The following is a 144179-nucleotide window of genomic DNA, read 5'->3' on the forward strand; positions in this document are numbered from 1 at the left end:
GGGTCTGGCGACGAATATGTAGCGAGGGCCAGCCGACGAGAGCATACAGGTCGAGGTGGTGGGCGCTATATGGAGCTTTGTTGACAAAACGGATGGCACTGTGATAGACTGCATCCAATTTGCTAAGTAGAGTGTTGGAGGCTATTTTGTAAATGACATCGCTGAAGATGAGGATTGGTAGGATTGTCAGTTTTACGAGGGTATGCTTGGCAGCGTGAGTGAAGGATGCTTTGTTGCAAAATAGGAAGTCAATTCTAGATTTAATTTTGGATTGGAGATGCTTAATATGAGTCTGGAAGGAGAGTTTACAGTCTAGGAATTTGTAGTTGTACACATATTCTAAGTCAGAACCGCCCAGAGTAGTGATGCTAGTCGGGCGGGCGGGTGCGGGCAGCGATCGGTTGAAGAACATGCATTTAGTTTTACTAGCATTTAAGAGCAGTTGGAGGCCACGGAAGGAGTGTTGTATGGCATTGAAGCTCATTTGGAGGTTTGTTAACACAGTGTCCAAAGAAGGGCCAGATGTATACAGAATGGTGTCGTCTGCGTAGAGATAGATCAAGGAATCACCCGCAGCAAGAGCGACATCATTGATATATACAGAGAAAAGAGTCGGCCCGAGAATTGAACCCTGTGGTACCCACATAGAGACTGCCAGAGGTCCGGACAACAGGCCCTCCGATTTGACACACTGAACTCTATCTGAGAAGTAGTTGGTCTGTTGAGTCTGTCGATAAGAATACGGTGATTGACAGAGTCGAAAACCCTGGCCAGGTCGTTGAAGACAGCTACACAGTACTGTCTTTTATCGATGGTGGTTATGATATCGTTTAGGACCTTGAGCGTGGCTGTGGTGCACCCGTAACCAGCTCGGAAACCGGATTGCACAGCGGAGAAGGTACGGTGGGATTCGAAATGGTCAGTGATTTGTTTGTTAACTTGGCTTTCGAAGACTTTAGAAAGGCAGGGCAGGATGGATATAGGTCTGTAACAGTTTGGGTCTAGAGTGTCTCCCCCTTTGAAGAGAAACGAGTCCTATATAGACATAACCTGAAAGGCCGCTCAGCAAGGAAGAAGCCACTGCTCCAAAACCGCCATAAGAAAGCCAGACATGGGTTTGCAACTGCACATGGGGACAAAGATTGTACTTTTTGGAGAAATATCCTCTGGTCTGATGAAACAAAAATAGAACTGTTCAGCCATAATGACCACCATTCTGTTTGGAGGAAAAAGGGGGAGGCTTGCAAGATGAAGAACACCATCCCAACTGTGAAGCATGGGGGTGGCAGCATCATGTTGTTGGGGTGCTTTGTTGCAGGAGGGACTGTTGCCCTCCCAAAATAGATGGCATCATGAGGAATTGAAAATGATGTGGATATATTGAAGCAACATCTCAAGACTTCAGTCAGGAAGTTAAAGCTTGGTTGCAAATGGGTCTTCCAAATGGACAATGACCCCAAGCATACTTCCAAAGTTGTGGCAAAATGGCTTAAGGACAACAAAGTCAAGGTATTGGAGTGGCCATCACAAAGCCGTGACCTTAATCCAATAGAAAATGTGTGGGCAGAACTGAAAAAGTGTGTGCAAGCAAGGAGGCCTAAAAACCTGACTCAGTTACACCAGCTCTGTCAGGAGGAATGGGCCAAAATTAACCCAAATTATTGTGGGAAGCTTGTGGAAAGCTACCCGAAACGTTTGACCAAAGCTAAACAATTTAAAGGCAATGTTACCAAATACTAGTTGAGTGTATGTACACTTCTGACCCACTGGGAATGTGATGAAAGAAATAAAAGCTGAAATAAATCATTCTCTTTACTATTATTCTGACAATTCACATTCTTAAAATAAAGTGGTGATCCTAACTGACCTAAGACAGGGAATGTTTACTAGGATTAAATGTCAGGAATTGTGAAAAACTGAGTTTAAATGTATTTGTCTAAGGTCTATGTAAACTTCCGACTTCAATTGTATGGTGTTCAGGACACAGCTGGGAGCTGAGGGTGGTGTATAACAGTTGGCAAGAGTGAAAGACTTATTTCTGGAGAGATACACGTTTTTAAATTACAAGCCTGAAATGTTTGGCATAGACCTGGAAAGTGTGACAGAACTTTGCAGGCTAACTCCTCCCCTTTTGGCAGTTCTATCTTGACGGAAAATTTTGTAGTTGGGGATGGAAATCAAAATTTTTGTTGGCCTTCCTAATCCAGGATTCAGACATGGCAAGGACATTAGGGTTGGCGGAGTGTGCTAAAGCAGTGAGTGAAACAAATTTAGGGAGGAGGCTTCTGATGTTAACATGCATGAAATCAAGGCTTTTACGGTTACAGAAGTGAACAAATGAGAGTGCCTGGGGACACATAGGGCCTGGGTTAACCTCTACATCACCCAGAGGAACAGAGGAGGAGTAGGATGAGGCTACAGCTAAAGGCTATCAAAACTGGTCGCCTAGTGCGCTGGGGACAGATAATAGAAGGAGAAGATTTCTGTGCATGGTAGAAAAGATTCAGGGCATAATGTACAGACAGGGGTATGGTGTGGGTACAGTGGAGAGAAACCTAGGCATTGAGTGATGATAAGAGAGGTTGTATCTCTGGAAGCATTAGTTATGCTAGGTGAGGTCACTCCATGTGTGGGAGGTGGAACAAAAGAGGTATCTGAGGCATGTTGAGTGGGGCTAGGGTCTCCGCCGCAAAATGAAACAATGATACCTACCCTAAACAACAGTATACAAAGCATATTGACATTAGAGAGAGACATAAAGCGAGGCATAAAGCAATCACAGGTGTTGATTGGGAGCTACCTAAGACAATGGGTAAGACAGCCCCAGCTGTTTTAGACAACAACAACAGGTAAAATGGCGATGAATGGGCAGAGAGTGTCAGTTAACTACACACAGGGCCTGAGTTCGAGGCTGGGGCCGACAGATAAACAAAGCAAGCAAAATGGTGTACCGTGATTATTGAACAGTCCAGCAGGCATCAGCTATGTAGCCAGGTGAACAGCAATAGATGAAACAGGGAAGTCGTTACTACGCCAGCAACCGGGAGACACAGCGATCATAAAGTGAGCAGGCCGTGGCTAGCAGAAGCGTCTTCATCGACGTTCGACAAAGGCAGGTTGAGGGCACATCGGAAGGAATTACATCGGCAGACCAGTCGTGATGGATCTGCGGGGCTCCGTGTCGACAAAGGGTCCAGGCCAATTGGCAAAAGAGGGAGCTGGAGTAATTTTGTTTGCTAGCCGGGAGATGCGCCTGGCTCAAGGCTTACTGGTGCTAGCTTCGGGACAAGGGCGTTAGCCACTATAGCCACTCAGTAGCAGCTAGCTAGTTGCAATGTTCCGATGCAAAGGTCCAGAGCTTACGGCAAGAATCCGACGAAGTAGTGGCTTCTAGTCGTGTTAGTGAAGAGTCAGCTGTGTAGCCGAGTGATCATAGGGTCATCTGGTTGTCAGGGACGACTGATGGTACCAACATGCTGGCCTAGGAAGTCACTCCAATCACACTTACATAGGGTCAAAATAACTTTGAAATGAACATGGAAGCTTATCACAGATGGATTTCAAGTTGAGTAGACTGACATTTTACATTGAGGGGCTGTTGTTGTAGTAGTCTTACAAGCCAAATGTTGTTAGGCCTACTATTCATCAATATAAATAATAATTGGTTAGTACTATAATAAGGTTATAACATGGTGAGAATTACATTTCATCCTTACATGTTTTTGAATGATAGCCTATGATAGTAGAAGACCCTCAGTTCACCCGGGCTTACCATATTTGGTCTGTAGTGGAAGTCTCAAGGTGTAGTGAAAGGGAGTCAGCATATAGCTCATAGCACTGAACCAGGAAGTGAGTCATATTGACGGTGTTACTTCTCGCTTGCACCAGATCCTCCTACGCAACAGATGGAAAACCTCAATTGCAGATACCTCGCGTCCTCTCTCCTCGTCTCTTTATCAAAACCCATTGGAGGAGAGGGTCAGAGGGGCGGGACATCTTGCTTTTTCATCCAATGGGTTTTGAGAAAAGACGAGAGGGAGAGGACGCGAGGATTAAGCAATTGAGATATTCCCAAAGACCAACGCAAAACCAGGAACGTGGATTGCTTTGACTGTACTAAAGAGAACAAGGAAGCAACATGTGCCGATAACTATACATCACAGCAATATAGAGAGGAAATAGAGACAATTGTCATTGTACTGAATATTTAAAATACTGCTGTTATTATACAGGTAAGGGAGAAATATTAAGAAGTTTACCATATTGGTAAGTCAACCTTTTGATGTGATTGAAAAATAATTTTGTAAACAAATGTAGGATATTTTCACGTGTGATTTAAATAACTTGGTTATTGTTTGGTTATTACAAACGTTGTAAATGTATTTATTATTTTGGGAAAATGTTGCTTAATGACTAGAAATTACAGCAATTACAACAGCCTACTCACCAAGTCAATCCTTGTAGCATGTAATAATTTAATTGTAGCCTAGTTTAATTGTTGTTAGCTTTTTTTCTTCCCAAATCGGAATATTATTGAAGTTTGTATATTTTAAACGATGTAAACATATTCTTTAGGATAAACGCATAATCTATTTAAGTAAACTTTTTGAATTTCCAATTACATGGGGGAATTTCCGCGTTGAGAACCCACTCCCCTATTCAATGTTTTCGAACGAGGTAAAAACAAAGTCGCCACCACAACGCAGAAAATTACGCAAAACACGGCTGAACGGAAAACCCTATCTGAAATCTGTTTGACGTGTAGCCTATGGGATGTGTGATCTCTAAATGATAACCATTTAATGTTCTTCACAAGTTACATTATAGCAATCACTTGAGTTCAAGTGCTACAATGTATCCAATCTCTGCAGTATGGACTCTTTCCATGGGCTCAGGAAGCACGTGGCCGGGCTATAGGACACTCAAATCCACTCTTTTAGATCTGAAGTTTCAGCTGTTTTCTTGCAATTTACATGAACTTGCTATCAACAAGACTCACTACATGGCATGGGCCAACAATCTAATGTACTGTATATGCTGCTATAACATTACTGTGCTATAACCATAATATTCCAAGCAGCCATATTACACAACAACAGATATTAATTAACTGGTCTCAAAGAAATACAGACAACAATTATAACACTGAAGCTTCTCACTGCCAGTGTTCACTCATTTTATTATATAAGTTATGGAACTGTGTTAGGCTAGGTGGACTGGTTCAGATTATTGGGACACAATGTCAACTTTCTCACCCTTGCACAACATGGACTGACATGTATGTTGTTATTGGGCTGTAGAGAGGTCATGTCTCAGTCTTTACACAAAGATCAATACAGGGGCTGCTGCAATACCAACACCTCAGTGTTACTGCTTTGTCTGTTAGAGGCAATGGGCCACAGTGTCCTGTCACTCATAGACTCTGGAACGGTTGATCTGCTTGTAAGTGCAATTTACCTACAGATCTGACTTGACTTAAAGACACAACCAGGTTAATTCTCACCTCTTTATCACCTGATTTATTACCAAAAGGCACATCTCAATAAGAGGCCCAGGTATGTCATGACATCAAACAAGTGTAGGGGGGGGGGGGGGCTTTCATCTTCAAATTAAATTATATTGATCACATACACATATTTAGCAGATGTCATTGTGGGTGTTGTGAAAAGCTTGTGTTCCTAGCTCCAACAGAGCTGTAGTATCTAACAGTTCACAACAATACACACAAGTCTAAAAGTAAAACAATGGCATTTAAAAATATATAAATATTAGGATGAGCAATGTCAAAGTGGCATTGACAAGAATACAGTATATACATATGAAATGGGTAAAACAGTATGCTAACATTATTAAAGTGACTAGTGTTCCATTATTAAAGTGACCAGTGGTTCCATGTCTATGTACATAGGGCAGTAGCCTCTAGGGTGTAGGGTTGCGTAACTGGGTGGTAGCCGGCTAGTGGTGGCTATTTAACAGTCTGATGGCCTTGAGATAGAAGCTGTTTTTCAGTCTCTCGGTCCCACCTATGCTGCACCTGTACTGACCTTGCCTTCTGGATGATAGCAGGGTGAACAGGCCATGGCTCCGGTGGTTGATGTCCTCTATTTTCCCTCAAGCAAGAGAGGATGCCAATAACGTCACATCAGACCAACTCCTTGAAATTTTCAGTTGTGTTTAAAAAACACAATTTTTCTCAAAATGTATTATTTTAACCTTAAGTGTGTGTACCAGAGCAGGCTGGTGAGGGGAGGATGGCTCATAATAACGAATGGAGTGAATGGAATGGTATCAAACATTCCATTAATTCTGTTCCAGCAATTACTATGAGCCTGCCCTCCCCAGTTAAAGTGCCACCATTGGTGTGTACATTACTGGATTTATACTCTGGAAATTATTTTTTAACTTGTACCTATGTGAAAGTGGATTCTCGGCCACCACTAGCATGAAAACTAAATAATGGCACAGACTGTGTGGAAAATGATTTGAGACGGAAACTCTCTCCAATACAACCCAACATTGCAGAGGTATGTGCATCCTTTCAAGCACACACTTCTCATTAACCTGTGGTGAGTTACTCACCATTTTCGATGAACAAATAAGGTTTTATATGTAAGATGGTAAAATAAAGAGCCAAATTGTAGATTATTATCATATTATTATTTGTGCCCTGGTCCTATAAGAGCTCTTTGTCACTTCCCACGATCCGGGTTCTGACAAAAACTTAGTCATTCTTATATTTAATGACTGTATCGTATAGTGTGTGTGTGTGGCAGGCTTACAATGACGGCAAAAAACAACATTTGAGAGTGCGCTGACTAGAGGGGGTACTAATCTGGAGGTTGACTGCTTGAAGGGGTACGGGACTATAAAAAGTTTGGGAACCACCGATCTAGGACATACAGATCTAGGACATAGATGAGGGTCTTAGCAGAATGCAGATTTGTTCATGGCATTACATTTTTTAACTGAGAAAATGTCATTTATAGACAGGAAGATGTTTAATTCTGGTCTCGGTGGTCCTAACATATTCTAATCTAATCATGAGCAATGTCCACATCAATCCAGTCTAAATAAGGTAGTGAATGATTTAGTCATGACAGCGATAATGGCACTTTAATATGCAAAGTTTATGATGACAGATGAGGCAATCAGTAAATGACTGGGCCATCATCTAACATGAGGTCAGCTCTCTGAGCTGTAAGAGGTTTCACACTAGACTGCAGAGTGGAGCGTAGCACAGATTGAAACTTCTCACCACCTGTTGACCTGATAACCCTCACCATTACATGCCCTGGCCTAGATACTGCACAAGAACCACATTACTAAGTTCAGAGATGCTCATGTCTCTCAATTTGCCTCTCAATGTCCTCAGTGATGTACGGCAGTGGACAAAATATGTGTCTTTGATCACTCTGTTGTTGCTGAAATGCACCGCAGGAAATACAGAGGAGCACACTAACACACAGTTATATTAACAATATTATACTTCTCATGTAGCCTACCTTCGTTCAGCTAATAACCTAACCACCGATCGAGCAACATTATGGACTAAACGTTCCAATCCAGTCGCTGCAGGATTATCTTGCTGTGACAATACAGGGCCAAATTAAGATCATACATATATGTTGCTGTGCAGTCTGAAAAATATCAAACATGTGGCGATAGTTGTGGTTGATATTATTAGACTGAAAGACATTATGTGTCTGTGAAGTTAGAGAAGTGCTCAGACTGGGAACTAATCAGTCAGAACAATGTGATGAGTCGATAGTCTGTGTCTGTAACAGTCTGGTACTGTATTTCTGCAAAGATGTAGGATCTTCATTTGGTCACCCTGTTGCAGGAGAACTGTTCTGCACTACAGGACATTTTAAACTAGGTGTTTTTGAGGTTTAAAAAGGCTTCTGAAGTTTATAGTTTACACTTTAAATTTCAGACTTGATTTTCCCTTACAAACAATGTATCAATCCCTACAGAAACATACATTAATTATAATCCACATAATAATTTCCTGTTGATGCAGGATTATTTTCCTGCTGTAGCAAACTCGCTCAGATTAAGGTCATTACATCAGCCACGTCTCACTGACATTCCTATTGGGTTTTTGAGTCCATTGAAATTGGTCCATGTCACATTTTTAGACGGGGTCACATGTATAACCAAATAGTCTACCCTTCTGCTGTACATCCCTAAGGTAAAAAGGAATACCATTCTGTCACCCCCCCCCCCCCCTGTAAATATCCCGTTGCCTATCTAACATTCTTTCCACCAATGGTGGGACGGGGCAGTTTAAGAGTGCAGACTAGAGGCACCACCTGCAAATGCTTTTCAGTTATGCCAGCAATCTGAAACAGGACATCCTAGCTGAAAACCCATCATCTGCTGGGTGTAGAGAGTTGTCTTCAGACTAAGGGTACTGTTTGTAGTGTGTATCTGTGTCTGTCTGCGTGTGTTTATGTGAAAGAGAGATAGAGGGAGAGAGTTTTGACATAACATCCTGAGGCACACTGAGTTCTTCAAGGACTTGTGACTGTGTACTGATAGAGTCCTAATGAAAACTGCATTCTGTTATTCACTAAGATACAATCACAGTACTATGTGATCATCAAAAGCATCTGAAAGCAATATTGTGATGTAATAATGTAATGAATATAAGTTACAATGTGGTTACAAACTGTATAAGCTCACTGAACCTACCCCACTGGGACAATACTGGTTGAATCAATGTTGTTTCCTAACCATTTCAACGACCAAAATCAATGTTGATTCAACGTCATCACGTGGGAAACTAATTGGATTTGCATAAAGTCATCAACATAAGAGCATTTTGTCTTTTTTTTCACTCTTCAGATTTCACATTGAATTCACATTAGTTGAAACTCAGCCAAATGTAAATCAAAACTAGATGTTGAACTGACATCTGTGTCCGGTGGGACTGTACGGGAAAGCTATTTGTTATGCTGGTCTTAAGGGATATTAACTTACTTCTTCACTTGTGACCTATAGAAACAAATTGTTTCTGTATAATTGCTCAACAGTTTACGTAATGCCATTAGTACATAGTTGTGTCACCAGACAAAGTCTGTCACCTCCGGGAAGATGCTTAAGGTGGAATATAATTGTCACGCCTTCCTCAAGCTGATGCAACCAGTGTTTTTTTTTTCAGATTCTCCCTGACTCTCTCTGTATGTCAGGTCTAAACTAACAACACCAATTAACCCTCGCGCCTCGACTAAACCAGAGCAGGAAGTCAACACACTTGCACTCCTCACATACGTAGTTTCATGATGGCTAATCAGCTACACTGGCTCAGCGTTTCTGCTAAGCTGGCAAACATTACACTTCTTTGACCTGTACTGTAGGCAGGGGTTGTACTGTACCTTCTCCCCTGTGTCAATCTGACACTGTCTGGCACTATTGAGAAGAAACAGACTGAATTGATCAGAAGGCATATACTGTACCTTTGGTCTGTACCTGAATCTGACACGTTTTAAGCATGAGACATATTCATATGCTAACATGGCCTATGAGTCTATTTGCATCTTGTTTGCCTGTATACAAATTACGACCTTTGGCTCCCAGTTTGTTTCAACAACAGAAGGCCAGTCTGACTTGCGTACATTGAACATACACCTCTAGTGTGGTCTGAAGGTAATGATAATAGAAAACACAGTGGCTAAATACTCTAGGAAGTGGTCTTATCTGAGGAGCTGACTTCCTCCGGCCCTACATTAGATTGAAAGCTAGACTGTGAAATAGGGCTATTCTAGGGTTTGATAAACTGAGAAAATAATTTTGTTGATAGTGGTGGTGGCTTGTGAATTGTACACACGCTGTAGTTTTGGAATATTTTTTTCACGCTGTACAGTTGGTTCAAATCTTCTAAATTAGTTGAGTAGCTTTACAGGATAGACTAATGTTTTCTGCACCTATTTCCTCACAGAAACAATGAAGAGAGAGGTCAACGCCGGGGTGAATTTCCTGAGACGCCTAGCCGTGGAGCGGGGTGGCTTGGATGGCACCAAAGCTGACGCTTTTGCTGAAAAGCTGCGGCAACTTCTGGTCAACAAATTCAAAGACCACTGGTACCCCGACAACCCCAACAAAGGACAGGCATTCAGGTAAACAACAAGGGAAGTGAAATATTAAAGAAGGGAAGTAACTGGGTTGTTATGTCATGTGGATGTCTCTGAGAAGACAAAAATATGAGGATAAGTTTACTGGTACAGGTGAACAACTCTCTGCCCTTTGACCCCTCTTAGGTGCATCAGGGTAAGCGAGGGAGTGCCGTGTGATGAGGAGGTGCTGAAGGCGTGTGAGGAGAGCAAGCTCAAACTCAGCGAGCTGGGCCTCCCATGTGAGATTGCGCTGTGGATCGACCCACTGGAGGTGTGCGCACGGTGGGTCACACTATGTTACTCACACGTGCACAGACCTACACACACAGTGAGACAGTGACATACTCAGTCTCAGAGACAGAAGGCAGAGGAAGAAGGCTTTCATTCATCATTCATTGTACAGTCATACAGGCAGCTCTCTGGAGGTACCATATTTATCATCATGATGCATGTGTTGTACGAACCTGCCCACTATGTGATGACTCATCAAGTTACGGTAGGAGGAGGGTGAGACCAACTACAGTGAGGAAATGATCCCGAGTGAGATGGGTTGATACAAGTGAAACTGTTACACCCTTCAACCTTTTACTGCAGTGGGCTAAATCAGGGTCACACAGAGTGTTTCTTGGTAATCTTAAACAAATCTATTGTGAAACAAAAGTATACACCTCACACATATGGTTAATGGGCTTAAAAAATAAGACACATGTTCCATATTTTTTTTTTTTTTTAATTTTACCTTTATTTAACCAGGCAAGTCAGTTAAGAACAAATTCTTATTTTCAATGACGGCCTGGGAACAGTGGGTTAACTGCCTGTTCAGGGGCAGAACGACAGATTTGTACCTTGTCAGCTCGGGGGTTTGAACTCGCAACCTTCCGGTTACTAGTCCGACGCTCTAACCACTAGGCTACCCTGCCACCCCGTATCAGATATAGAGTTGAAATGTATCCAATTTAGAGTTTGCATCCCAATATTACACTTTCTATACATCACAGAAGACTGAAATATAAAAAAATAAACATGTGGCGGAAAAATATTAATAACATTCCACCCATGAAGCCACGAGGACATTTGACTGCAGGAAAGGGCTACAAGGTTGTCTATAGGTTTTGTTACAGAAACTAATGTATTCTCTTTCCTCTCTCACAGGTCAGGGGAGAACTGCAGGTACTTCACAGTAGCTCGTTTCAAAGAAGGAGAAGAGGAAGATGTGAAAGGAGACAAAGATGTCGACCTGGATACGTCCGACTACCACTCTGCCACCTCGTCTGACTGTGGCTCGACTATCTCCAGCGACACAGACACAGAGGACGAGGGGAAGGATGGAGAGATGGTGGGAAGAAAAGATGAGGAAGAGAAGAAAGAGAAGGGGGGAAAGAAAGAGAAGGTGGAGGGCATACCTTGTGTGATTGCCATGATGCCCAGGGTTCGGGACAGGTTCAGGGGTGAGCATGCTCAACAGAAGGTCACCAAAACACTGGTAAGAACTTTTCTGTTAATCTACATTACCTTAACCTCTCTAGGGTACGTGGGACAGTAGCGTCCCTGAAATTGCAGCGGGCGAAATTCAAAAATGCTCAATTCAAATATTTAACATTCTTGAAAATATATGTTTTATACATCAAAGTAAAGCTTAACTTCTTGTTAATCCAGCCGCTGTGTCAGATTTCAAAAAGGGTTTACGACGAAAGCAAACCATGCGATTATCTGAAGACAGAGCCCCGCATACAGAAGCATGAAAAACATATTTCAACCAGGCAGGTGCGACACAAAAGTCAGAAATAGCGATATAGAAAATGCCTTACCGTTGATGATCTTCTTTTGTTGGCACTTCAAAAGGTCCCAGTTACATCACAAATGGTCCTTTTGTTCGATAATGTCCTTCTTTATATCCATAAAAACTCAGTTTAACTGGCACGCTTCAGTCAATAATCCACTCAGTTTCCCTCCATCAAAATGCATACAAAATGAATCCCAAACTTTACTAATAAACTTTTCCAAACAAGTCAAACAACGTTTATAATCAAACCTTAGGTATCCTAATAGGCAAATAAACGATACAATTTAAGACGAAGAATAGTATGTTCATTACCGGAGATAAATAAGAAAGAACGCCCTATCCTCCAAGCGCTTGGAAACACTACAGCCAAAATGGGAGCCACCTAGAAAAACTACAATTTTTTTCTCAAAACCAGCCTGAAACTCTTTCTAAAGACAAGTCTAGTGGAAGCCCTAGAAACTGCAATCTGGGAGGATTTGGCCTTATTATTAAAATACTAACCATTGAAAATAGTGGTAAGCTGAAAATTGTTGTTTTAGGATGGTTTGTCCTCTGGGTTTCGCCTGCCATATCAGTTCTGTTATACTCATAGACATTACTTTAACAGTTTTAGAAACTTTAGAATGTTTTCTATCTAAATTTACCAATTATATGCATATCCTAGCTTCCGGGCCTGAGTAACAGGCAATTTACATTGGGCACGCTTTTCATCCGGATGTCAAAATACTGCCCTCTACACCAGAGAGGCTAATGTGGTACCACATCTCACTCTCTGACATCCGCAATGTAGCACTGTGGACACGTGGATTCACGTAGCACCAGATCCTACACATACAGAAGAAGTGCTCTCTAAGTACTATCTGATTATTGATGTGAAGATGAATTATAATCAGAATCCTATCTAAGATCTTTGTCTCCCTCTGTTCGCTCTCTCTCCAGCACCAGCCCACCTCTCAGCAGTACTACTACCACCCTGCCCCTGTGTGGCCCACAACGTACAAGAAGAAGGGTCCTGTGTTCCTCACCACAATATACGCGCCTCCGCCTCCCCCCGCGTTTGGCTACTACGTCCTGCCCCAGCCACCCCCGCAGTTCATCATGCCTTATGCCACTCTGCAGCCATGGGGGGCTGTGAAGAGCTAAACCAACTGGTTGGAGAGGGAGAGGTAAAACTGCCCTTTTACCTATGAGCCAATCACGATGGGTCGATGCAGGTTTTTGAAGGTGTGGGTGAGGCGCAGTTAAGATAGTTTGACAATATATTTGAAGGGTTAGCGGGGAGCACATCTTGTTTCATTATCATTTTTTAATTGATGTACATTTCTTTTTCTTCTTTTTGGTGAAAATCAGTTTTGGGGATTTCCTCTATGTAACTTTCTTAGGTAGAATTGCCACTGAAGTAAACAAGGAATATATTAAAACAGGCATTTAGCAAATATTGCTACAGGCACTTCTCTAAGGGTTGCCAGTGTGTTTTGGTTTAGGGTAATCCGCTGATTAAAAGTAGTCTATTCATATTGCTGAAGTGTCTAGAAGATGCCTGCTAGACAGTCTGTTGCACATTGACTAGTTTAGTGTGATACTGTATTCCAGTGGTATTCAACTCTTACCCCGCAAGGTCCAGAGCCTGCTGGCTTTCTTTTCTACCTGATAATGAATTACACCCACCTGGTGAACTAGGTTTAAATCAGTGCCTGATTAGAGGGGTATTCCTTCATTGGGTGCTCATAACATCTCAGGAATCCTCAGCAATAAGCTGAAAGCCTAAGCTTTTTTGATGATTTTATATATTTTTCTAAATATTATAGACTACCTTTTCATATGTCACCTCTATGAAGCAAAATGGTGAATGTGCACTGTAGGATATAGATCAGAGCTGCCCAATCATGGTCATGGTGGGACTAAAACACATCTGGTTTTTGTTTCTACCTGGTAGTTAATTGGACTGTGATTGTTATATGTCAAGGACAGACCTCTCCCTATTTTATAATAATTAACAGACCAACCAGAAGCTTTTTGTACATACTGTAACCTATTAAGAAATAGTCATTATCAACCACATTTGTTTTTTTTATTTGTTGTCATTTATTTTTCCACCTGTGGGTGGTACCAAACCATTGTTGTAAAGTCAAATTCCACACATATTTATGTATATTCTCTATTTTATATATCTTAATAACGTTTGTAGTGTTGGTGCATGTATAATTTTAATAGTTATTTGTTTATAATTTCCTTTTTTAGAAATCTTTAGTCTGTTTTAGGCCAGATTGAAGAACAATCTGTCCTTAATGGAGATGTACTCTTATAATCTCCACCTGGCACAGCCAGACGAGGACTGGCCAACCCTCAGAGCCTGGTTCCTCTCTAGGTTTCTTCCTAGGTTCCTGCTGTTCTAGGGAGTTTTTCCTTGGCACCGAGCTACATTGATTGCTGTTAGGGGTTTTAGGCTGCATTTCTGTATAGCACTTTGTGACATCTGCTGATGTAAAAAGGGCTTTATAAATAAATGTGATTGAGTGATTGCTAGGATAAAATGGGTCTGGACTGAACTGTATTCACTCCTGTGTAATCAGTCTTTCATGGATTTACTGTAAATAGTTTTATATACTGGAAATGAAAAATGCTTGGGTGATCCAAATGTTTAGCTAGGTGTTAGGTGTTTTCATAACTTAATACTTATATTCTCTATTTTTATATTAACTTTTATTGGCCCATTGATCTGCTTTGGATGCATATTTATTCAATGTTATGAACTGCCTTTTCACTTGTTCTGAGTATAGAGCAGTACTCTGTTCACACGATTATTGCTGTATCTGATAGACAATTGGCCATGCTAATGTTTATGTTAAGCTGTGTCAGTTTTTATACTTATCTCTCTGTCTTGTCAGCACATAACATTAAATCAACCAATTTCTAAAATCAAACTGTGTTTTTGCAATCTGTTATCTTGTGTATACTGTAGTATATAGAGAGAATATGTACAGTGGTTAGAAAAAAGTATGTGAAACCTTTGGAATTACCTGGATTCCTGCATAAATTGGTCATAAAATTTGATCTGAAATTCATCTAGGTCACAACAATAAACTAATAACAAACAATTATACATGTTCATGTATTGAACAGACAGTGTAAACAATCACAGTGCAGGGTTCACCCTTGGATTTAATAACTGGTTGACCCTCCTTTGGCTGCAATAACCTCAACCAAACATTTTCTGTAGTTGCGGATCAGACCTGCACAAAGGTCAGGAGGAATTTTGGGACCATTTCAATTGGTGGACAGATAGCCTTACATTCTCCTGCAAAATGTCTTGATGAACTTGGAAATTAATTTTTCTGTTGATGATAGCAAGCTGTCCAGGCCCTGAGGCAGCAAAGCAGCCCCAAACCATGATGCTCCCTCCACCATACTTTACATTTGGGATGAGGTTTTGATGTTGGTGTGATGTGCCATTTTTCCTCCACACAGTGTTGTGTGTTCCTTCCAAACAACTCAACTGTAGTTTCATCTGTCCACAGAATATTTTGCCAGTAGCGCTGTGGAACATCCAGATGCACTTTTGCAAACTTACAAGTTTACATACACTTAGGTTGGAATCATTAAAACTTGTTTTACAACCACTCCACAAATTTATTTTTAACAAACTATAGTTTTGGAAAGTTGGTTAGGACATCTACTTTGTGCATGACAAGTAATATTTCCCACAATTGTCTACAGACAGATTATTTCACTTATAATTCCCTGTATCACAATTTCAGTGGGTCAGAAGTTTACATACACTAAGTTGATTGTGCCTTTAAACAGCTTGGAAAATTCCAGAAAATGATGTCATGGCTTTAGAAGCTTCTTCTTGAGTCAATTGAAGGTGTACCTGTGGATACATTTCAAGGCCTACCTTCAAACTCAGTGCCTCTTTGCTTGACATCATGGGAAAATCAAAAGAAATCAGCCAAGACCTCAGAAAACAATTGTAGACCTCCACAAGACTGGTTCATCCTTGGGAGCAATTTCCAAACACCTGAAGGTACCACGTTCATCTGAACAGTATAAACACCATGGGACCACGCAGCCGTCATACCGCTCATGAAGGAGACGGGCTCTGTCTCCTAGAGATTAACGTACTTTGGTGCGAAAAGTGCAAATCAATCCCAGAACAACAACAAATGACCTTGTGAAGATGCTAGAGGAAATAGGTACACAAGTATCTATATCCACAGTAAAACGAGTTCTATATCAACATAACCTGAAAGGCCGCTCAGCAAGGAAAAAGCCACTGCTCCAAAACCGCTATAAAAAAGCCAGACTACGGTTTGCAACTGCACATGGGGACAAAGATCGTACTTTTTGGAGAATCCTCTGGTCCTTTGTTCTGATGGAACAAAAATAGAACTGTTTGGCCATAATGACCATTGTTCTGTTTGGATGAAAAAGGGGGAGGCTTGCAAGCTGTAGAACACCATCCCAACCGTGAAGCACAGGGTGGTAGCATCATGTTGTGGGGGGTGCTTTGCTGCAGGAGGGACTGGTGCACTTCACAAAATAGATGGCATCATGAAGAATTGAAAATTATGTGGATATATTGAAGCAACATCTCAAGACATCAGTCATGAAGTTAAAGCTTGGTCGCAAATGGGTCTTCCAAGTGGACATTGACCCCAAGCATACTTCAAAAGTTGTGGAAAAATGGCTTAAGGACAACAAAGTATTGGAGTGGCCATCACAAAGCCCTGACCTCAATCCTATAGAAAATTTGTGGGCAGATCTGAAAAAGCGTGTGCGAGCAAGGAGGCCTACAAACCTAACTCAGTTACACCAACTCTGTCAGGGGGAATGGGACTAAATTCCCTCAACTCATTGTGGGAAGCTTGTGGAAGGCTACCCAAAACGTTTGACCCAAGTTTAACAATTTAAAGGCAATGCTACCAAATATTAATTGAGTGTATGTAAACTTCTGACCCACTGGGAATGTGATGAAAGAAATAAAAGATGAAATAAATCATTCTTTCTACTATTATCCTGACATTTCACATTCTTAAAATAAAGTGGTGATCCTAACCGACCTAAGACAGGGAATCTTTACTCTGATTAAATGTCAGAATTGTGAAAAACAGAGTTTAAATGTATTTGGCTGAGGTGTATAAACTTCGACTTCAAATGTAAGTCTTGCAGCAATGTTTTTTTTGGACAGCAGTGGCTTCTTCCGTGGTGTCCTCCCATGAACACCATTCTTGTTTACTGTCTTACGTATCGTAGACTCGTCAACAGAGATGTTAGCGTGTTCCAGAGATTTCTATAAATCTTTAGCTGACACTCAAGGATTCTTCTTAACCTCATTGAGCCTTCTGTGCTGTGCTCTTGCAGTCATCTTTGCAGGATGGCCACTCCTAGGGAAAGTAGCGACAGTGCTGAAATTTCTCAATTTATAGACAATTTGTCTTACCGTTGATTGATGGGCATCAAGGCTTTTAGAGATACTTTTGTAACCCTTTCCAGCTTTATGCAAGTCAACAATTGTTAATCTTAGGTCTTCTGAGATCTCTTTTGTTCGAGGCATGGTTCACATCAGGCAATGTTTCTTGTGAATAGCAAACTCAAAATTTGTGAGTATTTTATATAGGGTAAGGCATTTCTAACCAACATCTCCAATCTTATCTCATTGATTAGACTCCAGGTTAGCTGACTCCTGACTCCAATTAGCTTTTGGAGAAGTCATTAGCTAAGGGGTTCACATACTTTTTCCAACCTACACTGTGAATGTTTAAATGATGTATTCAATATAGACAAGAAAAAGACAATAATTTCTGTGTTATTAGTTGTTTGTCTATTGCTGTGACTTGATGACCAATTTATGCAGAAATCCAGGTAATTCCAAAGGGTTCACATACTTTTTCTTGCCACTGTATATATTTCTTTGCGCAAGAGCAGTCTATAGGCTACCAGGCTAGAATCACTTGCAACTATACTGTATAGCAACATCCACTACATGACCAAAAGTATGTGGACAACAGCGCGTCGAACATCTCATTTCAAAATCATGGGCATTAATATGGAGTTGGTCCCCCCTTTGCAGCTATAACAGCATCCACTCTCCTGGGAAGGCTTTCCAGTAGATGTTGGAACATTGCTGAGGGGATTTGCTTCCATTCAGCCTCAAGAGCATTCGTGAAGTCAAATGAAATTTTATTTGTCACATGCGCCAAATACAACAGATGTAGACCTTACAGTGAAATTCTTACTTACAAGACCTTAACCAACAATGCAGTTTGAAGAAAATACCCCCCAAAAAGTCAAGATAAGAATAACAAATACTTAAAGAGCAGTAGTAAATAACAATAGCGGGGCTATATACAGGGGGTACCGGTGTCGAGGTAATGGAGGTAATATGTACATGTAGGTAGAATTATTAAAGTGACTGTGCATAGATAATAACAGAGAGTACCAGCACCGTAGAAGAGGGGGGGGGGGGATAATGCAAATAGTCTGGGTAGTCATTTGATTAGTTGTTCAGGAGTCTCATGGCTTGGGGGTAGAAGCTGTTTAGAAGCATCTTGGACCTAGACTTGGTGCTCCATTATTGCTTGCCGTGCGGTAGCAGAGAGAACAGTCTATGACTAGGGTGGCTGGAGTCTGACTATTTTAGGGGCTTCTTCTGACACTGCCTGGTATAGAGATCCTGAATGGCTGGAAGGTTGGCCCCGGTGATGTACTGGGCCGTACACACTACCCTCTGTAGCGCCTTGCGGTCGGAGGCCGAGCAGTTGCCATACCAGGTAGTGATGCAACCCGTCAGAATGCTCTCGATATAAGAGCTCAGGGCCAGACCCAGATGCAGACACGGGAGGCAGATGGTTTGAGTGTTTGATATTTATTAGTACCAAAAGGGGTAGGCAAGAGAATAGTCGTGGACAAGCAAAAGGTCAAAACCAAATCAGAGTCCAGGAGGTACAGAGTGGCAGGCAGGCTCGAGGTCAGGGCAGGCGGGTACAGAGTCCAGAAAACAGGTAAGGGTCCAAACCGGGAGGACTAGGAAAAGAGAGAATAGCAAAAGCAGGAGCATGGAGAAAACACGCTGGTTGACTTGAAACAGTCAAGACCAACTGGCACAGAGAGACAAGAAACACAGGGATAAATACACTGGCGAAAATAAGCGACACCTGGAGGGGGTGGAGACAATCACAAGGACAGGTGAAACAGATCAGGGCGTGACAGTATATATGCCCAGGCCAGTATAACTGGACTGGGCATATTCCACCCAGTCCAGTTGCTGACTCCAGGTGGTGGGGTTACTGGCAACAAGATATCGGAGTGCCGTCTCTAATTTTGATTGGCTCCTCACTGGAGGAGTGAGCCAATTCCATGACCTGAGACCGGACCGAATCGGAAAACAAACAGCCTGTTAGCCGGACCCCCCCGCCCAGTGCCCGACTGGGAAAGCTGTGCCTTGCGAACCAGAGCCTCGATTACCCAGATGACATAAGCCGCCAAACAAGAGGCAGAGAGGATGGTCTCAGATTCAGAGGGAGTGTCAGTGGAACTGTACAGACGGGATAGAGCGTCCGGCTTCACCTTCTTTGACCCTTGTCGGTAGGAGATGGTGAAATTGAACAGGGTAAATAACAGAGCCCAATGAGCTTGCCTTGGGTTGGCAGTACGGAGGTATTCTACAGTTGTATGATACGTCCATACCAGGAAAGGATGTTCCGCCCCTTCCAGAGCCATCTTCACAGCTAGGAGTTCCTTCCCAACATCATAGTTCCTCTCCGCAGAGTTGAGACATGGGACATGAAGAATGTGTTCCTGGGCAGAATAACGAGAGAAAACCAGGAACTGTCGAGTTGGGTCTGGATGGATGAGGATAGGACAAAAAAGATCCCCAAAGCCTTGTCCGCTGCTGGAGACCATGTGAACAGTACCTTGGGAGAGGTGAGTGCATTCAATATGTCCCGGAGCACATTGTTGACCAGAGCCTGGAGTCCAAACGGCATAACCAGGTACTCATAATGTCCACTGGCAGTGTTGAAAGCTGTCTTCCACTCGTCTCCTTCACGTATCTGCACAAGATGGTAGGCATTCCGAAGGTCCAGTTTGGTGAAGATAGTAGCCCCCTGGAGAGGTTCGAAAGCTGAGGAGAGGAGTGGTATAGGGTACAGATTTTTTATCGTATTATCATTGAAACCTCAGTAGTCAATACATGGGCGTAGGTTCTTGTCCTTTTTCCCCACAAAGATGAATCCGGCGCCGGCAGGAGAGGCAGAAGGGTGAATGCTCCCAACAGCCAGTGAGTCCTCGATGTACTCCTCCATGGCCTTGGTCTCAGGTCCGGACAGGGAATATAGCTGACCTCGAGGCGGTATGATGCCCGGGAGTAGGTCAATAGCACAATCGTAGGGACGATGTGGAGGAAGGGAGGTAGCGCGAGCCTTGCTGAAAACCTCTAGGAGGTCATGATGCATGCCGGCAGAGATCCGAGGCCGTACTTAATCCTGGAGACAGATGTTTCAGAGATGGCTGTGCCGCCTTCAGGCAGTGTATGGCAAAATGGGAGTGAATGGCAAAATGGGCTCCAACCCAGAATGGAACCTGGCCGTGCCTGGCCGTACAGTCATGAGTGAACAGGGAGTAGAGGAGGGGACTGAGCACACATGAGTGCCCCCTGAGGATCAGCGTGGCGGATGTGTTGATACCTACCCTTACCACCTGGGGGCGGCCCGTCAGGAAGTCCAGGATCCAGTTGCAGAGGGAGGTGTTTAGTCCCAGGTCCCTTAGCTTACTGATGAGCTTTGAGGGCACTATGGTTTTGAACGCTGAGCTGTAGTCAATTAATAGCATTCTCACATAGGTGTTCCTTTTGTCCAGGTGTGAAAGGGCAGTGTGGAGTGCAATAGAGATTGCATCATCTGTGGATCTGTTGCTGCGGCATGCAAATTGGAGTGGATCTAGGGTTTCAGGGATAATGGTGTTGATGTGAGCCATGACCAGCCTTTCAAAGCATTTCATGGCTACAGACCTGAGTGATACAGGGTCGGTAGTCATTTAGGCAGGTTACCTTAGTGTGCTTTGGCACAGGGACTATGGTGGTCTGCTTGAAACATGTTGGTATTACAGACTCAGACAGGGAGAGGTTGAAAATGTCAGTGAAGACACTTGCCAGTTGGTCAGCGCATGCTCGGAGTACACGTCCTGGGAATCCGTCTGGCCCTGCGGCCTTGCGAATGTTGACCTGTTTAAAGGTCTTACATCGGCTGTGGATAGCGTGATCACACAGTCGACCAGAACAGCTGATGCTCTCATGCATGTTTCAGTGTTACTTGCCTCAAAGCGAGCATAGAAGTTATTTAGCTTGTCTGGTAAATTTGTGTCACTGGGCTGTGCTTCCCTTTATAGTCTGTTATAGTGTGCAAGCCCTGCCACATCCGACGAGCTTCAGAGCTGGTGCAGTACGACTCGATCTTAGTCCTGTTTTGACACTTTGTCTGTTTGATGGTTTGTCGGAGGGCATAGCGGAATTTCTTGTAAGCTTCCGGGTTAGAGTCCCGCTCCTTGAAAGCGGTAGCACTACCCCTTGCTCAGTGCGAATGTTACCTGTAGTTCATGACTTCTGGTTGGGGTATGTACGTACAGTCACTGTGGGTACGACGTCCTCGGTGCACTTACTGTACTCCTCAATGCCATCGGAAGAATCCCGGAACATATTCCGGTCTGTGATAGCAAAACAGTCCTGTAGTTTAGCATCTGCTTCATCTGACCACTTTTTTATAGACTGGTGCTTCCTGCTTTAATTTTAGCTTGTAAGCTGGAATCAGGAGGTTAGAATTATGGTCAGATTTGCCAAATGGAGAGCAAGGGAGAGCTTTGTATGCGTCTCTGTGTGTGGCGTAAAGGTGTTCTAGACTTTTCTTCCCCTCTGGTTGCACATTTAACATGCTGATTAGTTAAAACTGATTTAAGTTTCCCCATATTAAAGTCCCCGGCCACTAGCAGCAACATTATGTACAAAATAAGTAACAATGTGAAAAAACAAACAAAATAGCATGGTTGGTTAAGAGCCAATAAAACGGCAGCCATCCCCTCCGGTGCCATCTCTTCAAAGTTCATCCACACCGGTATTGTCATGCTGAAACAGGAAAAGGCCTTTCCCAATCTGTAGCCACAAAGTTGGAAAATTTCATTGTACGCTATAGCGTTAAGATTTTCCTTCACTGGAACTTAGAGGCCTAGCCGGAACCATGAAAAACAGTCCCAGTCCATTATTCCTCCTCCAGCAAACTGTATAGTTGGCACTAGCATTGGGGCAGGCAGCGTTCTCCTGGCATCCGCCAAACCCAGATTTGTCCGTCGGACTGCCAGATGGTGAAGCATGATTCATCACTCAAGAGAATATGTTTCCACTGCTCCAGAGTCCAATGGCGGTGAGCTTTACACCACTCCAGCCGAAGCTTGGCATTACGCATGGTGAACTTAGGCTTGTGTGCGGCTGCTCAGCCACAGAAACCCATTTCATGGCACTCCCGACGAACAGTTCTTATGCTGAAGTTGCTTCCAGAGGCAGTTTGTAATTCTCTGTAGTGAGTGTTGCAATCAAGGACAGACGGTTTTTACACATAACTCTAATGAACTTATCCTCTGCAGCAGAGGTAACTCTGGGTCCTCCTTGCCTGTGGCGATCCTCATGAGAGCCGGCTTCATCATAGCGCTTGATGGTTTCTGGGACTGCACTTGAAGAAACTTTCAAAGTTCTTGAAATGTTACAGATTGACTGACCTTCATGACTTAAAATAATGGTGGACTGTAATTTCTCTTTGCTTATTTGAGCTGTTCTTGCCATAATATGGACTTGGTCTTTTACCAAATAGGGCTATCTTCTGTATACCACCCCTACCTTGTCACAACACAACTGATCTCAAACACTTTAAGGAAAGAAATTCCAGCAAAGCTGCCATCAAGGCAAAGAGTGGCTACTTTGAAGAATCTCAAATATATTTTGATTTGTTTAACACTTTTTTGGTTACTACATGATTCCATATGTGTTATTTAATAATTTTGATGTCTTCACTATTATTTTACAATGTAGAAAATAGTCAAAATAAAGAAAAACCCTTGAATGAGTAGGTGTGTCCAAACTTTTGACTGGTACTGTACCTTTGTATATATAGTGTACTCCGGACTCCGACATTGCTCATCTTAAGATTTCTTAATTCCATTATTTTAGTTTTTTGGGTATTATTAGATATTACTGCACTGTTGGAGCTTGGAACACAAGCATTTCACTACCTTTGCAATAATGTTTGTCTATGGAGATTGCATGGTATACACCTGTCAGCAACGGGTGTGGCTGAAATAGCCGAATCCACAAATTTTTGAAAGGGTGTCCACATACTTTTGTATATATAGTGTACAATGTTGGCCTTGGGCCCAGTATTTATCAAATCAGTCTCCACCAATTAACTATAACCCTGTTTTTCACAACCTCTCCTGGACACTGATACAGAGACCAGGTCAGGTCCTGTTACAGATACCAGGTCTGGTCCTGATACAGAGACCAGGTCAGGTCCAGCAGAAAGCCACTCTGAGGCGGTCAACCAGTCACTTAGAGCCGTGACACTGTCGTCAGCAGCAGCCCAGCACAGGATACCCTGCCGGAAGGATCCGTGTGGGGTGCGTCACATGGCCCAAGGTCATGACGCTGTTCCTCCCAGGCACAGAAACTAGGAAATGGGGTAAGAGGTTGTGTGGGGGTGATGGGGATTGAGTGTGTGTGTATGGAGGTGGGGCACTTTCTACACTATAGCTCAAGGCATTTTGAGGAATGTTATTTAAATGTCTGGTGAAGGAGGGGGGTAGTTATCTTAATGTCACTTATTGCATCAGTTTGTTGGGGAGAGATAAAGATCTCTAGAGTTTAGTGGTTGAGACATCTGAAAACAGTACAAAACAAAATTAAACAATTACATTCCACGGGACGTTTATTAACAGTAAAATAATAACAATGCAGTTTTATTCAAGAAAAAAAATCCCTCTCATATAAATGTGGGTCTGACAATAAATAGTTGGCTACATACTGTATAACGTTGTCCCTTTATCTCAATAAACACCCTACTCCTTTATCCACCAGAGGTCACCCTGGAGCTGTGAAAGTGTCGTTTGAGAATAGGCTCACCATGTCAATACACAGGTAAATAACAACAGTACTTGTCTATAATGTGCTTGTTATTGGTGGCCTATGTGATAGCTTATTTGCAATTGATAATGCCAAAATGTATTAATTCATTCTAGAAGGCTATAGAATAGCATTTTGGGAGCACACAGTATTGTGGTATTGTTAAACCAATTTGTTTTGACAGGGATTGCTGGATTTGTTTAAATATATGTTTTTATCAGTATTGTAATTAAATGGGACACATCAGTGAAAAGCCCATCAAAATGGGATTTAAAAGAGAGCGACACGCTAAAATAGTTATCCAACTGAATTGGTGATTGACCCTCACCATCTGAAATTATCATATTTGATCATCCTGTCATAAAACCCTTACATCCTGTATCTTATGCAAATACCAACCTCTATAATTATCCAATGAGTAGGCTAGCCTACATATGCAAGACGAGCCACACACACACACACACACACACACACACACACACACACACACACACACACACACACACACACACACACACACACACACACACACACACACACACACACACACACACACACACACACACACACACACAGTGGTATAAAGTACTTAAGTAAAAATACTTTAAAGTACTACTTATGTAGTATCTGTACTTTACTATTGATCTTTTTTACAACTTTTACTTCACAAGAAAATAATGTACTTTTACTCCATACATTTTATCTGACATCCAAAAGTACTCGTTACATTTTGAATTCTTAGCAGGACAGGAAAATCCCTACTGCCTCTGATCTGGCAGACTTACTAAACACAAATGCATATTTTGTAAATTATGTCTGAGTGAGTCCATCTATTTTAAAAACAAGAAAACGGTGCCATCTGTTTTGCTTAAAAGAAGGAATTTGAAATTATTTATACTTCTACTTTTACTTTTGATACTTAATTATATTTCAGCAATTACATTTACTTTTGATACTTAAGTATATTTAGAACCAAATACTTTTAGACTTTTACTCAAGTAGTATTTTACTGGGTGACTCACTTACTTGAGTAACTTTCTATCAAGGTATCTATATTTTTACTCAAGTACGCCAATTGGGTACTTTTTCCACCACCGCGCGCACACACACACACAGAGAAGAGAGAGAGAGAGAGAGAGAGAGAGAGACAGAGAGAGAGAGAGAGAGAGAGAGAGAGAGAGAGAGAGAGAGCGAGAGAAAGAGATACACTTTTTATGGCGCCCTCTCACCTCATAATCCTTGCAAATAAGAACAGCGCAACAGTCTACTATCATTGGTGCGCTTATCCCATGCCGCTAGTGGAGGTGTTCGCTGTTCGTGTTCAGGTGAGCGCGTACAGTTAGTTTTACCGTCTTTATTCCGCTACTTTCATGAGCCACAGAGAGGAGGAGGAGGAGGACCTGGGACACAGTTGGCCCATCGTGGTATACCTTCCCGCAATCCGGGGAAGAGCACGGACGGAGGGGAGGCTGGACAGGGAGAGGACGAGGCATCAGAGGACGAAAACACGGAGAGCGGACACAGCCGACGCCAACGCGACATGGAGATGACAACCCGAAATTTGCACCTCAACTCCAAAGGTGACAATTGCGATGGAGTGATCAACAGAAACGGCGGTGACATGACTGAGATATCTGTACCGCTGTCCCACTCTGGGAAGCGTATGCCTCAAATCGAGGGGGGCAATCTTTATAGATTGCGAGATAGAAAGGTTTTATTGGAGGACAAAAAGCGTCTGTGCGCTTGGGCTCTGGGCACCGCGCTGCTTGGGACACTGCTCATGATACTGCACGCGGAGCTGTGCCCGTTGATTTACCAACCAGTAAGTCATTTTGGTCAAGTCACATTCCGTAAAATTCACTTTCAACAAGACTGTTAAAATATAATCATGCTAACTAATTTATCAAGGAAAGGATAACAAATCCCTGGCTATTAAAGTTGTTTGCTGTTGGTTTTCAGTTTCAGTGAAATAAAGTGGACCTACACAATAGTCTTACAATACTCAAGTTGAGTGTGAACACTCAAGAGGAACTGAAAGAGCTGCTTCTATTTAAAAATGTTAAGATCAGACAGTGAACTTGAAGTACAAGGCTTCCCTCAGAAAGATAACATTCAGTGGATCAAAGACAGGTGTCTTACATATGCCACTATTGCCACTTTGCACAGGCCATTATGGATATTTAACAGATTCATCATTTCTCAGCTCACATATTTTGATTAATGAAGAGACAAGTTATCATGTGCCAAAAAAGTGATTTAGTCTAAGACACCTGTTGACCTGTCATTGCCACGTGCCAGAGAGAGCGAGAGTAAAGTCAGTGGTGCATGGAAAGCTCACAATATATGATTCCCTTAGAACAGAAAATACCATCATGATAAGCAAATTACTGTTGATTAGGCTAGTGGTGGGAACACCAAGGTTGTCCTTGTAATAAGTAAAATAAATTAGATGGATTCTCTACCTAATCGTTAACTACACCTGTTTGACACCACAGGGATGGCACAGGGACCATGTTGATTTGGTGATCTTACGGACCTCTTTAAGGTTCAATACCTTGTCCCCACCTGACCAGTGATAAAATGACCAGCAACGCAGGCCTCAACAGCAGCATGTAATACAACTGAAACCTGCAGGAATCAACTGACCTACTGCTGGCCAGGCCACCACAGAAATTCATTGAATAGTAGCAATTATCTCAGGGAACCAGATATCCTGTGTATACCTCTAGTACTCTGACTCGGCTGCTCAAGAAAAAGAGTCTATCTATGAATAGGTCACAGACCTACAGACCACTATTTGTGCTTTTTTTTACGAGTGAATGTCACCCCCCTTTTGTGGAGAATGAATATCAACCTCTGCATGGATAATGAACATGTTAAAGAGATACTTTGGGATTTTGGCAATGAGGCATGTTCTCTACTTCCCCACAGTCAGATGAACTTTTGCATGCCATTTTTATGTCTCTGTGTCTAGTATGGAGGAAGTTGGATGTAGTTTCATGAGCCAATGCTAACTAGCATTAGCGCAATGACTGGAAGTCTGTGGGTAACTGGTAGCATGCTCTGGGGAAGTATGAAGGGTCTCATTGCCAAAATCTTTAAGTGATTTGACATGATGTGGTCAGTCAAACGGACAGAAGACAGGTGTTGTTGATACAACATAAAGATCAGAATGCTATTATCAACCTACATGTGCCCTGTAGCTCTACCACAATGTCCTTGAATTAATCTATGTACAGAAATACTATATCCAGTCCATTCATAGGAAGAGAACGGAACGGCGTGTCTAATTGTTGTCTTAACCATTTCCTTGATTAACAGACCCGTTAAACAAGCATGACTTGCATCACAGAACAATAGCATAACCCACACCTGGGATTTGAACCCGGTGAACTTCTGATTATGAGCCCATTTCCAGAACCACAGTTTGGTACTGTCATCTCTTCACATCAACATACAGATTAGTGTGGATAACAACACCAGTCCACACAATCAAGCAGTTTTTAACTCCGTCCCACTGAAGTTCTAGAATATACGTGCCAGGTCCATAAGTAGAAAATAGACTCTCAGCAACTCACCCATGATGCAACCAAATGTCAGACCACCTTAACACTATAAGGTAGGTGTTTCCTACCCTGGTGTAACCAGCCTGACCACTCCACTCGCCATTTTTTCAATTCACTTTCTCCTATCAAGTGAAGCAAAAACAATAGTGAAACAATCATTCAGGCTGGTTATACCTGCCTGGCCGTTCAGTGAAAGGAGATCCAATCTGAGGTCCCTATACTTAGACGTAATTACAGCTAGATGAGCAAGCTGTAGCCCATGTCCAGCTGACCTAAATCCTCCATGTAATGATCCCAAGGCAAATGAAGTGAAAACTGCTGAGTGCAGCAGGCAGGCTGTTTAAATCAGGCTGATTTCAGGGAAAGGAGATCCAATCTGTTTGTTTGATTAATATGATTGTCATGATTGATCAAATATTGATTGCCAACTAGGCTGACACGCAGTGTAAGCCTGGGCCTGGAGGAAGTTGATGTTGCAAACAGCTCCATATGCTGATGAATCTGGCAATTACCCAGGCAGGCATTGTCATGCATTTTCCCCTAAACATTATCTTGATTTTGAAAACCAATTGAGTTTGCCAAACTATTATTTTTGTAAATGCATGGCTACATAATGAGTGAGATAACTGGATGCTCAGATGCCTGGTATACCCTCTCTGCATGACAGTGTATTTAAGGATACTTTTCCTTGGAAACCAGGTTATGCAGGATGAGGAAAATGTGCTATTTGTGGTACTTTTTCCACATTTGTTTCCCTTCACAGCTAGTGTTTCTCAGGTTGCCCACGGTCATTTTGGATCTTTCCACATCATTTGTGTTTCATTAGAGACTGTTTGAATAATGCAAGAGTTTCACCTCTCCTGGAGAAGGGGGGCTGGGCTGAGGCTGGGCTGATTGTCAAGGTCTTTGGGTCAGCATGCCAGACTGATAAGGCAGAAAGGGATCTTGGAGTGTGACCATCTAGTTAGTTACATCCGCTAATCTGCTCAGTGTTTTCCTGAGTTATATGGCGTCAGGTTTGGCTGTGTGCCAAGAGGATGCGTTTCTATAGTAAAGCAAATACAACATCATCATGTTGTGACTGTAAAAACAAAACAAACGATGGCCTAACAGCTGTTTGGGTGTGCCATTGTCACGGAACACAGCACACCAAGAATATTGTTGCAAATCAACTAGACCTTATCAAAAGTGATCAACAGCAGGGTTTTCTTTCTTTTAATAATTAATTCAGAATCATGATGACTGTTTCTGGCTCTACTCACATAATCTACTCACAGCCTCTGTCTAAAGGCTGTTGGGATGGATTCTGGCCTGCATTGGTCTTGGGTGGTCTTTCTGTATGTCCAAGGCCTGGATAAACAACCAGTGTTACAGTTACTACAAATTAGGTCGTTTCAAAAAGGCTTGAAATTACTCTGTTTCCAAAGGGAAAATATTACAAAACAAATTTAGACACTGGAAGCAAGTAACGTGCTGTGGTCTCCATGTGATAGAGGTCTAATAATGGAGTCCAATTAGGCTTGGGATAAAATTAGACATGATGCAGATGCTACAAGTGAAATTGTGGAAAACAATCAACGTTGCCAACGCACGTCACACCATACCACCTTTCTGCGTTGAAGTTTCCCTAACCTTGTCTGAAAATTGCAATTATATCTTTTAGACTGTAAACTCCAACCACCCATCATTAAATTAACTCCCGTTAAAACTTTCATCGAGGTTACATCAGTTGCCTGCGTGGACGTCATCGCAATAAACAGCACACCTTTTATCACTTAGCCTATTGTCGAGACGATCGTTTCAAGTACAGTGAAGTCAAGTGATAGTTACTCTCAGAGTCAATTATGAAGACACTCATAGCCTACTTATCAGATGGGTTGACATATCATTGCATAATTCGCGGGAAGTAGCATGCCCGCGCTGAAGGTCTGCTAATACAGGACTAGTAAAGGCCCAGTGCACTACTTTTGTGAAAATATTTAAACTAAATCTATTTGTATTTGAGTGTTTACCAGCATTTGTAACTTTAGTCTGATAATTATCTGTACAAAACAGTTAATCTGATAATATTGTACTTGTGGAATATAAAAATACTTGTTTGATATATGTTTTCCAGTTTCTTGAAATACTCTGCAAATGCAACTTATTTCTATGTGTAAATTGAAACGGCCTATTAATTCATTTTACATTTCAGTAGACGATGTTAACCAGAGCAATTTACAGTAGTGAGTGCATACATTTTCGTACTGGTCTCCTGTGGGAATTGAACTCACAACCCAAGCTTTACAAGCACTATGTTCTACCAACAAAGCACCATCATCACATCACATCATCATAAACCACTTGATGTCTGTATGTACTAAATTACTGTATTGCACATTGTTTTTCTTCATGGTGATGGAAATTTTTGACGACAGTGTATTGTTCTTTCTGGATTCTATTAGAATGACAATCGCAGAGAAAAAGACAAGGCCACAACTCTTACAATTGCAACTATTGAATCCAACAAGATACTGTTCTCAATCATACAACTACCCTTTTCCCCCCAAAGTGGAGGTACTGAAAAAAAAATGTATGCCCATTGCTACAGATGTCAATATCGGTCCGCTAATAGTAGTAAAGGCCCAGTACACTACTTTTGTGAAAATACGTTTTTTAATTTTCAAATTGTATTTTTTATTTGTATTCATATTTTATTTTTTTATTCAGATTTTTCAGGGGGTGCTGCAACACCCTCAGCACCCCCACTTCCAGCGGCTATGCTCATAGCTACAGAAGCCAAATCCTGTTTCTTTTTCTTTCATCTAACTAAATATACCATGATCTTTAGGTTTTGATAAAGTTGATAAACTGATTTAGGCCCCTTGGATAGCATGTCACCTCGCACTTGGTTAGTAACTGGCTTACAGAGCCGGCTCTAGCCTTTTTGGGGCCCTAAGTGGCATTTCGCCATAGGGCGGAGAGAATATTTAGCAATTTTATAACTAATTTCATGCAATCCTACTCATTTTGCCATGGGGTGGAGAGAAGATTTAGCCATTTTAAAACAGATTTCATGCAATTGTACTCATTTTGCTATAGGGAGGAGATAAATGTTTGCATTTTTTTTCACTGACTTATGCCATGTTAATATGATATCTGAGTGAGAGCGAATAACAAAATCAATGGGAGCCCCCTCGAAATCAGGGCCCCTGGGTAATTCAACCATGATTACATGATTACTAGTTTATATAGCTGGCTAGACCAATATGCAAAAAGTTAGCTGACGTGCTAATTGAGTGAGTCTCAGTGAATGACATAACAAGAACTACAAAAACTACTTATGCACAACCAAATTTTGAAATTGCACCATGTGTATTCTACTATTCTAGCTCTCAACAGTAAGTTGAGACCCTGACTGAGTTTCTAAAATAACCACTAAACAAAAAAACAATACTTTTTGGGGGTCGGGGGCACCCTAGCGGGCGCGGGGCCCTAAGCGTTTGCTTATGTCGCTTAGTGGCTAGGGCCGGCTCTGCTAGTTTATAAAGATCGTTTTAATGCATCAGCTAAGAGCTTTGTAGGTCTACACTCATCTTATCTGGTTGCGTGACCTGGTGGTCCACTAGAAGTCAATACTTCATACCAGGTCAATAGGCCGACTTTATCATATGCCGCCCAAGTGTGTGCGTGTGTTTGTGAGGGTGCATGTGTATCTCACACATTATAAAGTTGTCACCAAAACAGTGTGCGTGTCCAGCGGAGGCTGAAGGTCAAAGCATTCCACTAACACTAACACACTGCTACTGGAAAATGCCAAACGGAAAATAATCGAAAACAGAAGCACTGTTGGAATAACTTTAAACCTCCCTTTAATGTCTTTATCTTGTCTGTCCTCCTCTTCCTCCCCAGGGCTCCCGCTATGCCTTTATCATCAACTGCTCCATCAGCATGTCCACTGGGTGTCTTCTGATTCTCATCGTAGCCTTCCATTATAAGGACATCAGGGTGAGTGTATGTTCTCTCTGACCTCTGACCCCATTACTGACTGTGCAGCCCTGGAGGGAACTGTGTTAGTTACTCTTTGGACAGAGGAGTTGAAGAAAGCGCTTACATTAAATCACATACTGTTAACGGTGCTTCTCTCCTTTATGAATGCTGCTTGCACGGGACTGATCTTGCCTAATGATTGACGAGGGCGGCATTTTCTGAGCTAAACTGACTAAGACGCAACTCCAACAACAACACATAAAACCTCACATAATTCTGCCTAAAAACAATTACAATTTCTCTCAACCAGTGGCATATGGGCTTTTTAGCTGAGGGATGATGCCTCCCTTTGATAAGCAGTGCTCACTTTGTCAAAGGCAAGGATGCGAAACATCGTGCTTGTCTATTCCCAGCGTACCTCTCCAGGGTACTGTTGGAGAGACACATCGCTGCAGCGCTCCACCAACATTTGGTCAAAAATCTAACAGAAATCATGTAGCAGATATAGGTTACGGTAAAAAGAGTATGACCTTTGCTGTAGCCTACAGGCTCGAGATAAAATGTATGATAATGTAAAGAGACAGACACATTTTACATCATGCAGGTTTTTCCGATCAAATAGCCTAACCTAAATGGCGCTCAATCAAATAAAAAATGTGCTGTTATGTTAACAAACAACATATCCTAAAAACAAGACAGGTCAAAGTTAAATGGACAATATGGAACGGACAATCACAACTGTTGTCCAGGAGTTTCACCCCATTGTCATGATCAGTGGTTTCAAGTTTGTATCAGTCATTTTTTGACAAGCTGATCATAGCAAAAAATAAAATACTTCAGCATTTCCTGCTGTGTAAACACATTGCAAATCGGCTCGAGCTAACTCCTGATGAAGTTGGGTAGCTGATATTCAGAGCTTAAATAGCCAAATTGATTAGCCTTGTGGACGTCTTTTTTTGGTGCAGTAGTCCTGTCTAATGAGCGGGCCGGCCGATTCAAGTAGCATTTTTTGGTGCTGTTCCAGACCGGCCTTGATTTCCACATCCACGGACATTGGTTTTGGTAAATTATTTTTTTCAACTTTCATTCAGAACCGAAAATGAACCTGATTTCAACGTCCTGGAAAATGTGTATTTTAAACATGTGGAAAATACCTTTTCACCTTACATTCAGAACCTGAATGAAACCTAACTTCAACATCTGGAAAATATGTATTTTAAACGTCATTTTGCTTACTGGGACTATTCTAGTTTTGTGGGGGGCTGTATTTTTTGGTCTTGCCTATGGTGGCAGGGTGGCAAGGTGTTTTTTGTTTTGATACTTCTTGTTTGATCTGGAAGTGAATTGCTCAAATTGTGTGGCGGTCCTACCAAAATTCAGCCGTTGGTTCGTTCATCGATTGGTGATGAAAAACTCTGATGCAACTTGATGATATCTTGAGTACACACACATACTGTCAGCAGGACTTCTTCGTAAATAACCATGCGGTGGCTTACACACGCTCACATGCACGTTCCCCCTGATGAAACTCGAATCCACGGAGATTTGTACAGTTCTCTGTGGTCGTCTTATTTTCATCCTTGCTCTGTAATACCTTGTCAATGCACTAGGTGCCAGGACTTTGGTGAAGACACTGAAATTCAATATGTTAAGACAGTCATTCCATGTCCTTACTGCTCAGTATAGAAGTCAACAGGGTGCTATATGATAAACAGGTTTAGTGCAAGTGTGAAGACTGTGCAGAAGTAGATATATTTTATGTACTACTCAGTGCAGTATATGATTACGTTTTTAGACAAAAGGGTAGGCAGCCAGAAGGTTTTTCAGGGCACACTGCCCGGTCTTTAAATGCCTGTTAGGTTGACATCCATGTGTAGGCCTATCTGAGAGGAGGGGGTGCTCTGCGCGAGTGCTGTGGGGAGATAAGGGAGGTGAGGTTTCAAGCATGGGTGGAGGTTATCGTTTTTGGGCTGTGTATTGGGCAGCCCAATTTAGGCTGAAAACAAAACATGCCGGGCAGCGCAACCTAGCGTTAACCTTTCTCACTCTCAAAAAAACACAGAAAAGAGAAGGACATTATCAGAGAAATGAAGCATAGAAATAAAAAATAGGAAGAGGAAAATGGACATACCCCTCTTAATCATCATGTGAGCAGCGTTCAGGACGGTGTGCAGGCGGAGAGAGCGATATGTGGCTGGGGTCCCCAGGCGCTAGTGAGTATCTAAACACACGTTCCCATGGGTATGGGCTGTCAATATCATCACCTGTCTCTACATGATCTCCAACCCTAAGCTTCTTACCAGCTCCCATTCCCATTGGGTTCCGATGGCCCTGCTTGTAGAGTGACAGGCCCAGCTTCTGGCTTGGATAAATTCCAGTATGAGTAGCACTTACTCCCTCCCCTTTCAGTTACATATAAAGAGCCCTCTTCATTGGTGGCAGATCATTTGCATTACCGGGGGGCCTCTTTTCATTCTGCTGTGTGCGATATACGTTTAACAAGGCTCACAGGTGCGTAGTGTTTACACACAGGAATTTAAAATGTATAATTCTTTGTAAATCTCCAATACGTTCAAGGCAATTGTATTTGCTTACCGGTAAATACTGTATAACAACAATGTACAAATAAGAACAAGACTTTCTAATTGTAAAAATGTAGGGTTAAGATTGGTTGGTAATAGACTGTATTTGTCACGACTTCCGCCGATGTCGGCTCCTCTCCTTGTTCGGCGGTTGTTGTCACCGGCTTTCTAGCCATCGACACTCCATTTTTCATTTAACCATTAGTTTTGTCTTGTTCCCTGCACATCTGGTTTTCATTTCACACACTGTTCCTCTGTTCCCCCTCATGTCTTTGTGTGTGATTGTTTCGTGTTACGTGTCATTTTTGACGCTCTGTTTCTCGTGTGCGTTTTCCGTGATATATATTATTCACGAGGTATGTTTGTACATATTATTGTGATTGTTTGTGCATTTTTGCACTTTGGCATATTTGACGTCCTTCTGTTGGTTTCTCCTGCCTAAATAAAGTGTTCGCCTGTTCACAACTCTCTGCTCTCCTGCAACTGACTCCTCTTCCAGTACGCACACCAATGACAGTATTTTTACGTTGGCTTGCTGGTGGTTTGGGTGTGGGCTACCCAGGTGGTGTGTCTATGAGAACACATGAGATGGAGGTACAGTTGAATTTCTATGAATGTTTCCAAAGATAAAAGACAAGGAAAATAACTTGTACCAACAAAGAACTGAAATTAACTGTAATGTTTGTCAGAATGCCACACGGATTAGCCACAGATTAATAAAATGTCCAAACACTTCTGCCCAAATAAGCGAAGAGTATGGTGGAACAACGCGTCAAACTTGGCCTTCGTTAAAAAAAAAGAAACTCCCGGCGTATAGGCAATGGCTTAATTGTCTTAATCTACCAACCAACAATCTCCCACAACAACTTCCCCCTAACCCTCCCCTATACACTAGCACATCACAAGCACAGAGCCATGCCTTGCAGTCGTGTGATTCCCTAAAATTAAATGATGGCAAATGGAGGCGTTGACTCGATGGCCACAGGTGGAGGTGTTGACTCAATTGCCACTGGTGGAGATGTTGATTTGATGGCCACAGGTGGAGGTGTTGACTCAATGGCCACAGGTGGAGGTGTTGACTCGATGGCCACTGGTGGTGTTGATTCGATGGCCACTGGTGGTGTTGTTGACTCAATGGCCATTAGTGGTGTTGACTCAATGGCCACTGGTGGAGGTGTTGACTCGATGGCCATTAGTGGATGTGTTGATTCGATGGCCACTGGTGGAGGTATTGATTTGATGGCCACTGGAGAAGGTGTTTGCTTGATGGCCACTAGTGGAGGTGTTGGCCATTGTCCACAGGAACTGGAATGGGCCACCAGCCACAGTGTGAGGTCAGCTTGCCTCTTTAGGTACTGACCCACTGATCACTGGTGGTACTGGGTCTTCTGTGTTAGGGGGCACAGGGTAACCTTACCCGGGAGCCTGGGTGGCCCCTGGGATTGGAGCTAGGGTGACTCCATTGACTACTGCATACCTGATAAACTTACCATTACTAAGCTAGATATGGGACTGCACAAGGTACTGCAATGGAGATGGGAGTTGTAGTCTGAAAGGGTACTGCAGTAGAGATGGGAGTTGTAGTCTGAAAGGGTACTGCATTGGAGATGGGAGTTGTAGTCTGAAAGGGTAATGCAGTGGAAATGGAGGTGGAGTCTAAAAGGGTACTGCAGTGGAAATGGAGGTGGAATCTAAAAGGGTATTGCAGTGAAGATGGGAGTTGTAGTCTGAAAGGGTAATGCAGTGGAAATGGAGGTGGAGTCTAAAAGGGTACTGCATTGGAGATGGGAGTTGTAGTCTGAAAGGGTACTGCATTGGAGATGGGAGTTGTAGTCTGAAAGGGTAATGCAGTGGAAATGGAGGTGGAGTCTAAAAGGGTACTGCAGTGGAAATGGAGGTGGAATCTAAAAGGGTATTGCAGTGAAGATGGGAGTTGTAGTCTGAAAGGGTACTGCAATGGAGATGGAGGTGGAATCTAAAAGGGTATTGCAGTGAAGATGGGAGTTGTAGTCTGAAAGGGTAATGCAGTGGAGATGGAGGTGGAATCTAAAAGGGTACTGCAGTGGAGATGGGAGTTGTAGTCTGAAAGGGTACTGCAATGGAGATGGGAGTTGTAATCTGATAGGGTACTGCAGTGGAGATGGGAGTTGTAGTCTGAAAGGGTACTGCAATGGAGATGGGAGTTGTAATCTGATAGGGTACTGCAGTGGAGATGGGAGTTGTAGTCTGAAAGGGTACTGCAGTGGAAATGGAGGTGGAATCTGAAAGGGTACTGCAATGGAGATGGGAGTTGTAGTCTGAAAGGGTAATGCAGTTGATGCTGGGGATGAAGGTAGATCACAAGGAACTGGAGTACAAGCTTGAGCTCATATGAATAGGTAATTGTAGAGTTTTGGACCAATCCATTTCTGAAATGAGGCTTGGAGTGGGACTGGGATGGATGGTTTCTTCGTTTCCATCCACCTGATTTGATATGTATCTCCCTCATTCTCTATCTGAAGATGAGCCCTTAGTCAGCTGGGAATCTGTACTCCATCGTTGTCCTTTCCACCATGATAGCCCGATCAGGCCTGAAGGATATAAAAACTGGTTAGGGTTGTTGGTCAAGGACTGTATTTTGAGGTTGGTCTATAAGAACACAGGAGATGGAGGTACAGTTGAATTTCTATAAACACAGGTGAAAGGTAAGGAAATTAACTTACACCAACAAGCTTCAGGTGAGACAATTTTAAGGGAAGGTGTGGCGATAATTAGGGAAGGGTGTGGCAATATCAAGGGAACGGTGTGGCAATATCAAGGGAACGGTGTGGCAATATCAAGGGGAAGAGTGTGACTGAAGTTCCCCCTCTGCTGTAGGAACTGGGTGGTGATTGGGCAATGGGAAAGTCAGTCAAGGGCAACAAGACTACGAACTGAGTGTTCTAATATGCTTACGGCAGTTTCAAATATCAAGAGTTACGAAGAAACCTCAAAACAACAGGAATTGGAGGTTGTGGCCAGCGTGGGATTTGGTTTTCATTTTCTTTAGTGATATAATAAAGTGATATCTTGGAGTTGTGTCATGTCAGACTAGGGTCAGACAGGATTATATTTAGAATCTAAGAGACGTGTGAGTCAGAGGGCTTGTGTCGCCTACAACCCTCACAATCTTGACTTTCACTGCCTCCGTATCTGCTTGGGTGGGACTTTGTTTGCCTTGGCATTATGTTTCTGTCGTTGCTGTTCTTCCTATTCCCACATTTAGTTAATCATCAGCATTTACCTAATGCTTCAAAATCAAATGAACAATTTTCCATTGACATCCTTCTTTTCCTACTTCTCTCTCTCTCTCACCCACTCAATCCCTTTCCCTCTTGCAATTTGTCTCACTCTTTCTCTTTTTATTTATCTTTCACTCTCTTTCCCCCTCTCTCCCTCTAACTGTCCTTCTCCCTCTGGCTCTTCCAATCGCCCTCATCCCCTTCTATCTCCCCTGTCGCCCCTGTTCCGACCGCTCACTTTTTCTCCAGCTCTTCATCATTGACCACAACCAGGTGGACTGGCGCATCGCCATGACAAGCCGCAGGGTGCTGGGCATCTCCCTGGAGCTGCTGGTCTGTGCCATCCATCCCGTGGGCACCTACTGGGAGGTGGGTGTCCCTGCGCCCATCGCCAGGGAGGGGGTAGAGGTCAACTCCTCCAACTCGGCGCCGCTGTGTGTGTCCTCCCGCCACGGGGAGGCACTGTTGGACACAGAGCTGCTACTATCGGCGCTGATGTTCCTCAGGCTGTACCTGGTCCACAGGACGATCCTACTGCACAGCAAGGTGCTGCTCAGTGCCTCCTATAGGAGTATCGGCTCGCTCAACAACATCAACTTCACGTTCCGCTTCGTGCTCAAGGTGCTGATGAACAAGTACCCGGCGCGCACTCTGATGGTGTTCATCTTCTTGTTTTGGCTCATCGCTTCCTGGATGCTCACACTTTGTGAGAGGTAGGGTGGAGGGGCGCACACACGCAGGCACACACTCATGCTCACACGCATGCTCACACTCACATGCACATGCATGCACACACACACTGCATGACTCTCACACAATCTCCTGTTTGAGATACACAGGCACAGACAGACGTCTGTGTGATAGACAGAACAGAAAAAGAGGACACAGAGTGAGTAATGAAAATAGTTTGCTAAAAATCTAAATATAACACATTACTACTGCCAGCACAGAAACACGCACATGTACACACACATCCTACACAGTTTATTACAAACAGACTGGGGCAATCAATTGCTCACTCTACTTCAAATATTGATGGTCAGTTTGAGTTCCCATTCAGAAAGGATGTCTAATAACAGATTCAATGTAGATCGTTTTCTGTTGAGTTACTCCGACAAATTGCTCTTCATTGCGAGCCAACACATACCACCCTAGGCCTCTGAAGTCTGCTTGTGGCCAACATGAGGTCATTTGTTAAGGCTGAACCTACAATGGGATGGGATTCTTAGATCTCAGTTACATAGAGAAAATCAAACGTGTTAGTTAATCAAGCTGCATGTTAAACAAACTGACATTTTGGTTATACGATCTGATTGACAGATTGTAAGACTTCTGAGTAACACCCGACAGGTATAATGCGTTATAACTTCCCTGTAGGCAATAGAAGACTTAAGATGAAAACTGAATTGGAATGGTTTTGAAATAGATTCCGAGAAAACAACAACAACAACAAAAGTCATCCATTTTTGTGTCAATTATACCATCTGTCCAGACAATTCAACTTCCATTTTCTCTTTTCTGGAATTGAAACAGGTCCTCCTTGACCCCACAGCCACTGACAGATAAACAGAAGGTCACAGTCTAACTGTAACTACAACACTTTGATCTTTGGATGCCCATAAAGATTCTAAATCTCAAAACAAATTGAAGCAAATTTTATTTGTCACCTGCATCGAATACAACCTTACCGTGAAATCCTTCCGTGCAAGCCCTTAACCAACAATGCAGTTTTAAGGAAATAGAGTCAAGAAAACATTTACTAAATAAACAAAAGTTTAAAAAAATAGAGTTCTGGACAATCGGATTTGCCAACTTAATATATCTCTGTTTTTGTCTTACCTATTGGTCTGATCTTGTTAGTAATGTAACGTCTATATAATATCGATAAAATCTATGAATATCTTCATGTAAGACATATGTATCTGTGTATGTAGTGAGTGACCCCAGGGTGTGTGGCCCTCCACAGGCAGACACAGGAGCAGACTGGTCGTATGGACACGGCTCTCTGGCTCATTGCCATCACCTTCCTCACAGTGGGATACGGGGACGTGTCCCCCAAAACCAGCTGTGGAAAAGTGGTGTGCCTCTTCACCGGAGTCATGGTAACTATATGGAGTCATGGTAACTATATGGGGAGGGGAGAATGGAGAGATAGGGAAAATAACGTTTCTAGCCTGTGTCAAAGCATGATAAAGCTTGTATCTTAAAGGTTACAATGGCTTTTTAAAGCAGAACATTACTGTAAAGTAGACAGGCTAAATAATATACATATACTGTACATGGCTTCATGTCTCTGCAGGTGTACAGATGTATGATCAAAATTTGAGCCAGTTTGCTACAGCAGGGCAATAATCCTGCAGCATCAGGAAATGTGAATTACGAAATGGATTTTAGTTAATGGATATTTTTGTAGGGGTTGATACATTTTTTTGTAAGGGAAAATCTTGTCTGAAATTTCAAGGTGGAAATGACAAACTTCAGAAGCCTTTTTAAACCTCAAATAAACTGCATTTCAGGAAAGTTATTTTGCAACAGGGTGATCAAATGAAGAAGAATAGAGGGAAATTGAAACACTAGTCAGTGCTCTTGAGTTGGTTGTTGTGTAAGTACCCATTACGTTGAAGTGGCTGCAGAAAGTGACTTACTTACAATAGAAATACAGTGGTGCTTGGTGCCACCCAGTCCCGATATTGACTTTGATGCTGGTGGCTAGTTGCTGGTTGCACGCAGAGAGAACGCCATGTACAGTACTGTTTCTGCTGACTCATTGTTTGCCTGTCGCTACTCCCATCGATCTCTCTTGTCTTGGCCTCTTTCTATATTATTTTCCATTATGGCATTCTTACAATGTCCTACATTACAGCATGTGCCCCCTGTGTGTTGCCAGTGCATGCTATGATGTCTTAAAGTACAGTAGCTGTAGTTTTCATATTGAAGCTTTTCTATTCTATTCTGAAAATGAATTTAACACTACTGTACCACTGTAATAGTATTTGTATGATTGTTATCCCCACTATCAGCTTGTATATGACATGTTCAGGGAAGAATACCTGACAATGTCTTGGTTGTTCACACACCTCTGAGATAAGGGGTGTTGAGTAATGGGTCAGAGAAGTGACACACACACACACACACACACACACACACACACACACACACACACACACACACACACACACACACACACACACACACACACACACACACACACACACACACACACACACACACACACACACACACACACACACACGGGAGTAGATGTCTTGGCACTGAGCAGAGGGGAGGGGGAGATGTGAAAGGTTACAGTGAGTTTACTGGTTTTATGGGTGAACTCAAAGAGTACAGGCACTGATAATATTGAACTTTATTTTCATAGCACGTTTCTTACAGAATGCAGCCCCAATGTGCTCTACATGATAACATATGACCTTTCTCTTGTCCAACGACGAAAGCAGTGTGGTCATTGACTCATGTATTGTTATGTCTGTGACTCAAACACTTTGGTTACACCCACTGGTAAGAAAGGTACACGCAGTAGAAAAAAAGCTCATTTGAAACACTGTAAGCATATTTGAAATTTGTGAAAGTGCTGCGACGTTTATGTTCAAGCAGTCTGGATGCCATGGAAATTACATTAAATAATACACTTCAGATCTTGTTCTGTCATAGAAAAGAACAAAGGAGTTTCAATATGATATATTGTCATATTCAACTGCCATTGTTCACAAAACAATGGACCCTCACCAGTAAGAATATAGGCCAATATCTCAATTAGGTTGATGCTGAGTACAGAGTTGATATGTTTTTACAATGGAAGAATATTTGTATTTATTCTTACTATTTTCTACAGTACCAGTCAAGTTTTGACACACCTACTCATTCCAAGGTTTCTTTATTTGTACTATTTTCTGCATTGTAGAATAATAGTGAATACATCCAGACTATGAAATAACACATGGAATCATGTAGTAACCAAAAAAGTGTTAAACAAATCTAAATAAATGTTATATTTGAGATTCTTCAAAGTAGCTACCCTTTGCTTTGATTACAAGTTTGCACACATTTGGCATTCTCTCAACCAGCTTCAGCTGGATTGCTTTTCCAACTGTCTTGAAGGAGTTCCCACATATGCTGAGCACTTGTTGGCGGCTTTTCCTTAAATCTGTGGTCCAACTCATCCCAAACCATCTCGATTGGGTCGAGGTCGGGTGATTGTGGAGGCCAGGTCATATGATGAAGCACTCCATCACTTTCCTTCTTGGTCAAATTGCCCTTACACAGCCTGGATGTGTGTTTTGGGTCATTGTTGTCCTGTTGAAAAATAAATGATAGTACTACTAAGCAGATGGGATGGCATATCGGTCCTCATGAGAGCCAGTTTCATCATAGTGCTTGATGGTTTTTGCTACTGCACTTGAAGAAACTTTCAAAGTTCTTAAAATTTTCCGCATTGACTGACCATGTCTTAAAGTAATGATGGACTGTCGTTTCTCTTTGCTTATTTGAGCTGTTCTTGGTATTTTACCAAATAGGGCTATCTTCTGTATACCATCCCTGTTAAGGCACACCTGTTAATTGAAATGCATTTCATGTGACTATCTCATTAAGCTGGTTGAGATAATGCCAAGAGTGTGCAAAGCTGTCATCAAGGCAAAGGCTGGCTACTTTGAATAATATAATATGTTTTGATTTGTTTGTATACTCCACTTGTCCTAAGAGTAACAAATTATCCCTAAAATAAAGCAGCTTAATTGAATTTTAAATCCCAAATCTATTTTGCATGAAGGAACAACCTGTCATTCATCACAAACTTTGTAAATATCGGGGTTTTCTCTCTTCACAAGGCAGAAAGACTGCATTTAATCAGTGGACACCACACATTTTTATTACAACACACCTGTCATAATTGTTTTCTTTATTAAAGTAGAGGTTTGTTATTATTATTATTATTATTATTGCTAAAGGTACTGCATAGGTGTAAACTATTTGTTTTGCAAGAGATAGCACTTGTAAAGCCTAAGAAAGTAGCAGATGTGCAGAAAGTAGTTTGAATGCATTTTACTGAAGGGAAACATTAACAGCCTTGACATTTTTTGGCAACATAGTGATATATTCTTGTATACTGTACAATGAGGAATTCAACTACAAAATACTAGTCTTCTCCCATTTTTTTAACCATTGCCCCCACCCACGAGGTGTATAAACAACAACAATAAATAAGAATAAAATAACAAATACAAAACAAAAATGTGAAGTACATAAATTAGCACATGTAGGACAGTATGCAAGTGTGTGTGCATGGACTTTGCAGATGTATTTCTCACATGTGCAGCACATAGTATTTGTTTTACAGTCCTTCTTTGGGGGCAGAATTGGCATCTCCTCCTCTTGCCTGGTCCAGCTGCAGCCTCAGGTGGATCAGGACAAGATTCAGCCCCCTGAACAGCTTTCACAAGCGCTGCAGAGGCTGCTGTGCAAGGGAAGCGTTCCCTTCTTTGAATGTGTGGTGTTACAAGTGCCCTTCCCAGCTGCTCCAGGAACACCCTCTTGTTCCGCTTATCAGGCATCCAGGTAAGATTGATCTTGTTCCATATCACAAAGGCATTGTATGAGGACACATCAATGATGTTATGGAAGATGACCAGGGGCCAGCGGGCTGTCATCCTCCTGCAGTTGTAAGTTCCAATCACCTTGTCCAGGTTGTCCAAGCCTCCTTTGTTGTGGTTGTAGTCCAGGATGATGGCTGGCTTCCTGTCCTCACTATCACTGATCTCAGCCGTTTTGTGTAGTGTGCTCAGGAAGACCACATTCTTGTTCCTCTTTGGGAGGTAAGAAACTAGAGTGGTGGTGGGGTTGAAGGCAAACTTTGATGAGAAGGCCTCTCTCCCCCTTGTGGTGAGGAGTGCAGGGGGAGCTCAGCCTTGTTCTTTCTAACTGTGCCAACCATGGTGATCTTCCTCTTCAGGAGCTGCTGGCTGAGTTCATAAGAGGTGAAGAAATTGTCACACTTGAGATTGTGCCACCTCAGTATGTCTGTCACATCAACCGCATCCTCTGGTTCTTCTCCGGGCCTCCAATGGTCGGCTTCCCTGTGTAGACTTGCATCTTCCAAGCGTAGCTGGATTGTGCGTCACAGCCCACCCATATCTTGATGCCATACTTTGCTGGCTTGCTGGGCATATACTGCCGGAAAGGGCAGCGACCTTTTGACAAAAGAGATCACTATCAGTAATTAGAATTAGTGTCACATAAAACAATCACATAAATCAATGATATTACAGCAATACATAATAACATGAACAGTGAAAATCACTTACATTACAGATATGAAAATACAAGTTTACCTCTGAATGGAATCAGTTGCTCATCCACTGTTACTTTAGTGTTACTCATCCACTGGCCCAGGGTTGTAGAGGTATGGCAGATGCTCCACCCACTTCTCAAAGACCTCTCTTATGGCCACCAGTTTGTCTCTCACACGTCTTGCAGGTCTTGAATCAAGGTTATCTAATCGTAGCATTCTTGAGAAAGTGTGAAAGTCTTTCAGTGGCATTATGGCACGGAAAATCGCCTTTCCACTCTCTGCCAAGAGACTTCATGTAGCCTCGCCTCGGGATCTATACACACCCGCTGAGATTATCAGCCCTATGTAGGAACACAGGTCAATCTCATCATTCCAAATTTGTCATCTCCAGGATTATTGTTTTCGATGGCTGGTGTGATGAACATGTAGAATGTTGAGGCGATGTCCTGGGCATGAGAAACTGCATGTCTTGTGAGCCCTGTGGTCATCCTTATGACATTTTGTGCTGCCATCCTGCCCTGGTTGTCATTGGTGACAAGGACCATGTTATTTTGCTGTTCTTTGACAAAAATGTCTCTCAGCTTTGGGGATTTCTTCTTCATCTGAAGATGATGCATCGTGCTCTGGGTTGTATTCTTCCTCATCTTCTTCTTCAGATACCTCCTCCTCTTCTAAATCTTGTTCCTCCTGGACATCTGAAAAAATCTGATCTACGACCTGTTGGTCCCTGAAACGTGCAGTCATGGCTTCAGCAAAGAGAGAACTGGGGGGGGACTGTCAACTGCAGCACCTTTATTGCCTCTGACTGTATTCCCCATTACTAAACAATGTTTTCAAGAAATATTTATTTTGTCTGAAATTTTGTTTATTTTGTCTGATTTAAAAAAAAAACAATTTGTCTGTGAACTAGTGTCATGTGTGGGGTCATGGAGATGTGTGTGTGTGTGGTTTGTAAATTATTTTATAACTGCCGGGTCAAAAATGACCCTAAGACAATCTGTTTACCCTGGTGGTGTACAGCTTACATGGGAATATGAACATAGGCAATGTTTCACTTTTTCTAATGTTGGGGTCACTCTAGGAAAAGTCATACAATTTCAAGTTGAAAAAATATCATTTAGGGCGTTTTCTCTGCTGTTACATACCGGCGGGTCATTATTTTACCCTGAAGACAACACAAGGGTTAATTGAAATGCATTCCAGGTGACTACTTCATGAAGCTGGTTGAGAGAATGCCAAGAGTGTGCAAAGCTGTCATCAAGGCAATGGGTGGCTACTTTGAAGAATCTCAAATATAAAATATATTTAGATTTGTTTAACACTTTTTTGGTTACTACATGATTCCATATGTGTTATTTCATAGTTTAGATGTAATCACTATTATTCTACAATGCAGAAAATAGTACAAAAAAGAAACCCTGGAATGAGTAGGTGTGTCCAAACTTTTGACTGGTACTGTATATAGGTATGGAATGGGCGACTTGTATATCTCTCAGTCCTGGCATGTGGAATAGAGAGAAGATGGATCTGTCTGACACTTGTCCTCGGCAGGCAGGTATCAAGTCTCTGAAGGGAGACTTGAACAGGGAGAAAGCAAAGTCCAGGCACAGTTTCACTCTTGTCTCATGAAGTGAGGGCAGTGATAGTGACGTCAGAGCATTGTTGTTTCCAGGATATGCCATGCCAGGGATGGTTCTGCAAATACGCTTCTGTATGGGCTCGAGTTGCTCAGAAGGCTTGAGTCAAGGAGCTGTCCCAAGCTGTTGCGGTATACTCTAGGCAGGGTTGAACATAGCCCGTGTAGATGGCGACCAGGTCCATTTGTGGAAAATTAAATATTTTAAGTTGACGTAGGAAGAACAACTTTTTGCTTCCCTTGCAAATCATAGAATCGATTTGTTCGTCCCACTGCAGAATGTTTTGCACAATGACTCCAAGGAATTTCACACTTTCACAGACTTGCAAGTTTTTCCCATATATCATAAGGTACCATGCAGGGACAGGTTTCTCATACATGTTACCAACAGGATCTTGCATTTCGTAGGGTTTAGGGCCATGTGACTAGTACAGGGAGAGAGGGAGAGGGAGGGAGGTATCTGGGTGTTTTCTGCTTGTTGGGCTGTAAGGACTTGGCTCTCTTCCTCACCTCAGCTCTGCCCGTTTCCGATCCGAACAGATAAGCGCCGGAGAGTCACAAGACCGACAGAGGGGCGCGAGCCAGGCTGAGACACCTCCCTGACACAGTGGAAAATTATCCTTCACTCCTCTTTCTCTCCCTCTCCCCTTGTTTATATAAGCTTTCCCCTTTTTGTAAGGGGAAACTTTCCACCATTTCCATTTTTAGGTAGTTTATAGCCTTTGGCACCACTGGAACAGGAGGGCGTGCCAACCTGTGCCCATGACTTGGAAGAAAAAATGTTCCTACTCCCAACAGGGCAGCTCTCTAGGACAATGAGTGAAGCAGTACTCACACCTGTAGCGCTTGGCTGTCAAGGACCCCTAGGTTCAACACCTCTATCCTGGGCTAGCCTGCCTCTCTGGTAGTGCCCCAGCTGTGTTGGGGAGGTGAGCAGAGCAGCGTGCTCACCACACATCCTATCAGTGGGGTGTGAATGGATCCCTGGGAAGGATGTTGTGTCTCTCAAAATTCCCAGATTACACTCGGACAGATTCACACGGAATCTTTGGTTCTAGTCATGCCTATGTCCCTCCCAGTACCAGTGAGTGGGTTGATTGATGTTAGGAAGCTCTTAGGAGAGGACAGGGGACTAGTGCAGGATCTGTGATTCATCCATCTGAATGACTTTTAGCATTATCTCTGTGTCCAGACTGTAACCTGTGTTTCATTGTGAGCCTATGCATGCATGCTAATATGATTGTTCTTCTTTATCAGACTTTTATCTCTCTCTCTCTCTTTTACTAATGCAAACAAGGGAAGGAAAACAGGTAAAAATAAGTTTTAATCTTCAAACCAGTCTAATCTTCAAATGATATTATTACACTATGTCTCTAAAACCATGTACTGTATTTCCACAGTAATTACACTGGCAGGTACAATGCAATTACAGTGTAGGTAGATACACATTGGTACAATTGTGAGCTTTGTCTAATTACAGTACATATTGATAGAAAATTGCACTCAATGGTAAATGAACTACAGTTGAAGTCGGAAGTTTACATACACTTAGGTTGGAGTCATTAAAACTTGTTTTTCAAGCACTCCACAAATTTCTTGTTAACAAATTATAGTTTTGGAAAGTCTGTTAGGACATCTACATTGTGCATGACACAAGTCATTTTTCCAACAATTGTTTACAGACAGATTATGTCACTTATAATTCACAGTATCACAATTCCAATGGGTCAGAAGTTTACATACACTAAGTTGACTGTGCCTTTAAACAGCTTGGAAAATTACAGAAAATGATGTCATGGCTTTAGAAGCGTCTGATCGGCTAATTGACATAATTTGAGTCAATTGGAAGTGTACCTGTGGATGTATTTCAAGACCTACCTTCAAACTCCCTTTGCTTAACATCATGGGAAAATTAAAAGAAATCAGCCAACCAAAAATTGTAGACTTCCACAAGTGTTGTTCATCCTTAGGAGCAATTTCCAAACGCCTGAAGGTACCACGTTCATCTGTACAAACAATAGTACGCAAGTATAAACACCATGAGACCATGCAGCCGTCATATCGCTCAGGAAGGAGACGTGTTCCGTCTCCTAGAGACGAACGTACTTTGGTGCGAAAAGTGCAAATCAATCCCAGAACAACAGCAAAGGACCTTGTGAAGATGCTGGAGGGAACGGGTACAAAAGTATCTATATCCACAGTAAAACGAGTCCTATATCGACATAACCTGAAAGGCCACTCAGCAAGGAAGAAGCCACTGCTCCAAAACCACCATAAAAAAGCCAGACTACGGTTTGCAACTGCACATGGGGACAAAGATCGTACTTTTTGGAAATGTCCTCTGGTTTGGTCATAATGTCCATCGTTATGTTTGGAGGAAAAAGGGGGAGGCTTGCAAGCCGAAGAACACCATCCCAACCGTGAAGCACAGGGGTAGCAGCATCATGTTGTGGGGGTGCTTTGCTGCAGGAGGGACTGGTGCACTTCACAAAATAGATGGCATCATGAGGAATTGAAAATGATGTGGATATATTGAAGCAACATCTCAAGACTTCAGTCAGGAAGTTTAAGCTTGGTCGCAAATGGGTCTTCCAAATGGACATTGACCCCAAGCATACTTCCAAAGTTGTGGCAAAATGGCTTAAGGACAACAAAGTCAAGGTATTGGAGTGGCCATCACAAAGCCGTGACCTTAATCCAATAGAAAATGTGTGAGCAGAACTGAAAAAGTGTGTGCAAGCAAGGAGGCCTAAAAACCTGACTCAGTTACACCAGCTCTGTCAAGAGGAATGGGCCAAAATTCACCCAACTTATTGTGGGAAGCTTGTGGAAGGATACCCAAAACATTTGACCCAAGTTAAACAAGGCAATGCTACCAAATACTAATTGTGTGTATGTAAACTTCTGACCTACTGGGAATGTGATGAAAGAAATAAAAGCTGAAATAAATAATTAAATAACATTTCCAATTCTTAAAATAAAGTGTTGATCCCAACTGACCTAAGACAGGGATTTTATGTCTCCCCCATAGGTTAGAAGTGTGTGTCTAAGATTTCAAAGTAAGAATTAGTGTGTTGAGACTATTGTAGCACACTGAAATATAGTCACTTTTAGTGCCAAGTCACTCTGATTCACCCTGTGCGGTTCCTGAGCGTTCGTCAGCATTTAGTTGTTCCCTATCCAGCAATAGCACAATGCTATTCTCAGAGTAAACCATACTAATATATTAGTGGCACAGTGGCACATGATTAACAATTTCACTCACACATAAACATAAGGTCAATTCAGTGTATTATTTGGCGAAATAGGCAAAATAGGCCCACCATATTTGTAGTTATAGCAAGTTATAGCAACTATTTAATAACCTCTTGAAAAGGAATTGTGGTGTCTATCTTGATGTTAGCCAAGCAGACCTGAAGCTTTAGGGCTAATTTTGAATGTTGACATGATCATTTTGTGAATTCCGACTCTGACTCCCGCTCTTACGGGTCACAAAGGGACACGAGGAGGATGACAAACACCGGTGGTGGTAATCATGGTGATGTGGCTGTCTGTATGTCTGTCCTCAGGGTGTGGCCTGTACCGCCATGCTGGTGGCCGTCATGACCAAGAAGCTGGCACTGAACAAAGGAGAGAAACACGTGCACTTCTTCATGATGGACATCCAGATCTCCAAACGGGTGAGACGAGGAGAACGACTGCACCAGAGTTTTTCCTTATCCCATGTGTCCAACTAGTCAGGAAAACACTGGGCCCTAATTCTAACCTTTACAATGGTTGGGAGTTTTTCCTGGTCAGGTGGTCACAGGGTCAGTAGAAATACCTGGCTCTATAATGACAATAATGAACAAATATGTTGTGGGTGTCTCTTAGTTCAAGGAGTCATTTATCCCCATATTTCCAATAACTGAATGATAAGAAAAACATATTGTGAAGATCCAAACCACTGTCCTGCATTGATAACCGGAAGCAGCCAGCTCCCTTCAAAGCTTCCCTCGGTCTCACAAGAAAAACAAAACCCTTGACACAACAGATGAGGCCTCCTGGGTGGATGCAGAGATATTTTCTGCATATGATTTTGGAGTCTTTTTATAATATAATTTGTTTCCTTAAATAGGGCATTCCAGAGGACAGGATAGTGTGGGAAAAGGACTGGGGGGGGCTTGTGAGGTGGGGCCCGCCAATCTCTTAATAGCCTCCAAAAGGTGTCAAAAAGAGGAAACAATAGTGTCCCTGTCAGGAAAGGGACTTGTGTCAGTCCAGGACGGGGTGATCGTACCGACAGGAAACTGGATAAGATGATGTGTGTATTGTGTATGTGTATATACTCACTGCCGTAACTGAGGACACAGTGAGCGAGTGTATGTTGGTGAGGGGTTACTTCATGTTGAAGCCTCAGACAGGATCCATCTGTTTGCTTATCGCCGGGAAGGAAAATCAACAACCTGAAAATAAACGAGCACAACGGAAGATGCATGATTTCCATATCCATTTCCAAATATCCATCATTCTCGAATATGTAAGTAGTGTATGGCAGGATTCTTTGAAATCCACTGACCTGACTGAGCATTAGCTGAGCGTTAGGTTGGCAGTGTAGGGTGTAGGCTACACCTGGCTACAGGCTGCAGTGTGTTGTCAGTGTGAGGATGTGAGGTTGTAGGTCTGCTGAGGATGTAACCACTTCCTCCCTGGCACTGAACACATCCTCTCACTGGGTGCATCCTTATGTCTGTTTGTAGTTGTTTGGTGTGTGTGTGTGTGCGTCCCTGCGGAGCTGTTCGTCATTGCCCTGATTTACCTTGACAGGAAGAATAAGGAAAGACATCTGGGCACGGCCCCTGACGGCCCCTAATAACAACCCCACACACAGGACAACACAAGACAAGGCCCGGCTGGAGTGACTTCACCAGGCTCAGATAGGCAGTTACGGTGTCATCGTCAGGAAGAACAGCAAACACAAATAGAATCAAAGAGAAAAAAAGAGGAATATGTTTCCGTAACCGACATATGGCCCACTGATGCCTATTCACATCCTCAAACATTATTCCCTGTATGACGGGTACATGTCCATCCGTTTAGGTTCTTAGCAATCACTGCGTGTAGCGAACATTAGTGTACAGCCCATCCCGCCTGACCCAGTTCTGCACAAGGCAACATTGTTTTCATCAACGTTAACCATGGACGACCTCTCACTTCATAACAGCAGTTTAATCAGCAAATAAACATGCCCCCATGATGCCACCATGATATAAACATGCTCTCAAGATGAAACCATGATATAAACATGTCCCCAAGATGGCACCATGATATAAACATGCTCTCAAGATGACACCATGATATAAACATGTCCCCAAGATGGCACCATGATATAAACATGCTCTCAAGATGACACCATGATATAAACATGTTCCCAAGATGGCACCATGATATAAACATGTCCCCAAGATGGCACCATGATATAAACATGCTCTCAAGATGACACCATGATATAAACATGCTCTCAAGATGGTACCATGATATAAACATGCTCTCAAGATGGCACCATGATATAAACATGCTCTCAAGATGGCACCATGATATAAACATGCTCCCAAGATGGCACCATGATATAAACATGTCCCTAAGATGGCACCATGATATAAACATGCTCCCAAGATGACTCCATGATATAAACATGTCCCCATGATGGCACCATGATATAAACATGCTCTCAAGATGACACCATGATATAAATATGTCCCCATGATGGCACAATGATATAAACATGTCCCCATGATGGCACCATGATATAAACATGCTCTCAAGATGGCAACATGATATAAACATGTCCCCAAGATGGCACCATGATATAAGCATGCTCTCAAGATGGCACCATGATATAAACATGTCCCCATGATGGCACCATGATATAAACATGCTCTCAAGATGACAACATGATATAAATATGTCCCCATGATGGCACAATGATATAAACATGTCCCCATGATGGCACCATGATATAAACATGCTCTCAAGATGGCACCATGATATAAACATGTCCCCAAGATGGCACCATGATATAAACATGTCCCCATGATGGCACCATGATATAAACATGCTCTCAAGATGGCACCATGATATAAACATGTCCCCAAGATGGCACCATGATATAAACATGCTCTCAAGATGACACCATGATATAAACATGCCCCCATGATGCCACCATGATATAAACATGCTCTCAAGATGACACCATGATATAAACATGTCCCCAAGATGGCAACATGATATAAACATGCTCTCAAGATGACACCATGATATAAACATGTCCCCAAGATGGCACCATGATATAAACATGTCCCCAAGATGGCACCATGATATAAACATGCTCTCAAGATGACACCATGATATAAACATGTTCCCAAGATGGCACCATGATATAAACATGTCCCCAAGATGGCACAATGATATAAACATGTCCCCATGATGGCACCATGATATAAACATGCTCTCAAGATGGCACCATGATATAAACATGCTCTCAAGATGGCACCATGATATAAACATGCTCTCAAGATGGTACCATGATATAAACATGCTCTCAAAATGGCACCATGATATAAACATGTCCCCAAGATGGCACCATGATATAAGCATGCTCTCAAGATGGCACCATGATATAAACATGTCCCCATGATGGCACCATGATATAAACATGCTCTCAAGATGGCACCATGATATAAACATGCTCTCAAGATGACACCATGATATAAACATGCTCTCAAGATGGTACCATGATATAAACATGTCCCTAAGATGGCACCATGATATAAACATGCTCCCAAGATGACTCCATGATATAAACATGTCCCCAAGATGGCACCATGATTTAAACATGCTCCCAAGATGGCACCATGATATAAACATGTCCCCATGATGGCACCATGATATAAACATGCTCTCAAGATGACACCATGATATAAATATGTCCCCATGATGGCACAATGATATAAACATGTCCCCATGATGGCACCATGATATAAACATGCTCTCAAGATGGCACCATGATATAAACATGTCCCCAAGATGGCACCATGATATAAGCATGCTCTCAAGATGGCACCATGATATAAACATGTCCCCATGATGGCACCATGATATAAACATGCTCTCAAGATGACACCATGATATAAATATGTCCCCATGATGGCACCATGATATAAACATGCTCTCAAGATGACACCATGATATAAATATGTCCCCATGATGGCACCATGATATAAACATGCTCTCAAGATGGCACCATGATATAAACATGTCCCCAAGATGGCACCATGATATAAACATGTCCCCATGATGGCACTATGATATAAACATGCTCTCAAGATGGCACCATGATATAAACATGTCCCCAAGATGGCACCATGATATAAGCATGCTCTCAAGATGGCACCATGATATAAACATGTCCCCAAGATGGCACCATGATATAAGCATGCTCTCAAGATGGCACCATGATATAAACATGTCCCCATGATGGCACCATGATATAAACATGCTCTCAAGATGACACCATGATATAAATATGTCCCCATGATGGCACCATGATATAAACATGCTCTCAAGATGGCACCATGATATAAACATGTCCCCAAGATGGCACCATGATATAAACATGTCCCCATGATGGCACCATGATATAAACATGCTCTCAAGATGGCACATTGATATAAACATGTCCCCAAGATGGCACCATGATATAAGCATGCTCTCAAGATGGCACCATGATTTAAACATGCTCTCAAGATGGCACCATGATATAAACATGCTCTCAAGATGGCACCATGATATAAACATGTCCCCAAGATGGCACCATGATATAAACATGCTCTCAAGATGACACCGTGATATAAACATGTCCCCAAGATGACACCGTGATATAAACATGTCCCCAAGATGGCACCATGATATAAGCATGCTCTCAAGATGGCACCATGATTTAAACATGCTCTCAAGATGGCACCATGATATAAACATGCTCTCAAGATGACACCATGATATAAACATGCTCTCAAGATGGTACCATGATATAAACATGTCCCTAAGATGGCACCATGATATAAACATGCTCCAAGATGACTCCATGATATAAACATGTCCCCAAGATTGCACCATGATATAAACATGCTCCCAAGATGGCACCATGATATAAACATGTCCCCATGATGGCACCATGATATAAACATGCTCTCAAGATGACACCATGATATAAATATGTCCCCATGATGGCACAATGATATAAACATGTCCCCATGATGGCACCATGATATAAACATGCTCTCAAGATGGCACCATGATATAAACATGTCCCCAAGATGGCACCATGATATAAGCATGCTCTCAAGATGGCACCATGATATAAACATGTCCCCATGATGGCACCATGATATAAACATGCTCTCAAGATGACACCATGATATAAATATGTCCCCATGATGGCACCATGATATAAACATGCTCTCAAGATGACACCATGATATAAATGTCCCCATGATGGCACCATGATATAAATATGTCCCCATGATGGCACCATGATATAAACATGCTCTCAAGATGGCACCATGATATAAACATGTCCCCAAGATGGCACCATGATATAAGCATGCTCTCAAGATGGCACCATGATTTAAACATGCTCTCAAGATGGCACCATGATATAAACATGCTCTCAAGATGGCACCATGATATAAACATGTCCCCAAGATGGCACCATGATATAAACATGCTCTCAAGATGACACCGTGATATAAACATGCTACCAAGATGACACCATGATATAAACATGCTCTCAAGATGACACCATGATATAAACATGCTCTCAAGATGACACCATGATATAAACATGTCCCCAAGATGGCACCATGATATAAACATGCCCCCAAGATGAAACCATGGACCCATGCTATGACATGCTGTCATCCTTTCAGTTAGTGCTGTAATTCTTTATAACTTAATCCTTTGAGTGTTAGCTTAATGCATCACCGTTCCATATACTCTTATCTCCAGCTGTGACGGTCATTCCGTACAAAGGACTGTGTGTCACACACGTACACGTTAGGGCTGCAGGTTTTATTGACTGGGTCTAGATATTGGTGCTTTGTCTGTCACAGATCCGCCATGCTGCTGCCAACGTGCTGAGGGAGTGTTGGCTGCTGCACCGCACCAACCTGACCAAGGGCAACAGTGGAGAGCACCGCAGACACCAGAGGTGCCTACTGGAGGCCATCAGAGTGTAAGTCCTCATCACAGTCTAACCTTTGTATTTCAGATGGGAGTGGGCCATCAGTTTGTCCACTACTGTATGCATCTTCTTCAGGTTTCTGGGACACAACTCATCTAGACTAGATTTGTTCTGCAGAAACACTGGAGAACAGAAGAATAGCAATACATTTAGAGACCGTTCAGAACACTATGCCGTCTAAAGTGTGTGTGTGTGTGTGTGTGTGTGTGTGTGTGTGTGTGTGTGTGTGTGTGTGTGTGTGTGTGCTGGTTTTATGGTTCAAAATTTCTTTGTCAACACTGAACTGAGTCTATTTTGTTTGGATGCTATGGTCCAGCAAAACAAGTTTGGTACTCCACCCCCTTGGTAAAAGATTAGGCAACTATGTAAAATTGAGACTTTAGACATCAATCAAATGGATACACTGACAATAGTAAAGTTTGAGTTTAGAATAGAGTAAGCATACAACATAGTCTCACTTTCAGAAAAGCTCTCGTGACTAAAATAACTGGACAATGGTCATCTCACAAACAGTGAAACATTTATTTAACAGAATTCAGAAGAAGGAACTTCCATCACGTGAAGTCAAATCACAACTAAGAAACACCGGAAAAGTTAACAAAAAAAACTGCTTGTGTTTGACAAAAAAAATAAATCTGAATGACAGCTCCTTCTCCATAATAGCACTTGGGAACTTTGACATCCTCTGCCTGCTTCCTCATGTCTACTTGTATTGTTGTTCATCCATGTTGTTTGACAATGTATTCTAGTCTTCCTGCTAATAACAAGTGGAGTGAGGTGTGGGAATGCCTGACCTCTTTCACAGGAGCTCCTAATAAATAGGAAACTAGGAAGCTTAAACATGTGAATGTGTGAGTTATTATCAGGCAGCAGGACTTCATAATAGTGTGTGTGTGTGTGTGTGTGTGTGTGTGTGTGTGTGTGTGTGTGTGTGTGTGTGTGTGTGTGTGTGTGTGTGTGTGTGTGTGTGTCCGTGTGTCCGTGTGTGTGTGTGTTGTGCTGGTTTTATGGGTTATTAACTCTTTGTCAACACCATAGCTGAGTCTATTTTGTTTGGATGCTACGGTCCAGCAAAACAAGTTTGGTACTCCACCCCCTTGGTAAAAGATTAGGCCACTATGTAAAATCGACTTTAGACATCAATCAAATGGATACACTGACAACAGTACAGTTTGAATTTAGAATCGAGTAAAGATAAAACATAGTCTCACTCTCACAAAAGCTCTCGTGACTAAAAGAACTGGACAATGGTCATCTCACAAACAGTGAAACATTTATTTAACAGAATTCAGAAGAAGGAACTTCCATCACGTGAAGTCAAATCACAACAGCTCCTTCTCCATAATAGCATTTGGGAACTTTGACATCTTCTGCCTGCTTCCTCATGTCTACTTTCATTCTTGTTCATCCATGTTGTTTGACAATGTATCCTAGCCTTCCTGCTAATAACAAGTGGAGTGAGGTGTGGGATTGCCTGACCTCTTTCACGGGAGATCCTAACAAATAGGAAACTAGGAAGCTTCGACGTGTGAATGTGTGAGTCATTATCAGGCAGCAGGACTTCATAATAGTGTGTGTGTGTCCATGTGTGTGTATGTGTGTGGGAGAGAGAGAGTATGCCCGTAAGGGTGGAGGGGTTACATTTCCTGTTGTACAGTTAGCAGACCCACTATAAATACATGGTGGAAAGAAAGCATGTGGAGGAACTTCCAGCACCTTGGAATGGAGACAGAGCCAAACAGTTAAGAGACTATTTAGAGACTAATTTTGTTTTTACTTTTTCACGCTTTTATGCATCGGTTCTTTGGCTCTGGCATCCCCACTAGGACATTTTAGTGCACGGGTGCTTGATGGAAGTTCCCTGTAATATTGGTTTCTGTTTTTCTGGGGCAGTTCTGGTTTCATCCAACTTAGAATCAAAATGTAAACGTTGATAACGTTGGAGCAACAGACAAAGCAGGGCTCCTGGATGTTGAGTTATTGACCGTATCTAAGAGCCAAACATGGTAAACTTAAAGGGTCAACCTGCAGTTGCTACATCCATTTTTGAACTTATAAATGAATGATATGTAGGGAAGACTGGGGTTGGTTGTCTCACAGGTTGGTTGTCACAGTGCTAATTACTCCCAATGTCAATGGTGCTGTGTAATACACTGTATATTTAAAGTTAAAATGTGTGATTTCTTTGAAAGAACTCATCCACCTGGTCAATTTATGTCAGCATGACAAAACATTGAGGTGAGGGGAATTTGTGTTTTTCATAGGTGAAAGTTTTAAAAAATGATTTTATAAAAGGTGTTTTCTTTGTAAATGCTTGAATTATGGGAGTATCCATGAACAATTATGCTTGTTGAAAATAGGAAAGGGAGAGCTATATTTCAAACATATTTATGAGTTCCTAGGTCAAGTCATGTGATAACTGTTGGGTATGGTTGTATTAAGTAGGTTGTCACTATCAGCTGATATCTATTATAAAATCCCAAGCTCTTTTGTGCTTGTGATATAAAGAGCTCCCTTCGTTGTCTCTCTCCCTTCGTTGTCATTTCTAACACACAGAAAAAGTATTTGTACCTTAAATGATATTATGGGCAGAAAAAAACATTTTCATTGAAGTTCATGCGTCATTTCTGACAAAACCTTTTGATATCGCCAATCATTTCAATGACTGGTTAAGTGGACAAACTGAGAAGTGAAATGACAAAATTGAACAGTGAACCATCATATTATTGTATTGAAGATCTAATTATGAAAGAGAATGATTGCTTTGAATTTGGTCAAGTTTGTGTGGAAGAGGTGGAACAACTATTGGTTTCCATCAAAAAGGATAAGCCACCAGGTATAGACAACCTAGATGGGAAACTATTGAAAATGGTATCAGACGGTATTGCCACCCCTATTTGCCATGTCTTTAACCAAAGCCTAAAGGAGTGTGTGTCCACAGGCGTGGAAGGAAGCTAAAGTAGTTCCAGTACCTAAAAATAGTAAAGCAACCTTTGCTGGCTGTAACAGCCACCCAATCAGATTGATGCCCGTTCTTAGTAAACGGATGGATAAAATTGTTTAAACAAATACAATGCTATTTTTCAAAGAACAAGTTAACTACTGACTTTCAGTGTGCATATAGGGAAGGGCACTCAATTTTGCACTGACTAAGATGACTGATGATTGGCTAAAATAAATGGATAGTAAGATGATAGTTGGAGTTGTATTGTTAGATTTCAGTGCAGCCTTTGATGTTATTGATCATAATTCATATTGCCATCACTTGCCATCACATGGTTGGAAAGTTACTAATCAAATAGAACTCAGAGAGTATTCTTTAATGGAAGCTTCTCTAACATCAGATATGTACAGCGCGGTATCCATCATGGCAGTTGCCTTGGGCCGTTAAAATTCTCTATTGCTTACAAGAATGCACACTATACACATCATCACCTACAACCAGTGAGCTCACTGAGACTCTTAGCAAGGAGTTACAGTCAGAATGGGTAATTAATAATAAACTGGCCTTAAATGCATCTAAAACAAAAAGCATTATATTTGGTTAAACCATTCTCTTAGACCTAAACCTCAAATGGATTTGTGCGTAAAGATTGTGACCATTGAACAAGTTGAAGAAGCTAAACTCCTAGGAGTAACATTGGATGGTCTGTTATCAAGTCATATTGACAAAGTTGTTATAAAAAGATGTTCTGCGTTTTTGACACAAAGATCAACTGTACTAGTTGTTCTGGCTCTGATCTTGTCCAGTCTTGATTACTGTTCGGTGATATGGTCAGGAAATTGACTACTTCTTTTTAAGTTTTTTTAAGAAAGGTGTGTGTTACAATATGCCTAACCACTTGTATAATCTCTTTGCATACACTTGAAAAAGACACATTCCCCACCAGACACGCCATTATGGGTTTTCTTCACGGTACCCAAACCAAAAACAGATTTTATGCGTTGCTTAGTTATGTATAGCGTCATGTCATCATGGAATGCTCTGCCACCATTAATAATAAACATACAGTACTGTGTCACAGCGCCTCTCCCCTTTCTAAAGATCTGATTTAACTGTACCGTATATAAGAATATGAATATACACTGAGTATACAAACATTAAGAACACCTGCTCTTTCCATGGCATAAACTGACCAGGTGAATCCAGTTGAAAGCTATGATCCCTTATTGATGTCAATTGTTTAATCCACTTCAATCGGTATAGATGAAGGGGAGGAGACAGGTTAAAGAAGGATTTTTAACCTTGATACAATTAAGACATGGATGTGTGCCATTCAGAAGGTGAATGGGCAAGATAAAAGGTTTAAGTGCCTTTGAACAGGGTATGGTAGTAGGTGCCAGATACATCAGTTTGTGTCAAGAACTGCAGCGCTGCTGGGTTTTTCACGCTCAACAGTTTCCCTTGGGTATCAAGAATGGTCCACCACACAAAGGACATCCAGCCAACTTGACACAAGTGTGGGAAGTACTGGAGTCAACATGGGCCAGAATCCCTGTGGAACGCTTTCGATACCTTGTAGAGTCCATGCACGGACAAATTGAGGTGGTCCCTCAGGTAACTGTTCTGTACTTTGTCATGTATTTGTAAATTTTATGTGGACCTCAGGAAGAGTAGCTGCTGCATGTGCAGTAGCTAATGGGGATCCTAATGAACTAAAGTACACACTTACAGTGCCTTGTGAAAGTATTCGGCCCCCTTGAACTTTGCGACCTCTTGCCACATTTCAGGCTTCAAACATAAAGATATAAAACTGTATTTTTTTGTGAAGAATCAACAACAAGTGGGACACAATCATGAAGTGGAACGACATTTATTGGATATTTCAAACTTTTTTAACAAATCAAAAACTGAAAAATTGGGCGTGCAAAATTATTCAGCCCCCTTTAGTTAATACTTTGTAGCGCCACCTTTTGCTGCGATTACAGCTGTAAGTCGCTTGGGGTATGTCTCTATCAGTTTTGCACATCGAGAGACTGACATTTTTTCCCATTCCTCCTTGCAAAACAGCTTGAGCTCAGTGAGGTTGGATGGAGAGCATTTGTGAACAGCAGTTTTCAGTTCTTTCCACAGATTCTCGATTGGATTCAGGTCTGGACTTTGACTTGGCCATTCTAACACCTGGATATGTTTATTTTTGAACCATTCCATTGTAGATTTTGCTTTATGTTTTGGATCATTGTCTTGTTGGAAGACAAATCTCCGTCCCAGTCTCAGGTCATTTGCAGACTCCATCAGGTTTTCTTCCAGAATGGTCTTGTATTTGGCTCCATCCATCTTCCCATCAATTTTAACCATCTTCCCTGTCCCTGCTGAAGAAAAGCAGGCCCAAACCATGATGCTGCCACCACCATGTTTGACAGTGGGGATGGTGTGTTCAAGGTGATGAGCTGTGTTGCTTTTACGCCAAACATAACGTTTTGCATTGTTGCCAAAAAGTTCAATTTTGGTTTCATCTGACCAGAGCACCTTCTTCCACATGTTTGGTGTGTCTGCCAGGTGGCTTGTGGCAAACTTTAAACGACACTTTTTATGGATATCTTTAAGAAATGGCTTTCTTCTTGCCACTCTTCCATAAAGGCCAGATTTGTGCAATATACGACTGATTGTTGTCCTATGGACAGAGTCTCCCACCTCAGCTGTAGATCTCTGCAGTTCATCCAGAGTGATCATGGGCCTCTTGGCTGCATCTCTGATCAGTTTTCTCCTTGTATGAGCTGAAAGTTTAGAGGGACGGCCAGGTCTTGGTAGATTTGCAGTGGTCTGATACTCCTTCCATTTCAATATTATCGCTTGCACAGTGCTCCTTGGGATGTTTAAAGCTTGGGAAATCTTTTTGTATCCAAATCCGGCTTTAAACTTCTTCAACAACAGTATCTCGGACCTGCCTGGTGTGTTCCTTGTTCTTCATGATGCTCTCTGCGCTTTTAACGGACCTCTGAGACTATCACAGTGCAGGTGCATTTATACGGAGACTTGATTACACACAGGTGGATTGTATTTACATTTACATTTACATTTAAGTCATTTAGCAGACGCTCTTATCCAGAGCGACTTACAAATTGGTGAATTCACCTTCTGACATCCAGTGGAACAGCCACTTTACAATAGTGCATCTAAATCATTAAGGGGGGGGGGGTATTTATCATCATTAGTCATTTAGGTCAACATTGGATCATTCAGAGATCCTCACTGAACTTCTGGAGAGAGTTTGCTGCACTGAAAGTAAAAGGGGCTGAATAATTTTGCACGACCAATTTTTCTGTTTTTGATTTGTTAAAAAAGTTTGAAATATCCAATAAATGTCGTTCCACTTCATGATTGTGTCCCACTTGTTGTTGATTCTTCATAAAAAAATACAGTTTTATATCTTTATGTTTGAAGCCTGAAATGTGGCAAAAGGTCGCAAAGTTCAAGGGGGCCGAATACTTTCGCAAGGCACTGTACATACACATTTACTCAGAATGTCATATGTTATTCTCACAACATAAAATTCTGAATTTTGACAGGAATATCGTTCAATCAAGGAAAGGCTATTTGTTAGACTGTATGCTATACTGCTTAATTTCCTGTTTGAAAATTAATAAATTACTAGCAAACATTGTATCCAACCCCGCGATGGGGCTGGATGTCACAAGTGGACAGAGTGTGTTTGATTGCTTAGAACTCCATGTTAGAATAAATATGAGGATAAAAAGGGTCCCCATTTCAACTGAAGACCTTGGTCTTTCTCTGAACATTAAAAAATAATCTTGTAAGATATACTAGTGCTGAGAAATACACACAAGAGTACAACTTGTGACAACCAACCCTGGTCTCCCCTACCCATTGATTCTTGAAGAGTATGACTTAGAAATACTCATCAGTTTAGTTCAACTGTTGTGCCTCATCAGAACCCAAAATATAAGCTTGTTCTACTCCAATGTTTTTAAACAATGTAAATGTAAACAAACACTATATAGCCTCAAAACATAGTTAAAACTATAATTTTGATAGCATGGATGGTCAGTTCTTGCATCCATAGCTCTGTCTATGAATTGAGTGGTTTCATTTCTCCAGTTCCATCCCTTAGCTTTTTACAGAAACAGGGGCAGGGAGGATGCTATGTTATTGTTTCTATTGCTGATTGCCGCTTTAAGCCTGAAGCAACTGTTTATTATGTACCTCAGCTATTCTCAAAGCCAAGGGATTGTGTAATTGTTAGTGTAAGGGGTGTTGTGTTTGTTCAGTGAAGGGGACCCTCTACAGTGCACACACTACCCAATCAGATTTATATACATACTGTAATGTGTACTAGTGGTAGTGAAGACTGTTTTTTACTTCAGGCCCAGGCATTTATTTAAGGTCACTATCACACTGTTATCATACTAAGATGTTGCTATGCCCTTTGTCTGTTTTGGACAGATTCCGGCACCTGCGCCTCAAACAAAGGAAGCTGAGAGATTACGCCAGTGAGATGGTCGACCTGCCCAAGGTAAACCAACCACACAGTAGGCTAGAACAACTCACGGCAGAGCTGTGTCAACATGTTTGACACACACACACACACACACACACACACACACACACACACACACTCACACTCACACACACACACACACACACACACACACACACACACACACACACACTCACACGATAACCCAGATCCAGGTAATAACCACACTCTTACACAGACCATTATCCAGTATATTAAAGTTGCTGTGTAATTTATTAATAGGTGTTGAGACACATAAAATGTCCGTAAAAGACACATAAAACTCTATAAAACGACCATGAGGTTCAGCGGAAGGTTCAAGTCACTCTGTGATGTAATCCTAGACTCAGAGCTTTTTACCTAATGGGCAGTATAACTGGCAAAGAATGCACAATTAAAGAAAGTGGCTGTAGTTAATGGGTTGTGAGCGTTTTTATTAATGAAATTGATTGATATATTTGTGCAAGTCCAGCTCATATGTATATCAAACACAGTAGCCAATTTATGAGAAAGAAACGGTCACAGGAAACAGTTTTTAGGAGGAAGATACAGTGCCTTGCGAAAGTATTCGGCCCCCTTGAACTTTGTGACCTTTTGCCACATTTCAGGCTTCAAACATAAAGATATAAAACTGTATTTTTTTGTGAAGAATCAACAAGTGGGACACAATCATGAAGTGGAACAACATTTATTGGATATTTCAAACTTTTTTAACAAATCAAAAACTGAAAAATTGGGCGTGCAAAATTATTCAGCCCCCTTTAGTTAATACTTTGTAGCGCCACCTTTTGCTGCGATTACAGCTGTAAGTCACTTGGGGTATGTCTCTATCAGTTTTGCACATCGAGAGACTGACATTTTTTCCCATTCCTCCTTGCAAAACAGCTCGAGCTCAGTGAGGTTGGATGGAGAGCATTTGTGAACAGCAGTTTTCAGTTCTTTCCACAGATTCTCGATTGGATTCAGGTCTGGACTTTGACTTGGCCATTCTAACACCTGGATATGTTTATATTTGAACCATTCCATTGTAGATTTTGCTTTATGTTTTGGATCATTGTCTTGTTGGAAGACAAACCTCCATCCCAGTCTCAGGTCTTTTGCAGACTCCATCAGGTTTTCTTCCAGAATGGTCCTGTATTTGACTCCATCCATCTTCCCATCAATTTTAACCATCTTCCCTGTCCCTGCTGAAGAAAAGCAGGCCCAAACCATGATGCTGCCACCACCATGTTTGACAGTGGGGATGGTGTGTTCAAGGTGATGAGCTGTGTTGCTTTTACGCCAAACATAACGTTTTGCATTGTTGCCAAAAAGTTCAATTTTGGTTTCATCTGACCAGAGCACCTTCTTCCACATGTTTGGTGTGTCTGCCAGGTGGCTTGTGGCAAACTTTAAACGACACTTTTTATGGATATCTTTAAGAAATGGCTTTCTTCTTGCCACTCTTCCATAAAGGCCAGATTTGTGCAATATACGACTGATTGTTGTCCTATGGACAGAGTCTCCCACCTCAGCTGTAGATCTCTGCAGTTCATCCAGAGTGATCATGAGCCTCTTGGCTGCATCTCTGATCAGTCTTCTTGTATGAGCTGAAAGTTTAGAGGGACGGCCAGGTCTTGGTAGATTTGCAGTGGTCTGATACTCCTTCCATTTCAATATTATCGCTTGCACAGTGCTCCTTGGGATGTTTAAAGCTTGGGAAATCTTTTTGTATCCAAATCCGGCTTTAAACTTCTTCACAACAGTATCTCAGACCTGCCTGGTGTGTTCCTTGTTCTTCATGATGCTCTCTGCGCTTTTAACGGACCTCTGAGACTATCACAGTGCAGGTGCATTTATATGGAGACTTGATTACACACAGGTGGATTGTATTTATCATAATTAGTCATTTAGGTCAACATTGGATCATTCAGAGATCCTCACTGAACTTCTGGAGAGAGTTTGCTGCACTGAAAGTAAAGGGGCTGAATAATTTTGCACGCCCAATTTTTCAGTTTTTGATTTGTTAAAAAAGTTTGAAATATCCAATAAATGCTGTTCCACTTCATGATTGTGTCCCACTTGTTGTTGATTCTTCACAAAAAAATACAGTTTTATATCTTTATGTTTGAAGCCTGAAATTTGGCAAAAGGTCGCAAAGTTCAAGTGGGGCGAATACTTTCGCAAGGCACTGTATGTACATGTGACGTATGTAGTTCCCCTCAATGTTATAACTACCCTAGGGAGTTGTTTCCCCCAAGATAGTTGCCACTGTCACCCTCAGCTAATCTGGGGTTAAGTCTGGGTTTATCTGAATTCCATGTCTGGATTTTGTTAGGCATGCTTGTGTTGTTATGACAAATAACTATAAGAAGCACAAAACAACAAGCATTGGATGAATGGATTAATTGTCTGTATGATTGTTTGTTTGGTTGATTGATGGTGAACATATGCAGATTATCATGTTTAGTTGTTTGTTTGGTTGGTTGGTTGGTTGATTGATGGTGAACAGATGATCATGTTTAGTTGTTTGTTTGTTTGTTTGGTTGGTTGGTTGGTTGGTTGGTTGGTTGGTTGGTTGATTGATGATCATGTTTGGTTGTTTGTTTGTTTGGTTGATGGTGAACAGATGCAGATGATCATGCTTGTTTATTTGGTTGGTTGGTTAATTGATTGTGAACAGATGCAGATGATCATGTTTGGTTGGATGATTGATGGTGAACAGGTGCAGATGATCATGCTTGTTTATTTGGTTGGTTGGTTAATTGATGGTGAACAGATGCAGATGATCATGTTTGTTTATTTGGTTGGTTGGTTAATTGATGTTGAACAGATGCAGATGATCATGTTTGGTTGGTTGATTGATAGTGAACAGATGCAGATGATCATGTTTGGTTGGATGATTGATGGTGAACAGATGCAGATGATCATGTTTGTTTGTTTGTTTGTTTGTTTGGTTGGTTGATTGATGGTGAACAGATGCAGATGATTATGTGTGACTTGAGTGCCAACTGGAACAACTCTTACCGGGAGCTGGAGCAGCGCATCATCTCCATGGAGCAGAAGTTAGATGAGCTGGGCCACTGCTTCCAACAGACCTCTGAGCTGCTGGTACAGGCCCTGCGCTACCGCAACCCTGAAATCAGGTACAGCTAACACAACCCCAACCCTGAGATCAGGTACAGCTAACACAACCCTGAGGTCAGGTACAACTAACACAACACCAACCTAGAGATCAGGTACAGCTAACACAACCCTGAGGTCAGGTACAACTGACACAACACCAACCCTGAGATCAGGTATAGCTAACACAACCCCAACCCTGAGATCAGGTATAGCTAACACAACCCCAACCCTGAGATCAGGTATAGCTAACACAACCCCAACCCTGAGATCAGGTACAGCTAACACAACCCCAACCCTGAGATCAGGTACAGCTAACACAACCCCAACCCTGAGATCAGGGACAGCTAACACAACCACAACCCTGAGATCAGGTACAGCTAACACAACCACAACCCTGGGATCAGGTACAGCTAACTCATCCCTGAGATCAGGTACAGCTAACACAACCCCAACCTTGAGGTCAGGTACAGCTAACACAACCCTGAGGACAGGTACAGCTAACACAACCCCAAGATCAAGTATAGCTAACAGAACCCCAACCCTGAGATCAGGTACAGCTAACACAACCCCAAGATCAAGTATAGCTAACAGAACCCCAACCCTGAGATCAGGTATAGCTAACACAACCCCAACCCTGAGATCAGGTATAGCTAACACAACCCCAACCCTGAGATCAGGTACAGCTAACACAACCCCAACCCTGAGATCAGGTATAGCTAACACAACCCCAACCCTGAGATCAGGTACAGCTAACACAACCCCAACCCTGAGATCAGGTATAGCTAACACAACCCCAACCCTGAGATCAGGTACAGCTAACACAACCCAACCCTGAGATCAGGTACAACTAACACAACCCCAAACCCTGAGATCAGGTACAGCTAACACAACCCTGAGATCAGGTACAACAACAAACCCCAACCCTGAGATCAGGTATAGCTAACACAACCCCAACCCTGAGATCAGGTATAGCTAACACAACCCCAACCCTGAGATCAGATACAGCTAACACAACCCTGAGATCAGGTACAACTAACACAACCCCAACCCTGAGATCAGGTATAGCTAACACAACCCCAACCCTGAGATCAGGTACAGCTAACACAACCCCAACCCTGAGATCAGGTACAGCTAACACAACCCCAACCCTGAGATCAGGTACAGCTAACTCATCCCTGAGATCAGGTATAGCTAACAGTATATAGCTAACCCAAGGTATAGCTAACACAACCCCAACCCTGAGATCAGGCACAGCTAGCACAACCCCAACCCTGAGATCAGGTATAGCTAACCCTGAGATCAGGTATAGCTAACACAACCCCAACCCTAAAATCAGGTAGGGCTTGGTCGGTAGGGATGTCCTTGTCTCATCGTGCACCAGCGACTCGGGCCGGGCGCAGTGCGTGCTAGCCAAGGTTGTGTGCTAGCCAAGGTGCACGGTGTTTCCTCCGACACATTGGTGCGGCTGGCTTCCGGGTTGGATGCGCACTGTGTTAAGAAGCAACCCCAACCCTGAGATCAGGTATAGCTAACACAACCCCAATCCTGAGATCAGGTGTAGTTAACACAATCCCAACCCTGAGATCAGGTATAGCTAACACAACCCCAATCCTGAGATCAGGTGTAGTTAACACAATCCCAACCCTGAGATCAGGTATAGCTAACACAACCCCAATCCTGAGATCAGGTGTAGTTAACACAATCCCAACCCTGAGATCAGGTATAGCTAACACAACCCCAACCCTGAGAGCAGGTGTAGTTAACACAATCCCAACCCTGAGATCAGGTACAGCTTACACAACCCCAACCCTGAAATCAGGTATAGCTAACACAACCCAACCCTGAAATCAGGTATAGCTAACACAACCCCAACCCTGAAATCAGGTATAGCTAACACAACCCCAATATCAGGTATAGCTAACACAACCCCAACCCTGAGATCAGGTACAGCTAGCACAATCCCAACCCTGAGATCAGGTACAGATAACACAACCACAAGATCAGGTATAGCTAACACAACCCCAACCCTGAGATCAGATATAGCTAACACAACCCCAACCCTGAGATCAGATATAGCTAACACAACCCCAACCCTGAGAAAAGGTATAGCTAACACAACCCCAACCCTGAGAAAAGGTATATCTAACACAACCCCAACCCTGAGATCAGGTACAGCTAACACAACCACAACCCTGAGATCAGGTATAGCTAACACAACCCAACCCTGAGATCAGGTATAGCTAACACAACCCAACCCTGAGATCAGGTCCAGCTAACATACCCCAACCCTGAGATCAGGTACAGATAACACAACCCCAAGATCAGGTATAGCTAACACAACCCCAATCCTGAGAAAAGGTATAGCTAACACAACCCCAACCCTGAGATCAGGTATAGCTAACACAACCCCAACCCTGAGATCAGGTATAGCTAACACAACCCCAACCCTGAGATCAGGTACAGCTAACACAACCACAACCCTGAGATCAGGTACAGCTAACATAACCCCAACTCTAAGATCAGGTACAGCTAACACAACCCCAATATCAGGTATAGCTAACACAACCCCAATCCCGAGAAAAGGTATAGCTAACACAACCCCAACCCTGAGATCAGGTATAGCTAACACAACCCCAACCCTGAGATCAGGTATAGCTAGAGATCAGGTACAGCTAACACAACCACAACCCTGAGATCAGGTACCCAACATAACCCCAACCCTAAGATCAGGTACAGCTAACACAACCCCAATATCAGGTATAGCTAACACAACCCCAACCCTGAGATCAGGTATAGCTAACACAACCCCAACCCTGAGATCAGGTACAGCTAACACAACCCAACCCTGAGATCAGGTATAGCCACAACCCAACCCTGAGATCAGGTATAGCTAACACAACCCAACCCTGAGATCAGGTATAGCTAACACAACCCCAACCCTGAGATCAGGTGTAGCTAACACAACCCCAACCCTGAGATCAGGTATAGCTAACACAACCCCAACCCTGAGATCAGGTATAACACAACCCCAACCCTGAGATCAGGTAACAAACAACCCCAACCCTGAGATCCCTGAGATCAGGTACAGCTAACACAACCACAACCCTGAGATCAGATCAACTCTAAGGTAACACAACCCCAATATCAGGTATAGCTAACACAACCCCAATCCCGAGAAAAGGTATAGCTAACACAACCCCAACCCTGAGATCAGGTATAGCTAACACAACCCCAACCCTGAGATCAGGTATAGCTAACACAACCCCAACCCTGAGATCAGGTACAGCTAACACAACCACAACCCTGAGATCAGGTACAGCTAACATAACCCCAACCCTAAGATCAGGTACAGCTAACACAACCCCAATATCAGGTATAGCTAACACAACCCCAACCCTGAGATCAGGTATAGCTAACACAACCCCAACCCTGAGATCAGGTACAGCTAACACAACCACAACCCTGAGATCAGGTATAGCTAACACAACCCAACCGTGAGATCAGGTATAGCTAACACAACCCAACCCTGAGATCAGGTATAGCTACACAACCCCAACCCTGAGATCAGGTGTAGCTAACACAACCCCAACCCTGAGATCAGGTATAGCTAACACAACCCCAACCCTGAGATCAGGTATAGCTAACACAACCCCAACCCTGAGATCAGGTATAGCTAACACAACCCCAACCCTGAGATCAGGTATAGCTAACACACCCCAACCCTGAGATCAGGTGTAGCTAACACAACCCCAACCCTGAGATCAGGTATAGCAAACACAACCCCAACCCTGAGATCAGGTATAGCTAACACAACCACATCACATACTGTATATCAGCTACAGTTAACCCAACCACAATCCAACCAAGTGCTAACAGTCAGTATCTGGACAATATGTGTGAAATGCTTGATAATGTATATGATATCAACAGAGAGGTATATTTTCTAGGTGACCTAAATATTGACAGGCTTTCACCAAGCTGTCCACTCAAGAAAAAGCCTCAAACTATAACAAGTGCACGCAAGCTGGTTCAGGTTATCAATCAACCTAACACTGTATTTACAAACAGCATAGGAATGATATTATCCACATGTATTGATCACATCTTTACTAATGCTGCAGAAATCTACACATCCATCAGATATAGTGATCATAATATAGAAGCTACATGTAGGAAAACCAAAATTCCAAAGGCTGGGCCTAATATAGTGCATAAGAGATCATACCAAGGTTTTGTAGTGACTCCTATGATGAAGATGTAAATAATATTATCTGGTTTGTCGTGTGCAATGAGGAGCAATCTGATGTTGCACTTGATGAATTTCTGAAATTGCTTATTCCACTTACAGTGGCTTGCGAAAGTTTTCACCCCCCCTTGGCATTTTTCCTATTGCCAAGTTGCCTTACAACCTGGAATTAAAATGTATTCTTGGGGGGTTTGTATCATTTGATTTACACAACATGCCTACAACTTTGAAGATGCAAAATATTTTTTACCGTGAAACAAACAAGAAATAAGACAAAAACAACAGAAACTTTAAGTCATACCACAGATTCTCAATTTGATTGAGGTCTGGGCTTTGACTAGGCGATTCCAAGACATTTAATTGTTTCCCCTTAAACCACTCAAGTGTTGCTTTAGCAGTATGCTTAGGGTCATTGTCCTGCTGGAAGGTGAACCTCCATCCCAGTCTCAAATCTCTGGAAGACTGAAACAGGTTTCCCTCAAGGATTTCCCTGTATTTAGCACCATCCATCATTCCTTCAAATCTTACCAGTTTCCCACTCCCTGCCGATGAAAAACATCCCCACTGCATGATGCTGCCACCACCATGCTTCCCTGTGGGGATGTGGTTCTCAGAGTGATGATAAGTGTTGGTTTTGCGCCCGACATAGCATTTTCCTTGATGTCCAAAAAGCTCAATTTGAGTCTCATCTGACCAGAGTACCTTCTTCCATATGTTTGGGGAGCCTCCCACATGCCTTTTGGCGAACACCCATTTTTTTCTTTTTCTGGCCACTCTTCCGTAAAGCCCAGGTCTGTGGAGTGTGCGGCTTAAGGTGGTCCCATGGACAGATACTCCAATCTCTGCTGTGGAGCTTTGCAACTCCTTCAGGGATATCTTTGGTATCTTTGTTGCCTCCTTGATTAATGCCCTCCTTGCCTGGTCTGGGAGTTTTGGCGGGTGGCCCTCTCTTGGCAGGTTTGTTGTGGTGCCATATTCTTTCCATTTTTTAATAATGGATTTAATGGTGCTCTGTAGGATGTTCAAAGGTTCTGATATTTTTTTATAACCCAACCCTGATCTGTACGTCACAACTTTGTCCCTGACCTGTTTGGAGAGCTCCCTGGGCTTCATGGTGCCGCTTGCTTGGTGGTGCCCCTTTCAGAACAAGTGTAGATATACTGAGATCATATGGCAGATCATGTGACACTTAGATTGCACATAGGTGGACTTTATTTAACTAATTATGTTACTTCTGAAGGTAATTGGTTGCACCAGATCATATTTATGGGCTTCATAGCAATGGGTGAATACATATGTACGCACCACTTTTCTACTTTTTCTTTTTTAGAACGTTTTGAAATAAGTAAAAAAAAATATTTCACTTCACCAATTTGGACTATTTTGTGTATGCCCATTACATGGAATTCAAATAAAAATCGATTTAAATTACAGGTTGTAATGCAACAAAATATGAATACTTTTGCAAGGCACTATACTAATAAGCATGCACCCATTAGGAAAATGAATGTAAAAACTGTTAAATCCCCGGTTGAGAGGGATGAGGCAAAAGGAATGGCAAATAAGTTTGGGTGCACAGCCGATTGGCAAACTTACTGTATATTGAGTATTGTTGTCATGTGTTGTCCAGTGTTTCTGCCATGATGTGTTGTTGTCTTCGGTCTCTCTTTATGTGGTGTTGTGTTGTCTCTCTTGTCGTGTGTTTTGTCCTATATTTTTATTTTTAATCCCAGCCTACGTCCCAGCAGGAGGCCTTTGGCCAGGCCGTCATTTGTTCTTAACTGACTTGCCTAATTAAATAAAGGTTAAATAAAATAAAAAGTTTTACTTAACGAAACAAAAACACAAAACAATGTACTATGAAACAAAGCTAAATGATATAAAGGATGATGGTGAAAGGCTTTGGAGCACCATAAATGACATTTTGGGCAAAAAGCTGAACTCAGCTCCATCCTTCATTGAATCAATTCATCACAAAACCCACTGATATTGCCAACTACTTTAATGGATTTTTCATGGCAAGATTAGCAATTGTAGGCATGACATGACAACAACAAACTCTGCACCTACACATCCACGCATAACTGACTAAATTATGAAGGACAAACAATTTAATTTTGAATTATGTAAAGTGAGTGTGGATGAGGTGAAAAAAGTATTGTTGTCTATCAACAATGACAAACCACCTGGGACTGACAGCTTGGATGGAAAATTACTGAGGATGATGGCGGACTATATTGCCACTCCTATTTGCCATCTCTTCAATCTAAGCCTACAGGAAAGTGTGTGCCCTCAGGCCAGGAGGGAAGCAAAAGTAATTATGATACCCAAGAATAGCAAAGCTCCCTTTACTGGTTCAAACAGCCAACCAGTCAACCTGCTACCAACCCTTAGTAAACTTTTGGAAAAAATTATGTTTGACCAGATATATGCTATTTCACAGTAAACATATTAACAACTGACTTTCATCACGCTTATGGGGAAAGGCATTCATCATGTACAGCAAATGACTGACGATTGGCTGATCATAAGAAAACTGTGGGAGCTGTTTTGTTTGACTTTTTTTTTCTTTTGACATTATCAATCATAATCTGTGGCTGTAATGTATGTGTTATGGCTTTACATCCTCTGCTATATTGTGGATTTATTATTACTTGTCTAACAGAACACAGAGGGTGTTCTTTAATGGAAGCCTCTCCTACATAAGGTAGAGTCAGGCATTCCCCAGGGCAGCTGTCTAGGCCCCTTACTTTTTAAAATCTTTACTAATGACCTGCCACTGGCACTGAGTAAAGCCTATGTGTCTATGTATGCTGAGGACTCAACATCATACAAATCAGCTACCACAGCAAGTGAAATCACTGCAACACATAACAAAGACTTGCTGTCAGTTTTAGAATGGGTGACAAGTAATAAGCTAGTAAATATTTCAAAAACTTAAAGCATTGTATATGGGACTAACCATTCACCAAACCCGAACTTAAATTTAATATTGTAATGAATAATGTGGAAATTGAGCAAATTGAGGAGACTAAACTGCTTTGTGTAATCCTGGATTATAAACTGTCATGGTAAAAACATATTGATGCAACGATAGCTAAAATGGGGAGAGGTCTGTGCGTAATAACACTCTGCTCGGCTTTCTTGACATCGCTACCAACAAAACAAGTCCTACAGGCCCTAGTTTTGTTGCAGCAGGACTACTGCACAGTCATATGGTAAAGTGCCACAAAGAGGACATTGGCAAATTAGTTTCCCCAGAACAGAGCAGCACGGCTGGTCCTTAAATGTACACAGACAGCTAACATCAATAGCATGCATGTCAATCTCTCCTGGCTCAAAGTAGAGGAGACATTGACTGCATCACTAGTACTAGTCTTTGTGCGAGGTAATGACATGATGAAAGCGCCAAGCAGCCTGTTCAAACGACTAGCACACAGCTCAGACACCCATGCATACCCCACAAGACATACCACTAGTGGTCTCTTCACAGTCCCCATGTCCAGAACAGACACCGATAAAGCCATGACTACATTGAACTCTATTCCACATCAAGTAACTCATGTAAGCAGTAAAAATCTGATTTGAAAAACAGATAAAACTACACCTTATGGAACAACCTGGACTGTAAAGAGATGCACACACAGACACACATACATTGTAATTGTAATTGTAACATTGTAATACATTATAATGTAGTTCCTCGGCATACACATCACAGACAAACTGAATTGGTCCACTCACACAGACAGCATCGTGAAGAAGGCGCAGCAGCGCCTCTTCAACCTCAGAAGGCTGAAAAAATTTGGCTTGTCACCAAAAGCACTCAAACTTCTACAGATGCACAATCGAGAGCATCCTGGCAGGCTGTATCACCGCCTGATACGGCAACTGCTCCGCCCACAACCGTAAGGCTCTCCAGAGGGTAGTGAGGTCTGCACAACGCATCACCGGGGGCAAACTACTTGCCCTCCAGGACACCTACACCACCCGATGTTACAGGAAGGCCATAAAGATTATCAAGGACATCAACCACCCGAGCCACTGCCTGTTCACCCCGCTATCATCCAGAAGGCGAGGTCAGTACAGGTGCATCAAAGCTGGGACCGAGAGACTGAAAAACAGCTTCTATCTCAAGGCCATCAGACTGTTAAACAGCCACCACTAACTTTGAGTGGCTGCTGCCAACACACTGACACTGACTCAACTCCAGCCACTTTAATAATGGGAATTGATGGGAAATGATGTAAATATATCACTAGCCACTTTAAACAATGCTACCTTATATAATGTTACTTACCCTACATTATTCATCTCATATGCATACGTATATACTGTACTCTATATCATCGACTGCATCCTTATGTAATACATGTATCACTAGCCACTTTAACTATGCCACTTTGTTTACATACTCATCTCATATGTATATACTGTACTCGATACCATCTACTGTATCTTGCCTATGCTGCTCTGTACCATCACTCATTCATATATCCTTATGTACATATTCTTTATCCCCTTACACTGTGTATAAGACAGTAGTTTAGGAATTGTTAGTTAGATTACTTGTTGGTTATTACTGCATTGTCGGAACTAGAAGCAGAAGCATTTTGCTACACTCGCATTAACATCTGCTAACCATGTGTATGTGACAAATAAAATTTGATTTGATTTTGAATGTTGTTGTATTGTGGTATTATACATTTTGTATTGTAGATACTGTATGTAGTGGTAGAGTAGTGGTGTAATAATGTGTTGTATGATGTAGAGTTGTATTTTTTTCGATGTTATTGCCTTAATCTTGTTTGGACCCCAAGAAGCGTAATGGGGATCCTTAATAAATACAAATACAGAACTCCTATCAGCTACAGCTAACACAACCACAACCGTTACTGTATATCAGGTATAGGTAAGACAACCACAATTCAAACACAACCCTGAGATTAGACCATTTCACAGCATAAGCAGTTTTTACAGTAGGCCTTAAAGGTGCAACACATAGGTTTTTTTAAATTGATTTTTTCCCAATGTAATTTCTGAAAATGTCCATAATATACCGTATCTGGCGCTAATTGTGGAATGATAGAGTTTCACAGTATTATTTATCCGCCAGTGTTGTGATTGGCTGTGACATTCACCTATTGATTTCTCCAGCCAGAGCGGCATCTGTTGTCAAAGCTGTTCTGACTTTGTGGCTGGCTGTTATCTAGTGGAAATCGCTCTGTCATTTCCTGGTTGCATTTTCCGTTTATGTGAGAAAACAAGCACTTAATAGTGTAAGGAAACATTGTACTAAATTGCTGTGAAATCGCTGAGAAATATATTATCAATAACAAAAAAATAATTGTTTTTACATCTGTTACTTTCGGTTTTGGTCCACCAGCTTTAAACAGCTATAAAAATGATATTTTTTTTATTATTGAAAATATATTTCACAGCGTTTAGATGGTACAATAACTCTCTACACTATTCAGTGCTTGTTTTCTCACATAAACTGAAGTGTCAACTCAATAACACATCCACAAAGTCAGAACAGCTTTCACAGTGTGACAACAGATGCTGCTCCGGCAGTAGAAATCAATAGGCAAATAACCCTGCCAATCACAACACTGGTGGGTAAGTAATAGTGTGAAACACTATCATTTCACTATTAGTGACAGAAATATTATGGACATTTTCTGACATTACAATGCAAAAAAAAGAAAAAAGTCTAGCACCTTTAACTTTCACAACAAAACTTGATATGAACATGCTTGAAAATAACCTGTACTGTAGATTCTAATTATTCTCTCTCTCTCTCTACAGGTGACTCGTGGCTGTGTGGTTGGGTGAACCACACTCGCTGCAGGCCTTTCAGAAAGACTAAAGATGGATGCTACCAGCCTTCTGGGAATCCTCTACCCCCCAAAGCTGCATTTAACATTTGACCTGCGGCACCACTTGGACTACTGCCAGGACCAAGGCTGGCATCGTCTTCTGACCCAGCGGCTGAATGGACCCTACACAAAGACTCAAAGTACTTGTAAAGACAAAAAAGAAAAAGGACTTAATTTTACTACAGCGGGGTCTGATATAGATGACTGGTGTATTTTTATCAGATGTGTTTAAATGTACAAAGTATTGCGTTAACAATCTCAAGAACTCCAGTAACACGGCCTCTGGTTCTGTAGCTTGTGTCATCTCAGAGGGAGGGGCTCTATGGGTTCACCCACTGATGGCTCTGTAAAGTATGTCCCCTAACTCCTGCTATTAGTGTTACAAGTTACATTGGAGGCTCCTAAACATAATGACTGGTTCCTATGGAACAAGAGGTTTAAACAGCGTTTTTAAATGTGAGGGAAATGTCTTTGAATGCCACTCAGTATTGACAGCCTCCCTCAAAGTGTCTTTCAATTATACCTTTTTCCACAAGTAAAACACAATGGTTATTCCACAATTTTTCCTAACAGGAAGTATAAAGCGGTGACATCCTCAGAGGCACCAGTGTATGAGACAACTGCCTTATTACTAGAGAGAGCTGCTGGTCTCTTATAAAATACACATCTCTGTTCTCTAACTGTTCTAATCCTCTCCATTTTGTTAGATTAGGAAATAAAACAATTTCTCTTCACACGGCCTCAGTCAGAGGGATAAACTGCTAGTCAGTTGCCATGACTCAACACTCAAACACTCCCTAAGGTACTGTGGAGTTACCAAAGTAGACTGAATTTAACAGAGACTCTTTTTGCATAAAGAACTAATCTAGACTGTTAAGGCCTGACATATATTGTTGTCTTAAGGATGATTGTATGGGGAAGCAGTCAGTTTACATAGTTAAGCTGTTCTCATAAAGATCAAGAGACAAGTGGCATAGCCTAATAAAGTACGCAGGCTGATATTTATTGGGACGACTCATGTACTGGAGGCAGTTCTGCAGAGTGGTCACTATCTGGCACAGCCACAGTCATAAAATCTGATTTTAAACCTAACCACACTGCTAAACATAATGCCTAACCAAAGTTTTGTTATCATGAATTTTTACAATATAGCAATTTTGACTTTGCAGCTGGCCCATCTAGCGGAAAACCGCTCAGTTCTGCCTCCAGGGCAAGACTCACGACAATAAACGTAAACCTGCATAAAGTACATGGAGACATTGCTCATTGTTATTCTAATTCTGATGTGATAGCTCCCCCCAGAGGATATGTACATGCATGACAATCACACACCAGTCATAGACATGAATGACTGTCAAATGACATCATATTCTTGGGTCTCTGTGGCAGCCGATGGAGAATACATTATCACAGTCTAAATACTTTTGAAATCTTTTACCAAACAATACTTGTGTGACATGGATTGTTTTGGACTAGTAACAGCCAAATTATACTTACTACACAGGTAGTATTAAAAGTGGCCAGTCTTTAAATGAGGGTGCATTTTTAGAACACAGCTGTCAATACATGTTACACTCAAGTGTGAATGGGGAAATATGGGTCAGTGGCACAGCATTGTCTTATTTGCATAATTTATGTTATTCACTTTGTTCTCCAGCCCCAATGGTAAGGCTGGTAATCTGGGGCATTACCAAATCAAGCACCTTGTGAGGACAACTATTCCCATGGTTGTATTTAAACTGGACTTTTGCATTTTCATAAACTGGAGTTAAGATATGTAATTCTTAAAAATATATATTTAGTTTTTTTTAGATTCTGCAAAAACAATGTGAAGTGAAACGTTTATAGGTTTTCTTTTGCCCATGATAAAACCATGCATTGTAAATACATTTACTGGTCTTCCTGACAATTAAAAGCCATTGGTGAATGGACGTTTTTGAATGAGTATTGTTCCACCAGCTAAATCATAACCTACTTATAATAATATTGCCATCTCATGGAACCGAATTAATGATAATGCTTTAGTCTTCTAATGTACAAATAACCTATGACCTCTTAAAGACAACTCAAGTCAAATATATAATTTTAATATGATTGTATTTTTGGTAAAAACAATGTTTTAGTGGAAGTGAAAACACATTTTAAACCAATACATACATAGATTATTTCATAAGGAATCATCTTTCATTCACAGTGAAAAAAGTCAAACAAGTCCACAAACTGCATTGTCCTCTTCTATCCCTAAGCATAGTAAATGATAGGCTTGCCTGTCTGTGTGAGCCATGGAAAAACCACTGCTTTGAATAGGGCCCTGCTGTGGGCCCATTTCAGTGTTAAGTCCTTTGGGTGTTTTTCAGTTTGTGCCAGAGAAAAGCAGCAGGCCTACAAAACACCTGCCCACAGTGACAGGAGAAGGGCATCCGGCACTCTTTCCTCAGCTTCAAAGTTATGCTGTCACCTGGACATCGAGTCGTGTTGGAAGCTCCAACCATGTGCTGTGCGAGGCACTTTGCCCCGTCAAAGGTCTCCCCGCAGGCAGTGCATATGTAGCGGGTGGCCTGGGCGTGCTGGAGGTAGTGGCGCAGGAGGTGCAACCGTCGCAGGAACGACCTACCACAGTGGCAGCGGTACCGCCGGGAGCCCCGGTGGAGGTAGCGGTGCTTCACACTGAGCGAGGGCTGCTGCGAGACGGCGCCGCACTGGCGGCAGGTGTAGGTACACTTGGAACGCCAGCTCATCTTCATGCGTTTCTCCAGGGCCAGCTCCTTACTTCTATTCACAAACATACACATGATGCTTAGAGGGGCTGGGGCAAAGGCAAGGGTAAGGGGGGAAGACTGCGCTAGAGGGGGGGTATGGACAGGTGAGAGGTGGATCATGGTGATTTTCCCCGGGGCAGAGGCTGAGGCAGGTCTAGGGGATGGGGTGGTGGGGGATCTGATAGGGTCCATGGCTAGGGCAATGGGCCTGGGTGTCTGCTGTTGGACAGATTTTGCCTGATGGACAGTCTGTTGCAGAAGGTTAGAGAACTGCCCAAGGGGCTTTGCTGTGTTAGTCTGCGTGGGTGCCGTGACCTGAGGTTTGGGAGGGTTGGTCTGTGGGGCCACTGGGACCAGCCTGGCCATTTTCGCTGGACCACCACCAGTGTTGTCAAAGAGCAAGGTGGCCACCACAGGAACAGCTGGCTGGGAAGAGGAGGTGGTAGACAGCATTACTCTAGGCAGAGAAACAGACTGTCCAGCAGGTGTTAGCTGGCCAACTGCATTGGGGCCCTGATCAGACACTGGGACTGGGGCCAGTCGTTTCAGCTCCTTATTTCCACTACTGCAACACATCAGGGTGGAGCTACTGGGGCTCTGCCGGCCTGAGGTGGTAGAGATAGCCATGGGTACGAAGGAGAAAGTCGTAGCGGAGGACCCACCAGCTTGGGTGACCAGCTTGTCAGCGTGAGCTAAAAAATATGGTCCACCAGACTGCCCTCAGTAAGAAAGTAAGCTTTACACATAACACATTGGATGCCCTTCTGCTTATTGCAGTACTTCATGTGATGTTCCAGACTAGTGAAGGGCCCTCTGCCGCAATGGACACAGGCACCTTTGTCAGGCGTCTCTGTGACTGGGCTCTGAACTCGGGATTTGGTACTGTGATAGGAAATCATATGGTTGGCCAGAACATCACTAGGAAAGAAAAACTTGCACACAGAACATTGGATGCACTTCCTCTTAGAGCAGGTCTTCATGTGCTTGCCCAGATTAGTGAATGGTCCCTTGCCACAATGGTCACAGGTACCTTTGTCAGGGGTCTCTGATGGGATACTGTGAAAGAGAACCTTATGGTCGGCCAGGGCTGTCTCTGTAGGAAAGAAAACGTTGCAAACAAAGCATTTGAAGCCCTTCTTCCCAGAGCAGGTCCTCAAGTGGATATCCAGATTAGTGAATGGACCTCTGCCACAATAGAGACAGGTACCTTCAGGGGTCTCTGAGTCTGTGCTCTGGACTTGGTATGGGATGCTCTGGACTTGGTATGGGGTGCTATGGACATGGTATGGGGTGCTATGATAGCAAACCATATGATCAGCCAGGACCGATTCAGTAGGAAAAAAAACTTTGCACACAGAGCATTTTAAGCCCTTCTGCTTAGAGCAGGTCCTCATGTGGATGTCCAGACTAGTGAATGGTCCCCTGCCGCAATAAACACAGACACCTTGGTCAGAGGTCTTTGATGTGGCACTGTGATATTGAAGATTATGGTCCACCAGGGATTTCTCAGAAGGAAATTGGACTTCGCACTCAGAGCATTGGAAGGACCAATCCCTAGAGCAGCTCCTCAAATGGAAGTCCATATCAGTGAATGGCCCTCTGCTGCAAACAGCACACATAGTGGAAAGCTGTCCGTGAACTGAAACGTTATGGTTCTGCAGGGCCTTCCTATTATGGAAGAGTACCCTGCACTCAGTGCATGTAAGACCTTTCCAACTGCAGCCTCTTAAATGGACGTCCATATTAGTGAATGGCCCTGTTCCACAATGGATACACGTAGTGGGATCAGGGACATATGGGGGGGATGTGTTTTTTTTGGGACAGTTGTGGTTTTTGTAGATGGCCAGATCGGGGAAGACCTGACGGCAGAACTCACAGGTGTACATTTGGCCCGATATGGCTTCAGAGTGAGTCCGAATCTGATGGTCCAACATGGCCATCTCGGTAGGGAAGACGGCTTGGCATAAAGAGCATTGAAAGTCCTTCATATTGCAGGTCTTCACATGAAAGTCCATATTATGATACGGTCCTTTGGTGCAATAGATGCAATAATAAGGCTTGACATGGGACAACTTGGTCTTGGGCTGCGTAGTCCGGGATGGCCGGGTCTTGGCGTTCCGTGTGCGTACAGGAGTGTAAGAAGACCCACTGGATTCCCCAGTGCTACTGGACCTCGAGTCAGAATCTGATAACTCTTCTGGGTCAAATTCTGACTCCCGCTCAGACGAGGAGGGCTCACCCTCTTGGTCAATAAGCATCTCAACATCCTCGTCCTCTTTTTCACTCTGGATGTCATTGTTCCTATCCTCCCGTTTGCTTTTAACTTCCTCCTGCTCTTCTTCACTCAGCATGATGTCCTCCTCATCGATATCAGTTTCTCCGCTGCTCTCTGTTAACCTGTCGTTGTCTGTTCCTCCTGCACTCTCAGTGTCTTCGCTATGTTCACTCCCCTCTCCATCGCTGATACCCTCATCCGACTGGAGGGGGGCGCCATCAACCTCAACCCCTCTCTCCAGTTTGACATGGATCCTCAGTGAGGGAGTCAGAATGGAGGAGCCTAGGGTCAGAGTGGAAGGGTCTGGTTTGACATCTTCCTCCTCCTCCAGCCTATGTCTGGTCTTTGTCATTCTCCCATTGCTTTCCATGCTATACGTATGGTCTAGGGTCACTGCTGAAGGTAGAGTACACTGTGCATTTAAAGCCTCCTCACTGCAATTTAAGCCATCATTTGAGGTGTCCTCATGGTCAAGAGCCACCACTGAAGGTACAGTATAATGTCCCTTTAAAGTTTCCTCACTGCCATTCAAGCCATCATTTGAGTTGTCCTCATGTTTGACAGCCAAGGCTGAAGGTAGAGTATACTGTCCCTTTAAAGTCTCTTCACTGCTATTCAAGTCCTTATTTGAGATGTCCTCAAGGGGTGTATTTAACAACTCGGTGAACAAGTGTATTCCAATGTGCTTGTTGAGATCCCACAAGTTGCTGAAATGCAGCTGGCAGTTACTGCAATGGAGGACTGAGTTTGGGTGTGCGTTGACTAGGTGCATAGCCAGTGATACTGTGCGACTGAAAGTCACCTGACATATGTTGCAGGACGTTGAGACCTTGGACCTGTGGCTCTCAAAGTGTTCGATCAACTCCTGGCCAGACTTGAATTGCACGCCACATTCCCAGCACTTTCCCCCCAGCTCCATGGAATGCATGCCGTAAGTAGAGATGCTGTTCCCTGACAGGTCACAGTCATCGTCGCTCGAGTCCTCTGGCATAGAGAACGGACGTGGCACAGAAAACCTGGGGATCTCCTGCAATTCACAGCAAAATGACTTATTAGAGACAAAGTGAGTAAATTAATCAATCAATAGTTTACAAAGTGATGACTATTGACTGACCACAAATATATGATTGTTTACCAATTGCTTACATATTACGCAGGGACTAGTGAATGTCAATAAATAGAGCATTGGAAACAGCATATTCAAAGCCTAACAGCCAGAGTAGTTTTTCTTAATCAATTTATTAAAAGGATAAGTTCTGTATTTTGGATGTAAATAACATTTTATTGAAGTATGCAGACACTGAGATTTCACTTGTTTTTGAGAAACTTACCCCACCAGCAATACACATGATATTCTGTATTTCTGTCATTTAATTTAATCACACCTTTATCAAATCAAACTTTATCTGTCACAATCGCTAAACACAACAATGTAAATAGTCCGGTGGCCATTTGAGTAATTGTTCATCAGTCTATGGCTTGGGGGTAGAAGCTGTTGAGGAGCATTTTGGTTCAAGACTTGGCCGCCCGGCACCGCTTGCCGGGCGGTAGCAGTGAAAACAGTCTATAACTTGGGTGACTGAAGTCTGACAATTTTATGGGCTTTCCTCTGACACCACCGATTATATAGGTCCTGGATGGCAGGAAGCTTGGCCCCAGTGATGTACTGGGGCATACGCACTACCCTCTGTAGCGCCTTACGGTCAGATGTCGAGCAGTTGCCATACCAGGTGGTGATGCACCTAGTCAAGATACTCTTGATGGTGCAGCTGTTGAACCTTTTGAAGATCTGGGGACCCATGCCAAATCTTTTCAGTCTCCTGAGGGGGAAAAGGTTTTGTTGTGCCCTCTTCATGATTGTCTTGGTATGTTTGGACCATTATAGTTTGTTGGTGATGTGGACACCACCAAGGAACTTGAAACTCTTGGCCCGCTCCACTACAGCCTCGTTGATGTTAATGGCGGCATGTTCGGCCCGGCTTTTCCTGTATGTTGTCCATGATCAGCTCCTTTGTCTTGCTCACACTGAGGGAGAGGTTGTTGTCCTGGCACCACACTGCCAGTTCTCTGACCTCCTCCCTATAGGCCGTCTCATCGTTGTTGGTGATTAGGCTTACCACTGTTTTGTTGTCTGCAAACGTAATGATGGTATTGGAGTTGTGTTTGGCCACGCAGTCGTGGGTGAACAGTGAGTACAGGAGGGGACTAAGTACACACTCCGGAGGGGCCCCTATGCTGAGGATCAGCGTGGAAGATGTGTTGTTGCCTACCCTCACCACCTGGGGGCGGCCCGTCAGGAAGTCCAGGATCCAGTTGCAGAGGAAGGTGTTTAGTCCCAGGGTCCTTAGCTTAGTGATGAGCTTCGTGGGCACTATGGTGTTGAACGCCGAGCTGTAGTCAATGAACAGCATTCTCACATAGGTGTTCCTTTTGTCCAGGTGAGAAAGGGCAGTGTGGAGTGCGATTGAGATTGTGTCATCTGTGGATCTGTTTGGGCGGTATGTGAATTGGAGTGGGTCTAGGGTCTCCGGGAGGATAATGTTGATGTGAGCCATGACCAGCCTTTAAAAGCACTTCATGGCTACCAATGTTTTGTGCGACTCGAGCAGTTTCGCCTATCCATCTGTGCCACTTCTCCATATAGCCTGCACATACACACATGGAAAAGTATCATGGGTTACACGGAGAAGTATCACTTGAGTCACACAAAATGGAATATAACGGTGCGGATAAAGTTTGGATCACACAATTTCATGTGTACAATATCTAAAGACCTGCATCACTATACTGAGAGAGTTGCTGTTTCTAAAAATATGTACTTGAGTGTTTTTGGAGCCTTTGTTCATGTTTTAGAATGCCCTTGTAACTGCAAAACGAGTATGAGGAAGTATATCGCTGTTGGGGTACACTTCCCAAAAACAAGTGAATTCGCAAAAAGAAATGTATGGGTACTTCAATAACATGCCATTTACATCCAAAATACAGATGTATTTCAAAAGAGTGAACATCTCCTTTAATAGTCTACATAAAGAAAAACATATCAAAAGTACCAAGTGTACAGGAGTAGAAATAAAGTTGGGATTTTCAGAGTGTTCCCTGTCCTGCAGAGGAGAAAGGAGAAAGAAAAAATAACAAGGCAGCTGATGGAGAAGGCATTGAGAGAGGAAAGAGAGAAGTATAGATAGGGATACATTCAAGAGGGATACAGAGCCAATCCCATTTCCATGCCAGACTCAATTGACCGAAAGGGAATTTGGTTTAAAAATGTAAATAATGAAAAATTCATCCAACTAATCAGTATCTAAATTGACACCTATCAAAATGATATGTACTCTCCCGCTGTACATAATTTGGGATGGATGACATACCACTGTGAACACTGATAGGATATCATTGATAACTAATGTCCCTGGCCTGTATCAACTCTGTTTAAACAACTCACTGGTGGACTCTGCTTGTGGGCTTTGTTCATATCCTCCAGTAGCTCCACCTCTGCCCCCACGGTCTCCTGAATCATTATGTCTTCAGCAGCCATCTCCATAGCAACCATATACTGGCTCCCTACATTTTGAGTGACACAAAGTAAGCAAAGAGAAATCCACACACAGACTGACAGACACACAGATGATATAGTGACATGGATTAAGTCAGAATAACTTGCTACTACTGTATCACAGATAGAAGAAGGGTTAGTTACCAGTATCTTCGGTATTACTGTGATAGTTCAACTCTCAAAGGCAAAATATTAGTACTAATGTCAGTTTCTGCAAAACGTTGCTAATATTGATCAAGCGGGTTGCTAACTTCCATTATTTTGTACAGCTAACCACTAACGTTACTAACGTTACTAGCTACTTGGAACTGTCGCCTATTCCTATCTGCTGGTACTAACGTTACCGTTAGCTGGGCAACGCAGATTGCTACTTCACAAGTTATCATCAAATGTTTTTATTCAGACAAACTATGGTGTCATCACTAGTCCAAACAATTGCAAATTGGACAAATGCAGGTAAGTCCCACCCGTTTCGTTTGCTTCCGTTTACGAAACGTTTTGCAACAGAATAGCGTCAAGAATACACCCATAACAAGATATGAGACAAGTTATTCCAATTATGTACTCTAAACTACACAGGTGTGTAGCAACATCGCTCACTAACGTACAAGCTAATTCTCAAACGTGAGGATGACGTAACAATTTTTCTCCAAAGCAATGACGCGCTCAACGTTGTTGTTATCAATAGAGAACGCGTTCCCCCATTCGATAATGTCGTTGGTTTGGTGCACGTGCGAAATTGACAATGATTCATTCATTGTTTGACTTAAATTACCTAGCTAACACCTACTACGAATTGTACATAACTGCAGCAACATTTTAAAAAAACATTACCTTTTATTAAGTCATTTTTAAAACGTAAATGATCCCTGCTTTGGCTTCCATCATTTATTCTCTATTTCCTGTTTTAACAGGAATGGGTGGAGTCAGTGTGAAGCCTACAGCTCCCAGTATGCACCAGTGGCCATCTTTCTAAACGCTATACTACAACTCCCAATATTCATATTTTATTTAAACGAATTCCACACATTTACAAAAAACTAACAAACGAAAACAAACACATTCACATAAGGCTACACATACTTATATTGCAAGTTGAAAGACTGCTGTATAAACTACACACTGTACCTTTGTTTACCATAATGTAACCCCTGTCCATAAGGGCATACAATAATTGAGGATTTAAATGTGATGCCATTTCAACTTATTATATTATGAGGACTATTTTATTTGCTAAGTGAGGAATTTAAATTAGTAACAATAGGACGATATTGTTGTTAAGTAGCTAAATTACTATTTTTAGGTTATGTGTAGGACACTTGTCTTCTCTACAACCCAATGGCACAATCTAATGACAATAACATTGTCATAAAACCTTCCTGCACGAGATCATGATATCATACCATATAGGCCTACAAAAATGCATGTGGTTCTATTTGATTATTATTTCTTCAGTTTTGCATCACCAGCTAGGTTTCCATCCAATAATTTAATTTATTTATTTTTTATTTTTTTATTTCACCTTTATTTAACCAGGTAGGCAAGTTGAGAACAAGTTCTCATTTACAATTGCGACCTGGCCAGGATAAAGCAAAGCAGTTCGACACATACAACGACACAGAGTTACACATGGAGTAAAACAAACATACAGTCAATAATACAGTATAAACAAGTCTATATACGATGTGAGAAAATGAGGTGAGATAAGGGAGGCAAAGGCAAAAAAAGGCCATGGTGGCGAAGTAAATACAATATAGCAAGTAAAACACTGGAATGGTAGATTTGCAATGGAAGAATGTGCAAAGTAGAAATAAAAATAATGGGGTGCAAAGGAGAAAAATAAATAAATAAATGAAATACAGTAGGGAAAGAGGTAGTTGTTTGGGCTAAAATATAGGTGGGCTATGTACAGGTGCAGTAATCTGTGAGCTGCTCTGACAGTTGGTGCTTAAAGCTAGTGAGGGAGATAAGTGTTTCCAGTTTCAGTGCTTTTTGTAATTCGTTCCAGTCATTGGCAGCAGAGAACTGGAAGGAGAGGCGGCCAAAGAAAGAATTGGTTTTGGGGGTGACTAGTGAGATATACCTGCTGGAGCGTGTGCTACAGGTGGGAGATGCTATGGTGACCAGCGAGCTGAAATAAGGGGGGACTTTACCTAGCAGGGTCTTGTAGATGACATGGAGCCAGTGGGTTTGGCGACGAGTATGAAGCGAGGGCCAGCCAACGAGAGCGTACAGGTCGCAATGGTGGGTAGTTTATGGGGCTTTGGTGACAAAATGGATTGCACTGTGATAGACTGCATCCAATTTGTTGAGCAGGGTATAAACTAATAAACTACATGCTTTCCTGACGAGTCGGAGGAATACAGTTTTGATATTTTTACCAGGGTGTAAGACTAAATATTTATATTTAAATAAGACTAAATATTGTATAGGTAAATAAGACTAAATATTGTATATTAACCCTCTACAACAAAATAACATGTTTTTATGGCACCGGCTCATTACACGTGCATGTATGGTTTGAAATCTGTGCACTGAAGCCTATTCACATGATTAATTCTAGGTTCATTTAGAGGACATTTCAAAATCCATCTGAAATGATTGTGACACCATGTTTCTCCTGCATGCCAGGTCTGTTATATATATATATATATACATGATTAGCTAAAAGTATGCCTGAACTACATGAACGGCGCTACATTTTACACAGCATTTACAAAATATTGGAACTCCAATTAGTGTACAAAGCATGGAATTATGGGATGTATTCATTACGTCTTGCAACGGAAAGCGTTTACCGTTTGAAAACCAAAGGGAAGAAAACAGAGCAAACGAAACGGGGCGGGACCTAGCACCTACCTACTTGAATATATCAAATAAAAACTATCGTATTCGTTGCAAAACGTTTTTCATTTTACAACAGAATTTGCGTAATGAATAAGACCCCTGTCGTGCAGTAAAACCACGTTGAACTGCCCGGAACCTATGCAGCTGGCTTCGTTTCCCAACGAAAGAATTTGAGAGCTGTACTTCAGCGTTACCATCTGATTTTGTTTCCGTTTTGTGGATTCTATCTGGAAAGCAATTAGCTAATCCTTCTTGAAAACCAAATTAATCGCACAATGTAAGTGTTAACGAAATAGCTATATGTATTGTAAAATGAAAGACGAGTGAACGTGTTTTAAATATATGCGTCGTTGGCCTGGGAAGACTAGTGGCGTTCATTCAATCATTGCAATTTCCCCGGCTAAAACTATGGTAATTTCTATGGTTTGTTCATGTAGTATATATATATATGGGATATATATATATATCTTAAAATGTTCCTGTCCACTTTACCTGGACAGCGAGTTGATCTAGCTAATAATAGACATTCACCACTTAACGGTAACAAGAGGAGGTTTCGCATAGTCGTGGTCGCCAGCAACACAAGAGCATTTAAGTGTCCGGCTCCTGGTTCTCGGTTTCTCGAACATCAACTCCAAGACGAGCATTTGCCCTTTTTTTTATATTCAGGTAGTTGCGGGATGATAGTCCTTCCATTGAAAATGTCTAGGAACAACCCCCGGCTTCAGACCCTTGCTGTCTGACGTAGGAAGATATTCGCTAGGGTTGAAATGTAAGCTGCAAATATACCGTATGTTCTTCCTCGACGTATCTTAATTTCCTGCCCACACTACTACTTCAGTTCATCATTGTTCGGGGAAATATGTCTGTTTATGTTTGGAATTTGAGCACTGCGGGACACTACAAAAACGTATGTTTCGCGATTCCGCCATTGGCATTTCTGTTGCCGGAAGTGCGCCTACCCACCCGCAGCTACTTCCGCTTTTAAATCAAATCAAATTTTATTTGTCACATACACATGGTTAGCAGATGTTAATGCGAGTGTAGCGAAATGCTTGTGCTTCTAGTTCCGACAATGCAGTAATAACCAACAAGTAATCTAACTAACAATTCCTAAACTACTGTCTTATACACAGTGTAAGGGGATAAAGAATATGTACATAAGGATATATGAATGAGTGATGGTACAGAGCAGCATAGGCAAGATACAGTAGATGGTATCGAGTACAGTATATACATATGAGATGAGTATGTAAACAAAGTGGCATAGTTAAAGTGGCTAGTGATACATGTATTACATAAGGATGCAGTCGATGATATAGAGTACAGTATATACGTATGCATATGAGATGAATAATGTAGGGTAAGTAACATTATATAAGGTAGCATTGTTTAAAGTGGCTAGTGATATATTTACATTTCCCATCAATTCCCATTATTAAAGTGGCTGGAGTTGAGTCAGTGTCAGTGTGTTGGCAGCAGCCACTCAATGTTAGTGGTGGCTGTTTAACAGTCTGATGGCCTTGAGATAGAAGCTGTTTTTCAGTCTCTCGGTCCCAGCTTTGATGCACCTGTACTGACCTCGCCTTCTGGATGATAGCGGGGTGAACAGGCAGTGGCTCGGGTGGTTGATGTCCTTGATGATCTTTATGGCCTTCCTGTAACATCGGGTGGTGTAGGTGTCCTGGAGGGCAGGTAGTTTGCTCCCGGTGATGCGTTGTGCAGACCTCACTACCCTCTGGAGAGCCTTACGGTTGAGGGCGGAGCAGTTGCCGTACCAGTTGCCGTGCATCTGTAGAAGTTTGAGTGCTTTTGGTGACAAGCCGAATTTCTTCAGCCTCCTGAGGTTGAAGAGGCGCTGCTGCACCTTCTTCACGATGCTGTCTGTGTGAGTGGACCAATTCAGTTTGTCTGTGATGTGTATGCCGAGGAACTTAAAACTTGCTACTCTCTCCACTACTGTTCCATCGATGTGGATAGGGGGGTGTTCCCTCTGCTGTTTCCTGAAATCCACAATCATCTCCTTAGTTTTGTTGACGTTGAGTGTGAGGTTATTTTCCTGACACCACACTCCGAGGGCCCTCACCTCCTCCCTGTAGGCCGTCTCGTCGTTGTTGGTAATCAAGCCTACCACTGTTGTGTCGTCCGCAAACTTGATGATTGAGTTGGAGGCGTGCGTGGCCACACAGTCGTGGGTGAACAGGGAGTACAGGAGAGGGCTCAGAACGCACCCTCTTGGGGCCCCAGTGTTGAGGATCAGCGGGGAGGAGATGTTGTTACCTACCCTCACCACCTGGGGGCGGCCCGTCAGGAAGTCCAGTACCCAGTTGCACAGGGCGGGGTCGAGACCCAGGGTCTCGAGCTTGATGACGAGCTTGGAGGGTACTATGGTGTTGAATGCCGAGCTGTAGTCGATGAACAGCATTCTCACATAGGTATTCCTCTTGTCCAGATGGGTTAGGGCAGTGTGCAGTGTGGTTGAGATTGCATCGTCTGTGGACCTATTTGAGCGGTAAGCAAATTGGAGTGGGTCTAGGGTGTCAGGTAGGGTGGAGGTGATATGGTCCTTGACTAGTCTCTCAAAGCACTTCATGATGACGGAAGTGAGTGCTACGGGGCGGTAGTCATTTAGCTCAGTTACCTTAGCTTTCTTGGGAACAGGAACAATGGTGGCCCTCTTGAAGCATGTGGGAACAGCAGACTGGTATAGGGATTGATTGAATATGTCCGTAAACACACCAGCTGGTCTGCGCATGCTCTGAGGGCGCGGCTGGGGATGCCGTCTGGGCCTGCAGCCTTGCGAGGGTTAACACGTTTAAATGTTTTACTCACCTCGGCTGCAGTGAAGGAGAGACCGCATTTTTCCATTGCAGGCAGTGTCAGTGGCACTGTATTGTCCTCAAAGCGGGCAAAAAAGTTATTTAGTCTGCCTGGGAGCAAGACATCCTGGTCCGTGACTGGGCTGGATTTCTTCCTGTAGTCCGTGATTGACTGTAGACCCTGCCTCTTGTGTCTGAGCCGTTGAATTGGGATTCTACTTTGTCTCTGTACTGACGCTTAGCTTGTTTGATAGCCTTACGGAGGGAATAGCTGCATTGTTTGTATTCAGTCATGTTACCAGACACCTTGACACCTTGCCCTGATTGAAAGCAGTGGTTCGCGCTTTCAGTTTCACGCGAATGCTGCCATCAATCCAAGGTTTCTGGTTAGGGAATGTTTTAATCGTTGCTATGGGAACGACATCTTCAACGCACATTCTAATGAACTCGCACACCGAATCAGCGTATTCGTCAATGTTGTTATTTGACGCAATACGAAACATGTCCCAGTCCACGTGATGGAAGCAGTCTTGGAGTGTGGAGTCAGCTTGGTCGGATCAGCGTTGGACAGACCTCAGCGTGGGAGCTTCTTTTTTTAGCTTTTGTCTGTAGGCAGGTATCAGCAAAATGGAGTCGTGGTCAGCTTTTCCGAAAGGGGGCGGGGCAGGGCCTTATATGCGTCGCAGAAGTTAGAGTAACAGTGATCCAAGGTTTTTCCGCCCCTGGTTGCGCAATCGATATGCTGATAAAATTTAGGGAGTCTTGTTTTCAGATTAGCCTTGTTAAAATCCCCAACAACAATGAGTGCAGCCTCCGGATAAATGGTTTCCAGTTTGCAAAGAGTTAAATAAAGTTCGTTCAGAGCCATCGATGTGTCTGCTTGGGGAGGGATATATACGGCTGTGATTATAATCGAAGAGAATTCTCTTGGTAGATAATGCGGTCTACATTTGATTGTGAGGAATTCTAAATCAGGTGAACAGAAGGATTTGAGTTATTGTATGTTTCTTTCATCGCACCATGCCTCGTTAGCCATAAGGCATACACCCCCACCCCTCTTCTTACCAGAAAGGTGTTTGTTTCTGTCGGCGCGATGCGTGGAGAAACCCGTTGGCTCCACCGCTTCGGATAGCGTCTCTCCAGTGAGCCATGTTTCCGTGAAGCACAGAACGTTACAGTCTCTGATATCCCTCTGGAATGCTACCCTTGCTCGGATTTCATCAACCTTGTTGTCAAGAGACTGGACATTGGCAAGAAGAATGCTAGGAAGTGGGGCACGATGTGCCCGTCTCCGTAGTCTGATCAGAAGACCGACACATTTCCCTCTTTTTCGGAGTCGTTTTTTTGGGTCGCTGCATGCGATCCATTCCGTTGTCCTGTTTGTAAGGCAGAACACAGGATCCGCGTTGCGAAAAACATATTCTTGGTCGTACTGATGGTGAGTTGACGCTGATCTTATATACAGTAGTTCTTCTCGACTGTATGTAATGAAACCTAAGATGACCTGGGGTACTAATGTAAGAAATAACACGGAAAAAAACAAAAAACTGCATAGTTTCCTAGGAACGCGAAGCGAGGCGGCCATCTCTGTCGGCGCCGGAAGTAAGAACCCTGAAGTGTGAAAAGAGCCACTCCTCAGATCCATTCCACCCAAATATGTTACTGTAGCTAGCCACTGCATTTCAGTAGATCAGAATGCATTACATTTGAACTGATATTGTAGTTATCTGTTCCTGTGTTATTTTGACAGTTGACCACAGTGTGCAACATGTCAGAATCTGGCCACAGTCAACCTGGCATGTACGGACAGGGAAGAAGGAGAAGGCGACGCCGAGATAGGGATGTGGGTCCCCCGGGGCAAAACCTCTCTGGTCCCAGTCGAGATCGGGAATATGTCCCCAGAGAACGCAGGGTAAGGACAAGAGTGCAAGGCTTTCCTATGTGGGAAAATTATCTATATGGGCTACCCTTGTTTATTGTAGTTCTCATCTGGTCTTTGAAGGATGGCAGTGAGGAGCCTCCAGGACCACTCCTTCAGAAGACCCCCATCATCCTGGCCAAACCCCCTGGAGAACGGGTAAAAAGAGATGCTCTTACTGAAGGTTGTTGTCTGTAAGCTGACTAAAGGTTTTAATGAATTCAGATGCATGGTTCTTGGCAGTAAATACAACAAGTATAATGCATTGGCTCTTGTTTTGTTGCAGTCCAAGCCTTCCCAGAGTGTACCCACCAGTGGAGGCCAGGCCCTGGAGAAGCCCATCATGCTCATCAAGTCCAGGGAGGACGGGGGGAAACCAGGGACCCCTCCTGAAGTGGCTTCTCCGGCCTCTGGCTCTGGGGCCTCAAAGCTAGAGAGGGAGGGCCAGCGCCCTACCCAACCTGTCTACCAGATCCAAAACAGAGGCATGGGAGCAGCTGCTTCCAGCGGTGCTGTCGACCGTGAGTCAATACTGGTCATCAGCATTACCCTAGCCATCATAAGTGTTTATTTACTGTAGCAGTGAATACAATCTCTAACACATGCACATTACTTACAGCTGTGATTGGCCAGACCAAGCTCGTCCCCCCTGAGAAGATGAAGCACAGCATCAAGCTGGTGGATGATCAGATGAACTGGTGTGACAGCGCCATGGAGGTAAAGCTCTTCCGATTATTGTTGTCATGCCATACACATGTGTAACATATCTGTAGCCAGGCAACATGTTCCATGTTGTGTAACAGATTTATTGTCCTACATTACAGTATCTAAGGGACCAGATCAGTGTTTCTGCTGCAGTCATTTAGCTGTGGCTCTTTGAAGTTGCTAGGACAGTCCACATGAACTTTTCCTTTGCAAAATAAATGAATAGAAAAACCAGACAACACCATTAGAGGTCGACCCATTAATCGGAATGGTCGATTTCAAGTTTTCATAACAATCGGTAATCAACATTTTTGGATTATGGCCGATTACATTGCACTCCACAAGGAGACTGCATGGCAGGCTAACTACCTGTTACGCGAGTGCAGTAAGGAGCCAAGGTAAGTTGCTAGCTAGCATTAAACTTAACTTATAAAAAACAATCAATCTTAACATAATCACTAGTTAACTACATGGTTGATGATATTACTAGTTTATCTAGCTTGTCCTGCATTGCATATAATCGATGCGGTGCCTGTTAATTTACTACTTCGCCAAATGGGTGACGATTTAACAAGCCATTCGTGAAAAAGCACTGTTGTTGCACCAAGGTGTACCTAACCATAAACATCAATGCCTTTCTTTAAAATCAATACACAAGTATATATTTTTAAACCTGCATAAGAATATTTATATTCTTTTAACTAAGGAAATTGTGTCACTTATCTTGCGTTCTGTGTAAGCAGAGTCAGGGTATATGCAGCAGTTTGGGCCGCCTGGCTCATTGCGAACTCTGTGAAGACCATTTCTTCCTAACAAAGACTGTAATTAATTTGCCAGAATTGTACATAATTATGACATGACATTGAAGGTTGTGCAATGTAACAGCAATATTTAGACTTAGGGATGCCACCCATTAGATAAAATACTGAACGGTTCCGTATTTCACTGAAAGAATAAACGTTTTGTTTTCGAAATGATCGTTTCTGGATTTGATCATATTAATGACCTAAGGCTCGTATTTCTGTGTTATTTTAATTGTCTATGATTTGATATTTGATAGAGCAGTCTGACTGAGCGGTGGTAGGCAGCAGCAGGCTCATAAGTATTTATTCAAAACGCACTTTCCTAATTTTGCCTGCAGCTCTTCGCTGTGCTTCAAGCACTGCACTGTTTATTACTTCAAGACTATCAACTCCCGAGATTAGGCTGGCAATACTATAGTGCCTATAATAACATCCAATAGTCAAAGGTATATGAAATACAAATGGTATAGAGAGAAATAGACCTATAACTTCAACCTAAAACTTCTTACCCTTCTTAACTTCTTATTGCACTTTTACTTTCTTCTCCAACACTTTGAGACTAAATTGATTTTATTGATGCATTATATTAAGTTAAAATAAGTGTTCATTCGGTATTGTTGTAATTGTCATTATTACAAATATATATATAAATAAAAACTGTCCGACTAATCGGTATCAGCTTTTTTTGGTCCTCCAATAATCGTTATCGGAGTTGAAAAATCATAATCGGTTGACCTCAAAACCCCATAGTATAACAGTTCACCTAATCGGTTTGTTGTTGTGCCTTCTATGTGAGAGAAATATTCCCCTCAAGGCAGATGTAAGTTGCGAGTGCCATAAGGAGGTAAACATCCATTCTGACAAGCAGTCAATGCACATCAATTCATAATGCACAGTTTGTTTTGGGACAAATTCATGAATATGATGCTAACCATCTTAGGGATCAAATCCCATTAACGGGATAGATTTGACAACATCCGGTGAAATGGCAGAGCGCCAAATTCAAATTAAATTATTAGCAATATTAAACTTTCATGAAATCACACATGCAATACACCAAATTATAGCTACACTTGTTAATCCAGCCAACATGTCAGATTTCAAAAGGGCTTTACGGCGAAGGAAACCATGCGATTATCTGAGGATATCACCCCACCAAACAAACACAGACAATCATAATTCAACCCGCCAGGCGCGACACGAAACTCAGAAATAAAGATATAATTCATGCCTTACCTTTGACGAGCTTCTTCTGTTGGCACTCCAATATGTCCCATAAACATCACAAATGGTCCTTTTGTTAGATTAATTCCGTCGATATATATATCCAAAATGTCCATTTATTTGGTGCGTTTGATCCAGAAAAACACCGGTTCCAAGTTGGGCAAAATGACTACAAAATCTCTCATAAATTACCTGTAATCTTTGTCCAAACATTTCAAACAACTTTCCTAATACAACTTGAGGTATTTTCTTTCGTAAATAATCAATCAAATTTAAGACGGGATAAACTGTGTTCAATACCGGACAAAAACAAAGTGTACACTAACAAACAGTTCACTTCACTTCATTTGACCCTCATTCTGAACTGCCTTACTTCTTCATTACACAAAGGAAAAACATCAACCAATTTCTAAAGACTGTTGACATCCAGTGGAAGCGATAGGAACTGCAAGCAAGTTTCTTAGAAATCCAGATCACCATCGAAAACTCATTGAAAAGAGTGACCTAAAAAAAAAATCCTGGATGGTTTGTCCTTGGGGTTTCGCCTGCCAAATAAGTTCTGTTATACTCACAGACATCATTAAATCAGTTTTAGAAACTTCAGAGTGTTTTCTATCCAAATCTACTAATAATATGCATATCCTAGCTGAGTATAGGTAGTTTACTTTGGGTGCGCTTTTCACCCGGACGTGAAAATAACACCCCCTAGCCTAAAGAAGTTTTAATTAAAAGATCCCTGCTACACATTTTTCCAGAGGAACACTGAGTCAAACAGACATGTTGTGTTGTCCTGTGTTACAGTACCTAAGGGACCAGACAGACATGTTGGTAGTGGGAGTCATTGGCCTGCAGGGAACAGGGAAATCCACCATTATGTCTCTATTGTCTGCCAACGCACCTGAAGAAGACCAAAGGTATTGTTCTATTGGCACCTCCTTACATGGAGCTCTTTCCATCTATAAAGACAGGGAATATTGTGTTGTATATTGTTATAGTCTAAATTAATGTAATTCAATTTCAAAGTAAACGGTAACAGATGGTTGTATTGTATCTGTGTGTTTGTGTAGGGGCTATGTGTTCAGGGCTCAGACTCAGGAGATCAAAGAGAGAGGAGGGAACCAGAGCACTGGTATTGACTTCTACATTACCCAGGAAAGAGTCATCTTCTTAGACACACAGGTCAGATTAAAGCATCAGCGGTTAAGGCAATTTGCTGTATCTCTAATTTGGTATTTATTCATGTACCATTCTTCTTGCTCCAACATTATTTTCTATACCAATGTGTTCCTCTTCCCTGTGTGTTTCTCCAGCCCATTCTCAGCCCCTCCATTTTGGATCACCTCATCAACAACGACCGCAAGCTGCCTCCAGAGTACAACCTCCCTCACACCTATGTGGAGATGCAGGTCAGTGAGGGGCCAGCAGGGGGCACTGGGCAACAGAGGCTCTAAAGGAGAGCTACTTCCTGTCTAATCTGATCCAGTTTTAGGATTGAGTCTTAAAACATCTGTCTGTTTGCATAACGTGTTCCCATACTGTATGTTGAAGTCGGCTTGTAAGTTCTACTGTTCTCTTAAGGTGTTATTACTCACTCTTTCACCTCTGCTCTTTTTGAATCAGTCTCTTCAGATCACTGCCTTCCTGTTCACAGTGTGCCACGTGGTCATTGTGATTCAAGACTGGTTCACTGACATCAACCTCTACAGGTAACCACCCCACCTGTCTGGGAAAAAAAGAGCCCATTAGCACTGATTCACTAATGCTTATCATGGAGTTTTCAAATCAGGGCGGGTAGGATCATTATTGGAGGGTGTTGTTCCTTGTTCCGTGTCTTGAGTGTATTTTGGCTGTGGCATTACCTTTTCCACTTATCACCGGGGAAATGTTTTACAACCTCTCGTCCATTCCACTGTCACACCATTGGGAATGTTCTGATATCATATTCTTGTTTGTTGTGCTGTGTGAATATTCTGACCAGGTTGTACGAAGTGTCTCTGTGGTGATGATGATATTGTCTCTGACCAGGTTCCTCCAGACAGCAGAGATGTTAAAGCCCTCCACCCCCTCAGCCAGCCATGACAGCACTGGTTCTTCTGGCAACGAAGAGGGATCAGAGTACTACCCTCACATAGGTGACAGACGCAGACACAGACGCAGACACAGACGCACACACACTCCAGTTCCGGCTCAGTGTACTGAACTCTCCATAATGTGTTGTTCTGTTGTCTAGTGTTCCTGCAGAACAAATCTAGTCGGGATGAGTTCTGTCCCAGAAACCTGAAGAAGATGCATATGGCAGTGGACAAGCTGATGGCCCACTCCCATCTGAAATACAAAGGTTAGACTGGAGAGGATGTACCAACAGGCTTATCACAGCATTCACATATTTAAACACTATACTATTGTGTTGTTTCTATATTAGGATTCCCGCACGTGCATCTTTTTGAAGGGTGAGAAGTGCAAAGCAGTGACAAATGTCATTAAAAAGCCCCATAAAGTGTGCAGACATGGGTTTAGTTAGCATGTATTGATTTCTGTATGCAGGCACTTTGTCCATGCTGGACTGTAATATTTTCCCTGGCCTGGACCGCGACTACCTGGAAACAGAGGTCAACATGTTCCTGCTGCCCCTCATGGAGAATGAGGGGGAGGACGCTCTAACCAAAGCAGGTCAGAGCAAATACCATGTCTTAGTTTTCACACACTTCTGTCTATATTTGTGGATGTTCTCCTCTCTCATTCCTTTGTGATACTGATTCCCCATGTCTGTGTCTTGGTGTTTTGTTCTAGGGTCTGGGTCCGCCCCTCTCTTCTCTCTCCTCCCGGGCTACAGAGGACACCCTACCTTCTCCTCTCAGGTCTCCAAGCTCCGCAGCCAAATCCTGGCCATGTCCCGCTGTCAGCTGTCACACACCATCCTCACAGAGAAGAACTGGTAAGGGAAGCACAGAAGGGACACAAGTGTTGGCGTGTCTGTCACTCACTGTATACATTTTGTGATTGGCTGGAAATTAGGCAAAACTGTACTCGAAAATATGTTTGACTGTTATGTTGTGACAGGTTTCACTATGCAGCTCGCATCTGGGACGGGGTGAAGAAGTCCTCAGCCCTGTCCGAATACAGCCGTCTACAGGCTTAGCAACAATGTCAACCTGTTGTTATGAATATACTGGAGGAAATGGATGTCCCTGTCCTACATCAGGACCAGAAGAGACAGAGAGAGGTGGGTCTGGAGATGGACAGTGCCAGTACTATTGGGCTCACAGGTTCAGTCAGTGGTGATGTGAGGTGCTTGATGTTGAGGAGAGGTCCATCTCATCTCATGGAGCTACAGATAGTTCAACTTTGGTGTCTTTGTAACAGAGGGAGAAAAGGGGACAGCTGATAAGATTGATGTCAATGTGACAGTAAATAACCCTGCTAAGTGTTAGAAGATTCAGATGGTACAGAAAATGACTGACTGAAAGATACATTCTGACTAACATGATGCAAATGGTGAAAGTAATATTTACTTGAAGCATACAGCGATGCTTCATTTTTATTTCAAAATGTGTGATTGTCTAAAGTATTTGTTACCTGTTCACCTGAAATGTTTCGATTTGTTTTATTATGTAAAGATGGAGCTGAGATTCAGTACTAGACACTTCTGCAACTTGACAAGAATTTATAAAAAAATATGATGTAATCATTAACATTAAACCAATATACTCTGTTATTTCTCCCTTCTTCTGATGTAATAACATAAGAATATTGTAAGAACATTCTGAAAGAGTATAAAATCATTTGTAAACCACCTCCTTTACATTTCAGGTCAGTAATATTAAGTATTAACTAGGATTTGTTTCAAATCCATAAGCAAAAAAAAACATTTTGGGATTATGCAATCATCTGACTGTCATGGTGGTGATAGAATCCTTTAAAAAAATGGATTTCATGCTGTAGGTTATAGAGATTAAATTGGTATGGATATGCAAAAGGAATTTCATGTATACTTTTGGGCAATATACATTTTCCTTATATAATAAATGGCACTTATGAAAACATCCCTCGATCTTGATAAACACAATCCAAACAGTCTCTGACATTCTCACTCATCGGCCTTCAGAGCCTTCTTCAGTTAGTTTTGTGCATCTTCAGACAGATCTTCAGCATGTAGTAGGTGGTGCCATAAGACATACCTCATGGAGCCCAAGACTGGAATGGTACTCAAGAAGTACTCATCCACCATCGATGTTGACCCAGATGCCTTGGTCAGAATCTTGATGCGTATGGTCTTATCTCCTTGTTCAGAGGGGACTTCGGGACTGCTTTCAGCTCCTCCACTGGCACACATGCTCATCAGCAAGGCTCTGCAGAGACTCATTATTAAGACCAAAAGCCTGATAGTACATTCTGATCTCCCTTACCAAGATGGTTATATCTACACTAAAGGAGAGACCTGAAATTGGTACTGTATTGCTGCAACAGCCAGATAAAAGAGCTGATCTCCATATGTTGGCTTGGAGAGCCTCTCTCTTCCTCTGGTTGATTTTCATGTTGGGAATGGAAGTTCCTTCTCCATCGTCTCCCCCAGCTTGGGGAAATCATAGCGAGGTACTGTAAATGGAGATGAGTAACACCTGAGACTCCACACCATGATACTCAAACATAAAATCAATACATGTACAACCACAACAGTAACTATGTTTCCATTAACTTGTCCAGTGATTTATTTTTTGGGGTCGACGTTTAGAAAGTTAGCATAGAAAATAGATGCAACAATTGTCTGCTAGGGTGAATTTCCATTGAACTATCTTTTTGATGAAAACAGCTGGACATAATGACATCACCCCTAAAAATATTTTTCTTTGTCTTTAAAGAGCTACTTTTTAACATTAGGCTTTATTTTATAACAGCACCACACCAGTGTCTACATACACTGTAGGGAACTTCTGTTCTTTCCCTGACAGACTGACCAGGTGAATCGAGCTCGGTGAAAGCTATGGTTCCTTATTGATGTCAATCGGCCCTACGCACTTCTCAGTAGTTAGTATTCAGACTTTATGCATAATGAGCTTTGCAGGTGTGGTTCCCTTGTGTGCACTGAATAAATGTAATTAAACACCTGAAAACCCTCCCACTTGCTGGCCATCAGAGTTGCTCATGGAGTTTACATTCAACCGGGTTTTGGGTACATTTATCTAAAGACATCCATTTGAATTTAGTGTACCTTTAATTTGAATTTTCTGGAAATGTTGCCTGCGGTGCAGATGACTATATTGGTCCGCTAATACAGGACTACTAAAGTCCCAGTACACTACTTTTCAGAAAAATATATTTTTTTAATTTTTCAGGTGGTGCAGCAGCACCCTGACTTACTGTGGCTATGGACATAAGACCCCAATCATTTAAGTGGTTATTTTTAACCTTCTTAATAACAGTATTGTTAACATCTATCTCAAGGCCGTCAGACTGTTAAACTGCCATCACTAACAGAGAGGCTGCTGCCTACATACAGACTTTAAATCATTGGCTACTGTAATAAATGGATCACTAGTCATTTGAATAATGCCACTTTAATAATGTTTACATATCTTGCATTACTCATCTCATATGTATATACTGTATTTTATACCATCTATTGCATCTTGCCTATGCTGCTCGGTCATCGCTTATCCATACATTTATATGTATATATTCTTATTGTTGTGGAATTGTTAGATTGCTTGTTAGCTATTACTGCACTGTCGGAACTAGAAGCACAAGCATTTCGCTACACTCACATTAACATCTGCTAATCATGTGTATGTGACCGATAACATTTAATTTGATTTATTGTTCAGTCAATATTTTTTACTTTAATTTCTATTCAAAAACAAGATCCCTAGTCTATCTGCTTTTTTGGTAAATGTAAATATGCTGTAATAATGACAGGGTAGTATTAAATGTGGGTTAATGAACTTGGAATGATTATGAAGAGTTGAAAAGGTGAATTTAGCACTGTAGGGTAATTGGCTTTGAAAAAGCTTTTCATTCTCACGCAACCACAGAGCAGCCAATTTCCCTAAGGTGTCTATTACACGAGGAAAAAACTGTCAAACGCCCTCAGGCATCGGCGGTGAGTTCCTCTGACTGGGATCCAGATTGTTTTCCCGGATTCAAACAATAACAAATAGGAGCAGCACAGACAAAGCCTGCTATTTGTTGCGAGAAGTTGTGAAACAGGCTCATGACACAAAACATAACTGAGAGAAACAGAATCTTAATAACATGTGGGTTATAGACCACACAATGAAAGAAAGGAAAGTGGTCAGGGTTTATCAATTAAAAAAGTAGGCCCAATCACATGAGGTTTGAGGTTGACTGAAAATGAAACTGAAGGAATAGAAACTTAACAACTCATTTGCAGAGTAAATGAAAGTAAAAACAGGAGTGTGACAAACTAATATCACCAACCAAAGAAATGTAAATCATTTGTAAATATTTGACATATTAGCTTCACTTCAAGAGCAAAGTGTTCTTTGTGTTATTTGGCTTCCTGACCCATTTCTTTGTCCCCTCATCACTCATTAGGATGCAAGGCTGTGCAATGACATTGTTGCAATCATAGGAAAAACATTGTATCAGTCTGTTTAATTCTGTTCTATTGGACAAATTAAATGTACATTTCAGTCATTTAGCTGACACTCTTATCCAGAGTAACTTACAGGAACAACTAGGGTTAAGTGTTTAAATTCACTTCACTTTTTGTCCAGACAAATAACATTATTGTTGTTTGATTACATGGGCTGTCAGATTTCCTGAGTCCTCATACCATTAAATATTATTAGAATATTCTAAACCTCAATTATCCTTGTTGGATCAAGAACAAAAGGGAAAACTCAATTTTTTGTGAAACTGCAGAAATCTTCCCCCATTAGAGAAGACAGGTTTGTGTCAGAACAGATATATTTGAGACAAGTTCAATACCTTTAGCTATAAGTCTTAGGAACATGGAGACCACACTTTTAGTGTAAGTTATTGAAAATATAAAGGGCACTTACAAGACCAGCACCCGTTAGTCAGCAGGGATTGGATCATGTGTCATGTACCAATACAAGAAGTCAGTGTGAGCGATAGGCACACCTGGTTGCAAATAATAAATGATATGAATAGAGAAAGAAGAACCTTAACGTTCGGGAGGAGCATCTTGTACCAGGTGCAGGTCAAATTGAAGCACTTGGGAGCAGAATATGACATGTGCAGACTTTCTTATTATACAGATAAATAAACGGACATCGCACGTTGATACTTCTGAAACAGGGCTTGGTTTAGGCTAGCTGAAGTGGAGGGAGAGGATTGAGATTGTCAGGTGAATCTTCTCATGGAATAGCTCCCAATCAGAACATGGAACAACACATTCCTGACGTGCCCTAACAGGTAGTTGATAATAATAACATTGGATTGGATTTATATAGCACCTTTCCACCAGGTGCTTGAAGCATTTTGGTCCTCTGATGGTAGAGCATGGTGCTTGCAACGCCAGGATAATGGGTTTGATTAAATAAATATTTGACATTTATGTATGCATGCATGACTGTTAGTCGCTTTGAATAAAAGCGTCTGCTAAATTACATATTACATACACTGAGTGTACAAAACATTAGGAACACCTGCTCTTTCCGTGAAAGCTATGGTGAAAGATATGATCTCTTATTGATGTCACTTGTTAAATACACTTCAATCAGTGTAGATGAAGTGGAGGAGACAGGTTAAAGAAGGATTTTTGGGATCGGTGAGTCCCCCGCGGGACTGTTGAGCTAACATAGGCTAATGTGATCAGCATGAGGTTGTAAGTAACAAGAACATTTCCCAGGACATAGAAATATCAGATACTGGCAGAAAGCTTAAATTCTTGTTAATCTAACCGCACTGTCCACTTTACAGTAGCTATTACAGTGAAATAATACCATGCTATTGTTTTAGGTGAGTGCACAGCTATGAAGTTGAAAATGTATTAATAAACCAATTAGGCACATTTGGGCAGTCTTGATACAACATTTTGAACAGAAATGCAATGGTTCACTGGATCAGTCTTAAACTGCACATACACTGCTGCCATCTAATGGCCAAAATCTAAATTGCTCCTGGGCTAGAAGAACACATTATGATCTTTCTGTTTCCTTTCAAATGTTATCAAGAATATGCATATACTTGCTTCAGGTCCTGAGCTAAAGACAGTTAGATTTGGGTATGTCATTTTAGGTGAAAATTGAAAAAAGGGGGCGGATCCTTAAGAAGTTTAAGCCTTGAGACAATTGAGACATGGATTATGTATATGTGCCATTCAAAGGTTGAATGGGCAAAATAAAAGATTTAAGTGCCTTTTGAACGGGGTATGATATTAGGTGCACCGGTTTGAGTGTGTGAAGAACTGCAATCCTGCTGGGTTTTTCCACACAACAGTTTCCTGTGTGTATCAAGAATGGTCCACCACCCAAAGGACATCCAGCCAACTTGACACAATTGTGGGACGCACTGGAGTCAACATGGGCCAGCCTTCCTGTGGAACGCTTTTGACACCTTGTAGACTCCATTCCCTGACAAATTGAGTCAGTTCTGACGGAAAAAGGGGGCACAACTGAATATTAGGAAGGTGTTCTTAATGTTTTGTACAATATTAGGAATGTGTTTTTAATGGTTTTGTACAATATTAGGAAGGTGATCTTAATGTTTTGTACACTCAGTGTATATTGCATTGTATGACAGGGGGATGTGGAGCTCATCACACATCAGCTACTACAGTGGAGAGATTACTATTTTGCGTCTAACAAACCTGAGTCAGATGCAGATGTTAAAGGCCCAGTGCAGTCGAAGCATGATTTATTTTTTCTGTGTCTTATATATATTTCCACACAGTGAGGTTGAAACAATGTTTCATTTTTTTTGTGTAAGATCTGTTTGAAAAGATCCCACCTGCTTTGTTGGGATTGAGTTTTGGCTTGCCTGGTGACATCACCAGGTGGTAACTTTGTTAATAGACCAATAAGAAAGAAATTGATCTTTGTTAAGAAGCTATTTTCTACTCTGGACGGTTCTGACTTAGAATATGTGGACAACTATAAATACCTAGGTGTCTGATTAGACTGTAAACTCTCCTTCCAGACTCATATTAAGCATCTCCATTCCTAAATTCCCATTCCCAGTCCTCGCTACATATTCGTCGCCAAACCCACTGGCTCCAGGTCATCTATAAGTCTTTGCTAGGTAAAGCTCCACCTTATCTCAGCTCACTGGTCACCATAGCAACACCCACCCATAGCACACGCTCCAGCAGGTATATTTCACTGGTAATCACCAAAGCCAACATCTCCTTTGACTGCCTTTCCTTCCAGTTCTCTGCTGCCAATTGCTGGAACGAATTCCAAAAATCACTGAAGTTGGAGACTCATATCTCCCTCACTAACTTCAAGCATCGGCTGTCAGAGCAGCTTACCGATCGCTGCAGCTGTACACAGCCGATCTGTAAATAGTCCATCCAACGAACTACCTACCTCATCCCCATATTTTTTATTATTATTATTTTTCTGCTCTTTTGCACACCAGTATTTCTACTTGCACATCCTCATCTGCACTTCTATCACTCCAGTGTAAATTGTTGTAAGTTGTAATTATTTCGCCACTATGGCCTATTTATTGCATTACTTCCGTGCTTCATTTGCACACACTGTATACAGATTTTCTATTGTGTTATTGACTGTATGTTTGTTTATCCCATGTGTAACTCTGTTGTTGTTTTTTGTTGCACTGCTTTGCTTTATCTTGGCCAGGTCGCAGTTGTAAATAAGAACTTGTTCTCAACTGGCCTACCTGGTTAAATAAAGGTTAAATAAAAAATAAATACAAATGTATTTTTAACCATTTTAATTGTAAACAATCCAGAAATGATTTGATATTGAGAGAAAACGGCTGCATTGGACCTTTAAATACTTTGAAATATCAATTTACATTGGTTTCAATGTCACGGTTGATCTGTTGGACATATTTCCTTCTGAAGTCGTCACTAGACTTGCCACTGTGTTTCCTGTCTGGATGATGAACAGCTGTCAGCCTCTAGGCACAAGACAAACACCCTATGAGGGCTTGGTGTCCATACATGGGCTTATTCATGCTCAGGGAGACGGGTATGCAGACCACGGGCACAAACAGTTACAAGAACCAGATGTAGGTTGGCATAGATGTGCAGACCACAAACCAGAGCGAGAGATACTGTAAACAGCAGGTCTGATGCATGGAGACAAAGGAAATGGCTATGATTGGGTCAATATGAGGCAGAAATAACACACACCTGGCCACCAGACAAAGACAAGATGTCAGCACTCAAAGTAGGCTAAAGAGAATGTATACACTGTAGAGGGAGAGGACAATTTGGGTGCGTACACCGAAAACAGTGATAATGGGGATACCATTTTGACAATAGAACTGGCAGTAAATTAGGAAACTAGTGCCTCATTAGGAAGCCCCTCATTTCATGTTGCTTTGCTTGCTGCTACTCTTGCATTCTCAACAGCCTTCCTGACTTCCTCCATAAGATTGACATTCAATAATTATTTTGGGTTGTATCCAGCCCTGATCATTTCCTTCTCAAACCCATTCTTTGGCTTTCTGGTACAGTATCATCTAAAAAGATGTAATTAAACACAGATGCTCATTTTGTCACAGCTACTATGGCTGAGGTTGGAGAAACTAAACTGTGTCTGGATAGCAGGTACAGTGCCTTGCGAAAGTATTCGGCCCCCTTGAACTTTGTGACCTTTTGCCACATTTCAGGCTTCAAACATAAAGATATAAAACTGTATTTTTTTGTGAAGAATCAACAACAAGTGGGACACAATCATGAAGTGGAACGACATTTATTGGATATTTCAAACTTTTTTAACAAATCAAAAACTGAAAAATTGGGCGTGCAAAATTATTCAGCCCCCTTTAGTTAATACTTTGTAGCGCCACCTTTTGCTGCGATTACAGCTGTAAGTCGCTTGGGGTATGTCTCGATCAGTTTTGCACATCGAGAGACTGAAATTTTTTCCCATTCCTCCTTGCAAAACAGCTCGAGCTCAGTGATGTTGGATGGAGAGCATTTGTGAACAGCAGTTTTCAGTTCTTTCCACAGATTCTCGATTGGATTCAGGTCTGGACTTTGACTTGGCCATTCTAACACCTGGATATGTTTATTTTTGAACCATTCCATTGTAGATTTTGCTTTATGTTTTGGATCATTGTCTTGTTGGAAGACAAATCTCCGTCCCAGTCTCAGGTCTTTTGCAGACTCCATCAGGTTTTCTTCCAGAATGGTCCTGTATTTGGCTCCATCCATCTTCCCATCAATTTTAACCATCTTCCCTGTCCCTGCTGAAGAAAAGCAGGCCCAAACCATGATGCTGCCACCACCATGTTTGACAGTGGGGTTGGAGTGTTCAGGGTGATGAGCTGTGTTGCTTTTACGCCAAACATAACGTTTTGCATTGTTGCCAAAAAGTTCAATTTTGGTTTCATCTGACCAGAGCACCTTCTTCCACATGTTTGGTGTGTCTCCCAGGTGGCTTGTGGCAAACTTTAAACAACACTTTTTATGGATATCTTCAAGAAATGGCTTTCTTCTTGCCACTCTTCCATAAAGGCCAGATTTGTGCAATATACAACTGATTGTTGTCCTATGGACAGAGTCTCCCACCTCAGCTGTAGAGCTCTGCAGTTCATCCAGAGTGATCATGGGCCTCTTGGCTGCATCTCTGATCAGTCTTCTCCTTGTAAGATTGAAGGTTTAGAGGGATGGCCAGGTCTTGGTAGATTTGCAGTGGTCTGATACTTCTTCCATTTCAATATTATCGCTTGCACAGTGCTCATTGGGATGTTTAAAGCTAGGGAAATCTTTTTGTATCCAAATCCGGCTTTAAACTTCTTCACAACAGTATCTCGGACCTGCCTGGTGTGTTCCTTGTTCTTCATGATGCTCTCTGCGCTTTTAACGGACCTCTGAGACTATCACAGTGCAGGTGCATTTATACGGAGACTTGATTACACACAGGTGGATTGTATTTATCATCATTAGTCATTTAGGTCAACATTGTATCATTCAGAGATCCTCACTGAATTTCTGGAGAGAGTTTGCTGCACTGGAAGTAAAGGGGCTGAATAATTTTGCATGCCTAATTTTTCAGTTTTTGATTTGTTAAAAAAGTTTGAAATATCCAATAAATGTCGTTCCACTTCATGATTGTGTCCCACTTGTTGTTGATTCTTCACAAAAAATACAGTTTTATATCTTTATGTTTGAAGCCTGAAATGTGGCAAAAGGTCGCAAAGTTCAAGGGGGCCGAATACTTTCGCAAGGCACTGTATATACTGTATTTTATATCATGAGTCTTCTCCTTGAGGCAGAACTGAGCTATTTCGGCAACATGGGCCAGTTGCACAGTCAAAATTAGCTATATTGAGGGCCTCCCGGGTGGCGCAGTGGTTAAGGGCGCTGTACTGCAGCTCTGTCGTAACCAGCCACGACCGGGAGGTCCGTGGGGCGATGCACAATTGGCCTAGCGTCGTCCGGGTTAGGGAGGGTTTGGTCGGTAGGGGAATCCTTGTCTCATCGTGCACCAGCGACTCCTGTGGTGGGCCGGGCGCAGTGTGCGCTAACCAAGGGTGCACAGTGTTTCCTCCGACACATTGGTGCGGCTGGCTTCCGGGTTGGATGCGCGCTGTGTTAAGAAGCAGTGCGGCTTGGTTGGGTTGTGTATCGGAGGACACATGACTTTCAACCTTTGTCTCTCCCGAGCCCGTACGGGAGTTGTAGCGATGAGACAAGATAGTAGCTACTAAAAACAATTGGATACCATGAAAAAGGGGTAAAAAAATATATATATATTTTTTTGGCTATATTGTAAACATTCATGATAACCAAAATGTGCTTTTTGGTCTTAATTTAAGGTTAGGGTTAGGCATTATGGTTAGTAGTGTGGTTAGGGTTAAAGTTGGGGTGCCAGCAAGTGACCAATATGCAGAGCTGCCTCCAGAACCAGATTCATGATGAAAAACGCTATCCTGAGTTGGGATGGATCAGCAACTTTAACTTTAAGTTGCTTCACACTGGCCTGTAAGACAGAGTGAAAACAGTGAAAGCATGTACTGAAAAACCCATTCTAAAGCATGCATGCTGTTTGCGGCCAGGCACTTCCCAGCTAGCACATTTGGTTCATTGGAAGTTGTGGGAATGTACGTTTTTTGTTTCCAATTGGTTCTGGGAATGAAGCCATATGTTTCCTGACCGTTCAAAGTTTTTAAAATGTTCTGAGAAAGGATGTAAAAATATTGCCTTTTCTTCAACAATATTACTGCACTGTCGGAACTAGAAGCACAAGCATTTCGCTACACCTCTCATTAACATCTGCTAACCAGGTGTATGTGACCAATAAAATTTGATTCAATTTTGGTATGGCATCCGACCACAAGGTGCTACAGAGGGTAGTGCGTATGCCCAGTACATCACTGGGGCCGAGCTTCCTGCCGTCCAGGGCCTATATACTAGGCGGTGTCAGAGGAAAACCCAAAAAATAGTCAAAGACTCCAGTCACCCAAGTCATAGACAGTTCTTTCTGCTACCGCACGGCAAGCGGTACCAGAGAGCCACGTCTAAGTCCAAAAGGCTCCTTAACAGCTTCTATCCCCAAGCCAGAAGACTGCTGAACAATGAATCAAATGGTCACCTGGCCTATTGACATTGACACACCCCACCCCCCTTTTGTTTTTATGCTGCTGCTACCCGCTGTTTATTATCTATGCATAGTCACTTAACCCCTTCCTACATGTTCTTTTATTGTGTTACTTTTTAGTGAAAAAAATACTTTTGTTTATTTAGTAAATATTTTCTTAACTCTATTTCTTGAACTGCATTGTTGGTCAATGGCTTGTAAGTAAACATTCCAAGGTATAAAAAAATGTGATTTAATTTAGTCTAAGCAGGGCCTGAAACTAAAGTAACCCCCATGGAGGCAACCTGGGCCAAGCTGGATGACTCCTGCATGTACTCTGCTTGTTTCTTTTGAAAATACTTTCATTCATCTTTGGATTTTGAATGTGGTTCTTACCTGCATACATGGATTAAGGGGGAGAGATGACATGAGTCATCCAGCTTGGCCCATGGCAAATCTCAATTAGGGTTAAAGGGCTGCTATAGTGTGGAGGGGCCCATGGGATCTATGTTGCCTTGACGAAAGGTCCCCAGACATGATCCGTGTGGTGTGGCTCGCCAATTAGCTATGGTCCCTCTATGAGCAGCTCTGTATTTCTTGACAAAGCCACAATGGTTTGCCGTTTTGCAGGCCATCCTCCTCATTGCTCGTCAGGTCAACATGAACTCCTGTCCAAATGTCTCTCTTATCAGAGACTGTGTATCAAGAAGCAAATAACTAAGAAAACAGTAGAACACAGTAAACAAATCCATCAGTCTCATGCCATGCATATTCATACAATTCAAGTCTGTGTTCTGTCAAAATGTCTTATATTGTAAATAACTTGCTTGTTGGTCTTAATTTAGTAGTAGTTAGTAGTCAAATCAAATGCTGTTTGTCACATGCGCCGGATACAGCAGGTAGACCTTACCGTGACATGCTTACCTACAAGCCCTTAAACCAACAATGCATTTTTAAGAAAAATAAGAGTTAAGAAAATATTTACTAAATAAACTAAGGTACAAAAAAAGTAAAACAATAAAAATAACAATAACGAGGCTATATATACAATGGGCACCTGTCACACCCTGATCATAGTTTGCTTTGTATGTTCTATGTTTTGTTTGGTCAGGGTGTGATCTGAGTGGGCATTCTATGTTGGATGTCTTGTTTGTCAGTTTCTGTGTTTGGGCCTGATATTGTTCTCAATCAGAGGCAGGTGGTAGTCATTGTCTCTGATTGGGAGCCATATTTAGGTAGCCTGTTTGGTGTTGGGTTTTGTGGGTGATTGTTCCTGTCTTTGTTACACCAGATAGGGCTGGTTTTGGTCACAGTTCTTGTTTTGTATATTGTTCATTTATCATCTTCATTAAAGATGTATCACAATAACCACACTGCGTTTTGGTCCGCCTCTCCTTCAACAGAAGAATCCTGTGACAGCACCTGTTCCGAGTCAATGCGTGGGGGTACAGGTTAGTCGAGGTAATATGTACTGTACATGTGGTTAGGCATTAGGGTTAGTTGTGTGGTTAGGGTTAAAGTTAGGGTGCCAGCAAGTGACCACTATGCAGAGCTGTCTCCAGAACAGGATTCATGACAAACGCCAAACTGCACTTGGATGAATCAACAATATCGCAGTCGCTTCACACTGGCCTGTATGACAGAGTGAAAGCCTGTGCTGAGAAACCCATTCCAAAGCATGTTTGCAGCAAGGCACTTAGTACTGCAAAAAAGCCAAAATACAAAGTGTTACATTTGGGGCAAAGCCAACACAACACTTCATTGAGTAACCCTCTAAATTTCTCCACTCATTTTCATGCTATTTTTTTTATTGAGAAATACTGCACCAAACAGTGAGTATGTTAATGCACAACCAAAGATTTTAAGATCAAGAATGGTTTGTACTACTTCTATCAACATGTCTGTAAACAGTTATCACAGAGACATGAACATTCTATTGTTGTCCAACATCAAACTTGTCGTTGTAATTATTGTATAATTACAAAATTGACAGGCTGCATGACATCAGCAGCCTGGGGGTCTAAAATAGAATAACTGGTGCAAACACGAATAAACCCATCCATTTAAAAATTAATTCAGTATATGTCAATCTAGCAAACCAGGCAACTAAAAGCAACTTTCTAAACAATGTTTTGGTTAGTTTCTAGCTTGTTAAAAGGTGTAAACGGTACAATGAAATGGTTTATTGCATAGTCTTTTGTTTAGACATGTAGCTAGCTAGCTAAACAATTAACCATAATGCCAATGGCATCATTGTAGCTAGGTTCAATGTTAGGTAGCTAGCTAACATGAGGCTATAACTAGCAATGCAAATGACTGAGATATGAATACCATTACTACACAGATCATGCACATAACTTTAGCTAGTAAGCCAGCCTCCCAGCTAATGATAGCTAGCTAGCTAATGGTACTCTTTAATTTGCAATGAAAACAACTTTGTGACAAAATTGGAAATGTATATCTCAAAATGTAGCTAGTTAGCGTTACATGGATGAACACTTCTCCCTCTCTGTCACAGATGCCATGGTTGCCCTTAATTTGAAGATGTAATCCAGACATGTGTTTTATACAACAGTGTTCTCTTTCGCTTTAGACCAATCCGAACTCATCTCTTGGCATGTCCAGCCCACCCATTATCTCAGCCAATCATGGCTAGTGGGAAGGTTCCTGTCTTTTCCCATGGCTAAACCAACTACGCTCTTAATTTAACTTGTATATACAGATGGCATACATGTTTGTGTATGATGTTCCAGAAGGCATTTCTGCCAAAAAAACGCATTTTGATGATTTACATTTTGTTTAACTTCAAATGCCTCTCATGTGAAGTAGTGATGTGCGATATACACCTAGTTTCTGAAATAATTTACATTTACATAATTACTGACAGATTTCTTGAGTTATGTTAGATTAAATCTGACTACGGCGTTTCAAAATGGACAAACAGTACTATTGCCCCTTTTTTGCGAAAAATGTATCCATGCTTTTGTCACTTCTAGGTTAGACTACTGCAATGTTCTACTTTCTGGCTACCCGGATAAAGCACTAAATATACTTCAGTTAGTGCTAAACACGGCAGCTAGAATCTTTTTTTTAAAGAAAAATATATATATTTTGACTCCCTTTTTTCTCCCCAATTTTGTGGCATCCAATTATTAGTAGTTACTGTCTTGTCTCATCGCTACAACTCCCGTACTGACTCGGGAGAGGCGGAGGTCGAGAGCCATGCGTCCTCCGAAACACAACCCAACTAAGCCGCACTGCTTCTTAACACAGCGCGCATCCAACCCGGAAGCCAGCCGCACCAATGTGTCAGAGGGAACACCGTACATCTAGTGACCTGGTCAGCGCGCACTTGCCTGGCCCGCCACAGGAGTCGCTAGTGCGCGATGAGACAAGAATATCCCTGCCAGCCAAACCCTCCCAATTGTGCACTGCCCCATGGACCTCCCGGTCACGGCCAGCTGCGACAGAGCCTGAGCTTGAACTCAGCCTTAGACCACTGCGCCACCCGGGAGGCCCCGGCAGCTAGAATCTTGACTAGAACCAAAATATTTGATCATATTACTCCAGTGCTAGCCTCTCTACACTGGCTTCCTGTCAAGGCAAGGGCTGATTTCAAGGTTTTACTGCTAAGCATTACATGGCCTTCCTCCTACTTATCTTTCCGATTTGGTCCTGCCGTACATACCTACATGTACGCTACGGTCTCCACTGGGATTCTCTGCCTCAAACCCTATTACAGGGGCTGAGTCACTGGCTTACTGGTGCTCTTCCATGCCTTCCCTAGAGGGGTGCGTCACTTGAGTGGGTTGAGTCACTGACGTGGTATCCCTGTCTGGGTTGGCGTCCCCCCTTGGGTTTGTGCCATGGGAGAGATCTTCATGGGCTATACTCTGCCTTGTCTCAGGATGGTTAGTTGGTGGTTGAAGATATCCCTCTAGTGGTGTGGGGGCTGTGCTTTGGCAAAGTGGGTGGGGTTATATTCTGCCTGTTTGGCCCTGTCTGGGGGTATTGTCGGGCGGGCCACAGTGTCTCCCGACCCCTCCTGTCTCAACCTCCAGTATTTATGCTGCAATAGTTTGTGTCGGGGGCTAGGGTCAGTCTGTTATATCTGGAGTATTTCTCCTGTCTTATCCGGTGTCCTGTGTGAATTTAAGTATGCTCTCTCAAGTCTATCTGTTTTTCTCTCTCTTTCCCTTTCTTTCTTTCTTTCTCTCCTTTCTTTCTTTCTTTTTTTCTTTCTTTTTTCTCTCTCTCTCGGAGGACCTGAGCCCTAGGACCATGCCTCAAGACTAGCTGGCCTAGATGGATGACTCCTTTCTGTCCTCAGTCCACCTGGTCGTGCTGCTGCTCCAGGATCAACTCTTCTTCCTGCGGTTATGGAACCCTGACCTGTTCACTGGACGTGCTACCTGTCCCAGGCCTGCTGTTTTCAACTCTCTAGAGACAGCAGGAGCGGTAGAGATACTCTGAATGATCGGCTATGAAAAGCCAACTGACATTTACTCCTGAGGTGCTGACCTGTTGTACCCTCTACAACCACTGTGATTATTATTATTTGACCCTGCTGGTCATCTATGAACATTTGAACATCTTGGCCATGTTCTGTTACAATCTCCACCCAGCACAGCCAGAAGAGGACTGGCCAACCCTCATAGCCTGGTTCCTCTCTAGATTTCTTCCTAGGTTCTGGCCTTTCTAGGGAGTTTTTCCTTGCAACTGTGCTTTTACACCTGCATTGCTTGCTGCTTGGGGATTTAGGCTGGGTTTCTGTACAGCACTTTGTGACATCAGCTGATGTAAGAAGGGCTTTATAAATACATTTGATTGATTAATTTTTCTTGTTTTTTCAAGTGAAGGTCTTGGAGTATGCAAGCACACTCATTTGGTTCACCTAGCCGACTTTGGCTAGCCGCCAGACAACCTGAAGCATGCTGACGCCTTTAGGCCTGATCCAGTCTGCTTGAGACCTGACACTGGGAGAGACTTTCTCCTTTTAGCAGGACTATAACACAAAACACAAGTCCAAAACCACACTTTCTTATTGAAAGAAAACTGTCTCTTACCCAGACAAGACAGTGGAAACTCCTGAGTCACCTATAGCGCCATTGTGACTATAATTTAACTTGTTTTATTTGCTGTTATTAAATCAGTGTTTTCTCATTGCAAATGACAAAAGATATATTTAACAACAGTAAACACAACAGCATAAATAAAAAGAAATAAAATCATATTCACAATGGTGCTGTCATATTTTTGACTGCAATGATCTGCAAACAACTTGATTGACTTTGAGAAATTGTGAAAGATGTGTGCAAAGTTGGTGGAGGCCTATCCAAAAATAAAATTATATTTTTTTACATGTATTTTTTATTTTGAAATTGGGAAGGTTTTTACAGAGCACTGAGCAGTGAAAAAAGTAAAAAGGGAATTCGGTTTAATTCCAGGCTGTAAAAACACAGAAAACTAAATGTGAAAATTCAAAATATTCGATAGCTCTGAGTGTGGATGCTTCTAGACAAACATACCACACCTCTAAATGATAACAGATAAATGCTGTAACTTGGCACACACTAAATCATTTCACCTCCTTCAGCTCCAAGTCAAAATGTACCTTATTGTACCCATCCTTGTGAGCTTGCTACTCCCCAAAGGTAAGAATTGCATGTTGATGATGATTTATTTTAAATGTCTATCTATCTATATATATATATATAGCTATAACCCATATCTTTTTTTATTACTTATTACTGCTTTGAAGATCAAGTTCAACAATTATTATACGTTTTTGCAATTTCAGTTTAGCCTATAGCCAACAGCTTGGAACTATAATGAAGATGCAATACATCTAACTTCAACAGCATTGATCAACTTACCGTTTGAATGACAACTGCATTTCAGCCAAAGAACAGTGTCCACATTTTAGTCTATTATATCCCTGATAATTTATGAACGGAATTTCAAGTAATAGGATGCTGTAACTTTTCACATTCTCAGCATATTCACTCAAGTGCTTTGAGTGCACACCAGGAGAATCGGGAGCATGCACGGACAAGGAGACTGACTGTCCAACCCAATGTGGAAACACGCGGATTACATCCTATATGGGTAAATTAAAGGCAGGTTCATTTAGCTCACAAGTTTTAGCCTGACGACAAAACATTTTTTTTACCTGTATTTGCTTGTCCCGACATTTTCTTTCTATTTCCAGGTGGTACAACATTATCCGATGTGAACCTGAAGTCTTGCTCGGTGCCTGCACAGTGTCTCACTGCATCGGTGAATTTTGGAATGATGCGCACTATGATCGCCAGCACATGCTGCAATACAGACCTCTGCAACTCCAAAAGCATCCCTGGTAACTATCTCAATCATAATGTATTGTCTGGTAGCGTCAGTAAATGCTACTATTAAAACATTCGATTTGATAGCATGTTGAAAGGTTGAGTTGGAATTAATTGTTTTAATTGACAGTTCTATGAGGAAAGTTTGAGTTTATGAATTAGACTTTAACTCAATTCTTAAATTGGCATGTCTACCTAAAAATGAAATACAAGCAAACGATTTATTTCGCGAAATGATTTAACAGCTGCCAAGTGTTTTCAACATAGAGGAATAATTGAATTAGGCTGTTATAAGGAATAGAATGAAGCTATTTTGGTTTGTGGTGAGCTGTGAGTGAAAAGTGGAATCACCTATCCTGTAGAATCTACTAAAACCACTCCTAATGGCAAGAAGTGCTTCACCTGTACGGGAACGGACTGCACGAGCGCTCTGAGCTGTATGGAAGACGAGGACCGCTGTATCTCAACAATAGGTAGTGTGTCAGATTAATGGCGCGCCGTTATCAGCACATTCTTTACATTCCTAAACCTCTTCCTTTAGTCTCTGACTGATCTCATAGACTAGACATAACATAGTAAACGTAAATCCGGGACACCCATAATTAGGATAATATGTTATGTTTGGTATAATTACATCAGATAGAATGTTACCTAAGGCAAACACGTAAGGAGGGTGGATGGGTGGGCATATAATGCGAACATCTAGCAACCCAAAGGGTGCATGTTTGTATCTCATCACTGACAACTTTAGCATTTTAGCTAGTTAGCAACTACTTAGCATGTTAACTAACCCTTCCCCTAATCCTTTTAGATAACCTTTGCCCTAACTCCTAACCCTAACCCCTAGTGCTAGATAAGATTAGCCAACTAGCCACATAGGTAATGATAGCAACAACAAATTTGAATGTGTAACATATCATATGTTTAGTAAATTTGTAACATATTGCACATTTTGAAAATTCCTAACGTATTGTACGAATTGCAATTTGCAACATATTATACAAAATGGATGAGGGACATCCACAAATTAATTCATACTATACGAAAGGGAACATTTCATACTAACTTGAGTTCTCAGATTTACGTACAGAATAATATGAAATGCTCTGAGACCATGTGGCAGAGTCTGCACATCTCATATGTATGATAATATGATATATTTGATAACTCTGATGAGTAGTGCTTGAAATTCTGTGTGGTTATATAATCCTGGTCTCTGATAGCATGCTGTTACCTTGAGCAAGTAAAAACTCAATGTACAGTATTTTAATTGAATGTTTACTGCACGGAAAGTTTTCCAATCTCCGAATAAACCTCCAACCTGTGGCCTAACTGCAGCAACAGAATTACGCCATGGCCTGAACTTATAATTACGCCATGTGATAATCTTAGCTGTCAGTGAAACTCCTTAAAAGTTAAACTAACATGTAAGGTTAGGCATTCATTCCCAATGGTTAAGGTTAGGGCTAAGGTTTTGGATAGGGTTAAACTTAGGTTTATGCATTCATTCTGATTAGTTAAGTTAAGGTTTGGGAAAGCCTTAAAACAAAAAACAAGTTCCTAGCACTGGGATTGAACACACAACCCTCAGAGCCAGAGTCTGCAGCTTAAACACCCCATCCCCAACATCCTAGCAAGCCTACTAGATGGTAGTAGGCATTCACTTTGCCCCTAGTGGACTGTATAGCGTCATATTTCCCAGGTCCAAATGTAATCTGGTACCTACAGAATCGGCAGCTCCTGGTGTATTCCATAACGGAATGGGCTGAAAGTTTTATCCAATGTACACACCTTTGAAGCATTGAGTCTTGAGAATATCAGTAACATTGTCTTATGTGTGCTGCTAGTGAACATGGGTGGCGAGAAGATGACAATGAAGGGATGTGCCTCCAGGAGCATCTGTGTGGGAGACATGTCAGGAGCGCTGGGGCCCACCATGGGCATGGAGATGAAGTGCTGCGAGGGAAACCTGTGTAACAACGCCCAGAGCATCGGACTGAGCCTCCTGATCCTGGTGACATCCATGGTCTCTGTGGCCTTGTTCCACTGAGAGACACCGTGCCTTCACCTCCTTACCTCCCCTTCTCCCCCCCTTTCCTCTTCTGGGCATTGCCTCATTCTATTTATTAGTTCCATCGTAACAGGAGCCTCCCTGTCATTGTCCATCCCCCATCTCCCCAGTCTCCACTATCTACCTGTTGTGTGTATTAATAATGGATTTGATTGAATATCCCCTTTCGTTAGACACTCCCTTGGGGCTTCACATTGTGTAGGATTAACCCAACCCCTCCACCCCCACTAGCGTAATGCTGCAGCCACCTGTGGAATGCACTATAGACATTTTTTTAGGGACAGCTCTCATAAAAAAAACACACCCACAACCCACAACTATCCCATAATCCCTACACATACCCACCCTCTTCTCTCTTCAAGGCATGGATGTTTGGTGAGGCATCTGCCAATCTAAGCAAGTGTTGTACATTGCTTCAAATCATTGGCATTGTTAGCTTTCACATTATTTTAACATTCTGTACAACATAAAAAGGCTATTGAATCCCATTTTTAACATGGCAGAAATATACTTACAATTAAATATGTCACTGGATGTGTAAAGTGTTAATGTATTTCCAATGCCTAATTGATGAACAAGATGAATTTTGTAAATTAAAGTATATGAATTACTGAATAGATGAGCTGACTATTCTCACAACCTCCTTCCCCCTCCAATAAGGCAATGAATAAATACATTTTAAAAAAATCCACAATATTCATTTCAAGATTTAGTTGAGGTTTAGGGTTTAGTGAATGGTTTGTCCCAAATACAATGCTTTAAGTTTTTGAAATATTTAGTAGTTATCAGGTTTCAGGTAAGACCCAAGTGCAGACTGTGTTGAAGTAACAATGTTCATTGTAACAACCGGGGAACGCCAACAACAGGTCAAGGCAGGCAGGGGGTCAATAATCCATAGTAGTGGGTCCAAGGTACAGGACGGCAGGCAGGGTCAGGCAGAGTGGTCAGGCAGGCGGGCTCAGAGTCAGAACAGGTAATGGGCAAAAACCAGGAGGGCAAGAAAAGAGCGACTGGGGTGAACCAAAATGCTGGTTTGGTTGACAAACAAGACAAACTGGCACAGACAGACAGAAAACACAGGTATAAATACCCAGGGGATACGTGTGAAAGATGGGCGACACCTGGAGGGGGGTGGAGTCAAGCACAAGGACAGGTGAAACAGATCAGGGCGTGACAGTACTATCTTATTACTTGCCACCCATTCCAAAACCGACTGCAGCTCTTTGTTATTTATATAATGAATATGAGTTCGGGGGGGCTAGAATTATTCAATATTAATGCATTAAACTTCTCACTAAAAGCATCAGTCATACAAAGGTTATACTTAAACCAGAACTGGTTCTCCAGTAGATTAGTAAGAATGTATCACCCCCTTGTTAAAACAGTGCCCTTTTCCCTTTATCCAGATTACCTTTCACTTTCACTTACTTGAAAATGGAACCTTTTTCAAAATATTACCCTTTCTATAGCAAGCCATACAAAGCTGGTTGCAATTACAGTTTCATCCTCCAGAAAAGGCACAACAAATAGTACAACAAATAATATGGTTAAATTCAAATATACTAATTGATAAACATTTTTTTTACAAAGAAATGGTCTTTGTTAATGATATTATGAATAGGAAAGGTTGATGTTATGTCACATGTGCAGTTAACAAACATGACCAAAAGTATGTGGACACCTACGAGTTGAATATCTCATTCCAAAATCATGGCATTAATATGGAGTTGGTCCCCACTTTCGCTGCTATAACAACCTCCACTTCTGGGAAGGCTTTCCGCTAGATGTTGGAACATTATTGCGGGGACTTGCTTACATTCAGCCACAAGAGCATTAGTAAGGTCAGCACCCATGTTGGGCGATTAGGCTTGGCTCATAGTCAGCGTTCCAATTCCTCCCAAAGCTGTTCAATGTGTTGAGGTCAGGGCTCTGTGCTGGCCAGTCAAGGTCTTCCACACTAATCTCAACACACCATTTCTCTATTGACCTTGCTTTGTGCATGGGGGCATTGTCATGCTGAAACAGGCAAGGGCCTTCCCAAAACTGTTGCCACAAAGTTTGAAACACAGAATCGTCTAGAATGTCATTGTACACTGTAGCATTAAGATTTCCCTTCACTGGAACTAAGGGGCAGGTAGCGTACTCCTGGCATCTGTCAAACCCAGATTCGTCCGTCGGACTGCCAGATGGTGAAGCGTGATTCATCACTCCAAAGAACGCATTTCCACTGCTCCAGACTCCAATGGCGGCAAGCTTTACACCATCCAATGCTCGGTATCGTGCATGGTGATCTTAGGCTTGTGTGTGGCTGCTTGGCCATGGAAACCCATTTCATGAAGCTCCCGATGAACAGTTAATGTCCTGACGTTGCTTCCAGAGGAGATTTGGAACTCCGTAGTGAGTGTTTTTACGCGCTACGCACTTCAGCACTCGGCGGTCCCGTTCTGTGAGCTTGTGTGGCTCACCAGTTCACGGCTGAGCCGTTGTTGCTCCTAGCAGCTTCCGGGGAAGCTCTAGCAGGGCAGAAATTTTACAAACAGACTTGGAAAGATGGCATCCAATGACGGTTGCACGTTGAAAGTCACTCGGCTCTAAAGTAAGGCCATTCTACTGCAAATCTTTGTGTATGGAGATTGCATAGCTGTGTGCTCAATTTTATAAACCTGTTCGAAGTGGGTGTGGCTGAAATAGCCAAATCCACTAATTTGAAGGGGTGTCCACATACTTTTGCATATATAGTGTATATGGAAATGTTTGTTCTACCCAAAATTATAATAAGCTGTTTGCAGAATTACTGCAAAAATGGAGGACGCAAGTGGAAGTAGAAGAAGGTAAGGAACTTGTTTGTCTGCCTTTATTAAAGAACAATACTGCCAAAAAAGATAATTGAAAAAAGATATATCAGTTTTATTTGAGGACCAAAATGTTGACTGCGGCACCATATAGGTTGCAAAATAGTTGGGAAGAGATTTTCGATGTGCTGATTCCGTGGCACGTGGTTTATGAACTGATATGCAAAACAACGATTGATTCAAGTTTTTCAAATTCTTATTCAAAATTCTTCCTGCAAACCGAATGTTATATATATGGGGCATACGACAATCTCAGCTCTGCAGATTTTTCTGCGAATAGACAGAATCATTGGATCACTTATTTTGGTATTTCCCCTATGTCACTTATTTCTGGTCACAGGTTCAGGAATGGCTGAAATATCATTTATCTCCAATTAACTCTAAAATTAGCACTGTTGGAAGACTTAGAAAACCATAGTCAATCAATAAACAATATAATAGTACTTTCAGTGAAAATCTTTATCTTTAATGTACAGTCTGTAGATACTATGCAATTAGACAGGTTCCCATTGTTTGGAAGGCAGCCAAGGTTTGTCCTTTATTTAAAGGGGAAGATCATGCTGATCCTAACTGTTATTGGCCTATTTCTATTTTGCCCTGTTTATCAAAGGTTTTGGAAAAACGTGTCAATAATCAACTGACTGGCTTTCTTGATGCCTATAGTATTCTCTGGTATGCAATCTGGTTTCCGCTGAAGTTATGGATGTGTCACTGCAACCTTAAAGGTCCTCAATGATGTCACCGTTGCCCTTGATTCTAAGCAATGTTATGCTTCTATTTTTATTGACTTGGCCAAAGCTTTTGATACGGTAGACCATAACATTCTTGTGGGCCGGCTAAGGAGTATTGGTGTCTCTGAGGGGTCTTTGGCCTGGTTGGCTAACTACCTCTCTCAAAGAGTGCAGAGGATAAGGTCAGAACATCCAAGGGTGTACCCCAAGGCTCGATCCTAGGCCCCACACTCTTCTCAATTTACATCAACAACATAGCTCAGGCAGTAGGAACCTCCTTCATCCATTTATATGCAGATGATACAGTCTTAACTCAACTGGCCCCTCCCTGGGTTTTGTGTTAAACACTCTACAACAAAGCTTGCTTTGTGTCTAACAAGCTTTCTCTGCCCTTAACCTAGTCATCTCATACAAGTACTTGAGAGTATGACGAGACAGTACATGGTCCTTCTCTCAGCACATATCAAATCTGCAAGCTAAAGTTAAATCTAGACTTGGTTTCCTCTATCGTAATTGCTCCTCTTTCACCCCAGCTGCCAAACTAACCTCGATTCAGATGACCATCCTACCCATGCTAGATTATGGAGATGTAATTTATAGATTGGCAGGTAAGGGTGCTCTCGAGTGGCTAGATGTGCTTTACCATTTGGCCATCAGATTTGCCACCAATGCTCCTTATAGGACACATCATTGCACTCTACACTCTTCTGTAAACTGGTCATCTCTGTATACCCGTTGCAAGACCCACTGGTTGTTGCTTATTTATAAAACCCTCTTAGGCCTCACTTCCCCCTATCTGAGATATCTACTGCAGCCCTCATCCTCCACATACAACACCTGTTCTGCCAGTCACATTCTGTTAAATGTCCCCAAAGCACACTCATCCTTGAGTCGCTCGTCTTTTCAGTTCATTGCAGCTAGCGACTGGAACGAGCTGCAACAAACACTCAAACTGGACAGTTTTATCTCAATCTCTTTATTCAAAGACTCAATCATGGACATTTTTACTGACAGTTGTGGCTGCTTTATGTGATGTATTGTTGTCTCTACCTTCTTCCCTTTGTGCTGTTGTCTGTGCCTAACAATGTTTGTACCCTGTTTTATGCTACCACGTTGTGCTGCTGCCATGTTGTGTTGCTGCTGCCAGGTTGTGTTGCTACCATGCTGTGTTGTCATGTGTTGCTGCCATGCTATGTTGTCATCTTAGGTCTCTCTTTTTGTAGTGTTGTGTTGACTGTCTTGTTGTGACGTGTGTTTTGTCGTATATTGTTATATAATTTATTTTTATTTTTATTCCCATCCCCGCAGGAGGCCTGTTGCCTTTTGGTGGGCCATCATTGTAAATAAGAATTTGTTTTTAACTGACTAGTCTAGTTAAATGAAAGTTAAATATAAAAAAATAGGATATATGCAGCATTTCTGTGTATATATATGTATATATATATATATATATATATATATATATATATTCACGGTATATCACAAACATTACCTCATGTTCTCTGGAATGCTTTTTAGGTTTTATCACCCAAAGACATCGTAAATCTCCTCTGTCAGTGTTATCTCAGAGAGGCCCATCCTCAGTAGAACACACACTATAGTTAACAGAATACTCTTTTCTGTGGAATAAAGCAACCATTATAATGCAATACAAGCATTATTACCTAATCATGCGATTTCCATGACAAACTTTGCTCTAAGTACAAATGATGTAAAAAAAAACAATAGAGGTGTTGATGATGATGATGATGATGATGATGATCTCTCCATTCTGGTTTCTAGTAGGCTGAAGAGGATGACGACCCATATGAGTGTGTTGGTGGAGATGATGCAGTCTATGCTAACGTGTGAACACAACAGGGACCATGTGGGAGTCAGCTGTCCCAGAGGCCATGATACTCAGTCTGTCAAATGTTCCAGTAAAATATGAACAATGTAAACCAATGTAGCAGAACAGCTGACTGCTTATATTTGTTAGCTTTAATTAGCTTTATGGTTCTAAAGGCTAAAGAAAATGGTACCTTCTTATTTGGGTTGTGGCTTTGTGTTATGGCTTTTACAAGTCTTTTTTAAATGATCTATGTCTTGGGTGATTCACGCTCTTTGGTATCACATGCACTTATGTCAGTCTCATTAAGACTGCAGAACTGTGTACAAGCTGAACCGTTAATTACAGAACACAACCTAACACATTAACTGGCATGACATTCCGTCTCATGGGAGGCCAAAAAGCCTCAAAGTCTTCTAACAGGCTGCCACCTCTACAATATATTTAGTCAAAATACATTTTTATTGTACTTGACACAAACCAAAAACACTAACATGCATTTAAATGACTACAAAAATGTCAAAATTCATGTCCCTCCATGAACCCCCTATGACTTCTAGAGAGATTTTAACCCAGTAACCCAATAACTACTCAGTTTTCACCATCATTGCAAAGCCCTAGTTATTTTGTTGCTTTGACAAAGTAATTTCTGAAGATGATTATTTATTTGATGTGAAAAGTGATTCCTTTGTCTGTAATGTGAACTGGACTCTCGTTTTAATATGGTGGAACTATTCCTTTTTAAATTATAGTGTAAAAGCAGGTGAGCTGGTTGTACTCTTTTGGCAATTTTTGGGGTGTTTTGTGGTGAAAATCTTTTTTTTTTGTATGGGTAGGAAGAATGCACATTTTATGGCTTATAAAAGTGTTGAATACAAAGTGTTGATAGTGCTGAGTAAGAACTGAAACATGAACTCACTTTTTAAAACAGCATGTCTTTGCTGTGTAGTCGCTCTCTAGTCATGGTTGTAAACATTTTTTAAATCTCACCGTATCAACTTTGCTGAAGCTGTCTCTAATGCCTGCTACTTTCCTGCAGACATCGTCATCTGAGCCATCTCATTGGCCAGCGGTAGACCTTTCGTGCACTTAATTTGCTGTCTGGGCCCCCCAGGAAGGCAGAGTTTGTGCCTTCAGACAAATGAAATGGTTCAAAATGGCAACAGCTCACCTACCTGGCATGCAGGGCAGCTGATTTGGGTGCACCTACCGCCAATAACCTGAGACAAATAAAAATAAATAGGAACGCAAGGCTTTATCGTTGTTGTTTTTTACAGAAATGTTGCGTGGTCAACTAGGAATGCCTTGAATATCGACCAGTTGATCGCGATCGACTGGTTGGTGCCCACTGCTCTAGAAAGTTGAGTGAAGTTCAATCTCATGCTTCTCTCTCTGTGGGCTAATATTTCTGTCCCGGGGGGCTGAGCGGCAGTCTCGGGGCTACTCGTGCACAGCTTAGAGGGAACATTGGAAATAAATACTTTCATCAGGTGTCTGGGTGGCTGGTCTCAGACGATCCTGCAGATGAAGAAGCCGGATGTGGAGGTCCAGGGTTGGCTTGGCTACACGTGGTCTGCGGCTTGAAGGAGACTTGTGGTAGAGAAATTAACATTAAATTATCTGACAACAGTTCTGGTGGACATTCATGCAGTCAGCATGACAATTGCACGCTCCCCCAAAACTTGAAACATCTGTGGCATTGTGTTGTGTGACAAAAAAATGGCACATTTTAGAGTGGCCTTTTATTGTCCCCAGCACAAGATGCACCTGTGTAATGATTATTCTGTTTAATCAGCTTCTTGATATGCCACACCTGTCAAGTGGATGGACTTTCTTGGCAAATGATAAATGCTCACTCACATGGATGTAAACAAATTTGTGTGCAACATTTGAGAGAAGTAACTATTTTGTGTGTACTAACATGTTGCGTTTAAAAAAATGTATTTAACCTTTAGTTAACTAGGCAAGTCAGTCAAGATCAAATTCTTATTTACAATGACGGCCTACCCCGGCCACACCCGGACGACGCTGGGCCAATTGTGCACCGGCCTATGGGACTCCCAATCATGGCCGGATGTGATACAGCCTGAATATAGTTTGTTCAGTGTGTATTATTATTATTATTATTATTTTAATTTTTTTATTTATTCTGATTGATCAGGAGGTGCTGCAGCACCCCAACTTCCTGTGGCTACGTCTGTGATCATAACCTTGAATCTTTGCTGAGTTGCTAAAGGTCATTAGCCTACATTCACTCTTGTGTCTTATCAATTGAAGAGAATGCATCTGAGAGTGGTCCTAACTATCCACAGGAAAGAGCAGAAAGACACCAGCAGTGAAATCCTCACAAACTACTACACCAACAATCACCTATATGCAAACATGGAGGTATGTACTGTAGGACTACTGCAGACATTTACAGTAGATACAGTTGAAGTCGGAAGCTTTACTTACGCTTAGGCATTACAACTTGTTTTTCAACCACTCCATGAATTTCTTGTTAACAAACTATAGTAGGACATCTACTTTGTGAATGACACAAGTCATTTTTCCAACAATTGTTTACAGACAGATTATTTCACTTATAATTCACTGTATCACAATTCCAGTGATACACTAAATTGACTGTTTCTTTAAACAGCTTGGAAAATTCCAGAAAATTATGTCATGGGTTTAGAAGGTTCTGATAGACTAATTGATGTAATTTGAGTCAATTGGAGGTTTACCTGTGGATTTATTTCAAGGCCTAGATTCAAACTCAGTGCCTCTTTGCTTGATATCAAGGAAAATCAAAAGAAATCAGCCAAAACCTCAGAAAACAATTGTACACCTCCACAAGTCTGGTTCATCATTGGGAGCAATTTCCAAACACCTGAAGGGTCTACGTTCATCTGTACAAACAATAGTACACAAGTTTAAACACCATGGGACCATGCAGCCGCAATACCGGTCAGGAAAGAGACACGTTCTGTCTCCGAGAGACGTACTTTGGTGCGAAAAATGCAAATCAATTACCAGAGCAACAGAAATAGACCTTGTGAAGGTGCTGGAGGAAACAGGTACAAAAGTATCTATATCCACAGTAAAAACGAGTCCCATATCGACATAACCTGAAAGGTCACTCAGCAAGAAAGAAGCCACTGCTCCAAAACCGCCATTAAAAAGCCAGACTACGGTTTGCAATTGCACATGGGGACTGTCGTGGAAATGTCCTTAATTACCAAATGATGAGAGAGCAAACCACACACCAGTCAGAGTTATGCTTAATCTTCACCTTTAATAATAATTAAGCTTTTGCAATAGCATTTTGACTTTCAACAGTTCAGTATATCTAATGAAAAGTTGAGAGTCCTCAACATAATGGCAAATGGGATCCTTTATAGCAAAGATCCACCCCCCCAGACGACATGACAAACCACAGGTCTTAGGAACTTACACAAAGAAAGACATTACTTCAGAGAGGAGTATCCCCTAGCCAGACAGAGTTGGCTATAAAATATTGTTCAGTTTGGTCTCCTAAACAAAGCTCTTATCTCGTCCTTGGTACAAAATGGTACCAAGACATTACCCCCACCCTATGATATATATCAAATTGTCATTTAGATACAACCAATTCTAAATACAACTAATCCTGGACAAGCTCATGGAGAGGAGAGTGAGGCTATAGGGCAAGATAGGAGCAACAAAAGAGGGAGCATAGAATAATTCCAGACACTACCATCCTCCTCTCCCCGATGGGAAAAGTAGGGAGTGACTGGCACACAGACACAGTGGAGCAAAAGATATGTTTACACATGATGGCACCTTGACCTCTCCCCTCTCTGCGGCCCAAGTAACTTAGTCCTGGCAGAGAACAGATAACTGCCAATGGCCACCACTATAGTACAACAAAATACATTCTTATGAGAAATAAATCATAAGCATATCATGAAAATAAAACATCCTATCTATGTTACCCAACTAATTATGATTAAAGTACAAAGATCATACTTTTTGGAGAAATATCCTCTGGTCTGATGAAGCAAAAATAGGACTGTTTGGCCATAATGACCATCGTTATGTTTAGAGGAAAAAGGGGGAGCCTTGCAAGCCGAAGAACACCATCCCAACCATGAAGCACATGGGCGGCAGCATCATGTTGTGGGGGTGCTATGCTGCAGGAGGGACTGGTGCACTTCACAAAATAGATGGCATCATGAGGCAGGAAAATTATGTGGATATATTGAAGCAACATCTCAAGACATCCGTCAAGAAGTTAAAGCTTGGTTGCAAATGGGTCTTCCAAATGGACAATGACCCCAAGCATACTTCCAAAGTTGTGGCAAAATGGCTTCAGGACAACAAAGTCAAGGTATTGGAGTGGCCATCACATTGCCCTGACCTCAATCCCATGGAAAATTTGTGGGCAGAACTGAAAAAGTGTGTGCAAGCTAGGAGGCCTACAAACTTCTGACCCACTGGGAATGTGGTGAAAGAAATAAAAGCTGAAATAAATCATTCTCTCTACTATTATTCTGACATTTCACGTCCGTAAAATAAAGTGGTGATCCTAACTGACCTAAGACAGGGATTTTTTACTTGTATTAAATGTCAGGAATTGTAAAAAAAAAAAAAAAAAAACGGAGTTTAAATGTGTTTGGCTAAGGTGTATGGAAACTTCCGACTTCAACTGTATATGGCAACATGGAGGTATGTACTGTAGGCTAACTGTTGACATTTACAGTAGATATCTGAGATCTGATAAGGACTTTGCCCTAAATACAAAGGATATATAAAAAACAATAGAGGTGTTGTTGTTTTCTGTAGAGGCATGTGGGAGTCAGCTGGCTCAGAAGCCATGGTACTCAGTCTGTTAAAGGTTCCAGTAAAATATTAACATTTTAACCCAATTTAGCAGAACAGCTGACTGTTTATATTTGTTAGCTTTAATTAGCTTTATGGTTCTAAAGGCTAAATAAAATGGTACATTCTTATTTGGGTTAAGCCTTTAGTGTTATGGCTTTTACGAGACGTTGGTATTTATCTATGGCTTGGGTGATTCAGAATAAACCTGATATGAATGGTTATACAGTTGTAATAGTTGAGAAGTGTATATACAGTATATTATTGTTTTTGTGTTGCCCCTTTCAACTGTAATCCACTTATGTGTAACTGACACTCGGGCCAGCACGGTGCTTCTATGGTCCCCTGAATGTACAGACAGATAGAGTATACTGTAATTTGTCAAAACAGGCCACATTGAGATATACTGTATGTCTTTGAGATGGATAATACAATGACTGTAAAGTAAAGTACCCTCCAGATCTGATGAAATATGAACAGTGTAAATGTGATCAAATAAACAGTGATCAAATAAAAACATCTGTGTTTCATTTCCTTTTAATATAGTCTGTAATGTTTGTTCCTGAATCTCCCAATCTACTTCTGAGTTATTTTTCATCCTTTTTTTTACCACAGTTTCTGTTCTTACTGGGGCTCTCTGCTTCATCTGTTGTCATAAATCAACTTCAGAAATCAACTATAAGTACTCAAAGAATATAAAGGTCAAGCAGAAGTAATTATTAGTCACCAATGAGCTGCTGTCTCCACTTGTCTTCCTCTTCTCAGGTTGTGGGGGCCTCTGTAAATCACCACGTCTCCTCCTGTTGGTTTGCGGAAGGTATTACATATGTTTATGTGAAATATGAATGATGTGCAAGAGGAGTAGAGGACTAAAATGTGAACAAATCCAATGCACCAATGTTAGGTGTAGAAATCATCCAGCCATTATGTAGAAATTATGTTGAATATAATAATAAACTACATTCATCAATCTGACTCCAATATTATGTGAATAAATGCAAGAGGCCTTGTGCGTCTCTGGAGGAATCTAAGCAATTTCAAGCAGAAACTCACTCCCAACCTCAATTAACATTTATTGGCACCTTGCTAGTAAAAACAAAAGACAGGAACAACACACCCAGATTCTAATCAACTAATTTGAAATGATAGGAGCACACCCCTGTGCCTCTATGAGCTACGTATCATCCGACAAACAAAATAACAGTTTCCCTGTAACAATACATCAATAGCACTTAAGCAGTAAGATCAGAGGGGGTGTGGTATATGGCCAATATACCACGAATAAGGGATGTTTTTATGCACGACGCCTGGACACAGCCCTCAGCGTGGTATATTGGCAAAATATCACAAACTCCCGAGGTGCCTTATTGCAATTATAAACTAGTTACCAACGTAATTAGAGCAGTAAAAAAAAAATGTTTTGTCACACCCGTGGTATACAGTCTGATGTACCACGGCTTTCGGCCAATGAGCATTCAGGGCTCAAACCACCCAGTTTATAAGGTACAATAAATCATATCAACATGCATAGCTCTTTATGAACTCTTGAAACTATCCAAACATGACAATTCACACAGTAACATTAATTTGGTCGATTTCCTGTTTTCATCTGTATTCACAGCTCCAACAGTGTATGTTCTACCAGGACTTCTGTGGGATCCTCCCTTCCTTGAGATTGCCACAGATAAGGTTTGTTTGACCTCTGTGATACTCCACAAATGGTCAGCTATCCAAACAATGTCTTAAATCGTGATTGAGTCATCATGCTGGGCACCACGCCAGCCACTTGCCGATTGCGTGTATATCACCTTCTCTATTTTTTCCACTACATTTTATAATATTTGCAAGTTTATAAGTTACATATTTTGAAATACCTGTGCTTTTCCTCATTTTTTTGTACCACCAATCATAAATTGATTGAGAGCCAAATGCATTCATCAGCAATGATGAAGCAAAGTGGTATTGTTTCAACTAATCAGATATCCTCTGATTGATACATTCATCTTGTCTAAATAGATTTGAGTGAAACCTTTTGTTTGATGGTGACTAGGCCCATTCACACCTCTCTAAGGCCTACAGGACCTCTGCCATAAACAGAGTAAGTCACCCACTTCTCCATCAGTTGCTGACCACGGAGGCAAAACCACTGGTAAGAAATTACATTGCTGCAGTTTTTATGGCTTAATTATGTTTTCATGACATCTCACCCTCAACACATTCGTATAATTGTTGGCAGGCAGCATTTGTAAGTGGGTTTAACAACTAGCACCAGTATATGTCCTTTTTCCTCACATGACACTGATTACAGTGTGTTAACTTCTATATCTCATGTGCTCTGTGATCCACAGACTACCCCTCTACCTGTCTACAGTAACTTCCTCCTGTCCCATGGGAAACAGAGTGTCCAGCGGCCACATGTCCCACCCTCTTGGGAAGCTGTCCTGGGGCAGCCGTAAGGAGGACAAGGCCAAGCTGGAGGATTTCCTGGCCAAACAGGAAGAGGATTTGTTGGCGGTCCCCAAGCATGGCTGTGCCGGGAACAAGCTGGAGCATCTCGCTAGGAACAGCTGCAGCCGTTATGTCCACCTGCCAATATACCCTCAGACCAGCAGATTCTGTCTTAACAGGGGAGAGATGTGTAACCCAGCCTTTGTGGAAGATCAGAACTAAGTTACCCAGGAAAGAACCATTGACTTCTGTTTATCATGGACAGCTATACTGCACAACCAAGCAAAAATGCAGTAACTGCTAATTTGGTCAAAAATTAGTTCATGTAATTTTTGCTACATTAAATACATGCTTCCTCATGTGGTATCCTGCCACTATTGTATTGTGTTTTGGAGAAAATGGGGGTCATATTAGCAGTAACTGCAGTAGGTTACTATAAAACCAAGGTAAATAAAAGCATTTTTTCTCAGTTCCTCACTTTGAGCAGTTATTGCCTTTTTGCTTGGTAAGGCAGTACACACTAAAGTGAAAACTGGAAGAATACATCTGACTCTTAGAATATTGGGAAAAACTTGTCCAAAATGAACTTAAGCTGTAGTCTAATTTCTGAGTCTGTTGGGACATTGAATCAATGGACAGCAATGTCAAACATACTATACACTTGTTGTTACTCTATTTAAATATGTTAATTTTGCAATATTAAAATAACATTAAACATTTTTTTAAATGCATTTCAATTGGAATTTCCCAAACCACTCCACTCTGCACATGGAAGTCAGGCTTTCTTCTTGACCATATGACTATAGTACAGAATATGAATACATCAGATATGTTACACAGAGAGGTCATGAGAGCTACCAAGGGGTGGTATGAAAATAGTAGGCCTACACAAGGTCTTTGGTCTGATTCTCTACTGTTCTCTCCATTGAGTGTACTCTCTCACTCCCCAAGAATACATAGAATAATGAAGACACATCCTGTGTAGGCTAATACATGCAACGCATAGCCACTGAAAGATGACAATAGGACACCCACAGGGTATTTTGTAACAGTATTTTTTGTTGGAATTTCACAATTTACACCCATATTAAGAGACACAACAACAGAGACACAAAAAAACAGCACTCACTTACACATACCTGCGTATATATATATGTTTATATACATGCTTATACATGCATATACTGTACATATACAGTGGGGCAAAAAAGTATTTAGTCAGCCACCAATTGTGCAAGTTCTCCCACTTAAACAGATGAGAGGCCTGTAATTTTCATCATAGGTACACTTCAACTATGACAGACAAAATGAGAAAAAAAAATCCAGAAAATCACAATGGACAGCAATGTTGATTCCAATGAAATATTCTTATTAAATCCTTTTTTCTCTCCATAGTTGAATGTGCTGACAACAAAATCACACAAAAATGATCAATGGAAATCAAATGTATCAACCCATGGAGGTCTGGATTTGGAGTCAAAATTATAGTGGAAAACCACACTACAGGCTGATCCAACTTTGATGTAATGTCCTTAAACAAGTCAAAATGAGGCTCAGTAGTGTGTGTGGCCTCCACGTGCCTGTATGACCACCCTACAATGCCTGGGCATGCTCCTGATGAGGTGGCGGATGGTCTCCTGAGGGATCTCCTCCCAGACCTGGACTAAGGCATCCGCCAACTCCTGGACAGTCTGAGGTGCAACGTGGCGTTGGTGGATAGAGCGAGACATGATGTCCCAGATGTGCTCAATCGGATTCAGGTCTGGGGAACGGGCGGGCCAGTCCATAGCATCAATGCCATCCTCTTACAGGAACTGCTGACACACTCCAGCCACATGAGGTCTAGCATTTCTTGCATTAGGAGGAACCCAGGGCCAACTGCACCAGCATATGGTCTCACAAGGGGTCTGAGGATCTCATCTCGGTACCTAATGGCAGTCAGTCTACCTCTGACAAGCACATGGAGGGCTGTGCGGCCCCCCAAAGAAATGCCACCCTACACCGTGACTGACCCACTGCCAAACCGGTCATGCTGGAGGATGTTGCAGGCAGCAGAACCTTCTCCACGGCGTCTCCAGACTCTGTCACGTCTGTCACATATGCTCAGTGTGAACCTGCTTTCATCTGTGAAGAACACAGGGCGCCAGTGGCGAATTTGCCAATCTTGGTGTTCTCTGGCAAATGCCAAACACCCTGCACGGTGTTGGGCTGTAAGCACAACCCCCACCTGTGGACGTCGGGCCCTCATACCACCCTCATGGAGTCTGTTTCTGACCGTTTGAGCAGACACATGCACATTTGTGGCCTGCTGGAGGTCATTTTGCAGGGCTCTGGCAGTGCTCCTCCTGCTCCTCCTTGCACAAAGGTGGAGGTAGCGGTCCTGCTGCTGGGTTGTTTCCCTCCTACGGCCTCCTCCACATCTCCTGATGTACTGGCTTGTCTCCTGGTAGCGCCTCCATGCTCTGGACACTACGCTGACAGACACAGCAAACCTTCTTGCCACAGCTCGCATTGATGTGCCATCCTGGATGAGCTGCACTACCTGAGCCACTTGTGTGGGTTGTAGACTCCGTCTCATGCTACCACTAGAGTGAAAGCACCGCCAGCATTCAAAAGTGACCAAAACATCAGCCTTGAAGCATAGGATCTGAGAAGTGGTCTGTGGTTATCACCTGCAGAACCACTCCTTTATTAGGGGTGTCTTGCTAATTGCCTATAATTTCCACCTGTTGTCTATTCCATTTGCACAACAGCATGTGAAATTTATTGTCAATCAGTGTTGCTTCCTAAGTGGACAGTTTGACTTCACAGAAGTGTGATTGACTTGGAGTTACATTGCGTTGTTTAAGTGTTCCCTTTATTTCTTTGAGCAGTGTAGTAAAAAAAATATGGGGGATTGGAAATTATGCAGACAATTGCATTGATGGAATTAACAATCTATCCGCAATATTAAAGATGAACCACCCCTTATAATTATACAAAAAATAAATAATAATAACAATAATTACACACACTCAGTACCACAAAAAAACACATAATTAAATCAAACTATTTATCACATGCATTGTAATTCATAATTTCTTTCAAACAATGTACTTGTGATCAAGTCTTTCACAGTCTGTATCATGATCTGTGCTGTGACCACGGAATTGGGAATAGAATACTAGAATGGACATGAAAGGTCTATTAAAAGGTCAGCCATTTTGGTCAGGGAGTTGGTCAACCATGGTCTGCCAGTGTGCTATGGTAAGATATTGTGTAAAACATTTACATTTACATTTACATTTAAGTCATTTAGCAGACGCTCTTATCCAGAGCGACTTACAAATTGGTGAATTCACCTTCTGACATCCAGTGGAACAGCCACTTTACAATAGTGCATCTAAATCATTAAGGGGGGGTGGTGAGAAGGATTACTTATCTTATCCTAGGTATTCCTTGAAGAGGTGGGGTTTCAGGTGTCTCCGGAAGGTGGTGATTGACTCCGCTGTCCTGGCGTCGTGAGGGAGTTTGTTCCACCATTGGGGGCCAGAGCAGCGAACAGTTTTGACTGGGCTGAGCGGGAACTGTACTTCCTCAATGGTAGGGAGGCGAGCAGGCCAGAGGTGGATGAACGCAGTGCCCTTGTTTGGGTGTAGGGCCTGATCAGAGCCTGGAGGTACTGCGGTGCCGTTCCCCTCACAGCTCCGTAGGCAAGCACCATGGTCTTGTAGCGGATGCGAGCTTCAACTGGAAGCCAGTGGAGAGAGCGGAGGAGCGGGGTGACGTGAGAGAACTTGGGAAGGTTGAACACCAGACGGGCTGCGGCGTTCTGGATGAGTTGTAGGGTTTAATGGCACAGGCAGGGAGCCCAGCCAACAGCGAGTTGCAGTAATCCAGACGGGAGATGACAAGTGCCTGGATTAGGACCTGCGCCGCTTCCTGTGTGAGGCAGGGTCGTACTCTGCGGATGTTGTAGAGCATGAACCTACAGGAACGGGCCACCGCCATGATGTTGGTTGAGAACGACAGGGTGTTGTCCAGGATCACGCCAAGGTTCTTAGCGCTCTGGGAGGAGGACACAATGGAGTTGTCAACCGTGATGGCGAGATCATGGAACGGGCAGTCCTTCCCCGGGAGGAAGAGCAGCTCCGTCTTGCCGAGGTTCAGCTTTCAATTTCAAGAATATCTGCACAGTATGTTTATAAGCTAGCTAGCCAGCCATTTTAAGTGGAATGATTCCATTTTTTAAATAACTGCCAATATGCCAAAATTCAATTCAAACAATGCAGTCAATCCACAGCCATACACCGGCTGAAATCAGTTGATGATAGGACTTACATACGATGTAAATGCAATAAGTACTGACATTGCATCATACTCATATTTTGGGTGGAGGGGTTGCCTGTTGTGCATGTTTTTTGGCATTAATAGTTGTCACATATCAGTTTCAAACTAAGTTTTTTTAAATCAATAAAAAGTCATTGAGTTAATAAAGCCTCCATACAAACATGGTCTCTTTTCTTGCTTTCTTTAGTAAGGCTCTCCAAAATGCAGGTGTTTCAGACTAGTTATGCATGCTCAAGGTTTTTATTTCTCTTATTCCTTATTTGTTTCACAGTAAAAATATTTTGCATCTTCAAAGTGGTAGGCATGTTGTGTAAATCAAACGATTCAACCCCCCCCCCCCTCCCCCCAAAATCTATTTTAATTCCAGGGTGTAAGGCAACAAAATAGGAAAATGCCAAGGGGGGTGAATACTTTTGCAAGCCACTGTATTTTCCCCTCTTAATTTTGCCTACTGCTCTGACTTGGTGGTGCACATGTAGCCAATAACCTGTTTTAGAGAAATGTCATCATCTAATATTGTAAGAGCTTTCATTGTCTGCTAATATGGCCCCTTTATTTATCCTATGGTTCTGACTTATTGTACAGGAGAACACTGTAAGAATGGCCCATGTTCTGAATTCTGTCGCCGTACAAAAGTGCTGAACAAACACACACTCAGTACCACAAAAAACACACAGACAACAGCACAAAGGGCAAGAAGGTAGAGACAACAATACATCACGTGAAGCAGCCACAACTGTCAGTAAGTGTGTCCATGATTGAGTCTTTGAATGAAGAGTTTGAGTGTTTATTGCAACTCGTTCCAGTCGCTAGCTGCAGCGAACTGAAAAGAGGAGCGACCAATGGGTGTTGTATGTGGAGGATGAGGGCAGCAGTAGGTATCTCAGATAAGCCTCACTCCTCCCTAAGAGGGTTTTATAAATACGTATCAACCAGTGGGTCTTGCAACGGGTATACAGAGATCACCAGGTTACAGAGTAGTTTAGAGTGCAGTGATGTGTGCTATAAGGAGCATTGGTGGCAAATCTGATGGCCGAATAGTAAAGAACATCTAGTCGCTTGAGAGCACCCTTACCTGACAATCTATAAATTACGTCTCCGTAATCTAGCATGGGTAGGATGGCCATCTGAATCGGGGTTAGATTGGCAGCTGGGGGGAAAGAGGCACGATTACGATCGAGGAAACCAAGTCTAGATTTAACCTTAACCTGCAGCTTTGCTATGTGCTGAGAGAAGGACAGTGTACCGTCTAGCCATACTACCAAGTTCTTGTGTGAGGTGACTACCTCAAGCTCTAAACCCTCAGAGGTAGTCATCTCACCGGTGGGGAGAGGGGCATTCTTCTTACCAAACCACATGATCTTTGTTTTGGAAGTGTTCAGAACAAGGTTAAGGGCAGACAAAGCTTGTTGGACACTAAAGAAAGCTTTGTTGTAGAGTGTTCAACACAAAATCCGGGGAGGGGAAAGCTGAGTATAAGACTGCATAATCTGCATATAAATGGATGATAGAGCATCCTGCTGCTTGAGCTATGTCGTTGATGTAAATTGAGAAGAGTGTAAGGCCTAGGATCGAGACATGGGGTACTCCCTTGGTGACAGGCAGTGGCAGAGACAGCAGATGTTCTGACTTTATACACTGCACTCTTTGAAAGAGATAGCTTGCAAATCAGGCCAAAGACCCCTCAGAAACACCAATGGAATGGTCTACCGTATTACAGGCTTTGGCCAGGTCAATAAAAATTGCAGCACAACATTGCTTAGAATCAAGGGCAATGGTGACATCATTTAGGACCTTTACGGTTGCAGTGATACATCCATAACCTGAGTGGAATCCAGATTGCATACCCAAGAGAATACTATAGACATTGTGACAAACCTCTTCAAGATTAGGAGAATTTGTCACAAATTAAGCGGTAAACCGTCACCAAAATCACCCCAGAATGAGAGTTCTTTTGAACAGGACAGTAGCTGTGTGTTTGTTTCTCCGTCCTGGTCCACACAGGCAATAGGCGAGGTCAAGGAGAGCAGGGTTCGGTCCACGAATCGGGTTCTCGATAGGTCCAGGTCCAAACGCCAACAGGTAAGTCCAAACAGTCCAGCTCATACACGGTAAATCCAACCGATATATATTGTCTCTTTCTCTATGGTTCACAGATCCTTCCAGCTCCTCCTCTCTCTCGTTCTGGTTTGTCTTGACCCCTTATCTGTGGGTCGGCCCAACCTTCTGAGCGTTCCCCTTGCTTCTGGGAATTGTAGTTTTGGCAGCGAGCGGTCGCATCTATACTTCGGTCCGTAGGTAGTATAACCTTTCATTACATTTTCATTACATTTCATTATAGTACAACGGTTTGATTTGTCTAATCTTAGCAATTTCTTCTTAGCTAGCTACATAGCCGTCTTTGTATCAAAGATAATTGCGTAATTATCGTATTTCGTCGTCCTAACGTAGTCTACACTGCTATCTGCCCAGCAGCTAGCTAAGCAACTAGCTAACGTCTAAGACAATTGTGTAGTCTAGAGCGATTTTCTAGGTTAGCTAGCCAGCTATTGTCGTTCTTTTAACGTAACTTAACGCAATCAACACTGCTAGCTAGCCAGCTAGCCCCCGAATAGCAGCACTGTAGAAACTATTACAGTACAACGGTTTGATTTGTTTGATCGTAGCTAGCTAGCTACATAGCCGTCTTTGTATCTAAGACAATTGTGTAGTCTAGAGCGATTTTCTAGGTTAGCTAGCCAGCTATTGTCGTTCTTTTAACGTAACGTAACACAATCAACACTGCTAGCTAGCAAGCTAGCCCCCGACTAGCAGCACTGTAGAAACTATTACAGTACAACGGTTTGATTTGTTTGATCGTAGCTAGCTAGCTACATAGCCGTCTTTGTATCTAAGACAATTGTGTAGTCTAGAGCGATTTTCTAGGTTAGCTAGCCAGCTATTATCGTTCTTTTAACGTAACGTAACGCAATCATCACTGCTAGCTAGCCAGCTAGCCCCCGAATAGCAGCACTGTAGAAACTATTACAGTACAACGGTTTGATTTGTTTGATCGTAGCTAGCTAGCTACATAGCCGTCTTTGTATCTAAGACAATTGTGTAGTCTAGAGCGATTTTCTAGGTTAGCTAGCCAGCTATTGTCGTTCTTTTAACGTAACGTAACGCAATCAACACTGCTAGCTAGCTAGCTAGCCCCAAATAGCAGCACTGTAGAAACTATTACACTTTCACGAACGACTTGATTAGTGTAGTGTCAACATCACAGCCACTGCCAGCTAGCCTACTCCAGCAGTACTGTATCATTTCAATCATTTTAGTCAATAAGATTCTTGCTACGTAAGCTTAACTTTCTGAACATTCGAGACGTGTAGTCCACTTGTCATTCCAATCTCCTTTGCATTAGCGTAGCCTCTTCTGTAGCCTGTCAACTATGTGTCTATCTATCCCTGTTCTCTCCTCTCTGCACAGACCATACAAACGCTCCACACCGCGTGGCCGCGGCCACCCTAATCTGGTGGTCCCAGCGCGCACGACCCACGTGGAGTTCCAGGTCTCCGGTAGCCTCTGGAACTGCCGATCTGCGGCCAACAAGGCAGAGTTCATCTCAGCCTATGCCTCCTCCAGTCCCTCGACTTCTTGGCACTGACGGAAACATGGATCACCACAGATAACACTGCTACTCCTACTGCTCTCTCTTCGTCCGCCCACGTGTTCTCGCACACCCTGAGAGCTTCTGGTCAGCGGGGTGGTGGCACCGGGATCCTCATCTCTCCCAAGTGGTCATTCTCTCTTTCTCCCCTTACCCATCTGTCTATCGCCTCCTTTGAATTCCATGCTGTCACAGTTACCAGCCCTTTCAAGCTTAACATCCTTATCATTTATCGCCCTCCAGGTTCCCTCGGAGAGTTCATCAATGAGCTTGATGCCTTGATAAGCTCCTTTCCTGAGGACGGCTCACCTCTCACAGTCCTGGGCGACTTTAACCTCCCCACGTCTACCTTTGACTCAATCCTCTCTGCCTCCTTCTTTCCACTCCTCTCCTCTTTTGACCTCACCCTCTCACCTTCCCCCTACTCACAAGGCAGGCAATACGCTCGACCTCATCTTTACTAGATGCTGTTCTTCCACTAACCTCATTGCAACTCCCCTCCAAGTCTCCGACCACTACCTTGTATCCTTTTCCCTCTCGCTCTCATCCAACACTTCCCACACTGCCCCTACTCGGATGGTATCGCGCCGTCCCAACCTTCGCTCTCTCTCCCCGCTACTCTCTCCTCTTCCATCCTATCATCTCTTCCCTCTGCTCATACCTTCTCCAACCTATCTCCTGATTCTGCCTCCTCAACCCTCCTCTCTTCCCTTTCTGCATCCTTTGACTCTCTATGTCCCCTATCCTCCAGGCCGGCTCGGTCCTCCCCTCCCGCTCCGTGGCTCGACGACTCATTGCGAGCTCACAGAACAGAGCTCCAGGCAGCTGAGCAGAAATGGAGGAAAACTCGCCTCCCTGCGGACCTGGCATCCTTTCACTCCCTCCTCTCTACATTTTCCTCCTCTGTCTCTGCTGCTAAAGCCACTTTCTACCACTCTAAATTCCAAGCATCTGCCTCTAACCCTAGGAAGCTCTTTGCCACCTTCTCCTCCCTCCTGAATCCTCCTCCCCCCTCCTCCCTCTCTGCAGATGACTTCGTCAACCATTTTGAAAAGAAGGTCGACGACATCCGATCCTCGTTTGCTAAGTCAAACGACACCGCTGGTTCTGCTCACACTGCCCTACCCTGTGCTCTGACCTCTTTCTCCCCTCTCTCTCCAGATGAAATCTCGCTTCTTGTGACGGCCGGCCGCCCAACAACCTGCCCGCTTGACCCTATCCCCTCCTCTCTTCTCCAGACCATCCAGACCTTGTGTAGGCCTACTATTTTCACACCAATCCTTGCTCCCTCTCATGTTCTGTCTATGTAACATATCTGATATATTCATATTCTGGGTACTGTAGTCATATGATCAAGAGGAAAGCCTGACTTCCATGTGCAGTTTGGGAAATTCCAACTCAAATAAATGAGGGGAAACAAAATTGACAATGTGTAAAATATAATTATAATACTGCAAAATGTATTTATTTAAAGAGAGTAAAGACAAGTGTATAGTAAGTCCTGAACTAAAGACATTGCTGTCAGGTGTGGGTAAAATCACTGGGGAAGAATATGATGTGGCTGTCCATGGTTCTGATTTCTGTGTGCGTGTGTGTGCGCATGTTCGTGCAAGTAGAAAAACATGTTGACTGACTCTCCTTGTAGAGAAACGCCAAACCATCCTCCTCTCTTTCATGTTGACGAAACAATCTATCACTCTGTCATACAGTACACACTTTATTTTGTTGTCCTAGGCTACCTGGCTAAAATGCTTGCTTGCTGGCCTAACTTCCATTCATGGGACACGTTACCTAGTTAACATTAGCCTTCTACATCTAGCTACATATTGAATTTACATCCTCTCATAGCAATGTATGTATTAATGGTTGGATCAGAGTCGCCATAGAGATCCTAGTGGGGGGTGTCATAAACCCTCAAAGTTCCAGAATGTATTGTAAAATAAAAAATAAGCAACATTCCCCTTGTGTATCGTTTATATGGTAGATGGTTTAGACTGTTTGTACTCAGAGTATATAACTTTATAGTGGATCACTTTGGGATAGATTCTCTAGATGGGCTATTACTGCAACACCATTTATTGTGATCCAAATCTACAACAAAATCGTCATGATAATCTTTGATGTGAATCTAGAGCAGACCAGACAGAACTGGTGGTGCATTAATTAAGTTTGTTCACATTTTAGTCCTCTACTTCGCTTGCTCATCAATCCTCAATCCATTTCACATAAACATATGATGTAATACCTACTATGAACCAACAGGAGAAGATGTGTTGATTTACAGAGGCCACGACGACCTGTGAAGAGTTTCAACTAGATAACACAGCCACAACGTCAGCGGATTATATCCTTATAATCTATGAAAACAAAAATGTGTTTTGTTTTTAATTTAAGGTTAGAGTTGGGTTTAAAAGCAGATTTGAATGAGATAATTTGTAGATATAGGTGGGGTTTATGACTTTGTGGCTGTGATAACCAGTGAAGACCCCTGAGAAGAGGAAGACAAGTGGAGACAGCAGCTCATTGGTGACGAACAATTACTTCTGCTTGACATTTACATTCTTTGAGTACTTGAAGTTGATTTATGATAACAGTAGATGTTGGTTTTTCCCACACATTAGATCAATGTGGATCAGCATGTCCCAGTAAGAACATAAAGGATGAAAAATAACTCGCTAGTAGATTGGGATATTCAGAAACAAACATTACAGACTATATTAAAATGCAATGAAACACAGATATTTTTCATTTGATCACTGCTGTTGTTGAACATTTACACATGTTCATATTCAATCTGATCTGGAGAAAATGTTCAAGGTACTTTACTTTACAATTGTTGTATTCTCCATCTCAAGTACATACAGTATATCTCAATATGGCCTGTTTTGACAAATGATTCTATACTGTATCTCTCTGTACATTCAAGGGGACCACAGAAGCACTGTGCTGACCTGAGTGTCAGTTACACATAAGTGGATTACAGTTGAAAGGAGCAACACAAAAACATTAATATACTGTATATACACTTCCCAATAATTATAACTGTATAGCCATTCATATCAGGTTAATTTTGATTCACCCAAGCCATAGATACAAACAAAAGCCTTGTGAAAGCCTTGTGAAAGCCATAACACAAGCCACAACACAAATAAGAATGTACTATATTATTTAGCCATAATAACAATAAAGCTAACAAATATATTTTACTGGAGCTTTTGACAGACTAAGTACAATGGCCTCTGAGCCAGCTGACTCCCACATGCTTCCTGTTGTGTTCAAATGTTACCATAGATTGCATCGTCTCCACCAACACATTCGCATGGGTCGCCATCTTCTTCAGCCTACATGAAACCAGATCAGAGATATCATCATCATCATCATCATCAACAACAACACCTCTATTGTTATCTTAATCCTTCGTATTTAGAGCAAAGTTCTTCTCAGATCTCTACAGTAGCTGTAAACATATGCAGTAGGCCTACAGTCAAGGTGTGAATTACAGGGGAGCCAGGGGTGGCTTAGCTCCCCTGAATGAGACATTAGCTCCCCTAAATGCAACAAAAGTCCAACTTTGAGGGGGTCTCTAATAAATGCTAATTTAACCATTCTCCTATTTGTTTGAAATGTAGTGAAAAGTATGTTTTACGGTGGTAAATATGGAAATATAAATTAAACGAACTCCCCCACCTCTCTGTCATGGTTTAAACCATTTATTACTACGTGGCATCAATGTCCACCCACTAGTGCTGAATTTTGGCCTAAACTGAGCTCCTTTGCACATAGATTTTCCTTTGTATTTCCTAATTTTCACAATTTGTTTTCCATGTGTCCTTGATAAAAATAGCCTTTATTCCAATGCATTAGATTTATCCGTTGATTTATCATTGTTTGCTTTTGTCAGTCAGCTGTTTAGAGTACTCATTGCTTTGTTTTTCAGGTGTGCGCTGGTTTATTCAGTGGGGAGAACAAGTATTTGATACACAGACGATTTTGCAGGTTTCCCTACTTACAAAGCATGTAGAGGTCTGTAATTTTTTATCATAGGTACACTTCAACTGTGAGAGATGGAATCTAAAACAAAAATCCAGAAAATCACATTGTATGATTTTTAAGTAATTAATTTGCATTTTATTGAATGACATAAGTATTTGATCATCCAAGCAACCAGAAGGAATCCGGCTTTCACAGACCTGTTCATTTTTCTTTAAGAAGCCCTCCTGTTCTCCACTCATTACCTGTATTAACTGCACCTGTTTGAACTCGTTACCTCTATAAAAGACACCTGTCCACACACTCAATCAAACAGACTCCATCCTCTCCACAATAGCCAAGGCCAGAGAGCTGTGTAAGGACATCAGGGATAAAATTGTAGACCTGCACAGGGCTGGGAGGGGCTACAGGACAATAGGCAAGCAGCTTGGTGAGAAGGCAACAACTGTTGGCACAATTATTAGAAAATGGAAGAAGTTCAAGATGACGGTAAATCACCCTCGGTCTGGGACTCCATGCAAGATCTCACCTAGTGGGGCATCAATGATCATGAGGAAGGTGAGGGATCATCCCAGAACTACACGGCAGGACCTGGTCAATGACCTGAAGAGAGCTGGGCCCACAGTCTCAAAGAAAACCATTAGTAACACACTACACCGTCATGGATTAAAATCCTGCAGCGCACGCAAGGTCCCCCTGCTCAGGCCAGCGCATGTCCAGGCCTGTCTGAAGTTTGCCAATGACCATCTGGATGATCCAGAGGAGGAATGGGAGAAAGTCATGTGGTCCGATGAGACGAAAATAGAGCATTTTGGTCTAAACTCCACTCGCCCTGTTTGGAGGAAGAAGAAGGATGAGTACAACCCCAAGAACACCATCCCAACCGTGAAGCATGGAGGTGGAAACATCATTCTTTGGGGATGCTTTTCTGCAAAGGGGACAGGACGACTGCACCATATTGAGGGGAGGATGGATGGGGTCATGTATTGCAAGATCTTGGCCAACAACCTCCTTCCCTCAGTAAGAGCATTGAAGATGGGTCGTGGCTGGTTCTTCCGGCATGACAATGACCCGAAACGCACAGCCAGGGCAACTAAGGAGTGGCTCCGTAAGAAGCATCTCAATGTCCTGGAGTGGCCTAGCCAGTCTCCAGACCTGAACCCAATAGAAAATCTTTGGAGGGAGCTGAAAGTCCGTATTGCCCAGCGACAGCCCTGAAATCCTGAAGGTTCTGGAGAAGGTCTGTAAGGAGGATTTGGCCAAAATCCCTGCTGTAGTGTGTGCAAACCTGGTCAAGAACTACAGGAAACGTAAGATCTCTGTAATTGCAAACAAAGGTTTCTGTACCAAATATTAAGTTCTGCTTTTCTGATGTATCAAATACATATGTCATGCAATAAAATGCAAATTAATTACTTAAAAATCATACATTGTGATTTTCTGGATTTTTGTTTTAGATTCCGTCTCATGGTTGAAGTGTACCTATGATAAAAAATTACAAACCTCTACATGCTTTGTCAGTAGGAAAACCTGCAAAATCGGCAGTGTATCAAATACTTGTTCTCCCCACTGTATATTTGTATATATGTTTATATATATATATATTTTTTTAACCGTAACATGCAAAACATAAACATAACAGCTAGAGGGATTCCAGAAAGAAATAATAATAATACAAATCCACATTATATCAATTAATAAAAAAAAATTAATAACGTTTTGTTTTGTATACGTTTTAATGACTCTAAATAGTTTTCCAAATCAGATTTTTAAATAATAAGAAAAGGGGCTTTATCTTCATAAATTTTGATTTGTGTATAGATGTTTGTTGGTACTGGTGTTCTGTGTGCCATCCGTGGCAAGAAGTAGTATTCCATTTATTTAACTTTATATCAATATTGTTTTGTTTCTGTTAATGAGATTTATCTGTTAATTGAATGATTAGAATATTCCACCCTGAAACCATAAAATTGTATGGAAATGATTAGAATGTATACAATTATAATCAATAAATGTGTCTTTGTGGTATTTTAAACACAGACTGTTTGAGCAAAATTCGGTGCCGACCTGACTAGAGATTTGGGAGAGAACGGGGAGTACGTCTCAAGGTCAAGGTCTCCCTGATCACTGTCGGCTGGGTAGTGAGACAGTATGTGCATAGGATATCTTCTGTTTGTGTGGAAGTATGTGCCTAGGATACAGTGGGGCAAAAAAGTATTTAGTCAGCCACCAATTGTGCAAGTTCTCACACTTAAAAAGATGAGAGAGGCCTGTAATTTTCATCATAGGTACACTTCAACTATGACAGACAAAATGAGAAAAAGAAATCCAGAAAATCACATTTAGGATTTTTATGGATTTATTTGCAAATTATGGTGGAAAATAAGTATTTGGTCAATAACAAAAGTTTATCTCAATACTTTGTTATGTACCCTTTGTTAGCAATGACAGAGGTCAAACGTTTTCTGTAAGTCTTCACAAGGTTTTCATACACTGTTGCTGGTATTTTGGCCCATTCCTCCATGCAGACCCCCATGCTTCACAGTAGGTATGGTGTTCTTTGGATGCAACTCAGCATTCTTTGTCCTCCAAACACGACGAGTTGAGTTTTTATCAAAAAGTAATATTTTGGTTTCATTTGACCATTTGACCATATGACATTTGACCATATGGACCATACCATTTGACCATATGACGTGAAGCCCCAGATCGAGGGAGATTATCAGTGGTCTTGTATGTCTTCCATTTCCTAATAATTGCTCCCACAGTTGATTTCTTCAAACCACACTGCTTACCTATTGCAGATTCAGTCTTCCCAGCCCAGTGCAGGTCCACAATTTTGTTTCTGGTGTCCTTTGACAGCTCTTTGGTCTTGGCCATAGTGGAGATTGGAGTGTGACTGTTTGAGGTTGTGGACAGGTGTCTTTTATACCGATAACAAGTTCAAACAGGTGCCATTAATACAGGTAACGAGTGGAGAACAGAGGAGCCTTTTAAAGAAGAAGTTACAAGTCTGTGAGAGCCAGAAATATTGCTTGTTTGTAGGTGACCAAATACTTATTTTCCACCATAATTTGCAAATAAATTCATAAAAAATCCTACAATGTGATTTTCTGGATTTTTTTC

The 144179-nt window shown here is 42.1% G+C and overlaps 6 protein-coding genes across 12 annotated transcripts in view; 4 read left to right on the forward strand and 2 right to left on the reverse strand.

Moving 5' to 3' along the window:
* The first annotated feature begins 4066 nt into the window (after window positions 1-4066).
* LOC135522010 (maternal B9.15 protein-like) lies at window positions 4067-14822 on the forward strand. Of its 2 annotated transcripts, none has more exons than XM_064947877.1 (5): window positions 4067-4266; window positions 9941-10118; window positions 10260-10397; window positions 11268-11598; window positions 12838-14822. In XM_064947877.1, exons 2-5 carry the CDS (start codon window positions 9946-9948, stop codon window positions 13039-13041), a joined length of 846 nt encoding a protein of 281 aa, XP_064803949.1. In that variant the 5' UTR covers window positions 4067-4266; window positions 9941-9945; the 3' UTR covers window positions 13042-14822. The 2 variants fall into 2 exon arrangements, with proteins under 2 accessions (XP_064803949.1, XP_064803947.1); XM_064947875.1 differs by having other exon boundaries at window positions 4068-4232.
* Window positions 14823-25254: 10432 nt separating this feature from the next.
* Window positions 25255-77290, forward strand: LOC135522004 (intermediate conductance calcium-activated potassium channel protein 4-like). Of its 2 annotated transcripts, XM_064947867.1 has the most exons (9): window positions 25260-25877; window positions 31513-31608; window positions 37682-38145; window positions 39399-39534; window positions 48945-49055; window positions 54525-54646; window positions 62061-62130; window positions 65092-65258; window positions 75293-77290. In XM_064947867.1, the coding sequence occupies exons 1-9, from the start codon at window positions 25596-25598 to the stop codon at window positions 75294-75296; spliced, it is 1452 nt and encodes a 483-aa protein (XP_064803939.1). In that variant the 5' UTR covers window positions 25260-25595; the 3' UTR covers window positions 75297-77290. The 2 variants fall into 2 exon arrangements, with proteins under 2 accessions (XP_064803940.1, XP_064803939.1); XM_064947868.1 differs by lacking the exon at window positions 75293-77290 and having other exon boundaries at window positions 25255-25877; window positions 39399-39553; window positions 65092-65182.
* Window positions 77291-77429: 139 nt separating this feature from the next.
* On the reverse strand, window positions 77430-84858 carry LOC135521997 (zinc finger protein 667-like). 5 transcript variants are annotated; one of them, XR_010452632.1, is made up of 4 exons: window positions 84785-84858; window positions 83840-83958; window positions 83448-83498; window positions 81433-83042 (listed from the first exon to the last, which is right to left on the reverse strand). XR_010452632.1 is itself a non-coding variant. In XM_064947858.1 (3 exons), exons 2-3 carry the CDS (start codon window positions 83945-83947, stop codon window positions 78815-78817), a joined length of 2718 nt encoding a protein of 905 aa, XP_064803930.1. In that variant the 5' UTR covers window positions 83948-83958; window positions 84785-84858; the 3' UTR covers window positions 77430-78814. The 5 variants fall into 5 exon arrangements, 3 of the variants coding, with proteins under 3 accessions (XP_064803930.1, XP_064803932.1, XP_064803931.1); XM_064947858.1 differs by lacking the exons at window positions 81433-83042; window positions 83448-83498 and adding an exon at window positions 77430-81424; XM_064947860.1 differs by lacking the exons at window positions 81433-83042; window positions 83448-83498; window positions 84785-84858 and adding exons at window positions 77430-81424; window positions 84418-84591.
* A 2094-nt stretch (window positions 84859-86952) lies between these two features.
* Window positions 86953-97978, forward strand: LOC135522002 (nonsense-mediated mRNA decay factor SMG9). The gene is made up of 14 exons (XM_064947865.1): window positions 86953-87074; window positions 91367-91528; window positions 91619-91693; window positions 91821-92055; window positions 92154-92251; window positions 95068-95180; window positions 95334-95445; window positions 95577-95672; window positions 95887-95972; window positions 96292-96398; window positions 96497-96604; window positions 96811-96936; window positions 97057-97201; window positions 97327-97978. Exons 2-14 carry the CDS (start codon window positions 91385-91387, stop codon window positions 97403-97405), a joined length of 1524 nt encoding a protein of 507 aa, XP_064803937.1. The 5' UTR covers window positions 86953-87074; window positions 91367-91384; the 3' UTR covers window positions 97406-97978.
* A 15592-nt stretch (window positions 97979-113570) lies between these two features.
* Window positions 113571-116999, forward strand: LOC135522012 (urokinase plasminogen activator surface receptor-like). Its single transcript, XM_064947880.1, has 5 exons — window positions 113571-113623; window positions 113967-114077; window positions 114181-114327; window positions 114676-114786; window positions 116161-116999. The coding sequence occupies exons 1-5, from the start codon at window positions 113578-113580 to the stop codon at window positions 116361-116363; spliced, it is 618 nt and encodes a 205-aa protein (XP_064803952.1). The 5' UTR covers window positions 113571-113577; the 3' UTR covers window positions 116364-116999.
* A 21768-nt stretch (window positions 117000-138767) lies between these two features.
* The window catches only part of LOC135522001 (sialoadhesin-like), a 20398-nt gene continuing 14986 nt past the window's right edge, over window positions 138768-144179 (reverse strand). Inside the window, exon 10 of the mRNA XM_064947864.1 lies at window positions 138768-140404. Coding sequence (XP_064803936.1) covers window positions 140339-140404 — 66 coding nt within the window. The 3' untranslated portion in view covers window positions 138768-140338. The remainder of the gene's footprint in view (window positions 140405-144179) is intronic.

This window comes from Oncorhynchus masou, chromosome 30, assembly GCF_036934945.1.
Source record: "Oncorhynchus masou masou isolate Uvic2021 chromosome 30, UVic_Omas_1.1, whole genome shotgun sequence".
Lineage (NCBI taxonomy): Eukaryota > Metazoa > Chordata > Actinopteri > Salmoniformes > Salmonidae > Oncorhynchus > Oncorhynchus masou.

What these genes read in the sequence shown, in the direction of transcription:
- LOC135522004 (XM_064947867.1), top strand. Translation starts at nt 25,596, where the DNA reads ATGGAGATGACAACCCGAAATTTGCACCTCAACTCCAAAGGTGACAAT. An exon ending in TCCATTATAAGGACATCAGG is followed by an intron (nt 31,609 to 37,681) that starts GTGAGTGTATGT and finishes CTTTTTCTCCAG; the next exon opens with CTCTTCATCATTGACCACAA. An exon ending in GCCTCTTCACCGGAGTCATG is followed by an intron (nt 39,535 to 48,944) that starts GTAACTATATGG and finishes GTCTGTCCTCAG; the next exon opens with GGTGTGGCCTGTACCGCCAT.
- LOC135521997 (XM_064947858.1), bottom strand. Translation starts at nt 83,947, where the DNA reads ATGGTTGCTATGGAGATGGCTGCTGAAGACATAATGATTCAGGAGACC. An exon ending in CCCACAAGCAGAGTCCACCA is followed by an intron (nt 81,425 to 83,839) that starts GTGAGTTGTTTA and finishes TGTGAATTGCAG; the next exon opens with GAGATCCCCAGGTTTTCTGT.
- LOC135522002 (XM_064947865.1), top strand. Translation starts at nt 91,385, where the DNA reads ATGTCAGAATCTGGCCACAGTCAACCTGGCATGTACGGACAGGGAAGA. An exon ending in CCAAACCCCCTGGAGAACGG is followed by an intron (nt 91,694 to 91,820) that starts GTAAAAAGAGAT and finishes GTTTTGTTGCAG; the next exon opens with TCCAAGCCTTCCCAGAGTGT. An exon ending in GGACGCTCTAACCAAAGCAG is followed by an intron (nt 96,937 to 97,056) that starts GTCAGAGCAAAT and finishes GTTTTGTTCTAG; the next exon opens with GGTCTGGGTCCGCCCCTCTC.
- LOC135522010 (XM_064947877.1), top strand. Translation starts at nt 9,946, where the DNA reads ATGAAGAGAGAGGTCAACGCCGGGGTGAATTTCCTGAGACGCCTAGCC. An exon ending in AACAAAGGACAGGCATTCAG is followed by an intron (nt 10,119 to 10,259) that starts GTAAACAACAAG and finishes GACCCCTCTTAG; the next exon opens with GTGCATCAGGGTAAGCGAGG. An exon ending in CCACTGGAGGTGTGCGCACG is followed by an intron (nt 10,398 to 11,267) that starts GTGGGTCACACT and finishes CCTCTCTCACAG; the next exon opens with GTCAGGGGAGAACTGCAGGT.
- LOC135522012 (XM_064947880.1), top strand. Translation starts at nt 113,578, where the DNA reads ATGTACCTTATTGTACCCATCCTTGTGAGCTTGCTACTCCCCAAAG. An exon ending in GCGGATTACATCCTATATGG is followed by an intron (nt 114,078 to 114,180) that starts GTAAATTAAAGG and finishes TTCTATTTCCAG; the next exon opens with GTGGTACAACATTATCCGAT. An exon ending in CCGCTGTATCTCAACAATAG is followed by an intron (nt 114,787 to 116,160) that starts GTAGTGTGTCAG and finishes GTGTGCTGCTAG; the next exon opens with TGAACATGGGTGGCGAGAAG.